General features: G+C 44.3%; 7 protein-coding genes across 16 annotated transcripts; 3 read left to right on the forward strand and 4 right to left on the reverse strand.

Annotated features, from left to right (window-relative positions):
• Nucleotides 1-27,446: 27,446 nt before the first annotated feature.
• LOC136472457 (uncharacterized) lies at nt 27,447-29,613 on the reverse strand. Its single transcript, XM_066470159.1, has 3 exons — nt 29,014-29,613; nt 27,808-28,927; nt 27,447-27,723 (listed from the first exon to the last, which is right to left on the reverse strand). Coding segments are annotated over exons 1-3 (1,242 nt in total). The 5' UTR covers nt 29,135-29,613; the 3' UTR covers nt 27,447-27,722.
• A 3,030-nt stretch (nt 29,614-32,643) lies between these two features.
• Nucleotides 32,644-38,770, reverse strand: LOC136476624 (polyadenylate-binding protein-interacting protein 12-like). Of its 4 annotated transcripts, none has more exons than XR_010763672.1 (10): nt 37,816-38,770; nt 37,541-37,675; nt 35,107-35,151; nt 34,935-35,007; nt 34,733-34,845; nt 34,563-34,622; nt 34,438-34,485; nt 34,249-34,348; nt 33,242-33,303; nt 32,644-33,150 (listed from the first exon to the last, which is right to left on the reverse strand). XR_010763672.1 is itself a non-coding variant. In XM_066474538.1 (10 exons), exons 1-10 carry the CDS (start codon nt 38,170-38,172, stop codon nt 33,093-33,095), a joined length of 1,020 nt encoding a protein of 339 aa, XP_066330635.1. In that variant the 5' UTR covers nt 38,173-38,760; the 3' UTR covers nt 32,644-33,092. The 4 variants fall into 4 exon arrangements, 3 of the variants coding, with proteins under 3 accessions (XP_066330635.1, XP_066330637.1, XP_066330636.1); XM_066474538.1 differs by having other exon boundaries at nt 34,249-34,317; nt 37,816-38,760; XM_066474540.1 differs by lacking the exons at nt 32,644-33,150; nt 33,242-33,303 and having other exon boundaries at nt 34,260-34,371; nt 37,816-38,769.
• A 19,751-nt stretch (nt 38,771-58,521) lies between these two features.
• On the forward strand, nt 58,522-59,877 carry LOC136469316 (uncharacterized). Its single transcript, XM_066467552.1, has one exon. The coding sequence runs from the start codon at nt 58,522-58,524 to the stop codon at nt 59,875-59,877; it is 1,356 nt and encodes a 451-aa protein (XP_066323649.1).
• Nucleotides 59,878-61,720: 1,843 nt separating this feature from the next.
• On the forward strand, nt 61,721-66,552 carry LOC136472458 (phosphatidylinositol N-acetylglucosaminyltransferase subunit A-like). The gene is made up of 9 exons (XM_066470160.1): nt 61,721-61,971; nt 63,099-63,233; nt 63,559-64,131; nt 64,416-64,570; nt 65,078-65,168; nt 65,266-65,382; nt 65,578-65,681; nt 65,940-66,030; nt 66,113-66,552. The coding sequence occupies exons 2-9, from the start codon at nt 63,111-63,113 to the stop codon at nt 66,203-66,205; spliced, it is 1,347 nt and encodes a 448-aa protein (XP_066326257.1). The 5' UTR covers nt 61,721-61,971; nt 63,099-63,110; the 3' UTR covers nt 66,206-66,552.
• Nucleotides 66,553-74,058: 7,506 nt separating this feature from the next.
• Nucleotides 74,059-75,506, forward strand: LOC136472459 (large ribosomal subunit protein P1-like). The gene is made up of 4 exons (XM_066470161.1): nt 74,059-74,184; nt 74,282-74,391; nt 74,478-74,601; nt 75,150-75,506. Exons 2-4 carry the CDS (start codon nt 74,323-74,325, stop codon nt 75,284-75,286), a joined length of 330 nt encoding a protein of 109 aa, XP_066326258.1. The 5' UTR covers nt 74,059-74,184; nt 74,282-74,322; the 3' UTR covers nt 75,287-75,506.
• Nucleotides 75,507-75,942: 436 nt separating this feature from the next.
• Nucleotides 75,943-113,426, reverse strand: LOC136476625 (uncharacterized). 7 transcript variants are annotated; one of them, XM_066474542.1, is made up of 48 exons: nt 113,040-113,420; nt 112,580-112,657; nt 112,376-112,488; nt 112,176-112,269; nt 111,500-111,543; nt 111,333-111,401; nt 104,773-104,846; nt 103,356-103,536; nt 103,144-103,209; nt 102,940-103,019; nt 102,349-102,504; nt 101,418-101,481; nt 100,833-100,934; nt 100,071-100,247; nt 99,866-99,990; nt 98,802-98,952; nt 98,628-98,717; nt 98,428-98,529; nt 97,957-98,015; nt 97,771-97,873; nt 97,074-97,265; nt 96,875-96,991; nt 96,438-96,697; nt 94,835-96,354; nt 93,590-94,746; nt 92,909-93,037; nt 92,681-92,833; nt 91,203-91,793; nt 91,053-91,124; nt 90,425-90,886; nt 90,155-90,341; nt 89,840-90,074; nt 89,378-89,752; nt 81,583-81,699; nt 80,944-81,217; nt 80,752-80,865; nt 80,592-80,675; nt 80,085-80,135; nt 79,825-80,001; nt 79,421-79,731; nt 79,024-79,347; nt 78,852-78,933; nt 78,102-78,248; nt 77,755-77,859; nt 77,558-77,668; nt 77,373-77,477; nt 77,098-77,167; nt 75,943-77,026 (listed from the first exon to the last, which is right to left on the reverse strand). In XM_066474542.1, exons 1-48 carry the CDS (start codon nt 113,134-113,136, stop codon nt 76,365-76,367), a joined length of 10,209 nt encoding a protein of 3,402 aa, XP_066330639.1. In that variant the 5' UTR covers nt 113,137-113,420; the 3' UTR covers nt 75,943-76,364. The 7 variants fall into 7 exon arrangements, with proteins under 7 accessions (XP_066330639.1, XP_066330638.1, XP_066330640.1 ...); XM_066474541.1 differs by having other exon boundaries at nt 100,800-100,934; XM_066474544.1 differs by lacking the exons at nt 75,943-77,026; nt 77,098-77,167; nt 77,373-77,477 and having other exon boundaries at nt 77,755-77,834; nt 100,800-100,934; nt 113,040-113,424.
• An 826-nt stretch (nt 113,427-114,252) lies between these two features.
• Nucleotides 114,253-119,387, reverse strand: LOC136476627 (beta-1,6-galactosyltransferase GALT31A-like). Its single transcript, XM_066474549.1, has 11 exons — nt 119,142-119,387; nt 118,933-118,972; nt 117,647-117,708; nt 117,357-117,562; nt 117,212-117,272; nt 117,037-117,115; nt 116,810-116,930; nt 116,634-116,721; nt 116,295-116,420; nt 116,104-116,213; nt 114,253-114,592 (listed from the first exon to the last, which is right to left on the reverse strand). Exons 1-11 carry the CDS (start codon nt 119,255-119,257, stop codon nt 114,444-114,446), a joined length of 1,158 nt encoding a protein of 385 aa, XP_066330646.1. The 5' UTR covers nt 119,258-119,387; the 3' UTR covers nt 114,253-114,443.
• Between the last annotated feature and the right edge of the window lie 18,535 nt (nt 119,388-137,922).

Genomic DNA, 137,922 nt, shown 5'->3' on the forward strand with positions numbered 1-137,922 from the left:
AGGACTTTGGTTATTTTTCTTTAGATGACTACAGTCAAATACACTAACCTACTATTTCTTTCCTGCTTTCAGAAAATACAGATGTACCTTGGGCGATGCTATGGATCATGGATAGCGTTTTCAGATCCCTTTGCATGTTCAGTAACATCTCACCACACATCAACCCTACAGATTTTTTTAGCTTGTGTACAATTCAACTGAAATTAAAATCAGAATGCCATTGGCTTAACAATTTGGCTGCATACTAAATCTTTACATATTTGTGCATCCTTCTGTACCAGATGCCCTATAATTATAGTACACATTTGAACTAATTTAGTTTGTAAAAAAATATTATTCTTTTGATTGTTGGCTGCAGGAGATGCGGCATAATTGCCTTGGTGTGTGCTGATTGCTGAGGAAACGTTGATTAATCTGCATCAGGTGAAACTTTGTTCCAAAACAACGGCTTAGCAATAGTGATATGATATTTAAGCATTTGGACCACTCTTTAACACTTGGTGTCACAGTTCAATTGGCTCTTGCCGTGCATACTCATTTGATGCTTTGCTCCTCCTTGCTAATAAAAACTAGCTAATAGATTTGTGGAGTCGGTGTACCACATTAACTGTAACCCCTTCTACTGAATTTTGGTACCAATTATACGAATTACACTACTACCTTTGGTCTGATGCTGCCTTGGCCCTTTTGTGGTGACTGTGAGTGCTAACCACATGGATGCTACCCTAATCGTTGAATATATGTTGAATTATTTATATTATGGGAACAATTCCCTATATGTGCTTTTCGTGTGAGAGGTAATCTCATTGACATTCTGTTTGGGTTCCTGCATTGTCTGCACCTGGTTGCCTGCCAAATTCTTATTCATATAGTGCTCATGTATCACTGCATAGGTTTTTATTTCCTGCCCCTAACCAGTATGATGGTCTGCTATTTTTTTGAAGGGAGCTGTTTTGCTATTTATGCCAGACAGATCCATTGTGCCAATGTGAAGCTTAGTTGATCTATTAATTAAATCTACTATGTCCTCTTCAAGGTATTGATATCTCCAATTAAGTTACATTCTTTGTAATTTTTTCAAGAATCCAACACCAAGCATGCATACTTGCTGATTTGTTATTTTGTTTTGTGTTGTTTTGTTCAATTGAAAGTTGCAGCAAGGAGAGAAGTGAGGGACATGTGAGCTATAAATGCTTGCAAGGTGCAAATTCTTCAACTTTGTAGTAAAGGACATGGGAGCTAATGTATTGCTGGAACTACAAACTCTGTCTTATCATAAGCTATATGAAGTTATTTGCATATGCAAAAGACAAACTTGTGTGATGGTTGAACCTATTTGCGCTATGTAATATATCATATGATTTGGGTTCTAAGTGAATGATGGCGTGACTTTTATGTCTATGTTATATGACCTGTGCTAAGATTCATCACTGAATGAATATATAATGCGTGACGCTTCTTAACCATGGTTAACTACACTATAGATGATGGCTTCTTATCGTCATAATAGCGAGCATTAACCAGGGTACGTAGTCGGCAGTTGTGACGGTTAATATATTGAGTGACGCGTTGAGACGGTTAATATATTGAGTGACGCGTTGACTAAATAATATGTGACAAATACTATCGTCATAAAAGGTAACAATATGTGATGACCAAATGGTACCGTCACAAAAGGTCATCACATTTTGTGATGGCTTTTCATACAATCGTCACGCGGTACATTATGTGACGGTCGTTATATGACGACCGGCGTGACGCCACATTTTCATCATATAATACATTTTATGACAAATTCAGTACTTTACATGACAATTTCAATTTGTCATACAAGCCCAGATTTTTTTGTAGTGTGTGTTTACTTTCATGCATCAAACTATATTTATGTGATAGTGATATCTATGTGATCGTGATATTTGACATGTGTGCTCTCTATTTTGAATCTTTTATATGTCATATCACTAGTGTTATGCTTATTTGCTTTGCTTCCGCGTTTTACTCTGCTGCAAATGAGCTTTATTACTTGTACTCATGCTTATTTCATATCTTTTGAGTACATCATGTTGGCTTGGGTCATATAAGCTTGTCTAACTCATTTGTTCTTATTGTCAAAAGCTTGTATAAACCAAGCATGTTAAAAACCTCAACTCTTTCACATACTCGAGGTGGTATTGTCATCAATCACCAAAAAGAGGGAGATTGAAAGCATCTAGGTCTCTAGTTGGGTTTTGGTGATTAATGATAATACGTGATTACTACGACTAACATGTGTTTTGCTGAGGCAATTAAGTTAGGTCATGGTAATGGAGATCTATTGGGCTATCATAGTGGTCATGCCCCTACGATGGAAATTATTTCGGTTTTCAAAGGATGGATGACAAGGTTAAGGATGGACTATTTCTAAGTATCGATTGGAGTTGAAGAGACACTTAGAGTAGTTTAGGACTTTATTTTTTTCTTTGGCCATACTATTAAGGGGGGTATGGATGGGTAGCTTGACCTAGGTGAGTCTAGTGGGTTAGGTGTGGTGCACACTTGCTAAATCTAGCGCTAGGTAGCTCCTAAAAAGCCCTTAGATCCATTAAAGCAAACTTCATTCATATATGATCGAGAGTTGGAAGTGAATGGAGGGTTAAATACTGACCAGACGCTGGTTTGGTGTGACCGAACACTAGGGTAGAGTTCGGTCAGTTCATTTGATCAAGGTGAAGTCGTCTGGAAGTGATCGAACGCTGAGAGGTGAAGTCACCGGATGCTGAGTCCCAGCGTCCGGTCGACTCTAGTAAGGTTCTAGAGAGGGAAAATCACGACCAGACGCGTCCGGTCACATCTTTAACACTAGAGTTCGGGGAGAACTGACCGGAGCGTTCGGTCAATATGACCGGAGCATCCAGTCACACCGCAGAGGCACATAACGGTTCGTTTTTCAGCCATGGTTATAAATACTTCCTCCATTCGTGTGTGGGGGTACTTTTGCTCATTCCAACAGCTGAAAGACACCTTTGAGAGTGCCAAGAAGAGCAAGGTCCTAGTGAGGTGATTGAGATTTGAGAATCCTAAAGAGAGCCCTCATTAGTGAGATCAAGAGTAGCAAAGTGTGCATCCACCCTTCTCATTAGGCTTGTCGTGGTCAAGTGAGAGTTCGTGCTTGTTACTCTTGGTGATCGCCATCACCTAGATGGCTTGGTGGTGATTGGAGTTTGGTGATCATCCGGCGGAGCTTGTGGATGACCCAACTCAAGTTGTGAGCGGTTGTGGGTGATTCACGACGAAGTGTCAAAGAATCAACCCGTAGAGAGCACTTGATCCTTGCGCGGATCAAGAAGGAGCTACACCCTTGCATGGGTGCTCCAACGAGGACTAGCGGGGAGTGGCAACTCTCCGATACCTCGACAAAACATCGCCGCGTTCCTCTTTCTCTATTTACTTTGAGCATTTACTTTGAGCAATTCAATTCTTGTCATTTACATTCATAGAATTGCCATGCTAGACTAGGATTGGAATATAGGTTGCTAAACTTTTGTGCGGTAGATCAATAGAAATCTTTTCTAGGCACAAGGGGTTAATTGGGCTAACCATAGGACTTAATTATTGCAAAGAAATTTAGAATTAGCCCAATTCACCCCCCCCCCTCTTGGGCATCTTGATCCTTTCATTTCTCACATTCATAAACTTCGTAGTCTTCAGGAATGGCTGATCTTCTGACTCTTTGAGACCTTATAGGAGCTTTGTTAGATGATGCTTGTTCTATATGAGGTTGTTGTTGCTCCTCCTCGTGTGTGACAATGGGTTCTACAGGATCCTACATGACAGGTTCCTCATGTTCATTCATTGTTGCCACAGAAGAACTAACAACATGTGTTGTTACTATAGTGTCTTGCACTATTGGTACAGCAACAACAGGTAGCGTGAAGTATGGCTCCTGAACCATCAGAGTGGGTATGTATACTCGCTTCTCTTCAAAATTAATTTCTCGCACTACCATGCTCCCCCTGATCATATCATCCTCTAAGAACACAGCATGTCTTGTTTATAAAAACTTCATTTGTCTATTAGGACAATAGAAGTGATAACCTTTTGATTTTTTTGAATAACCAATGAAATGGCAACTGACTGTCTTAGAGTCTAGCTTCCTTATGTTTGGGTTAAAGACTTTAGCCTCAGCTAGACAACCCCACACACAAAAATAGTTCAGTGAGGGTTCCTTCCCTATCCACAACTCATATGGTGTTTTGGACACCGACTTACTTGGCACTCGATTAAGAATATGAATGGCGGTTTTCAACGCCCCCATCCATAAACTTATTGGTAAAGAAGAGTAACTTATCATGCTTCTCACCATATCCATTAAGGTACGGTTGCGTCTTTCAGCTACTCCATTCTGCTAAGGCTCGTCCGATGTAGAATTATGGGCTATTATACCATTTTCCTGTACGAACGAGGTCCAGGAACTTGGCCATATAGGGTGTGTCGACCGTAGTACTCTTCCCCACGGTTGGATCGTACTACGTTAATCTTTAAGTTGTACTAATTTTCTACTTCAGCCTCAAATATCTTAAATTTATCCAATGCTTCTGATCTTTACTTAATTGGATAAATATAGCCAAAACGAGAATAATCATCTGTGAATGTTATAAATGAATCATAACCATCCACACTCTTCACAGGAAAAGGACCACAGATGTCTGTGTGAACTATTTCTAAAATTCCTGCGCTTCGTTTTGCATCTTTCTTTATTTTCTTAATGTACTTTCCTTTTATGCAATCAATGCAATGTTCTAGATCTAAAAATTCTAAAGACGGAAGAATTGATTTCTTAATCAATCGCTCTATTCTCCCCCTCGAAATATGGCCTAAACAACAGTACCATAATTTTGAAGATGTATCATGAACTCTCTTCTGCTTATTTATTGCATTCATAGATGAGGAAGCATTCTCATTATCAGTGCTCACATCATTCACATTCTCAGAAAGTGAAAACAAATAAAGCTTGTCTTGTCAGAAGGTAAGACCAACACACTTATTATTAAACACAATCTGACATTTGCCATTACCAAAATGGCAATCATATCCATCATCGTCTAGTTGTGAGACACTTATCAAGTTTCCATGTAAAGAGGGTACATAAAGAAGATCTAAAAGCTGAAGTCTAAAACCATCATCTAATTCTAGAGAGAGATCTACAATAGCTTCAACTTTAGCTTCGACTCCATTTGCTACTTTAATTTTTCTTTCTCCTCTTTGTAGGGTCCTCCTCATACGGAATCCCTCTCTTCAGAAGGCTCTTCAAGAAGTGTACACAGTCCCTCTAGTAATGTCCATGCTTCTTGCACCATTTGCATTGATCCTTTTCAACATGGGCATTGTTATTCTTCTGATGGTGCTCAGTCTGAGGGGCTTTCCCTTGAGGTTTGGCATTCTTATTGAAATTCTTCTTGTTGTTGTCCTTCACCAGGTTAGCAGAGTCACCCTATGAGATTTTTAGCCTCTCCTCTTCTTGAACACATATTGCAATGAGCTTCTCTATATCCCATTTATCGGGCTGCATGTTGTAGTTCACAACAAAAGTACCATATTCTTTGGGCAAGAAAGCAAAAACCAAATGAATCAGGAACTCATCCTTAAGCCCCAAATCCATTGGCTTGAGCTTCGAAGCTGTGTTGCTCATCTTCAGTATGTGCTCTCTTATACCGCCACCAGTGTATTTCTCATTGAATAATTTCTTGATCAAAGTACTGGCATAAGTCTTTGAAGAGCCAGTGAACTGACTCTCCACCTTCTTAAGATACTCTGTGGCGGTATCACAATCTAGGATAGACCCTCTTATCGCATCTAAAATAGTGGACTTAGCCACCATCAAGCACTTGTGGTTTAAAATGTCCCATTTCTTGTGTTCGGGATCATATTTTATCCGCACTTCTGCATGATCTCGCCGCCGAGCAGTGAAATCAACATTAGTCTTATTTTCTTCCCTCACCGGGTCCACTGGCTTAGTAGGACACGGGGAGGTAAGAACTAAGTCATTTTCAGACAACGCAAGTGCTATTCATACTTCTCTTACCATACCCTATAGTTGCCCCCTTAAAGAGGCGGTATGTGCGAGATAAAAGCCATTGGGTTGAGTTCTGAAAAACACCATCAGAGAGAGTGAGAAAATTGACATAATAATTGCATGCCTTAATTTAACGTTGGTCAAAATTAAAACATGCAACATACTACTACACTAATTCTACATCACTGTTCGGTAGAAATAGAATTAATGCATGGAAAAACTTATGAATAAATATTATAATATTGCTATTATCAACGTTGGTCAGAAAAATAACAATATCATAATTTACTGAATAAAATCTAACTGCTCTTCAAATTAAATTCTCCCGTTGGTTCGAATTTAATTAGAAGATAATAAACTTTAACATTGCAGCGGATACATGAAAAATTATTTATCTACTTTTCATAAGCATTTTACTATACTCATCTACTCATTGAAAAAATTATCCCGTTGGTTCAAATTTTGACAGAGATTTAATCTCGGCAAAAATCATCAAAATTTGCTTTTAAAAATAATAAAACAAAAAGTCTGTGTTTACTGTTTATTTGGCCCAGCTTGTTGAAACAGTCATGGCCTAGTGATGAAATCACGCCCGCGCTCGGCCCAGCGCTCTGCACCACTTTCCCGCGGCCCAGCAGGCGAAATCAGCCCGCGACGGCCGCTCATGCTGCGCTCCCCCGCGTCCCAGGCCACAACCTAGGCCTAGGTTAGGATTTTCGAATCCCGCCTGGGCCAAAACTGGGTCCAGCGAATCGCAGCCATTCGCAGTCATCCGACGGCCATACGTGCTCTTTGGTGGAATGAAAAGCCTCGCCGCAGCCGAGCACCCTAACCCTAATTCCATTCTCTCCTATGCTCTCTTTCTCTTCGCCGCAATGCTCAGCGCAGCAGCTCTAATAGCCACCCGCAGCGCCGCTAGAGAAGAGGAGTGCGGAGCGGTGCCGCCATCGATCCCCTCGCCGGCACGCGCGCTCGCCCTAGGCTGAGCGTGCCACCGTCGAGCGGATTGGGCGACGGTGCCCTAAACCACCACACGCGCTGTGGCGGGCTTGCCCTAAACCCTAGATCTATCCAGCACCGTCGTGGGTCCCCTCATCGGAGTGCACACTCCATAGTGGGTGAGCGCGCCACCGTCGAGCGGTCCTATGACAGTGCCCTCCACCGGGGCTCGTGCTCGTGGCGACGAGCGTGGCTCAGCTTCTCCCCACGTGCTGACGAGGCGACGGCGGAGCTCCTTCCTGCGCGACGGCGGTGGTGATGACGGCGAGAAAAGAAACCGGGTAGGTCTCTCCCCCTTCTGACCATTCATTCTAGGGTTAGGGTTATGGGTTTGGGGTTCAATCTGATTGACAGATCAAGTCCTCTCTTCTTTTTCTTGTTTTGATCTACTCCAAGAGCTAGATCTACACCTAGTTAGGCCTTCTGATACCATTGATAGATATATAACAAGATCCACTAGACATAGATCTAGCATGTACACTGACATTTAGAATGAAATAGTAAACCATAGAATATGGTCTAGTGTGAGGAAATAAGTGAGAGTGGGATGCGGGTGGCAAACCGTAGGCCGACTTCATAGAAGATGAGCTGGCCATCGCGGTGCTTGGTGTAGACTCGGTGGAGGCGCCAGCGGTGAAAGGCGGCGGTGCAGTGGCGGCGTTGGCCAGTGGTGGTGCTTCCCGTCGCTGGCAACGCCCCCTCACTTAGATCGGCTTAGGGTTAGAGGTGTAGGTGGGGTGTCTAGCGGCGTAGGTGATTCTTGTGCCTTGTGCCCTGCCCCCCACCTCCCTTGTTATGGCGTTGTGCAACAGGGGCCCACCAACCATGGAGCGGTTGGGCACATCCGATCAAGGCACGGATCTAAGGGTTCAATTGATCGTTGGGCCAATTGGTGGAGATCAATCTAACAAAGAGCATCACCGTACCCAATTAGCGTAGATGCTGGTCTTGTACATGACATGTCACATGTACATGAGTCTTCGTGTTCTTGTGCATGTATGATGTATATATAGCATGGCATGTGGATGAAGATTTGTTGCTGCGCTGCTGGTCGGAATCATCGGCACACAGTAGCCGCACAAGCAACGCCATCAGCAAGCAAGCAACCAAGCAACCCGATCGAGCAGCATATCAAAGTGCATGAGGTTGGACAAGCATCAAGAGATTAGTCACACGCACTGACATGTGCACACACAAGTTGATTGATGGGTCATGCATGGCGCCATGGCCGGGTGGGTGCGTGGGTGCAGACGGCAAGAAACACACGACAAGGCAAGCTAGCTCTGTCTGTAGACTGTGTGATTGCTTGCAAGGAATTGACACACATATCTAGGAAAGAGTGTACTTAGTGTAAGAAAAATGGACCCTAATCTCATTTACTTTGGATTTTGATGTTTGATGACTAACACAACCAAATTTGACTAATGACTTTGCAAGTAATTGTTTTGTAGTTCAATAGGGTGCAAGACGTGACTCGGACGAATGCGACATGATGATCCCACAATCAACACCATAAGCAAGACCCTAAAAACACAAGAGAAGACCCAAGATATCAAGCAAAGTCCAAGGATGACGATGGGAACCAAGCTGGATGTAACATCGCAAAGAAACGAGATCCACATAGATGACCGAACATGGCCCTATGAGTGACCGCACGCGTCTGATCAGTTGCTCGGCAACAACAGGCATCAGCAGCAGTGACCGGACGCTGAGCGAGGTAGTGACCGGACGCACGGTCTTTACTGTTCATCGTCGCAGCAATAATTCAGCATGACCAGACGAGGTGGAGCTAGCCCTCAGTCATCGAGCGACTGGACGCTAAGCGAGGTGGAGCCAGCCCTTAGTCGTCGGGTGAGGCGGAGTCCGCCCCTAGACATCGGGCGAGGTGGAGTGTGCCCCTAGACGTCAGGCGAGGCAGAGCCCAGCCCCTAGACATCGGGCAAGGCGGAGCCAGCCCTCAGACGTCGGGCGAGGCGAAGCCTGTCCTCGGACGTCGGGCGAGGCAGAGCCTACCCTCAGTCGTCGGGCGAGGTGGAGCCTGTCCTCAGACGTTGAGCGAGGCGGAGCCAGCCCTCAGTCATCGAATGAGGCGGAGTCTGCCCCTAGACGTCGGGCGAGGCGGAGTCCAGCCCTCAGGGTCGGGCGAGGTGGAGCCAGCCCTCGGACGTCGGGCGATGCGGAGCTAGCCCTTAGGGGTCGGGCGAGGTGGAGCCAACCTTCGGTCATTTGGGCAAGAAGTGTGGTTGTGTTCTTGTCTATTTGGAAGCGTCAATGTTTTGATGGTTATTAGCTCATTTTCTTTGGGTACCCGGTGTTCGGTCCCCGACAATCACAGTCCCTTTCACTTAGCATAAGCATAAGCAAAGTAATACCCTCTCAAGTCAAAGTCGTAGATTCATTAAGCAAGAGATGATGAGAACGCGATCACACGAGCTAGCTTTTGGTGGTGGTGGTGGTGGTGCCACTGCATCAGCAGGAGAGAGACAATATTCTCGGACACGAATCTTAGTGCGAATCTTGGGGTTTACAGAAGCAGAGCATGAGCCCTGAGGGGTAAAATTTACTTTACCCTAGCGGCATCCACAAGGCAATTGTTGTTGGGGGTAGAGGGCCTTGCTAAAACAGGATTTGGGCGGCAGTAGTACTATCATTGTTCAGCTGCATGCTGCTCTGTTGGTGTACAATTGCAATACACACTACTAGAGAACAGACTTTAGAACAATGTCCCAATTTAGTATTACCCTCGGCATTTTTTGCCCCCGGGACTAAAGGACCCTTTAGTCCCGGTTGGTAATACCAACTAGGACTAAAGGTCCCTGCCCAACGGTCATCCACGGGGCAGGGATCTTTAGTCCCAGCTGGTATTACCAACCTTTAGTCCCGGTTGGTAATACCAACCGGGACTAAAACTTTTAGTCCCTGTTTGGGTGATGCCCCGGGAATAAAGATTAATCTTTAGTCCCGGTTTGGACCCCTAACCGGGACTAATTATCCCGGCCTATAATTCAGCTCATTTCTTCCTCCCCGAGCCCAAGCCATTCCATTCAAACTCACTGCCTCTGTTCTTCAGCTTGCTGTTGTTCTTGCTCTCTCCCCCTCCATTGGTGTTGCTCTTCGATTTTGGAGGTAACAAACTTAATTCTCTTATGTTTTATCAGTAGCTTATCTCATTTTGCGATGTAGATGCATGTGTAACTTTATATGTTGGACTTTATTATGATTTTATATGTCATTTTTAGCTTAAAATGACATGATGATTTGCATATATGTTTGGATAAACAAAAGTTAAATTAGTTCATCAAATGAAATGAAATACTTAGAAATCATGCATTTTATTTTTTAGAATTAAATTTTCCATGAAATGAAAAACTTAGAAAATAGTTAGAAAAATGTAGAAAATCCATACTAGTTGAACTTGCGGACCGTGTTCAGGTCGGCGAGCATGTTCTCTGCTGAGCAGTAACGGACGTCAAGGAGGAGCTTTGATTCTATGAGGGAGAGCGGCAACGGTCGTGGAAGACCGTGTTCCCTTTCTCGTAGAATCGGAGCTCTTCCTTGGCCAAGTACGGTGCCGTCCGGTAGAGAAATGCTGGCCGAGATGATCACGTAAGCAAGGTCAACTAGTACGGATGGTTATTTATTGAAACATATTTTTGAGCTATAATTTGATGGATATTTGATAACTTTAGACCTATAAATGTCATCTACAAATGTTACTATCCTCGACAACCTAAACGTTCGTGAGCTCACCGATATCGAGCAGGTCACTTAGAATTATTTTTTCCATGAAATGAACTACTTAGAAATCATGCCTTTTTTTAGAATTAAATTTTCCATGAAATGAAAAACTTAGTAAATAGTTAGAAAATTATAGAAAATCCGTACTAGTTGAACTTGCGGACCGTGTTCAGCTCGGCCAACATGTTCTCTGCCGAGCGGTAATGGACGTCAAGGAGGAGCTTTGATTCTACGAGGGAGAGCGGCAACAGTCGTGGAAGACCGTGTTCCCTTTCTCGTAGAATCGGAGCTCTTCTTTGGCCAAGTACGGTGCCGTCCGGTGGAGAAATGCTGGCCGAGATGATCACGTAAGCAAGGTCAACTAGTACGGATGGTTATTTATTGAAACATGTGAAATCCGTACTAGTTTTGTTTAAATATATCATTTTAGAAAATATGAAATTTACACTAGTTTGCAAAAATAAGTATAGAAAGTAGATGACAACTGGTACCGGATCCTCGGCCTCTCGTTCGGTTGCGAAACGACTGAGGCCAGAACTCCCTCTCATTATCTGCGGCAAGTGTAAGCAGAAGATTGTGATGGAGTACCGAGTCAAGAGACAGGGACCCAACAAGGGTCGTGTTTTCTACAAGTGCTCGGATCGCGATGTGAGTTTCTTACGCATTTTATAATTATGGCTAATTGACCTGCTTTTCTTGAATATTTTTGACTAAATATTTTTTAGCTTTAATTTCAGTGGGAGGGCAATGGATACGATGGTTGGTACTGGGAGAAAGATTATGCTACATACGTGCAGAATTTGGGTGCACTTGAGGTAGCGGCTGCTGCTGATGAGGCAGTGAGCCAGCAGGAGAAGCTTATTGATATTCAACAGAAGAATGATTTGTCTGTTTTAGTTACGTACGATCACGAAATAATTATGTTACTGAAGTGCATTGTAGTTTTAGTTTGTTTAGTGATAGTTGGGATTGCTTACGTTGTAGCCAGGCTTAGTTAATTAATCAACCGTGTGTGTGTGTCATTTATGTTGTGTAATAAAATACTTAATTATGTTCAAGGTTTTCATAATTTGTCGTGTAATACAGATTATGTCACGCCATTGGATGTACAATGCCGATCGCCGCTCCTAAGACTTTATTGAGGGCTTGTACTATTTCTTAGGTGTGGCCGAGGCAAATAAGCGGGATGGTTTCATGTGCTGTCCATGTGCCCTATGTAAGAATTTAAAGGAATATTCAAGCTTAATGAGTCTTCATTCACATTTGCTTAAGTCAGGTTTCATGTCAAACTATATATGTTGGACTAAGCATGGAGAAAGCGGGGTCATGATGGAAGAAGGTGAAGGAGAAGATTTAGACATTGATGACATTATTGCTCAGTATGATGCCTTTGATGATACTACAATGGGGGGAGATGAAGAAGTGGTAGCGGTAGAAGATGATCTCGGTGATGCTCTTGGCGATGCCATTCGTGATGCACAACAAGAATGGGAAAGTGAAAAAGAGAAAGTTAAGTTCGAGCGCATGCTTGAGGATCATAGGAAGTTGCTATACCCGACGGCTAAAGAGGGACAAAAAAAGCTAGGTACAACACTGGAATTGCTACAATGGAAGGCAAAGAATGGTGTATCCGATAAGGCATTTGGGAATTTATTGAACCTCATAAAGAAGATGCTTTCGAACCCAAATGAACTGCCCACCACTACGTACGAAGCAAAAAAGGTTGTCTGCCCTTTGGGATTAAAAATCCAGAAGATACATGCATGTCCTAATGACTGCATCATCTACCATGGCAATGAATACGAGAATTTGGATGAATGCCCGGTATATAAAGCATCGCGGTATAAGATCAGGCGCGATGATCCTGGTGACGTCGAGGGTGAATAACGTCCTAGAAAGAAAATCCATGCCAAGGTTATGTGGTATGCTCCTATAATACCACACTTAAAATGTTTGTTCAGAAATAAAGACCATGCAAAGTTGTTGCGGTGGTATAAAGAAGACCGTAAGGTAGACAATATGCTGAGACACCCAGTTGATGGGTCCCAGTGGAGAGCGATAGACAGGGAATTTCCAGAGTTTGCAAATGAGGCTAGAAACTTAAGGTTCGCCTTAAGTATAGATGGTATGAATCCTTTTGGAGAGCAGAGCACTAGTCATAGCACTTGGCCAATTACTCTATGTATCTACAACCTTCCTCCATGGTTATGCATGAAGCGGAAGTTCATTATGATGCCGATCCTCATCCAAGGTCTGAGGCAACCTGGCAACGATATTGATGTCTATCTGAAGCCATTAGTTGAAGAACTTCTAGTTTTATAGAACAAACCAGGTGTACGTGTCTGGGATGAGTACAAACAAGAACACTTTGACCTACGAGCAATGTTGTTTGTAACAATCAATGATTGGCCTACTTTAAGTAATCTTTCAGGTCAGACAAACAAAGGATATAATGCATGCACACATTGTTTTGATGACCTTGACAGTATATATTTGAAAAGATGTCGAAAGGTCGTGTACCTTGGCCATCGTCGATTCCTTCCTTTGAATCACCAAGTAAGAAAGAAAGGGAAGCATTTTAAAGGTAAGCCAGACCACCGGAAGAAGCCTCATAACCGAACCGGGGAAGATGTACTCGCAATGGTCAAGGATGTGAAAGTAGTATTTGGAAAGGGACAAGGCAGTGAATCTGTTCCCAAAGATGCTAAGGGACACGCACCCATGTGGAAGAAGAAGTCTATCTTTTGGGAGCTACCCTATTGGCAAGTCCTAGAGGTCCACAACATAATCGACGTGATGCACCTGACAAAGAATCTTTGTGTAAACCTGTTAGGATTCATGGGTGTGTATGGGAAGCCAAAGGATTCACTTAAAGCACGCCAGGACTTGCAGGGCATGAAAGAACGAGATAACCTTCATCCAGAGAAGACAGATGATGGACGTCATTACTTAAGTCCTGCTAGCTACACGCTTAGCAAAGAAGAGAGGGACAGCATGTTCGAATCTCTAAGCAGCATCAAGGTCCCATCGGGATTCTCCTCCAATATAAAGGGTATAATAAATGTGCTAGATAAGAAATTCCTAAACTTAAAGTCCCACGACTGCCACGTGCTTATGACACAATTGCTTCCAGTTGCTTTAAGAGGAATTCTACCTCCACATGTACGTCTAGCCACCATGAAGCTATGTGCATTCCTTAATGCAATTTCTCAGAAGGCAATCAATCTAGTGGAACTAGCTACTCTACAGAATGATGTGGTTCAATGTCTTGTCAGCTTTGAGTTGGTGTTCCCTCCATCCTTCTTTAATATCATGACACACATCCTAGTTCATTTGGTGAAGGAGATTAGTATTCTTGGACCTGTGTTCTTACATAATATGTTCCCCTTCGAGAGGTTTATGGGAGTCTTGAAGAAATATGTGAAAGTCTGTTCTAAGCCTGAAGGAAGCATCGCCCAGGGCTATGGAACAGAGGAGGTCATTTAGTTCTGTGTTGACTTTATTCCTGACCTTGCCCCGATTGGCGTTCCCGAATCACGACACGAGGGGAGACTCAGTGGTAAAGGAACTTTAGGGAAGAAAACATATATCGGCATGGAAGACGATTATTTCAATAAAGCACACTACATAGTTCTTCAGAACTCGTCATTGGTGCATCCATACATCGAGATACATAAGGAGTTCTTACGATCTAAGTTTCTAGGGAAGACTGAAGCTTGGATTAGGCGTCAGCACATGAAAAGTTTCAGTGGTTGGTTGCGAAAAGAATGTCAAGGCGATGACAATATTGATGAGCAACTGTATTTGTTGGCTAGGCAGCCATCGTGGCATATCCTCACGTACCAAGGGTACGAGATAAATGGGAATACATTTTACACAGTTGCCCAAGATAAAAGGAGCACCAATCAAAATAGTGGTGTTCGCATAGATGGCATAGATCTAAATGGGAATATACAAACATATTATGGCCGCATAGAAGAGATATGGGAACTAGACTACGCACCTAATTTTAAAGTCCCTTTGTTCCGATGCCAATGGGTGAAGCTGACCGGAGGAGGGGTAACAGTCGACAAAGAGTATGGAATGACAACAGTGGACCTCAACAATATTGGGTACAAAGAGGAACCATTCGTCCTTGCTGCTGATGTGAGTTAGGTGTTCTATGTGAAAGACATGTCTACAAAATCAAAGACAGGAAAAAACGAAGACATCAACTCAATGAGGGATGAGCCAAAGCGCCACATAATTCTTTCTAGGAAAATAAATATAGTGGGAATTGAAGACAAGTCAGACATGTCAGAAGATTATGAAAGAAATATCCGAATTCCACCCTTCATAGTGAAGAAAGATCCAAACATCATGTTAAATGATGAAGACACTCCATGGTTACGACAAGATCATAACCAAGGGTCATACGTCAAGAAGAAATTCACTGTTGTGCCCGCATGATACAACGATGCATGTTTAATATATTATATTTTAGAGACGGATATTATGTAATATGTTATGACTTCACAATTGTAGATCTTGCTGAGATGATCAAACTTGGTATTCAGAGTTTTTTCATCTGAGGTCATTTAGTGTCTCATTTGAGCAAGTTTGACCAAGTCAAATTTGGTCAAATAAAAAAACAACAATTTGACTCTAATATTATGAACTCTAAATGACTTCAAATTGAAAAGTTTTGAATACCAAGTTTATTAAACTCAAAAATATCTACAATTGTTGTTTTGGTCAACTTTCCATTTGAGAAAGTTTGGACGGTTCAAATTTGTGATTTTTAAATTTCGACGCCTACAAACTAGTTTTCGGGACCCTAGATTGTCTCAAATTGAAAAGTTTTGAATACCAAGTTTGTTAAGCTCATCAATATCTACAATCCTTATATAGGCCATTTTTTCATTTGAGAAAGCTTGAACAAAATATAGTTCAAATTTCACAAGTGTGTGACATAGTTTTAGAAAGTCTATAGTTTATTCAAGAAGTTGTGACTAGTGTTTGATAAAAATTTCTCAAATGGGAAAATGAGCTATGTAACAATTGTAGATCTTGCTGAGATGATCAAACTTGATATTCAGAGTTTTTTCATTTGAGGTCATTTAGTGTCTCATTTGAGCAAGTTTGACCAACTCAAATTTGGTCAAATAAAAAAACAACACTTTGACTCTAGTATTATGAACTCTAAATTACTTCTAATTGAAAAGTTTTCAATATCAAGTTTGTTAAACTCAAAAAGATCTACAATTGTTGTTTTGGTCAACTTTCCATTTGAGAAAGTTTGGACGGTTCAAATTTGTGATTTTTAAATTTCGACGCCTACAAACTAGTTTTCGGAACCCTAGATTGTCTCAAATTGAAAAGTTTTGAATACCAAGTTTGTTAAGCTCATCAATATCTACAATCCTTATATAGGCCATTTTTTCATTTGAGAAAGGTTGAACAAAATATAGTTCAAATTTCATAAGTGTGTGACATAGTTTTAGAAAGTCTATAGTTTATTCAAGAAGTTGTGACTAGTGTTTGATAAAAATTTCTCAAATGGGAAAATGAGCTATGTAACAATTGTAGATCTTGCTGAGATGATCAAACTTGGTATTCAGAGTTTTTTCATCTGAGGTCATTTAGTGTCTCATTTGAGCAAGTTTGACCAAGTCAAATTTGGTCAAATAAAAAAACAACACTTTGACTCTAGTATTATGAACTCTAAATGACTTCAAATTGAAAAGTTTTAAATACCAAGTTTATTAAACTCAAAAAGATCTACAATTGTTGCTTTGGTCAACTTTCCATTTGAGAAAGTTTGGACGGTTCAAATTTGTGATTTTTAAATTTCGACGCCTACAAACTAGTTTTCGAGACCCTAGATTGTCTCAAATTGAAAAGTTTTGAATACCAAGTTTGTTAAGCTCATCAATATCTACAATCCTTATATAGGCCATTTTTTCATTTGATAAAGCTTGAATAAAATGTAGTTCAAATTTCACAAGTGTGTGACATAGTTTTAGAAAGTCTATATGAGATTCAAGAAGTTGTGACTAGTGTTTGATAAAAATTTCTCAAATGGGAAAATGAGCTATGTAACAATTGTAGATCTTGCTGAGATGATCAAACTTGGTATTCAGAGTTTTTTCATCTGAGGTCATTTAGTGTCTCATTTGAGCAAGTTTGACCAAGTCAAATTTGGTCAAATGAAAAAACAACACTTTGACTCTAGTATTATGAACTCTAAATTACTTCTAATTGAAAAGTTTTGAATACCAAGTTTGTTAAACTCAAAAAGATCTACAATTGTTGTTTTGGTCAACTTTCCATTTGAGAAAGTTTGGACGGTTCAAATTTGTGATTTTTAAATTTTGACGCCTACAAACTAGTTTTCGGAACCCTAGATTGTCTCAAATTGAAAATTTTTGAATACCAAGTTTGTTAAGCTCATCAATATATACAATCCTTATATAGGCCATTTTTTCATTTGAAAAAGTTGTAGAACAAAATATACTACATTTTCTTTATTTTTATAGGTTCAACAAAAATTTCCTGTCAATTTTGGTCAAAAACCGAGAAAAAATTGAAACATTGACGTTACAATAATGTGATAATAAATTTCCTATCGAATAATATTAGTTTTATTAATTTTAAGTTACAAATATATTTTTGCATTAACAAAATACTTAGTATTAGTAACATTTATATTCTATATTCATAAAAGAAATTAAAAACTTTAGGTTACAAAATTTTCCTATTTATAATAAATAATTAGTTAATCAATAGTATTTTTTAAAATAAATATTGCAAAGTATTGAAGTTGCTATGGAATTAATTGATTAACCTAGTATTAAACAAAATCAAAATCCCAGGCCTTTCCAATTACGCTGGCGGGTTGCCAAAATTTGAGGCCTTTAGTCCCGGCCCAGGCCAAGAACCGGGACTAAAGGGTGGGCGGCAATTTCGGTGCCCGCCCAAAAATACCTTTAGTCCCGGTTGGTAACACCAGCCGGGACTAAAGGACATTTAGTCCCGGCTGGTAAGACCAACCTGGACTAAAGGGTTGGACCTTTAGTCCCGGCTGGTGTTACCAGCCGGGACTAAAGGGTCCCGGCCTATATATATCGAACGTCTATTCTGTTCATCTTTGATCTCGCCTCCGTCGCTCAGCCCCGCCCGGCCGCGCCATCCGCTGTCGTCGAGCACGTCTCAACCGCGCCACCGTCGTCGTCTACCCCCGCCCGGCCGCGCCATTCTCCCGGCCCGCATCGCGCGCCACATCCCATCTCCGCCGCCGCACCCGACCCCACCCTCCGTCGCCGACGCTTCCCGCGCGCCCACCGTACCCTCCGTCGAACTCTTGATCTGTGCTCTCGATCGGCCATGTTTTTTAGATTTTTTTTACAAAGTCTCGGCTGTATGTTAGATTAAAATATATTAAATTTTAATTAGTAGTTTATTGTTAGTTTTTTAGTTATTTTTTAGATAGTTTTTTATATATGTTAGATTTAAATGTATTAAAATTTAATTAGTATTTTATTTATATAGTTTTTTTAGATAGTTTTTTATTATAGTTTTTGATATATGTTAGATTAAAATGTATTATCTATTACTAGTTTATCTGATTTCATGTTAGATTTATTTAATTGGATTTAGTAATTATATATTCTATCTCTCTATATATATCTAGAGAGAGATTCTATATGTATACATATGTACTTAATTATTTCTATATGTATATATACATGTACTTATTTTCATGTGTTGAGAGAGAGAGAATTGTATCTAGAGAGACATTCTATGTGTTATCACATGCATATCTAGAGATATAGACATATGCACTTATTTCTATGTGTTGAGAGAGAGAGAAAATATATTGTATCATTATATGTGTATATATATACATGTACTTATTTCCATGTTTTTGGATCGAAAGTGTTTTTGATTCGATTCTAAAGCCTATACCTTATTATTGTTTATCCTTATGAAATATTATGTGTTATTATATTTAATTGGATTTAGTAATTCTATATGTGTTATCACATGTACTTATATACCATAGTAATTCTATCTATGTGTTATCTTGAAGAGACAAATGGCTGCTCCGGATGATAACTTGAGTGATGACATAATGGCGGATATTATCAACGCCGGCACCAATGTGGATGTAGATGACACGAGTCAGTACTTTGCTGATTATGAGGATATCCTGAATATGCCGGTGGTTGAAGATCAACAAATTGTCGCGCAAGAAAATATTGGCGAGGTATATTCGATTATCTATCATCTCTTATAGATGCATGCGTACGTATATTTGTTGTTAATCATTGTGTTTCTACTCATGTAGCCAGTCTCTGGATCTACATCAACCACCGACAAAAGTAGGAAAGTCCGAGGGCCAAAAAAGCCATTAGAGGGCCGTTTCATAATCTCAGAATTCGACACCGACACCGGCAAACCATTGGGACCACATGCTCAGACATATGTCAATCAATGTGGGTTCATTGTAAGGGATAGGATCCCAGTTAGTGCTCATGAATGGAAGTAGAAGATATCTGCTCCTAATGTTAGTTTTGTATCTGATCGTGACAAGAACCTAGCTTGGAGAGATATCACTTAGCATTTCACATTACAAGCAGATGATGCTTTGAAGGAGCTAGTGAGGGATTGGACAATGAAGAAGATGGCAACATTGTTCCAGAGTTGGAAGAAGACATTGTATAAAAGTTTATCTTGAAGAATGCTATGCCAAATTTCAATGCTAAGGCATTTGTCAAGTTGAAGTCCCATTGGGATGCCTTCGTAGAATACAAGACATCTCAAGACAGTGAGGAACGTGTGATGAGGAATCGGCAGAATGCCCGACAGAAGCAATACCATCATCGCATGGGATCAGGTGGTTATAGGAGTGCTATTCCCAAGTGGCAGAACCTAGAAGCAGAGATTACTGCCAAGGGAATCATACCTAAAACAATAGAGAAGAACTGGCCTCAACGCGCGAAGAATTGGTTCTACGCTCATGGGGGAAGCCTAGACCCAGACACTGGCAAGCTAATTTTCGGCCAAAAAATTGAGAGAGCAACACAGAGACTAGCTCGTGCTAGGGAAGAAGCTGATAGTGGTGTTTTCAAGCCCAACAGAGAGAAGGATGAATTGACATATGCCCTAGAGAATCTCGAACACGGTGGTCGAACAAGAGGCTATAGGGCGGTTCTGTGGCTACACGCATTCCCAGCAAACAAGGATACCTACAGAAGCCGCCAGAGAAAGAAGGATGAGGAGGCAGAACAAATTCGTGCATTGGAGCAATTTGTTGATGAGTCACGACAAGCATTGCTTGAATCACGTGAACGAGAAAAATCTCTTGAGGCAAGAATGCAGGAGGAGATCAAGAGGCAAGTGCAGCTAGCAATGAGTCAAATGCAATCGCAATCAACGCCGGGAGTCACCATTAGCCCCGTTGGTCAGATGAAAAGCAGTTGTGCTTCTACGGAGCTGCCAGTTATTCAAGATGACGCTGGGTTGCACTTCCCTGTTGATGAGATTACCGAGCCTCTAACAACATGTGAGCTGCACAATCCATATGGTAATAATGCATCAATCATGGTGGCTGTCGGGGTTGTATCTCCAATAGACCAAACGAAGACACCAAGAATCCATGGGTCAGTTATTCAACCTGGATATGCTAGCGTCTCGGTCGATAGAGTGCTCAAAGGTTACAGCAATGTTCCTCTTGACATTGAAGGCGGTGATGGGGAGAAAACACTAGGAGAAGCAGAGAAGACATTTATTCAATGGCGCAAACGCTTCATCATCATTCCTGGGGCGCCACCGCTTCCCCTACCTCACCCTAGGTACGAATGAAAGTGAATGAAATATTATTTTCCATTAATTTTCTATTGGCTTCAAAAATAATTGACACACAACTTGTTTTTGTAGCAGGGTCTCTCCCCAGCCTAGCCTAATCATTCATTCCCCATCTCATCACAGCGTCGCGGGGGGCGAGACGACTTCATCCTCACGGCGATCACCAACTCCTACACCGGCCCCATCGCCTCCACAACGATCTCCAACACCTACACTGGCCCCACCACCTCCACAACGATCTCCAATGCCTCCACGCCGGTCTCCACCAACACCGGCCCCATCGCCTCCACGCCGGTCTCCAACACTGCCCCCACCCCCTCCACAGCGACGCACTACAAAGACGTCTAAGGTCCCGACGGCAAAGAAGACCCCGAGAAAAAGAGTTATTTCTCAAGAAATACTTCCTGAAAAGACTGATGAGCAAATAGCAGCTGAAGAAGACAAAAAAAGTAAAAGATTTTTTTATAGATATCAAAAACAAGAGTCAAGCGAAGCGTAAGGAGAAGCCGTACTTTTACATACCACGAGATGTGCTGAGGCAGAAGGTCGATGCACACAAAAAAAAGATGATTGAACTTCATAAGCCTTCGCCACTATCAGACTATGACCGCTCCCTCGTGAAGTCACGTGATGCAGATAAGAAAAGGAAAAGAGCATCAGGGAAGGATGTCCCATAGCTCAGACAACAGAAGCAACCAATGCAAAATCTTGTTGTTGCTAATGAATATGGTTCCAACATAGAAGTCTATCGACCAGACAACTCTGGAGAATTGTCAGTTCAAGCCCTTAATGTTTTTTTTCAAGATACTGGTTTAACCTTGGATCAATTGACGGGCAAAGCTCCGATCCAGAACCTAGAAGTTGATACCTGGAAGACTTATAAATATGGCAAAAGTCTGTACAACCCTGCGGCTCTGAATGAATTGGGTACGCAAATGTACTTGCTCAACAAGTGGTACATGCAGGCGTGTGGTAGGGGTGAGCAGTGGATCTTTGTCAGATTTAGAGACCATCATTACTTCCGTGGCGATAACATCTTACATATTAGTTTCGAAGAATTGCATCAACTATACCACATGGACACTCTGGACAAATCAATCATTAGCTCCTTTTGTTTGTAAGTGATTCTTACTTTTATTTAATAAACTCACTTCCATGCGTACGTGTATATAATTATCCTTACATGTAACTTATATTTATATACTGATTCCAGATGTCAGAGCTCCAAAGAATACAAGACACCAGTGTTGGCTTCATTGATCCTTATATCGTATTCAAAACCGGTATTATTGTCAAGGAGCGGTGGGTATCTGAAGCACAGGAGAATATCATGATGTTCTTCGTGAAGCAGCACGACAAGACAACAATACTTTTCCCGTACAACTTTGAGTAAGTGTTAATAATAATGTAGTCTACACATTTTATGTAATATCAATGCAACTTATATGCATGTACGTGTGTGTATAAACCAATGCAGGTTTCACTAGATACTCATTGTCATTGAGTTAAACTCAAGTCGGTTAGTAATCTTTGACTCGTTGAGAAAAGAGCGGGCACTATACCAAGATATGATAGACATTATCCAGGGGTAATTTCGATCTCTCACGCACAACTATTATTGAATAGACTTTGCCATAATTTATTAACGATCGTACATTATTGGTCGCACAGGGTTTGGAAAGAGTTTATTCGGCAACATCGCAAGGATTGCAAGGCACCACTTAATGTAGTTGAAATACCAGTAAGTTGTACTATATATACTTCCCCACGTGTTTAATTACTATATCGTACTTCAATTTACGTGTGAGATGATGAGAATAATCTTCTTCTCATATAGTGGTGTTTGCGGCAGGAACCAGGTAATAACTTGTGTGGATACTACGTTTGTGAATTTATCACTGCGCACATAAGAAGAACTCCTAAAGATGTCCTCAGAGTACGTATATATCAATTTTTTATTTATTTTTAAATGAATATATATATATGTATTAATACTTTTCCTTTTATTTCAAATGCAAGACTGAATGGTTGAAACGAAGGGTCATGCAAAAAGACCATCTGAAAGCAGTTCAAGAGTCAATAGCAGGATATCTTCTAGAAAAAGTGCTAAATCCCAACGGCGAGTTCTACTTTGATCCTAAGGAATAAATGATGTAAATTAAATGTTTATTGGTATCGTTATTTTCGAGAACAAGATTATGAAAGTGTTGTATATATACATATATATATCTATAATATATATAGGTTCATACTTTATTCGAATATAATAATGCTCGAGATGATAATTAGATGTAATTATATGCGTGCGTGTATTTATATTAGCAGCGTAGAATACGTACATAAAAACATATTATATATTAAACAAATACGTGTAACTGAACTGAAAATAAATTAAACAAAAAAAGAAAAAGAAAAGGAACCTTTAGTCCTGGTTGGGGTTACCAACTGGGACTAAAGGATGCGGCCACGTTTGCTCGGCTGGAGGGCCTTTAGTCCCGGGACTAAAGGTGGCACCTTTAGTCCTGGGATCGTTGTCTCGGCGCGGTAACCAGGACTAAAAGCCGTTACCGCCCGGGACAACAAGTCCATTCTGTAACAGTAGCTTGGCTTGGGATTGGGAGAGGAGCAAGCAAGCTGTTGTGTGCAAGCAATGCAAACCTCTTCTCTGAAACGCCGGGCGGGCATGCAGCCTGAGGATACGGGTTATGATGGCCGCATTGCTTTTGCCAGGTTTGTGGGGATGGCAGTATGGCGACATACGCGTAAGCACATTCAGCATGTTCGTTTGTTGGTTTCAGTCAGGGCTTATCAATCAGCCAACAGTATTTTTCTTTCACAATAAACCAGCATCAATTGAGCTTATCAGCCTGAAACCGACCAACGAAACAGGCTGATTATCCCCGCCCCTGTTTGCAATTTGCGTTCAGATTACATGTAGGGATCAGCTGAAGCTGGGGTCACTTACTTTTGCATGCATCTTTCATCCAGAAGAAGAAGAAAAAAAAACTCACTTTTGCACTGGCATGGGTTTTTTTTCATTTAAAAGAATCTACTATCTCCGTCCTAAAAAGAACAAAACGAGTCAGACTAAATTTGTAGAAAATAATAGCAGATATTTATAACTCAAAATAGATATACTAAAGAAACATAATTCATAATGATTGTGATAATATTTATTTAATACGGCAAATATAATATCCGTTTATATAAAATAGTTCAAATTTAAGATGTTTTATCATAGTAAGTACTATTATAGAATTGCATCCTTTTTTTTCTTAAAGCGCATAGGTTTCTTAGTAGTTATTAGGGAGCTGGTAGCTAGAGCCCTGACCATTCACTACTACAGAAATGAGATCTAGTTCTGGTTGGGAACTAGTTCTACTCCTGGTTTCCCAACCGGGACTAGCAATCCGGGGCTAAAGGTGTTGTTCTTTAGTCCCGGTTTGCCACAACCGTGCCTCCCATCGCTGCGCCCCGTGAGATTCGAACCCAAGACCTCATGCACTGCCTCACGCGTAGCTTACCACCCCACCTACACAACACATCTAACAATGGATGTGATGCTTTCCTTTTGAACTAACCCATCCGGGGACCTTTAGTCCGGGTTGGTGTTACCAACTGGGACTAAAGGGTCTACCTTTAGTCTGGGTTGGTATTACCAACCGGGACTAAAGATTGGAGGACTTTTAGTCCCGGTTTAGCCGTTGGGCAGGGACCTTTAGTCTCAGTTGGAGACACCAACCGGGACTAAAGGCCTCTTTAGTCCCGGGGGCAAAAAATACCGAAGCTAATGCCAAATTGGGACATCGTTCTAAAGTCTGTTCTCTAGTAAGGAGGGTAACTTGTTTTCGTGTGTAGGTGTTTGTTTGTTGGGTTTTTTTTCCTCTACTAATATAACACGGCAATCCTCCTGCCAATTTTTTTCAATAATGGAGGGTGTATGCTAGCAGAAATTCAGTGATGTATGTACTGAGAAGTGAGAACAGTAGTACTATGTGAGCACAGAACCAAATCGGTATCGTGTTTACCTTTGTGACTGATGGTTAATTAATAACCAATGTGTTCGGCTGGTCTAGTCTTCGTTTGTTTCAGCATATTTTTTTTTAGAACACTATTGAATCAATCTAAACAGGCCGAAATAACTGTAAGCTAGTAGTGTTTTACTGTTGGCAGGGCAGTGGCAGTGGGCAGTAAGGGCAGGCGGGCAGCTGGGAGCTGGGAGCGTGGGCTGGCCCCGCCCCCGCGCGTGCCTGCCATTGCTCGAGTGTTGCTGCGGCCCACCTGAGCTGACACGTAGGACCAGTAGTACGTACTACTCCGTATGACATGAAGGCCAGAACCGTACGAGCAATCTAGCATCGGAAAAGGAGGATCCTCATCCTCAATTCTTCCTCATCTGTCATCTCTCACTTGCAATCACAAAACAAAAGTCAAAAGGCAAGTCCAAAAGGAAAGGAAGAAAAGAAAGAAAGATGATGGACAGTCAGGCACTCAGGCGAGAGACGACGAGGAGGAAGAAAACACGCAAGATCATCGTCACCTCACCTGTGTTTTTTATTTTTGCTGCGTGCGTACTTTGACATGCACAAGAGTTTCAGAGTGCCCACCGTCGCACGAGCACGAGCCATTTCATTTCAGCTTTTGGATTATTATTATTACTAGTACTCCCCCTGTGTCAAACTTTTTCGGTTTACCTAAATCTACAGAAAATATATGCCTCTAATAGATAAGTTTATTTAGGCAAATTTTGCTATTGGACATGACAAATGACGCGTCTTTGCTGGCGGACATTGTGTTTTCCATCTTTTGCCATGAGACACTCTGGTTTTTAGAAATACTGCCAGTGGGCACCGCAACCCAGTTGCACCCGGTTTTGGAGAGAGAAAACTTCGTTTTGGACATCGGGTGCCCTTGAACCAGACTTGGCTCCGTCCCAACCTGGTCTGGTTCGACTTAGTTGTAATGGCCGGCCCACACCCGACTCCGTCGTTAGGGTTCCAGGCTCGCCATTTCCCCAATCCCGCTGCCGCCGCTCACTCCCAATCGCGCCGCCACCCACTCATCTCCACTGCTTGTCGCGCCGCCGTCCACCCAGTGCCCGCCGCCGCTGACAGATCGAGCCTCGGCCGTCATCTGCCATGGGGGGTTGAGGATCTAGAGTTCCCCCACGCCCCGAAGATGAAGTCCCCCAGCTCGAAGATGGCTACAGGATCTGGCGCTTCTTCGTCGACTGGGTCGCGTGGAGCGAGAGAGGGGCAGGCGCTGTGCCCTTTCTGCCACACGGCGATGGTCGTGGAGCGGACGTCGAGAACCACAAAAAATCCAGACAAGCCGTTCTACACTTGCAGGAATCGTGACTGGGTGAGTTTTCTTGATTTTGTTCTTGCTACATTTGGGCGTTTTGAAATCGGATGTAGGGTTCATCCTATTGATTTGTCTTTCGCTATGAAATAGGGCAACGGCACCTGCAACTTCTTCATGTGGAAGCCAGAGAGCGCTGGAGATGGCATGGATGGTGCAGCAGTGATGGCTGCGTTGAAGGCTCTGGAGAATTCTCTGTTGAACTTGAACAATGTTGTAGTTGCTCAGAGCACTGTTGTGGCTAGAATAGATGGAGAGCAAATAGTTGTTAGGATGATGGTTGGGGCCAGTGTGTTTGTAGGTGTTGTTTGCTTTCTTGCTTTGTGCATGGTATTGTACAAGCAAGCATGAAGTATGCTTTGTAATGTTTGTGAAATATGAATGAAATGCAGTTTGAATGGAGTAACTTCAACTTGATTTGTTCCCTTTTTTAGTTGTAAAGTTAAAATTGCAGCATCACTACCTTCAACTTAACAGCTGACTTAATTTTAGCATGACAAACACAGGCATACCAGATCATTAATTATGGAACATCATACCAGATGGCAATATCAAGTTCACACCAACAATAGCCAGGTTCACTAAATTACCAGATTACAATACCAGGTTCACACCAACAATACCCAGGCTCAAAAGCACACAGATTACAATAGCAAGTTCATAGAACCACACAAAAGCACACCAAAAGCACAGGTGGCTCAAAAGGTTGCTTCTGTCTTGATGTTCCCAGCGCAGGCATCAGGTGATGTGTACAGGCCCGATCTTCCGAGAGGTAGCCGGTAAGTTCGATTTGTGGAGATCTCGACGTTGGCGATCCGGCTTCAAATCAGACGCGATTCGAACCCTACAACCGTTACACCACTGCTCCGTTGGTTATCAACCAAGCACAACTTGATTGACCTCGCCAAGAAGGCTTTTCCTGCAAGCGAATCGAAGAGCACAAGCAAGAAGGTAAAACACGCAATCTGAAATTGCAAATATGAATGTTGCGAATATCAATAGAGGGTTCAAGAACTCGGTTCCAAAGGACTAATCGACACAGTGGAGGAGATCAAGAACGGGGGCCCTGGATCACTGTAAAAGGATTTGTCACCACAGTTACAATGAACGATTCAGTTTCTCGATGGAAAACTAAACTCTAAACAAAACCCAATCGTGTAGCAGCGGCGGCGGCTGTGTTTATAGTCTAAGACTCAACCTAGGGTTGGGGATGGCCAGGGGTTGGGCGCCCACAACTTGGGCTTAAGGCCCGACACGATACATGGCCAAGTTGGCCCAAATAGGTGACGCAGCACCTTGCCGTGGTCACACAGAATGATCCACGGACCTTCTGGAGCTGGGACCAGATCCAAAATGACGGCGTCGTCGTCCCCTTTCCAACGCATCCAAGAACAGCCCGTTTCGATGTCGTATGAGAGAGTTATGACCGAAACAGTGACGACGTGTCTGCTGAATCCGAGGGCGACGTGGCAGCTGAGTTGGGAACGAATTGCAACTTGGGGAAGACCATGGCGTCGGTGTGTCCAGCGTGGCGATGTCCTCATCATCCTCCCCTTCTCGAATTGGAGTCATCCTCGACTCCATCTTGGCGATGTCCTCATCATCAGGCCCCTCCCCTCTTGCTCCTAGTGCAAGCGCTTGGGCTCTGACTCCTAGTCTATGCCCCTAGGCTACCTCTAGCTTGCTGTTTGGCCTGCCTCCTAGTGACTGGGGATCTTGGAACCCTGTAAGATGGCAGATGTGACCATGTTATCAACTACACTTGGCTTTAGATTAAGAATAGTGTTGGCAAGAAATGGATCACTTACTACACTGATTGCTCAGGAGGTGTAGGCTCAGTTGGAGTTGTCTTCTTCTTCTTGCTGGTTTGTTTCCCCTTGGTGGAGGCCTTTCTCTTCTTCTTGGCTGGCTCTTCTATTGTTTCTATGATCTCAACAACCTTTGGCTTATAAGTCCTTCTCTTCTTCTTTGGAGGTGCAGATGGTGGTGCATCAGGGTCTGCAACAGTTTCATTGTAGGTTTTCTGCAGGTGTCCAAATCCACCACACCTTTTACACCTTCTCCTGCCCTTGCTGTTGGACCCACCTTCTTCAACTCCAACTATCCTTCTCTTCCTTGGCCTTCCTGTTGCTCTGTTGCATTTAGGAGGAAGGAGGTTGAAGCCAAGGTTTAGCTTTTCCCATTCATCCTTGCTTGGCATTGGAGGCATTGGAGTTGCATAGGCTGCTTTGAACATGTCTACAGAATAGTAGTGGTCAACATAGTCCTCTAAGTCTACCCTTCTGGTGCCAATGAAAGCTAGGGCATGAACACATGGTAGACCAGTTAACTGCCAACCTCTATAGGTGCACTCTCTCTTGTCTAGATCAACAATGAACCTCCAAGGGACCAGGTCCTTGTTGACTCCTCCAACTTCACCAACCATTGGGCCACTCTTGTGAATGTTGTACTTTAGATTTCTGCTTTTGTTGTGCAGCTCCTTCATGACAGCTGGCAGAATCTTGAAGGCAGAAAACTTGGACAGTAGTTGCATCCTGGTGCAAAATCTCTCCATGATCAACTGCCTTATCTTGTCCATTAGCTCTACAACAGGTAATGACTTCTCTTCCCTGATCCAACTGTTGAAAGTCTCTACTATGTTGTTTGTGACATAGTCACATTTGCTTGCTATGCTAAACTTACACCTTGCCCATAGCTGCTTGTGATTGTCCTGCAGCCACCTAGTTGCCTTGGGGCATGCCTTATGCATCTCATTCCAGTGCCTATCATGGGTTGTCTGTCTATAGCACCTTGATGCAGGCCATAAGTTCCTCTCAAACACTTCTCCCCTAAACCTCTTCTGGAAATTCTTGACTAAATGCCTCATGCATTCTCTGTGCTCCACCCCATTACTGAGAACTTTGGTAACAGCCTTGTCTATTCCTTTGCCTACAGTCAGTAAGCATGGAAACAATGTCAGGTGGGGAACATACAACACTCAATTGAAAAACAAGAGCACAATGAATGCAACATACCTGCATCAGTTGAAATAACAAGACCATTTGGGGAACCAATAGCCTTGTGCAGCATCTTCATGAACCATTCCCAATTCTCCTTGGTCTCACTGCCAAATACTCCATAGGCCACTGGGAACATTCAGTTGTGGCCATCTATCCCTACAGCTGATGCTAACTGTCCCTTCCACTTTGCTGTCAAAATTGTAGAATCAATTCCTAAATAAGGTCTGCAACCTTGCAGGAAGCCATCTATGCATGGCTTCAGTGCTACAAACATCCTACTGAATCTTCTCTTCTCATCTACAATCTCCCACTCAATCTCTACAACACTGCCAGGACTCATCTTCTCAATCTCCTTTTTCCAAGAAAACACATGTACAAAACTATCTTCCCAGCCACCCATGATCTCATCTAAGGCCATTTGCTTGCCGTCCCAAACCACGTAGTAGCTCAGCTGTACACAAAAATTCTCCTCCAACTTCTGCTTCAAATCTTTAGCTCCAATAGTTGGATCTTCCCTAAGCCAGTTTATAACGTTGTCCTTCACCCAGTGATTGTTAGCCATACAGTTGTTCTAGAATTTGCTTGTGCTGGCACAATTATGCTTGTGTGGTAGCTTCTTAATCTGCAGCCATCAACCAACGGTTAGCACGCAACAATTGATAACTAAATTAAACTAAATGAAGCATTACAAAGCTCACATACCTGCCATGTCTTGCCATCAGGTAATTGAGATGCATGAATCCTCCACCGACATCTCTTGGCCTTACAATATGCTCGGTACCACCATGACGCACTATATGGAACTACAAGTTCAACTTCATTAAGCACAGCATATTGTCTAATACATCTCTTAAAGCAGAAACCATCTTCAAAAGTAACACCAAGACCTATCTTAGGGTTATCTATGTCAGTGACATGAACAACACCATCATAGTCCCTCCCATCGTCCACAACTAATGGGTCATCATCTTCTGGGTCACTGTCAGGATAGTAAGCAGGGTCAGCATCACCATCATCATTGACCCCATCCTTGTACTTCTCATTCTCATCATCTACTCCTACATACTCCACTTCATCAGCCTCTCCCCAGTCATCTTCAACAATATCTTCTTCTTCTTCTTCAGCAATAGCATCATCATCTTCACCATCATTATCAAGATTAAGACCCTCATCACCATTAGCATCAGCCTCACAATTACCATCATCATTAAGATCAACAGCTTCACCATTGTCATCAGCTACTAGATTAGGCAGTACAAGTTCATCACGGAAGATCATAGCTATTGGCTGACAATTAACCTGACTCTCCTGAGTGATAATAACAGACTGAGAAGACTGAGAGGCATTGGCATTACAACACTTAGACTTTAGCAAACGAGGACCAGTGTCAACAACATGTACAGTCAGTGGCACCTTCCTACTGTCCCAATACACATCAAATGCATGTAACAGAGCATAATCAGAATCTATGCGCACTGTCTCATCCTTGGTTTTGTCAAAGAAGGTGACCTGCAGTTCTTGGTCGACCCCATGGACTATCTCCTCACCAAGGCACCCAAGAAACCCCATCCAAGAGAATTTATCCTTGTCTACCACACGCACGTAATTAGCAGTTACATGATAATCATCGAGCCCATCTGGTCTTTGCTCTACATATGCAGGTACGCTAATCGCCAGTCTACACGCGGAAGTCGGATCCATCCTAAATCAACACAAAGGATAACAACCAAACTAAACGATTTCAAAACCGCAAGCATTCTACCACATCCGCAGGCATTCATCTACAAATAGTAGGGATTCAAAAGACTCACCCTTTCACTAGCCATTTGAATTGCGGAACCCTAGGCAGAGACCTAGGGCACTGCCCGTTCTTCAAGCTGGGGGACTTCATCTTCGGGGCGCGGGGGAACTCTAGATCCTCAACCCCCCATGGCGGATGACGGCCGAGGCTCGATCTGTCAGCGGCGGCGGGCACTGGGTGGACGGCGGCGCGACGAGCAGTGGAGACAAGTGGGTGGCGGCGCGATTGGGAGTGAGCGGCGGCAGCGGGATTGGGGAAATGGCGAGCCTGGAACCCTAACGACGGAGTCGGGTGCGGGCCGGCCGTTACAACTAGGTCAAACGAGACCAGGTTGGGACGGCGCCAAGTCTGGTTCAGGGGCACCCGATGTCCAAAACGAAGTTTTCTCTCTCCAAAACAGGGTGCAACTGGGTTGCGGTGCCCACTGGCAGTATTTCCAAAAACCAGAGTGTCTCACGGCAAAAGATGGAAAACGCAGTGTCCGCCAGCAAAGACGCGTCATTTGGCATGTCCAATAGCAAAATTTGCCGTTTATTTACTATGAAAATATGCTTCATAACTAATTGGGTGATATTAATTTTGTATCATTAGTTTTAAGTAGTTTTCACATAAATTTGGTTAAACTTTAAAGTTCTCGGAAAGTAAGGAGGGAATTGCTAAAGCATAAGCGCCTATTTTTTAAGTTTTATTCAGGCGACGTATCAGGGACCGTTTGATTTAGATCGAAGGGTTGTTGTTCATCTTCTACCTTGAGTAACTGCTCAATTTCTATTTCACGTCCTGAAATCAGGCATCTGAGATATAGCCATATAGGAAATGTGTGGTAAGATTTTTATTTATTTTTTTTTAGGGGGAGGGGTTGACGGGGGGAATACATTGTCAACAAACAAACAAAAATGAGAAGAGACGAGAGAGACCAAAAGCTGAGTCCATCGTCCGTGCAGTCTGCACAAAGTTGTCGCCGGCCCCCCGGCGGTTGTGTGATGGCGCCGTGGCGGCCTGGCATGGCGTGGACGAGGGGGTCCGATTCCGAACGGGGACGAACAGCGAGGCGCTGTGCCTGGCCGCCTGGCCCTGCGAGCGAGAGGATGCTCATGCTCTTGCTCCCCCACCGCAGCGCACGCGTACGTACCTTACCTGACATAGACATGTCCTTCTCTCTCTGCCTCTGCGTCTGTGTCGTCTCATCCCGTCCCGGCCCCATGTCAAACCACCCTGCCGTAAACCTCGTTGACACATGCCATAGCGTCGTGTCTCCGGTAGGTAGGTAGGTAGTCGTTGCATTGCACAGATTCATCAGTACCACGCGGGCCAAGAGCGATGCACCGCCGCAGGTCATCTCGCGGTGGTATTTAAATGGCAGGAGCACAACACCAGGTGGTATTTAGATTTAGAATTCAAGGTGACTGGTGCATGAATGGGCAGGTATGTAACAGAGGACCGAGAGCCTCAAAACAGGGCAAGATTATGGGCAGGTTACCATAGACTCACACAAACCGCTACAATTCTGCAAATGGGAGCTAGGATGCAAACAGCTGCCCAAAGTGGCATCAACTTCGTCCTTTCTCAGCATCTCATGTCGTACAGGTCATGTGATACTTGCACCATGTAAGATGTAACAATATACTATGGCAGCAGCCAAGTGTACTACAACACAACCCATGGCAGCAGCCAGCAGAAACAGCACATGATCAGGTCTCATGTCTCAAAACAACTACAAACAACAACGGGTGCACATAGACAAACAAAGCCAAGAACATCCGGTCACCACTCACCACAAGGAGGGATCCGAATAACACAACAGCATGAACCACAACAGCAAGGAAACATTAGTAACATGGATGGAAGCAACCAAAAGGTTTGTAGGGCATATAACGGTAAGCAAGAGTTCATAGTCTCCAATCCCCAAGTTTTTTTTTCAGTACCAACCAGGACACAGCAAACAACTGAACACAGGGTAAAAGTCCAGGAGTTTCGCCTTTGTTGCATCAGGGACAAGAGCATCACGCAGACCGACCCCCGCTTCCCTCTAGTAAGATAAAGAGAAGCTCTCCTCTATGTGCAAGTGCAAGGTAAAAAGGACCCAGCCTCGACCCGGGATTTCCCCATCTCTCTGGCTCCGGGCGTAGGCGCTTTACTCACGGCAGAACGGTGAAGGAAGAAAAAAAAAGGCCGAGCCCATAACTTAAAAACAAAAGACACATGTCGTGACTTCTTTCCTCCCCTTTTCATATATATGTCTATCTCTATTATATATAAGCAGTGCCATCAGCACCTCCTGTACCTACGACATCTAGTGCATCAGCTGGCGAGGCGCGCGGGGACGCACGGGAGTCTTCGACGGGCTCACCCTGAAAATAAAATATCACAGTAGGCCAGCTCTGTTATCCACACCCAGCTCCTCTATACCCTACTGCAAAGTGTCAAAATATCAGATTTTACCTTATTGGCAAGGATCCCAGTATCACACCACTGCAGTTGAGAGCAGCAGTAGCACTTTCAGCCTGAAATATTAAGAAACAAATGGACCTTAAGATGGGGGTTTATTTCTTGAAAAGAATAGGGGAAATAATAATCAATTATGTTACAAAAAAAACACCATCTAAAGGACCTAGCTTTTACAAATATATTGAATTGAGCATTGCCTTCACAAAATAACTAGCACCAGAAGGCTCGAGACAGTAAGGCAGTGCGAAGCAACAAATCAGTTATATACTAGCAGAGACTAGTGATGAAATATCTTACATTAAAAAAAACAGGTCACAGTGCTGAGCAAAACATGATGACAAGGCGCAGGTGTTAACAGTTCTACTAGAAGAGTTAGGACCACTTATAGTCCTCAAGGCTCAATCTTAAACAATCAGCGTAGATTAGCACGCAGAATTAGACATTTGAACAGTAGACCTTAACTTGGAGGGTACTGACCAACCAAATATGATTCACTCAAACCACCAACAATTCCTAGGGAAATATTATATAACAGAAGAAAATAGTTAAAGGTAAAGCTTTATTTGAGAAAACAAAGATTCAAACTCATTGTTCTAAAGTTCTCCAGTTTTGGCTAAAAAATGATAGGTTCTTAAACTGTTCTCTACCTAATTAATTTGGGTGCTGAGAGCTAAATATCAGCACACAAGACAAGTCTCGTTGCACATACATTTCTACCTCAATTAATTTGGGTTTCCAAAGCTGAAACACTATCTGTCTAGAAACTAAAATCAGTGATGCAAATTTCTTCTATGTGAACAGCACAGGATATTCTACTGCAAAGAAAGTTACCGCATGCTTCTCAGCAACATATTCTTAGCATTTTAGTATTTGGAGACGATATAATGACCCATCAAAACAATGCTAAAAACATATTTAAAATGTGCACTGCAGGCAATTTTTGCGTATAATATTTCCCTCAAAAAAAGTTGCGCAAATATGAAGAAGGTATGCGAGCTAACCATCACAAATTCCACAAAAGCGATGCGAGTAGAATGATGGTAGTCACCAAGCAACCTCAGTCGAAAGACCTGTAGCAGTCATTGCAATGAGCCAATGATACTGTGCTGGTTGAATTGTCATTTCTGCAAACATTTAGCAACACAGACTGTACAGAAAGGAAATGATGTTTGAAGTAAAGAATGACCAACCTCTCCACATATAGACTCAAAGAATAATTTCAGATCTGCCTGAGTGACCTGCAGTAAGTGCATATATTAAAATAGAATAATGACAAAATGAATACCTAGTGGTAGCATGAGTGTAGGTAGCAAACCTTCTTGTCAATGTTTGTGCAGTAAATAGTCCTTGCACACATTTCCCGTTCATCATCAGACTGCAGATCACAGAAAAATGGCAAACTTTTTTAGAGACCATACCAGATACAAGCATGAACCTTGAGCCATGAACTTAAGACAAGCATGTTGATTCCTGAAGGTTGCATACCCTGGGTAGGAATGTTGGGTTGACTGGTGCAATGGCGGTCTTTGATGGCAGAACCCTGACAGGATAATATCCAAGCACAGTTCCTGACAGATTCAGAGCAGACCTTGCACCCTCTGGAACATGGATGTTTATCACCCAATGAACAGTAGATTCATTACACAAAGTAAGCAAACTGAAATATGGTTGGATATGGATATGTTACCCTCATCAGTGAACTCTATGAAAGCGAACCGAAGGACTGAATTTGGGTCCCCACACATGCGACAGTCCACAACCTTCAGAGAGCATATCCAAGATTATGCACAGTTGCATCAAAATCAAATGGGGAACTAAATATATGTAAGGGGGTTTACAACTGTCCCATAAATTTGTACCTGTCCGCAATTTATAAATAGTGCTGCCAGGTTTTCTTCAGTAACCTGAACAACAAAAGAGAAATTAGCACCAGAACTACATATAATTGCTAGTTAGCAACTCAAACATTATGTGACACTATAACCGTGAATAAACAGTGTACTACAGAAGCTAACTATAGAATATAACAGTTAGATAAATATTTCCCTAATACATCACCCAACTTTTTCAACTTCAATTGGCAAAAAAGTGGCACTATCAGGTATGACAGAAAAGGAAGAAAAGGGCATGGCTATACAAAGCTATGGCAACAACTACATGTCTTAAGAAACGTTGACTATTCACAATTACTTTGTATTTTACAAAAAATCAGCAGTATGATTAACTACATCAGCAAACACTATCTTAGGAGCCATAACAGTGGGCCAAACTTAAATATGTGCATTGCAAAATGTTTCTGTGTTCTGCATCTACAACGACGACAAAAGCCTTTTGTCCCAAACTCCCAATCCAAGGTAGGGTGCGCCTCTTCCTTTTCCATATATTAAGAAAGAGCAGGGCATATGCCTGTCAATGCTTTACACCAGGAGCAATATCGTAGGTGGAAGACTAAAGACAAGACACGGTCTTGATCATCTAAGTGGCCCCTTGGACCCAAACGGCAACATATATCAATATACTATTAGGCCTTAACAATGACTTTAAAACAACATTAGACAACCAGAATTTGCATCAGCTACAAGCTAAAGCTCAAGCAAAGCTATGGACAGGTTGTAGAAAACAAGATAGTATTGTTTCCATACATCCAAAGCAACAGAGGATGGTGAACACAGGGCATGCCATGCTAGTACCAAACAACTTTCTGTCCAACATAATCACAATCAAATACAGCATAGTTATGACAATGAAGAAGATATTCACTTATACCAACTTGCATTTATACATTTTTCTCAACAGAATTAATTTAAGACTGAAATGGTCACCATGCTTCAGCAAAGTTGTTGCATGTGTAAAATGGAGTATGCAACAACTGACAACTATTCTGATAATGCAAATCCATTGTACACATGCAATACACTGTTTGAACAGCCAGCCCATAAATGTCAATGAGGTACAAAATTACTTATCGAGGTGTTGCACTTGCTCTACTGTAATGCCAAAGAGAAAGTAAGTTTATTAGTTCCTATAGATACTACCACGCATATACCAGATCGCATTCTGCAATATAGAAGTGTTGCTGTTCTAGAAAATACATGCACTATAAAGACCATACAACACTGCATCTAAACCTTGCAACAGCAATACTCATGCACAACTAAGCATATCGGCATTCCTTCCCAACACGCAAATACTAAATGTTCACTCAAAGCTTATGACTGTAAGCACTGATGCCAACTACAAATAGTCAAACAGATATAAAGTGTACAACGACAAGCGGAATGTCAACATCTCCCATAGCATACATGAAAGGAATGTAGACAAATGTGCGCAGAGTTTGACAGGAATCAACCAAACATGGTCCCCTAGGTATTGCACAAAATAGAACTTGTTCCTTGCACTCAAGAATATATGGAATTCTGAGAAAAATTAAAAAATTCAAAAGCAGAGGCACCTAGTATTTCTAGCAGTCTCTACAGCACAACATGGTCTAGCTACTGATTGTCCTTTCCTGGTGGCACTCCACAAAAGGAACCTCAAAACAGAGCTCTTCAAGGTCACACTTCCTAGTAAGGAACCCTTGCTACATAGGTGATCAGGGAGTCCATAATAAGCATCTTAGACAAAATCAGAAACATGATTTTATAGACCTTTGCTACATAGGTGATCCAACAAGAGATGTCATGACACAAACCACATGAACAAAAGCAAAGATGCCACACTGCCGCAGACAGAAGCACATGGCAAGTGAAATGAAACAAAGAAAGATGAACCACATCATCAGAGAAGAACAATACTAAAGGCTCGCTGAAGCACACACAGGCAGCCAAGCACATAAAAGGCAAAACAGAACAGAGCATACAGCTTTCCAGATTCCGCACGGAACAAATAGCCAAGCAGCAGCGGGAGATAAACTAGCAGAAAGTGGCATCCAAATCTACCAAAGCAGCAGCACAAAAAGGATGGCTCATACTCGGGGGCAGCAACGCCTACGCCTCTACTGCGTAGTGGCGTATGCTACATCCCAACCTGTGCTCCCCGAGTCATCCCGCTCATGAGTCATGACAAAACATCATCCGATCTCGTGATCGCATCCTGTTGCCCGGGAGCACGCACGGACAGAACCCAAAATCTCACCGAGTAATCATCACCGGTAGTGCGACGAAAAACAAAATAACAAATTAGCATCAGAGATCGCTCGATCGATCGGTATCGGTAGGTAGGCCGCTAGCGGAAGAGGACAATTCCCAATTGGCGCGAGTAGACACCGAAATGGGAGGAAGGAATGGATCGGACCTGGTGATCGATGTCGGAGACGTAGACGGTGCGGCGGATGACCTCGTCGCGCTGCGCCATGCTGGTGCGGCTGTTGGTCCGCCGCCTGCCGGGGTGGCCGTGGCCGCCGAACCCTCCACCGGCTCCGCCCTTCTTCTGCACAGCAGCGAGAAGGGCGGATCACGACGATCATCAGCGGGAGACATGGGAAATGGAATCGATGCGAGCGGGCGGGCGCGGGCGCGCGGGGGGGTGGGGCGCGGGCAGCTGAGAGGCCAATTAAGGACTATCCTTACCCTGCCGCGTCCGGCGTCGGCGACGGCCGGGAAGCCGACGACGCCGCGGTGGCCCGCCGGCGAGGCGACCGCGAAGCCGGCGTTGGCGGCCGGGTAGAAGCCGTAGGCGGCGGGGGAGAGCGGCGCGGGCGTGAGGGGCCCGGCGCCGACGGCGGTGACGGCGACGGGGGAGGCGAGGGAGGGCGGGACGAACTCCTCCGCCATGGGGTTGAGCTTGGAGAGGAGGTCCTCCAGATCCCGCATCTCGCGCTCCCCGGCTTCAGCGGCGGCAACGCCGGCGCCCGGCGCCTCCTCCTCCTGGCGCGGCGGCGCGGCGTGGTCGACGGCGGCGGCGGCGGCGGCCTCGACGACGGCCATCGGAGTCGTCGGTCGGGGAGGGGAGCGGAGGAGAGTGGAGGTGAGGGGAGAGGAGGGTTCTGGAAGGTTCTGTGGCGGGGTCGGAGAAGACGAGGCGGGGGCTGGCGGGCGTATATATAGAGCCAGGCGTCCCAGCGGAGGTGGATCGGGGGCAGGGGTGATGCGCAGCGCAGGCAAGCCGCAGCAGAACAACCGGGAGGAAGAGGGGATGCAGCACGGAAGCGGGTGGGTGGTGGGTCGTCGCGAGGATGATGCCTGGCTAGCCTAGGCGCGCATCGGCGGGTTGGTGGTGAGAGCAGAGCGGAGCAGAGCCGACCGGCGCAGAGCAGCAGCAGGGGACGGCCGGCAAGAGGAGCGGGGGGAGATGCGCGTCTGCGCCTCTCTCTCCTCTTCCTCGGTCTCTCTCTCTCTCTCTCTCTCTCAGACGGACAGGCAGGCTCCCCTTCGCCTTTTTTGGGCGCTGCCTGCCCCCTCCGGGGTACGGTGGTGGTGCACTGCTGGTGCTGGTTGCTACTGCCTTTCTTCCTCTCTCCCGTCCCGTGCGTGCGCCTGTCCCCTTCCGCCCGCCGGTGCTGCTGCCTCTTTCGCCAAAAGCCCCTCGTCACACCTCCATTTCTGATTTCTCACAACGCCTTCCAACGGCCACGGCTTCCTTGCGAGCGATTAATGCCCGCTAATCCAGTCCAGCCAGTAGTAGCGTCACGTTGGACTCTCTTGGATTAGTCTTAACGTGTGTGCTTAATATTGTTTTTCCGGTGTGATTTGCCAATCTTTATCGGATAATAATAAGGTGATAAATAAAGGAAAGGAAATCCATTTTCTCGGATATGGATCATATCTCCTGCTAGCTAGGAAACTGCTGTTGTGACGGTGATGATAGAATTTATTATAAAAAGAAAACGATCACGGTTTATTTGGACATATATCTCCTGCGAGGAAAGCACGTTTGTGTAAGCCATTATTTTGGTATTATTAATTAGTGAACCTTATCGGTGGTGGCCGGTGATGATAAAGTTATTACATAGAAACAGATTAAGATTTATGTGAAAATGACTGTATCTCGTGCGAGGGAATTGAAGCGTTAACGTTTTCCTCCTAACATGGTGATGAGTCATAACGACATGCTTCAGTGCATACCAAACATACCGTGTACGGGAACAAGAACAAGCTTTGATACACCCAATCTATAGCATGCGTGGAGGCCTATCTTTTCAGTTGTAAGAAACCATAAATATCTTGTACATTGCCTTCTCCTAACCTACTGCATCTACGTGTAATATTATTGGAATGGATATATCCACCATACCGAGAAGGACAATACAAGAATATAGCATTTAATTCGTATTATCTATCGGAAATACTTCAACACGCGTCCATCCGCCCGCGTCCGTTCGGACGCGGCTTCCCACTCCGATCGTCTGCTTCTCTCAAGAAAAAAAAATCTTCCCGCTCCATCTCGCACTCCCCATCTCTCGGCCTCTCTCACATCCGCTAACAGCAGCAGAGCCCCGCGCCGCCACCACTGCCTCCTTCCTCCACCCAAGCCGACCATGCCGCCTCCTCCCTCAGTTCACGCAACGCCTCCCAAGCCTCTTCCCCAAGCCAACGCCGTCGGGATGCCCCGCAGCCACGGGCCGCCGCCGCTGGCCCTGCCAATGGTGGCTAGGCGAACGTGCCGGGGACGACTTGAGGCGAACGTGCCGGGGCGCCTCAGGTCGTCCCCGGCCAAGCCAAGGGGTACCCACGAGCGCGGTCGGTACCGGTGGTGCTCGCGCACCGCCGCTCGCCGCCGGCTCCCACCCTGACGGCCAGAATCGACCGCCCCGGTCTCCCCCCCCCCCCCCACATGTTACAAACGTATGTTTTAGATGTTTCAGAGGTATGTTGCAAGTGTTTCATATGAATGTTGCAAAAGTAGATCTAGATGTTGCATATGTTGCAATGACTATACACATATGTTGCAAAGGTCTATTTCAAATGTTTCATTTGTTTTTTCAGATGTATGTTGCAAGGGTTTTTATTTGGATGTTGCATATGTGTTCACACATATGTTGCAAGTGTTTTTATCCAGATATTGCGTATGTTTAGCAATGGTTTTTCAAGTATTTTTCGGTGTTTTTGTAAGTGTTTTAGACGCATGTTTCAATCATTTCATCTGCCTTCGGGTGCATGTTGCAAACGGTTTATCTGGATGTTTCAACAGTAGATCGGGTATGTACATGTTGTGATGTGACTCACTTGCCACAGCCACCTACTGCAGCTGCTGGTGCCGTGTATGCGTGTGGGAAGCGAAGAGATGGAGCGTTGCGCGGCTGCGGGCGCGAAAGCGAAGGGGGAAGTACGGGGAACGGAGTGGGCGGTCCCCGCCTAGCGCGGGCGTGTAGCAGCCGCGAGCGTCCGTCTGGGACGTCCGGGCGCTAATAATTTCCATTATCTATATAGTAAAGGTATCATGAGATTAGTGGGCATTTAACTTCTTGCCATTGTGAGGGATCAGGCTTAATTAGCCCCTCCTGTCTTCACCCCTGTTACGAAAGTGGCAAATCATTTGCCACTCATTCTTTCATAAATGGCAATAACTTGACTATTCTGTTTTGGTCTAACATCACATTGTCGTTTTGTTGTAGTGAATCTAGCCCTCGATAAGTACAGCATGTGGTTGGACTCTCGGAATGCATAATACAACGTGCGGGCTATTATTCCAGTGTGACTTTGTAGTTTTACTCTTATTGTCAACACAGGCGATGCATGGTAAACTCAAAACGTGAGGACGGCCTACCTTTTGACGATAAGAAACTATTAATGCTCACCCTATGATGGGCCTCAATACAAATGTGAGTTGACCAACTCAAACAGCTTTGCTTTTTTTTTTTTTGTCGTGGAACTTATTTTAGAATTTGTATAGCAAAAAGTAAACTCCAACAGATATTCTGACTTTATAAAATAGGAAACTAGCTATCTTTTTATTTTCGGTGGCCATATATAGCCAACCATGGGCGCTTGCTATCTGATTTTGTAAAAAAAATAGCAAGGCTGTTGTGGATCTCTTCTTTTTTGAGAAGTTTTCTATTTTACAAAGTGACTAAACAATGAAATTTGGCTATTAATTTTAGCCAAGTTGTTGGAGTTGTTCTTAGAATGTATGCCATATTGCCATAGATGAGGCATGAATGTTTCTTATTGTAAGTTTCCTTATGACGACACTTGTTGCATCAACGAGTAAATTGATCGATCGGACATGTCTTACTATTTAATTAAAAGAAAGAAGAGTATGGCACTCTATTATTATCATTATAATCTCTGGGGAAAAAAAGTTATCATGTGACAATAATATGTTACGTGCATGGACAATGGTCAAACAAGTTATTACCTCATTTTGCCACGCTTGCAGGTTTAGACATTGCTAATCTAGGCATCGCGTGTTTAGATTTTTTATAAATTCTCATCCACTTCATATGAAACACATGATTCATCCGTGAGGAAGTGAACTGTTTGCGCTCAATAAGCAATGTTCCAAACTAGGCAGGCTTGGTGACAACCAAACCTTAAGACATATCTCCTTGGTCTTAAAATAGTTGCATATCTTGTTTCCTAAGGAGCCAATTTTTTTTTTAAAAAAAACTAGATCTATAAGAAAATATTATCTCCATTTGTATCTTCTAAAATTTTAATATATTTAATAAAAAATATATCTCTATTAATAATGGTATACTTATTATCCACGTAAATATTAGTATATTGTTTATATAGTATACTATATAAGAATACCACCTCGTATGCAACCTTTGAAGCTCTCCGGTGCAAAAACAAAATACCACAAGGGCCTTTCTTTACACGAAACAGAAGATGACGAGGGTGGTTGTTGCGTTCCATTCCCAGTTCCACGCGTGGTCTGACGGGCTCTCGTTCTATCCATCCATCAGCAACAGCGACCAGCTCCTTTGTTGGTTGGTTCGCCTGGCCTGGCCCGCACGCCCTCATCTCGGCGGCCCAAAAGCCCAAAACCAGACGACGCAACGCAGCACAGCAGGAGGCGCGCTGCTCTGGCTCGCGTGGACCCGGCCCTGCGTGGACTGCGGCCGCGAGGTCCGCGCTCTCCAACGTCCTGTTTCTCCGGCGCACGTAGACCCGGAGCGCGGCAGGGTGGGCGTGCCATGCTAGCCGACGCGTGGCAAGGACACGTGGAACGGTTTTCTCGAACGAGCGTTTGTTCTTCTACTGCTACTGCTAGGAGCGTGGTAACGCTACGGTTTTATTTTAGAGTTATATATGAAAACAACCAAATAACGATTTTTGTTTCCAGAGTTTAACTTTCACATAATTGTATATGACCATGTATATACAATTCGAGAAACACTTACACATAACAAGGCACAATAAAGTTATTTCTCGCATTAACCATATAATTTATAATCTGCCTAAGTCCTTAAACATGTCTTGAACATCTTTATGGCCATTTCATACAAACTTCATCCTAAATAATCAAAGATGTCGTACCAAGCTTCTTAAAGTAGATATAGCTTCTTAAAGTAACTCTATAATTCACTTTTGATAAATGAAAGAAAAAATTGTATTTGATCTTTTTTAAAATTAAATAGTAGATATAGTCGTAAATATATGTGCGCAACCGTGATGGATATTTATCTGGTTGTTCCTCAGTTTCTCCTTCTCTCCCATCCTGTTTTTCTTTCTTCAGATGATTTTCGGGTACTAGAAAGCTAACTAATGAAAATTATTAGACAAAAGAAAAAAAAAAGCATTTTTTCTTGACATAATCAACTGATTTATCAAGTAAGTTTTAAGTACTCTATCTGTTTTAAATTGTAAGTCGTTCCAGCTTTTCTAGATACATACTCCCTCCATTCTAAATTATAAGTCGCTTTGACTTTTTTGGTTCATCTATTTTTGCTATGTATCTAGACATATTATTATATCTAAGTGCATAATAAATTAGATGTACCAAAAAAATCAAAGCGACTTATAATTTGAAATGGAGGAAGTAGTTTTTACTATGTATATAGACAATGTATATTTACGTGCATAGCAAAAGCTATATATCTAAAAATTAGAACAAAACTAACTGTCTCTAGCTTGCGTGTTTTATTTCATAATGGCCTTTTATTTTTATAAGCACATGTCAAGTCGGTTCGTTTATTTTGTAAACTCGGTCGGGACGTGTAGTGTGTTACGTCTAACTCCTCTCTTTGGAGGATGAAACCGGATATTTCTTCTTTTTTTTAAAAAGGCAAAACCAAATGTGCTAAACCTCTCTGTGGGCCCGAACTGTAAGTGACCCATTTTGCTTCCTTGTCCGCCATTGATATTTTATGAGAAGAAAGGGGTAGACCTTTCCAGGTTTAGCCACGCTGCAGACGCTCCACTGCTCCTACTGATGCATGGGGTCACCAAACCAGGTCCCACGTGTTCTTGATGGAAACATGTGAGTGGGTATGTTGGCAGGTCTATCGTCATTCCTTATTGACGCAATACCAGAACGGCACGAAGAGTTTTGGAAGGGACGCGTCAGATGGGGCGGGGCTTGGCGTGGGTTTTTTCATTATAATGACAATTCTGAAAATTGCCTTGATCGGAGTCATGGATCCCTCCTTCCTATTCGCCTTGACTAACTTCCATATTTGCCTTAATTGACTTTCATTGGTTTCCATTTTATCATAGATTGCGGGATGTGCTGGAAATTACCTTGATCGGAGTTACGGATTCCTCCTTCCTATTTGCCTTGACTGACTTTTATATTTGCCTTGATTGACTTTTATTGGTTTCCAATTTACCGTAGACTACGGGGTGTGTGAGGCGTGCATTGAAACCTGGGTGGGGGAGATCCAAATAACGTTGGGTATCGGATCAAGTTGAAGCATGTGAGAAATGATTAGTAGCCATAGATTTTAATGATACGGTAATCCTGGGTACAATTTCATTGGTGCGCGGAGGAATTTTTTTTTAAAGATCTAGTATAGTTTTGATTCGTCACTTATAGTAGACATAGGGGGGGAAACGATTTTCGAACCCCAAACCTTTAGAAGATCAGGAGGAGGGCGACAAACTCGCTCGGCTGTATTTTTTTTTTGTCCCCTTTTATATGAATTTTTGTACTGTTTGTAAATTGCAACCGGGTGGGTTCGATTACAGGAAACTCGCCCAAAATCATAGTCACCCAAATTATCGTATTTCCTTGGGTAGACGATCGGGTATCGGTTTTTAATACCCGAGTGTTACAAAACCCGAAGTACTATGTTAACTGAGGCTTTGTTTGGATTACGGTGGATTTTAAGAATCTAGATGAAAAACTTAATGTATTTTATTTTTATTAGATTCCATACATGTATATTAAAATCCACTATCCCCAAAAAAAACGTTGAAGTTTACTAAAATCCTAGTATATTTGAATAGGATTCTAAGATTCTGAGTTTTTTTTATTCAGATTAATAAAATTTCATTTTAACAAACGGTACATCATGTTTTTGGGTATTGTTCGCGAACTATTTCAGCAGTACTTTTCAACGAATAAACAGTATTTTCCTCCCACAACAAATCAGCATAAGTCAAATTTCAGCGAAATAAACAGGGTCGCAGGTAACTCTCTCTCTCTCGGGTGCCGTCTTTTGCTTGAGAAGAAGAAAGTGTGTGCGCAGCCGATTTCGATTTGGATTCCTTCTTTTTTTGTTATCTGTAGAATAAGCCCCCGATGTTTGCGGTTTAAATTGTGTATATATAAGCTATTTGGACGCGCAGGCGCTTGTGAATTGTGATGAAAGAGTGGATGCGGGCTTTATTCGGAGCAAGGAAGAAGGAATTGGAACGCGGAACGTTTCGGTTTCGGGTGGAATGAACAGATGCATATTCGGTGGGTCGTAGTCGCACCGCTGCCGCGCGCGGCTTATCTTGTCCAGCTTTCTGCCTTTCGGTTGCTGCTGGGGTGAGCCCTGACGACGCGACGCGATGCGATGCCGATGCGGCCCCTTTTGGCAACAGGTCGCATAAAAAGTGACGTCACCGCCGGCCGGGCGCCGGGGAGGGTGGAGCTGCGTCTGCATTCCCCCGCAGGCCGCAGCGCCCGGGTTGGTTGGCCCTGGGCCCCTGGCCGGCACCCATCTGCGCCCCGCCGTGCGCTGTTCCTCTCCGGTGGGCTGCGGCGTGTGTAGGAGTACGTGCAAAAGTGCCCACCGCGCTCTCTTGTGCAGCACTTCTGTGTGCGCGTCAGGACTCAGGACAGGAGACGCGCTCAGAATATGCTATCATATATATGATCTGCACCCGCCGTGCAGTGCATTGTTGCTGCTTTGGGCAGTCTGGCCGGCGTGAAAGTGAGAAAGGCTCTTTTTTTCTCGGCCGGGGCAGGGCACCGGCAAGCAGGCGTCGTACTGCACAGCTGGCTGCTGTGTTTACAGGCTGGGAGTTGTGACGGGCGAGGCGGCCGAGGCCGGGGCAGCGCCGGTTGCGTCGTGGGCTTGTGCGGTGGTTCCGGTGCAACGCGGCTAGTTCCACACAGACAGACACAGGCACATACAGCTATCTGCTGCGTCTGCGTGCCAAACGGACGGAACACATGCCATGTCCGGAGGAAAACGACCATGCATTCGTCGTGATCGTACGTGAACCAAGAGAGCGGGGGTAAGTTTGCATTTGAAGCAAAGGCGATCGATCAGGCGGGTCTCAGTGAGTGAATTTCCCCTGATCATGCGCGCCTTCAGCCAAAAAAAATCGTACTAACCCTGTCACGTACGCGCCTTCAGCCAGCCCCCCCCCCCCCCCCCCCCCCCCCCCCCCCACCCCACCCCCCAAAAAAAAAACTTCCTTTGCATGCCAAGTTCGACAATAATGCTGGACTCCCTGCCATTGTTGAATCAATCATAGTTTGCGCCTTTGATCTTTGTCATTTTGACTTTTTTTTTGCGAAATTCTTTGTCATTTTGCCATGTGATGCCTTACTTTAACCTTTTTCTTCAATGATGAGCAACACAAAAAACTACCTGATTGGCCTGCTGCTGCCCGAGTGAATGAGTCGTCCTAGATCAGGGGTCATTGTTAACCTGTTTTTTCAGGCGATATAATTCTCCTAGAGGATCTTAAGGTATGGTCCGTGATAGATGTTGTTATTGTTGTATGGAGTCCTTCCTTTGTCCCGATCGTCTGACTGATAAGCCATGACTGAAAGTACTATTGGCTGATTTGTTATGAGAGAAAAATACTATTTATTGGCTGAAAAAATACAGCTTACAGGCCAAACGAACATGACGCTTATTTTATTTTTCTTATCTTAATATATAATGTAATATGATAATACGTAGCCCTCGTGCGTGTCCAAGAAAAAAAAAATCAACACAAACTACCTGGTTGGATCCCTGATGCTGCTCCCCAGGTGTCAAGGATGCCTTGCATGTCATGACCCATACTATAGGCTTCTGTATTAAGTGTGTGTATGTGTCAGGCCTGCGAGCCATAGCTGTGTTGGCCCATTAGGTTGAACCCAAGTCAGGCGATAATAATGGGTGAAGATATAGCATGGTCGGTTGGCTGGTTCGTATCGTTGCTGGTTCGTAAAGAAGTACTATTGGTTAGTTTGTGTGAGAGAAAAATACTGTTCTGGCTAAAAATTTACGATCGTTTACGACAAGCCATAGCCAAACGAACAGGCTGCCGAGGCTACCCTAGTAACAGCCATCGATGAAACTACTCCCAACTCCCTCGTCTTTTATTCTGAGTTCTTCCGAGTTCTACTCCTAATCCCCCAAAATTCATGCTATTCTACCCACATTTGTAACTCAACTACCCATGTTGAGTTAGTTCTTCCGAGTTCTACTCCAAATCCTCCAAAATTCGTGCTATTCTACCCGCATTTCTATCTTAGCTACCCAGGTTTGTGACACTGCACCGTCCCTTGTAGGCTCAAAATCTAGCACAAAATCTATTGGGGTTAATGAGCAAGATCGTTGTCGATGTTTCACCATCGATAGCCTGCCACGGGGGTACCCGGGACAGTATGTTCGGGTTTCAGCGTATGCAGAACTCGACGGTAAACGCAAGAGACAGTCGATTTATCCTGGTTCGGGCCCTCGATCGTGATCGAGTAATAGCCCTACGTCCAGTCGGCGTTAGCCTTTGCGTTGAATTAATTGTCAAGTGTTGTGTTGCGTTATCTGTGTCCTTTGTCCAGGAACTCCGCCCTTCTTTATATAGTCAGGAGGCCAGAGTCCTAGTCGTTTTACAATGAGGTTCCTAGTAGGATTATAGAATAATGCTACTACTAAGATTACAAAGAAAGGAGTCCTAGTTAGACTAGATCTTCTGCCTTCCTTGTGGGGTATCCCGTGGGTCCCGTATCGACAAGCCCCCGAGCACTTCATGGTTGAGCTCTGGAAGCCTCATCTTGTTCCTTCAGGTCCTGCCGAGCAGGAACAAGCGTCGTCCGAATACTTTCTTGAGTGAAACCATGTAGCGCTTCTTGGGATCTTCGAGTGGTATGTGCTTTTTTGAAGAAAAAGTACATCCGTCTGGGTGTAGCCCCCGAGCCTCTTGCTATTTAGAACAAGAAGCTGGAGGGTCTTTGTCTTGAAATTGTTCTGATTCCTCGTCCTGCGTTCTGAGTCTTTGGACTCGGCATGCGCGGTCGGCGAGGTGGCTGTGAGGGTGACAGGGTCCTCTGGTGATCCCACTGCTGCTGATTTGCTGGCCCCAGAGGTGACCGTGGCCGTGGTGGCGGAGCCCTCTGGGGAAGTAGCCGGGGCTTCCCAGGGTGCGGTTCTTGTCTTGTCTTCTTTGCCTCAGCCGGCTTCTCCCTCTGCTCCTCTTCCTAGTGGCGTTCAGCGTCTAGATGATGATGTGGTGCAACAATTTGATGCCACTCATCGGTTGTCAGAGCTGACCGTTGCCTGGGGGACCCTCGCGACTTCTTTTGGTGAAAAGCTCCAGGTAAGTCTTTTCTAAAGTTCTTTCTTTGGATGTTCGTCTTTTCTCTGTTCTTATGTCTTATTTTTCTCTTTCTCTTTTTGCTCAGTCTTTTTCTCGGGATCATACCGGCTTCTTTTTCTCGTCTGAATCCGAGAAAAAGTTATCTTCTAGGGTTAGTGCTCTAAGAATGGAGCTTGATCTGTGTCGAGCCGAGATGGAGTCCGAGCGTCAAACGCACCAAAAGGAGGAGAAAGCTCTTCGTGCCCAGGTGGTTGAGGCAGAAAAGCAGAGGGATGCAGCTGTGGAGGCCATGAAGAAAGAGTGCAATGGTATTGCGGGTTCTTTTGTTTCCTCTTGTATTCAAATTTTCCTTTCTGATGACTTATTTTTGGTGCCTGGTTTTAGCTCTCCGAGTTGAAGAGCAAAAGCTTTCGGAGGGTATTGAGGAAATAAAGACACTCGCTCGTAATAGTCACAACAGGGCTGAAGAGGTAATTATTCATGCTGAAGAAGAACTCGCGCTTGCTAAGTTGATTAGGCGAGGAGCTGACAGGGATCTTGTGCAGGCCCAAAAAACAGTTGAAGTCTTGACTGTTAAGTTGGCGATGGCTATTGAGAACTGGAATGCTTTGTGGAAGTCATTTCGATCAGTAGCCGATCTTCTCCGGACTCCATCGGATGATGGTCAATCTTAGGCTCAGTTTATTCCCCAAGTTCTAACCTGTTTCTAGGAGTTCGTGAAGAGATGCGCCCGACTATGTACCAGGAATGTTCTTGCTTAGGTCCGGGTTCTTGCTCCAGAGATGCCCCTATCCAAGATTACAGAGGAAGCCGAGAGTCAAGAATATCTTGATGCTGTTGAAAAGATGGAGCCTGAGGTCGAAGATTTGGCTAGTAGGATTGTAGATAATCTTGATATTGATATTTCTTCTCCTGATGGTGATGCTTGATGTATTTTGACTTTAGTACTCCAACTTCTATAATAAGGATATTGTACTTCTTTTTAAATGAAGATCCTTTATTTTTTTTGTTGATGTCTTCTTTGCCTGGATGTCTTTGACTTAGTCAAGTGTTTGTCATGCTTTTGACTGCGCTGTGTGAACAACTTGGTATTTGTATATCCTTGTGTTGACAAACTTTCTTGATTTGTCGAGTACTTGTCTAGCTTCCATATGAGCCGTGTAAACAACTCAGTTTTTGTAGATCTTTGCCTTGATAAACTTTCTTGATTTGTTGAGTACTTGTCTGGCTTCCATATGAGCCGTGTAAACAACTCGTTTTTTGTAGATCATTGTCTTGACAAACTTTATTGATTTGTCGAGTAGGAACATCTTAGGATTGGTTCGGGTGTTAGCTTATTAGCTACCCTCATCGGCGGGCTCAAGCATCTTTTCAGCTCTTTTGCTCTCAGCCGGTATGCTCAGGCGTAATTTCAGCCATTTTGCTTTTTTGATCAGGTGTTAGATTATTAGCTACCCTCATCGGCGGGCTCAAGCATCTTTTTAGCTCTTTTGCTCTCAGCCGGTATGCTCAGGCGTGATTTCAGCCATTTTGCTTTTTGGATCAGGTGTTAGCTTATTAGCTACCCTCATCGGCGGACTCAAGCATCTTTTCAGCTCTTTTGCCCTCAACCGGTATGCTCAGGCATGATTTCAGCCATTTTGCTTTTTGAATCGGGTGTTAGCTTATTAGCTACCCTCATCGGTGAGCTCAAGCATCTTTTTGACTTTTTTTGCTCTTGGACGGTATGCTCAGGCGTGATTTCAGCCATTTTGCTTTTTTGATCGGGTGTTAGCTTATTAGCTACCCTCATCGGCGGGCTCAAGCATCTTTTCAGCTCTTTTACTCTCAGCCGGTATTCTTAGTGAAAACAACTCGGGAATATTCGTAATAAGATATTTGTTGTCGAGGAGAACCATCTTTATTGATCATAATCGTTTACATGGTTGTTGAAAACAACTGGGGGAAATCCATAGTAATATACGTATTGTCGTGAAACACCATCTTTATTGATCATGAACGTTGATCTCTTGTGGCTTGTATGTGTATTCTTTCTTGATTTGTTTTTCACGCGTAGAATCTTCTTAGTTGGCTGATGTGCCATGTATTGTTGATTTTTTTCCCATCTTCATTTATCAACTTGTACGTGACTGGTCCGGGGACTTCTGTGACAATGAAAGGACCTTTCCATGGACTAAGTAGTTTATGGCGTCCGTCAGTTTTTTGTATTCTTCTTAGTACCAGATCTCCGATTTGAAGTGATCGAGGCTGGGTATTCCTGTTGTAGTGGCGTCTTAAACCTTGGAGGTATCTTGCTGCTTGAAGGGTAGCATTTACTCTGACTTCTTCTGTGTTGTCGAGTTCTAATCTTCGGGTGTGTTCTGCTTCTCCTTCGTCGTATTGTTCTATCCTTGGTGACATCCAGATTAAGTCGGCTGGTAGTACTGCTTCTGATCCATAAACTAGGAAGAAAGGTGAGTATCTGGTGGCTCTGCTTATTTGAGTCCGTAGCCCCCATACTACTTTGGGCAATTCTTCAATCCATTTGGATCCATAGTCCACTAGTTCTTCGTATAATCTTGGTTTTAATCCGGCTAGTATAAGTCCATTCGCCCTTTCCACCTATCTGTTGGCTTCTGGATGTGCGACCAATGCGTAATCTATGCCGAAGCCGCAATCCTGTGCCCAACTTTGGAATTCTGTAGCTATAAAGGGAGAACCCAAATCTGTTATGATTCGGTTGGGCATGCCGAAACAATGCATAATGTCTTGGATGAACTCGACTGCTTTTACTGCGCTGTATTTTGTGAGTGATTTGTATTCAATCCACTTGGTGAACTTGTCAATTGCTACAAAGATGTACTCAAAATCGCCTTTTGCTTTCTTGAGAGGTCCTACTTGATCCAGCCCCCAGCAGGAGAAAGGCCAAGCGGGAGGGATGCAGATGAGATTGTGAGCTGGTACATGAGCTTGTCTTGCGAACATTTGACAACCTTTGCATTTTCTGACTAGTTCTTCTACGTCTTTCAAAGCGGTTGGCCAGTAGAATCCGGTGCGGAACGTTTTGCCGACTAGTGTTCTTGAAGCGACATAATTCCCACAGCACCCTGAGTGTATTTCGGCTAAGATCTCTTTGCCTTCTTCAAATGAGACACATTTTAGGAGTACTCCTGATGATGCGGCTCTTCTGTATAGCTTGTCCCCTACTAGGACGTAGTTCTTGCTTCTGCAAACAACTTGGGTAGCTTCTGCTTTATCTGCTGGCAACTTATTCTCTTTGATATAATCGATGAAAACCTAGGTCCATGAAATGGTGATTACCAAAATCTAGGTGCCTTTTGCTGGGAGTTCAGGGTTTGTCTCACTGGGTTGTTTGATAGAGGGAGCTGATAACTCCTCTATGAATACGTCGGGTGGGACCTTTGCCCTATCCGATCTAAGCTTAGCGAGGACATCTGCCGCAATATTAGAATCGCACAGAACATGTAGAATTTCTAATCCTTGAAAATGTTTTTTGAGTTTTCGTATCTCATCGTAGTAGGCGCTCGTATTTTCTTTGGTGCAGTCCCAATCCTTGTAGACTTGGTTGATGACTACTGTTGAATCGCCGTATACGAGTAATCGCTTGATTCCGAGGGTAATTGCTATTCGTAGTCCGTGGATGAGGGCTTCGTATTCTGCTTCATTGTTTGTAGCTTGCCATAGTATCTGAAGGACATACTTGAGTTGTTTTCCATCTGGAGAAATGAATAGAACGCCTACACCAGCTTCGCCTAGCTTGAGCGATCCATCAAAGTACATCTTCCAATGGTCAAGGATGGTATTTGGCATGGGTTGTTGAATCTCTATCCACTCGGCCACAAAATCGGTAAGGGCTTGAGATTTAATTGCCTTCTGTGGGGTGAAATCGATATTGAGGGCACCAAGTTCAACTGCCCACTTAGATATACGCCCTGTTGCGTCTTTATTGTGTAGAATGTCTCCGAATGGGAAATCTGTCACCACGGTAATCTTGTGGCTTTCAAAATAGTGGCGAAGCTTGCGTGAAGTGATCAGGAGGGCGTAGAGTAGTGTTTGCACATGCGGGTACTAGATTTTTGATTCTGACAGTACCTTACTGATGTAGTATATGGGTCGTTGTACTTTATATATGCGCCCTTCTTCTTCTCTTTCTACGGCTATCGTTGTGCTGATCACAGTAGAAGTTGCCGCAATGTATAGCATCATGTCCTCATATTTCTTTGGAGGTGTGAGAACGGGTGAGGTTGTGAGGTATGTCTTGAGTCTTTTGAAAGCTTCGTTGGCTTTTTCTGTCCACTCGAACTTGTTTGTCTTCTTTAGTAGCTTAAAGAAAGGTAACCCTTTTTCGCCAAACCTTGATATGAAGCGATTGAGGGCCGCCATGCAGCCTGTTAGTTTCTGCACATCTTTGACACTTCAAGGAGGGCCCATCTCTGTTATGGCTCGAATTTGCTTGGCACTGGCTTCGATTCCACAATGGCTAACTAAGAATCCTAGTAGTTATCCTAAAGGAACTCCGAATACACACTTTCCTGGGTTCAATTTCCACCTCTACCTCTTTAGGTTTTCGAAGGTTTGCCTTAAGTCTTCAATTAGCGTGTCCGAGTTCTTTGTTTTTACTACTACGTCATCCACATATGCTTCTACGTTTTTGCCAATCTGATCTCCAAGGCACGTTTGGATAGCTCTTTGGTATGTAGCACCAGCATTCTTCAGTCCAAATGATATGGTCTTGTAGCAGTAGGCGCCGAACAGAGTGATGAAAGATGTCTTGCTCTGGTCTTGTTCTTTTAATGTAATCTGGTGATATCCTGAATAGCAATCAAGAAAGGATAATAGGGCAGATCCTACTATCGAATCAACTATCTGGTTAATGCGTGGTAGCCCGAATGGATCTTTTGGGCAGTGTTTGTTGAGATCTGTGTAGTCTACGCACATGCGCCACTCGTCCGTGTTCTTTTTTTGTACTAGAACTGGGTTTGCTAGCCAATCTGGATGAAGGATTTCTCTAATGAATCCGGCTACAATTAGCTTTGTGATTTCCTTCTTAATTGTTGTCTTCTTGTCGGGTGAGAATCTTCGTAGCCGTTGCTTCATAGGCTTTGATCCTTCATTGACATCGATTCTGTGCTTAGCCAACTCCCTTGGGATACCTGGCATGTCGGCTGGCTTCCAAGCGAAGATATCTTTGTTGTCCCGAAGAAAGTTGGTGAGCGCGAGTTCCTATTTTGCCGAGAGGTGTGCGCTGATGGTTGCCGTTTTGAAGGGATCACCAGTGCTCAGGTCGATTTGCTTGACGTCGACTTCTTGTGGTGGTGCGAGAATGCTGAGCTTTTTAGCCGGTATCTCTAGTTCTTCTGGGCTCATTTCTATGGCGATAGTGGCTATTTCTTTTCTACCATCGGCGGCTTGTGCCTTGGCTGCAATTTGAATTGACTGGACGTCGTAGTCAAAAGCGCGCTTTAAATCACTTCGAAGGGAAAGGACACCGTTAGGCCCTAGCATCTTAAGCAATAGGTATGGGTAATGTGGTATTGCCATGAATTTTGCTAGTGCTGGGCGCCCGAGGATTGCATGATATGATGAATCAAAGTCTGCAACTTCAAACTCGATGAACTCTGTTCGGTAGTTCGAGGGAGTACCAAAAGTAACTGGTAGAGTGATGTGTTCAAGTGGCATAGCTGCCTTGCCGGGTACTATTCCATAAAAAGGTATGCTTGTTGGTGTAATCATCCCGTCAAGTTATAGTCCCATCTTCCTTAGCGTCTCTGAAAAGATAATGTTGAGTCCGGCTCCTCCATCGATTAGTACTTTAGTGATAGTCATGCCAATGATAGTTGGATCTAGAACCAGTGGGTAATGGCCTGCGTTCCCTATGCTAGTCCATTGGTCTTCTCTTAAAAATTGGATTGGATACTGTGACCAATTGAGATATCTTGGAGTAGCCGATTCTGCTGCCATGATGGTTCACAGAGCTAGCTTTTCTTGATGTTTACTTCTAGAATCTGGAGCTCTAGTGAAGATTACTGCTACTGTCCCCCTAGATTTTTGGAATCCCTTTCCTTCGTGGTTGTCTTCATGTTTTTTCTGATTGTCTTCCTTAGTGTTTACCTTATTATCCTTTCTCGTGTATCGCTCGTTTAATGTGTAGCAGTTTCCAGTGGTGTGATTTCCTTTAGGATGCAAAATGCAACGCATATTTTCAATGTCGTCATATCCTCTAGGTTTGGAAAACTTTCTTGATTTATCAGCCATCGCCACGGTGTTGTCTGGTCCACGTTTTCTTTCCTAGTGTCTGATGTTTCGATGATTTCGCTTGTCCAAGTTGTCTTGATTGTTTTTATTCGGGAACCTTTATCGTGTCTTCTCCTCTGCAGTAATCATCTTTTCTACTGTGCGTCTGAATTCTTCATTGCTTCTTGGGGTTTCTTTGCAGAAGTCTTGAAATTGCCACCTAGCCATAATTCCGTGAGAGAAAGCTTCGATTACTTCTCGTTCGGTGATGTCATGTACTTGGGCGCGTAGTTCGCCAAATCGTCGATAGTAATTTCTGAGAGTTTCATCTCCTTTCTACTTGAGTCCTTTTAATTCTGCGTGGGTGATGGGGTGCATAATGATACCCACGAAATTTCCACAGAAAACTCTTTGCAAGTCTTCCCAATTTCTGATTGACCCTGGATTTAATTTGTCGAACCATTGGAGGGGCATGGTTTCCAGTGCCATAGGAAAGAATAAGGTCTTGATATTGTCGTCTCCTCTGGCTAGTTCAATCGACTACGAGTAAATTCTGAGCCACTGCTTTGGTTCGGTCTTGCCATCATATTTAGAGTGGTTGGACGGCTTGAACTTGTGGGGTAGTCGTATTGAAGCAAGTCTGTTTGCAAAACAGGGGAATCTATCGTGTGTTCCGGCTTTTTTGTATTCTGATTCGACACCTCCTTCCTGCCAACTGTCGTCTTGGCGAGAATAGTCCTACGGGGATGTCTGAATAGGTGCTTCGCTTCTGCTCTTCCTTTGTTGTTCGATTCGGTAATTTTGATTATGGTCCCTTCTACTTTCTCTGTTGTGACTTCCATCTGGTCCAAGTCTCTCGAAAGCAGACTTCTTTTGGTTTTGATCTTCCCTCCTATGAGATATTGACCTGGCAGGTAGTCTTGAGCGGGCTCTTTCGTCATGCGTCCTTTGGGCTGCTGACTGGAGGAGGTTTTGGAGTTGTTCCTATTTTTCATTGAGAAGTGATGTCGCTCCGAGTTCTTCTAGTGCTTCTCGGATCCTACTGTAGGGTGTATTCATCGCGCGTCTTTCTTTGACTTCTTGTTCTGATTTTCTTCTGCCATACTCAGCCAGATCTAACTCATATTTAATCTAAGCTTCCTTACGCTGCCTAGCACGGTGTTGGCGTCCTTGCTTCAATTTGTTTCTTCTTTCTCTGGCTTGCCTCCGACTCTCAGTCTCACCATCGTGCTCTTGGATAAAGGGTGATATGTTGGACTCAGATTTGTCCGATGACCAGATGTCGGGTGCTTCTGGGGGGACCAGAGGTGATCGAGGACGGCGAACCATGAATACTTCTCGTGTGTGAATTGTTCTGTTATTGGTGTTGGTTTCCACACTGTCGGAGTTGATGATTTTAGTAGAGGATTCAAGGTCGCAGATCGAGTCTCCTTCTTGGTAGGGTAGAATTGTTGTAGCCGTCGTGCCGTCTAGTTGGGTACTGCTATCATCAGGAACAGAACCTGGCCAGTGGACGATGTAGTCTTGAGATGTTATAGTTAGTACGAGACCTTCCTGAGCTCCTTTTAGTGGCCTTCTCAGCATCGGATCGAGGGATCCTTCGGACCATGCCTGATAAGATTTTGCCATGTTGTGGAGTCCGAACGGAAAAGGCCCCGACTTCTTGGAAAGAGTCTGAGTGTATTCCGAGTTGTTTTCTTGATAGGCCGAGGCCGCGTACCGGAGCCCTGTCGGAAAAGAACTCGGTTACTCGAAAGAACTCGGTAGAGATTCCATCTCGGATGCGGAAATCCGTGAAATCTGAGTTGGATCAGATATCACGAGCTGGGCGAATCTTCCGGCGATTTGATCTGTCGTAGTCGCCGAAATAGAAAGGTTTTCATGGTGATCCGAATCTTCGAGGAGACGGCCTTGAAGCTTGCCGTTGTCGTCCGCCTCGCAGATCCATAAACCGAAGATGAAGGTTGATCCCGTCGAGAAGATCATGTTGTTGAGGTCCGTCGAGCTCTCGGATGCAAATTCGCCGAAAGCCCCTACCTGGCGCGCCAGCTATCGATGTTTCACCACCGATAGCCTGCCACGGGGGTACCCGGAGCAGTATGTTCGGGCTTCAGCGTATGCAGAACTCGACGGTAAACGCAAGAGATAGTCGATTTATCCTGGTTCGGGCTTTCGATCGTGATCGAGTAATAGCCCTACGTCTAGTCAGCGTTAGCCTTTGCGTTGGATTAATTGTCAAGTGTTGTGTTGCGTTATCTGTGTTCTTTGTCTAGGAACTCCGCCCTCATTTATATAGTCAGGATGTCAGAGTCCTAGTCGGTTTACAATGAGGTTCCTAGTAGGATTACAGAATAATGCTACTACTAAGATTACAGGAAAAGAATCCTAGTTAGACTAGATCTTCTGCCTTCCTTATGGGGTATCCCGTGGATCCCGTATCGACAATCGCCTCCTTCGCTATAGAATCTACTTCGAGCTCTGCCATTGCCCAATAGTAGTGGCTTTCTTATTTGCATACCATCCTAAAATATTTGCACATTCAGGATGATGGTGAGCACATTACTGCAGCTGCCAAATTACGACACTACCCCTGTAAAAAGGCTGTGCATCAACAATGGCTTGGAAATCGCGGTGCAGAACTCCGGAACAAGTCCATGGGAGCTTCTGGACTCCACCGGACCGAGGGATAAGCCCCTTGGGGTTTTCTTTTTTGACAGAGAGAAGTTTTTTATTTTTTATTTTGTGGTTGCACACTGATGGCGGTGGCTAACAAGAGCAGTATTGATGTATATTGGATCTCGCACCTCCTATGTTACCCGCTACATGACCTTTTATTTGGGACAAAATTTATTAAGTTATAAAAGTGCAAATATTTTGTGACGGAGGGAGTATGCCACTACGGTGACCTCCATTGTGCTAGTAAACTGCAATGACCATAGTTGTTTTATTATGAGTAGAAGGTCCATTCGCTGCTGCAACCGTAGAAAGTGGCTACCGAAGAGGCCCATACGAGAAATGATCAATGGATGAAGAAAAGACAAGGGTTTAATGGCCTTTCCGTATACCATTCGGTTGTCAAGCGGTTAGATTTTGAACTCGTGGCATATAATGGAAAGCATTTTTTTATGCCACATACTCTCTCATTCCCTTTTTTTACTGTCGATCTCGTTTCCTGAGAAATAACTTTAACTAATTTTATATTAAAAAGATTAATATTTATGGTACACAGTTAATATCGTTAGATAGATCGTTGAATCTATTTTCATAATAAATTTATTTAGAGATACAAATGTTCTAGCTAAACTTACGGCACGAAAACAAAAAAACGACAAATATTTATGGACGAAGGGAGTAGGGATGAGTAAAAATTCAGAAGGCATATAAGAATCCTGTTGATGAGCGTCTCGCGTCACATATCAAGTGAACTTGAAATATATCTTCGACACAACGTCACAGCATCTTATTTTGTCGGTCTCTCCTGAACCTGTTGGGCATGAATCGTTGATGAGGCAGATCATAACCATCTGCACACAAGGGTTTCAACTGACTATATACTTGCTACTAGTAGTGCATACAGCGAGGTGGTTCCACACTACGTTTTCTTTATCCGAGTCAGGTAGGCCGCCTATTGGAAATCTAGAGCTAGGATTTTTTTTCTCTTTAACACAGGTGTTGCCTTCTGCTTGTTCTAGTTTTTTTTATTTAGCAAATTTTGGATGTTCTTTTTTTAGGGGAATTTAAACTTTCATTAACTAATCATGTCAGCTGAATCGCATGACACCAAGTACAATATACAGGAAACCACAACGTGTTCTGTTCTCAAAACTGAGACTTGGGCCTCAAGCTGCCATAGTTTCGGCCCATGTTAATATAAGGTCGGACTCAGGCAGCCCAGAACTACTGGCCGATGTCAAAAGTAAAAGGACTCCAAAGCAAAACAAATGGCCCAGGGAACGGACTCCCGGCCCAAACCCAGCAATGAAGACATTGAAGAGTTACGCCACAATGAGGTGCGAGGTGTCCGTGTCCCATCCCAAAGTTCCCAACATTTGCAGCATCCCGGTCGGATCGGGACACGAACTCCGATGCACAAACGACATGTTGTTTGAACCTTGAACGTGAACACGCAGGGTTATGCTATCGATCCATCGTGTCCGCACCGTGCGACCTCGACGACTGACTGCAGCAATGGCCCCGAGCGGCAACATGGCCGACCTGCCCGGCGACATCGTCCGCTGCATCGCCGGCCGGGTCGCGCCCGAGTGCCGCCAGCGGATGCGCGCCGTGTGCTCCGCGTGGAGCGCCGCGGTGCCTGCCGAACCGCTGCCGTGGATCCTCCTCCAGCCCGACGACGGAACGGCCGCTGCGGACGCCGCCGAACGGGGCGGCTTCTCCGTCCTGTCGCTGCCCACCGACAGCAAGCTGCCTCTGAGCATCACCACCAGCGCCGGGTCCGGTCCAGGGCCGGGACAGCGCGTGCGCTGCTTCGGCGCCGGCCACGGTTGGCTGGCGCTCGTCGGCGCCGACCTCAGCGTCACGCTACGCAACCCCGTCACCGGCCACGCGATCTCCCTGCCGCCGCTGACGAGACACCCCATGGTCGGCGCCGACGGCCTCAGGGAAGACGGCCTCGTCCTGTGGCGTACGTGGCTCGACTGGTGGCCCGACTCCGGGGATCTCGTCCCCGCGGAGGAGTTCAGGGACACGTACGTCCGGAAGGTGGTGTTCTCGGCGCGGCCCCGGCAGGACGACTACTTCGCCGTGGTGCTCGGCGGCTACCACTCCTACGCCATGTACGCCAGGGCCGGCGCCACGGCGTGGGAGACGCTGCGCGACGCGGACGGTCGCGCGCTGTCCCTCGTGCACGACGTCGTGCACGTCGAGGGCGGGTTGTTCCTCGCCGTCACGCGGTGCCACGGCAAGGTTCTAGTGCTCGACCTCGCCATCCATGGCAACGCAGAAGACGATGTCGACGACGACGACGGCTGTACTGCTGCTGCTACAACACACCATGCCACCGAGGACGACGACGATTATTGCTACTCTCCGAGCGTGAGCACCTTCGCGGATCCGCTAGTCATGACCGAGTCGCTGGACTACTTCGTCCCAGGCGCGGACATGCACGTGGAGAACCATCTGGTGCTCATCGACGGCGAGCTCTACCAGATATGGGCGGCGCGGGAAGCCGAGCCCCTGCCGCCGGAGGAACACAACTGCGAAAAGAAGCTGAACCGGTACCACATAGCGGACGTCGGCGTCGTCAGGTACGCCTTAACGGCAGCAGGAGATTGGGAGGCGGCGGCGGCGGCGGATCTCGGCGACTGGGCTGTGCTGGTCGGGAGGAACGAGACGGTGGCCGTGTGCTCCGGGGACGTGTCGGGGGTGAGCGCCAGCTGCGTCTACTTCATCGCCGGCGAGCTGGAAGAGGTGGTCTGCGCGTTTCGCCTGAGGAGCGGGCGGGCAGAGCCGGTGGGCGGTGACGTGCTACGACACGCGTGCGCCACGCCGCTGCCGCCGGTTTGGTTCCTGCCGTCACTGAAGTAAAAGCTGCGCCTGCACCATACACGTCATATTTGTATTTCTCTCGTGATACATTGTAGGACCAAGGTCAATTTTTGGATGCTTTTCTGTTATGGAATGCAATTTGCTAGGCATCATAATAACATTATTACAAAAACTGCTACTAGAGCCAATTTTCCGAATGTTTTCCAAAACTGGACGACTAGCATCCGGACGTCTGGCTCGAGGACGCGTCCGGACGCAGTTCGGGGCTATCTGATTCGAGGAACAGGAGCCGTCCGATCTCAGCGCATAACAGATGAAACAAGCGCACCTATCCCTTCCCTATGTAACGGAACAGAAGGAGCACGCACCCGTGTGTACTCGCGGCGGCCCGTCCTCCGCCGCACCGCCATCCCAAGCCGTGCCACCATCCCACGACGCGCCGCCAGCATCGAGAAGAAGGGAAGGGGGCGGCGCCCGCCTGCACCTTTGGTTCGGATGCCCAGGCGACGCTGAGAGAGAAGGTGGAGACACCAAGGTGAGGCAGCCGGAGGGAGCGAGATGTAACACCCGGTCTACTTTTGAAACATTCAGATACAACACTTGCAACATACGTCTCAAGATAGATGAAACACTTGAAACATGCATCTGAAACACTTGGAAAAACACCTCAAAACCATTGTAAAACATATGCAACATCCACATAAAACACTTGCAACATATGTTTGAAACATATGCAACATCCAAATAAATACACTTGAACATACGTTTGAAAAAACAGATAAAACATTGAGAACAAAAGCTTGCAACATACCTGCACAACCATTACAACAGCTGCAACATCCCGATCTACTTTTGCAACTTTCTTATGAAACATTTATGACATACCTATGAAACATCTGAAAACATAGGCTTGCAACATCTGTTTTTCACCATTCTTCTTCTTCTTCTTCTGTACAACGCAGCGCAAGCGGGGATGGGCAGGCGGAGGGCAGCGCCATCGCGGCCCCTTCTGGACGGACGTTGTCATCATATCATTATCGTTCCCAAAACGAATTGAACTCTATCAGAGAAATTACCCTATAAGAGGAGCAGGCACCCTGCCAAACTAGCCCTCAGGGTCCACACAATCTGTGCCTTATGCTAACTTACAATGAACACAAATTTCTTCTATCCGTAAGTTTTAAAGACTACACAAGACTAGAATAGAGTACAAAATAAGCTAAGCCGCGGAGATGCCACTTGGGTGTTTCTATCCTGACATGAACATTATATAGGTTTGTGCCAACTAGTGTGAGAATGATTGCCTTGAAACGTTTGAGGGATAGTGATGAAGATTGCTTGTTGTCCTCGTGTCATATTACGCAAGTAAAAGTCACAATTTTTTAAAGTAAACCCTGCATTGAATACCTATCGGCAGAAAAAGAGAAAAATATACCTTTGTCATATTAGCATCTAGAATATTTCGAGATCATGTAATTCGTCTGCGCACGAGCTCACTTCTTTGGGCATGAGTTGGGACCCGGGTCAGTTTTATATATGGACTGAACCCCTCCCTGAAGTTGTAACTAATTTGGCTGCTCGCAATTTGGCTGCTCGCAATTTGGCTGAGCATGGGTCTCTTAATGCAAGGCCGTAGAGCCATGTTAAGGATAAAAAAAAGAGCATGCCGATTTTTTTTCTCGTACACCGAAAGATCACATTAGAGTTAGATAAGCAATGGCTAGATATAACATTAGATTATGACTATGCACTATTAAGAGCTAGTGAATAGCAACAATTGCTTGTATAAAAAGCCTGAAAACGTAGAGCTCTGTAAAATAGCAACAATAGCATCAGATTATGAAGATCGCTCGCTACCACCTGAAGCGAGGCCCACCTGTTAGTCACTTTTTCCCCTTCGTGTGATCGTATCCCCCGCTCCGCTCGGTCTCCGCGGCTACGAGCAGCGGTGCCCCCTGCGCCCCCGCCGCCGGCTCTCTCCCCTGCTCTCCTTCTGGAATCCTCCACCCGCGCCGCACCGCCCCTCCTCTCCTCCACCACCAGCACCGTGCCGGTCATCGCCTCCTCTGACGCCAAGCTCGCCAGTACGGCTCGATCTGGCCACCGCCCGTGCCGACCTGCTCCTCGAAGCCGGTGAGCGCTCAGCCTCCCTCTCTCAGCGCGGCCTCGGACGCTCGGTAGAACGACGGATTGGGCGATGAGTGTTTTTACCGACATCTCATTCGGTGGGAATGCGGTTATGTTGGAACCCCAAACCCCAAAATCCGTAGTAGTTTTTTCCCCTCTTTAGCCATTGTGGTGGTATTCTCACTTGTTGGAGATGCTTTACATGTTTACTGTTTGCACTACACTACATCATAAAAGGATTAGTATAAACAATTTTTTTTGAGGAAAGATTAGTATAAACAATAGCGGCAATATATGAATCAGTGGGCACTGCAGAGGCATAAATCAAATTGCCACTGAAAGAATTGTTGAATCTTGGTTGTTGAAATCAGACAATAACAAAAAAGAGAATAAAAGTCTTTCAAATTTTTAACTGTCCGTGTCTGCCAGCCAGTGCAATAAAATGCCATGTTGCCAAACAGGCAGGTTTCCTTGAGTTCTCAGCAATGCTATTTCCAAGGGAAGCCGGTCAGAACCTTGCTTTTGGGAAGTAGCAGCTTGACCCAGAATTGATCTAAACCTGAGATTTCCTTTGAGCAAGTAACACAAAAAGCAGTTCGTGTTTACATAGTATTGAATTTGTGGGAACTAAGATAAAAATGGTTCACTAGGCTTTTTTTTTCCTGGTTTTAATGAAACTAAACACGTCGCTAGCAAAACAGAGGACAACGGTAACTGGGTGAATGAAAAATGGCTTTAGCCTTACAAGCAGCTCTCGTTTGCCCTTTTGTATGGTTGATCCTCATCATGAGGTAATGCCTACTAGTAGTCTATTGGAACAAAGATGCTTATCCTTCATATTGTGATTGGCATTGTCAGTTATTGCATTAGCCCATTGTACTGATGTGGGTTTAATTGTGGTGCATTATGTTGCGTTTTTTTTTCTTTCGAACACGCATGAGAGTTGCCTATCATTTCTTTAAGAAGAAAGATCTAAAAAACAGGGAAGAAAACCCCAACAACACTCACACAATCAAATACCCACACCACTCTAGAAGACTAGAATGAAAACTGAAAGGATTGCTCAGTGTCTTTTTCCTGATGTAACCCCTGTTGTCTTACATGATGCTATGCTTATTTGTTTTGGATTTCAGTTTTCTGACATAATGGATGGGCAAGGCACAAAGCACAGGATTTTGATGGTGTCTGACTTTTTCTTTCCAAACTTTGGTGGGGTGGAAAGCCATATCTACTACCTGTCACAATGTCTGCTTAAGCTTGGCCATAAGGTCCTATTTTCCTCATAAACTTGTAGCATTCTGTTTGCTTATCCATTCTTTAGGATGTTTGATACTCTTAAACAAATATTCATCTGATAAACTAATGATTACTTTCTCTCAAATCTGACACTTTCATCAGTTTCTTTACCCTTATCTCTGTTATACTAGATTTTTAGGATATTGCACATATACTGAAAAGCTGTCAGACTGGATGACATGGACATGCATAGGAGATATTTACCTAAGGCACACTTATTTAGAACTGTTAAATCATTAACTGTGAGCTGCCAAATTTTTAACAAAGCATTGAAAGCAATTTATGCATTTTGCCTAGGTTGTTGTCATGACGCATGCATATGGAAACAGATCTGGAGTACGATATGTAACAAACGGTTTAAAGGTCTATTATGTACCATGGAGACCATTCCTGATGCAGAATACACTTCCTACATTATTCTTGACATTTCCAATTGTAAGGACAATAATTGTTCGAGAGAAGATTTCTGTCGTGCACGGACATCAAGCTTTTTCAACACTGTGTCATGAAGCATTAATGCATGCTAGGACGATGGGGTACAAAGTTGTCTTCACAGATCACTCACTTTATGGGTTTGCTGATGCTGGAAGCATTCACATGAATAAGGTGCTACAGTTTACTCTTGCAGATATTGATCAGGCAATATGTGTCTCTCATACAAGCAAAGAGAACACTGTCTTGAGGTCTGGGATATCTCCAGAGAAGGTTTTCATGGTTCCTAATGCAGTTGATACTGCAATGTTTACTCCCTCCCCCAAGCGCTTGAGCTGTGATGAAATAGTCATTGTTGTGATCAGTAGATTAGTATACCGAAAAGGTGCCGACCTTCTTGTTGAAGTCATTCCAGAAGTGTGCTGTCTATTTCCAAAGGTGAGTTTGAGCTACATCACTCTTTAAGTCAACTGACCCTGGTGAATTGTGTATATGTACACACTAAGGGAGAGCCTTTGTTATGCAGTATGACACTCTTGATCACTAAATGTTTTGATTGCTGCGCATGTAAAACAAAGTGTACAACAGTACAGTTTTATTGGACAGTATAGTTTGGCTGTTTTCATGAAGTCATCTTGCACCATTATTTCCTTGTTGTATGTACTGTTTTGGATTTAGTAAGTTGGTTATATCTTGTCGATCAATGACTCTGTACTTGCCAGGTTCGCTTTATTGTTGGCGGTGATGGTCCAAAACGTGTGCGTCTTGAAGAAATGAGGGAGAAGTTCTCCCTTCAGGATAGAGTTGAGATGTTAGGAGCTGTACCTCATGCTCAAGTGCGATCGGTTCTGATATCTGGGCATATATTTTTGAACAGGTAAACTCTTCCTACATTTTCATCATTACATGTTGGAAATCTTGTTTCTACTTTCCAGTGTGTTTGTCCACTTTTTCTTGATGGACTTTGATTGTCGAGCCATTTGAATTTGGGATACCTTTTATGTCCTTGCAATAGAATTTTGACATTCTTATATCAGATTATTAAAGTGCTCTTATGAATATGTGGTCCAAAAACACAAACTAGGAATAGGGTTTAATACACAAGTTTATTCATGGACATAATTGGAAGTTTTCTTCTGAATTCTAAATATATTTTGATGGGTCAGGAGTTAACTGAAGGTTGATAATTTTTCGCTCATCTTGCATCACCTACCCTCATTGTCAATTATAACATAATGCTATAGAGAAACTAGATTATAGGCTAGTTAATTTCTGGGATAGATGCAAAGGGTCAGTGGAACCTAACCTTTGTTATTTTTAGTTCACTTACAGAGGCATGTATAATACTGTGGTAACAGTGGAACCTAACCTTTGTTATTTTTAGTTCACTTACAGAGGCATTTTGCATAGCCATTCTAGAAGCAGCAAGCTGTGGACTGTTGACAGTGAGCACTAGAGTTGGCGGTGTCCCTGAGGTATGCTGTTATGATCTTAAGTTTCCCTTCTACAGAAAATCCCAACCTTGGTTAGATGATTTTTGAGTTTCATGCAATTCATTATTTCTTTTTACAGGTTCTTCCAGATGACATGATAGTGCTTGCAGAACCAGCTCCTGGAGATATGGTAAGAGCTGTCAAGAAAGCCATTGACATGCTACCTGGCATAGACCCCCAAATTATGCATCTTCGGGTGAGCCTGAACTCTCAACATTCCACACCTTACTTGAACTCAGGATTAGATCCTTTCTATTGACATTCTGCACCTTATTTGACTTAGGATTGAACCCTTTCTATTGAGTTCATTTTTTCATTAGCTTCTATTTCGTTTAAGTTTCATATGCAAGTTCCTTGGTCTTGATTCAGCTTCTTCTGTTTTGCATCCTAGATGAAAAAACTTTATAGTTGGGATGATGTGGCCAAAAGAACTGAGATTGTTTATGATCGTGCAATGCAGTCTCCAACAACAAATTTACTAAATTGCCTTCCCCGGTGAGTAAACATAAGACATTGACAACTCATCTTGTTTCTTCAATAGATTTTGTTAATGAAACAATGTATATCTGATATTTTTTTTGTCTATCATTGACTAGCAAAATTTATTTCACCATTCTCTCATTTTCTTGTGCTAAATCAATTTATATGTTATTTGTGCCAATAATGTTTAGATCTTAATCAATTTTATGATCAATATCTCCACATTTTCACCACCATCCAATTTGAAATACATTTGTTCATTCGATGGTGTAGATATCTTACTTGCGGATCTTGGGCCGGAAAACTGTTTTGCCTAGTTATGATCATCAACTACCTACTTTGGCGCCTTCTAGAATTCCTACAGGTATTTGTGTATCCATGCATTCTCTCTCCTTTTACCTGTTTTGAGATTGAATGGAGGAATCCTTACACAAGTTCTCCCTCAGCCTGCTGAAGGTATTGAAGAGGTCCCAGATATAGGACCACTACATGCTCATTTAGGTTCAAGCAATGGTTTGTGTGAAGCTCAAAAGAAGTGAATTTTAGATTTTGATAGATTTTTTACAGTTTTGAAATAATTGGGGTTACAATCATGGCATCTTCTGCTTGTCAAGATTCGTTCTGGTCCAACACAACATTTTCTCTTGAAGCTTCCTGTTTCTGCAATGGCAACTAGAGAGTGGAGCGCCCCTGATTTGGGGGATTTCTTCTCGTGCTGGTTAAAGCTATGGTCCAAGTCTCTGTCATTGCCAGCTCCTCTTTTTTTTTCCTGCGTAGTGAGTTGATGGGCCCTGTCCTGATCTTCTGACCACTAATCAACAAACAAAGTATCCACTGGAACAATGGTACTCTCTTTTGCCACCATATTGCAGTGTTTTTTTATCCACATCTCGGTCTTGACTTGTACTGTTCCTTAGTGCTCACCGAAACCATTAGGAACTCTCAGTGATGGAGTGTTAAGAGTCTGGATTGGCATGTTGCCATAACTCCTTGTGATGTCTTTTACCCTGATGTGATCCGGTGTCTGTCTCTCATGTCGCAGCAGCAGTGCCTTTGTTTGTGATGTAGGGCGAATCTGGCTGTTATCTTGGGGCCTTCTTGTTCAATTTCCAACCAGCGACGGATGAATCCGACCTGCATGGCTCGGCTCCAGTTCCTGTGTTAGCTTTTGTAACGCATCCACTTCGTGGTAATCCGTTGACCAGTACGGACTATACATGGAGTGTCAAATGGCAATATCTTTTGGCAGTGTTTGGGATTTCAAGACTTAACCATTCACTTTGTAAGGTAGCTTTTGTAACGCATGAGTTTTTCGAGGGACTATTCGATCCTTATACCTTATTATGGTCTTTTTTTTCCCCTTTCCAAATTCGTGTTACGAGTGCTGCTTGAATTTGTGCCCATTTGGAAATTCTGTATAACTCCATTCCATAGCCCATTTCCCCCTAGTTCATTGTTGCTGACTTGCTGTGATTAACGAGAGAAGTCCAAGTGCATGCACTTGTGCTATTTCCTTTTCACTTTTCTGCTTTCTGGTGCGTGTCCAGCAACGTGTCCTGCAAGCGGGAGGTGTTAGATTTTTTTTTCTGTGAAACCTGTCTATGCATGCTCCCTTCATCCTAAAATAAGTGCACTTTTAAGTTTTTAGTGAAGACATCAGTGCTAGTGTGAAATTATATATATACTTCTATAAAGATGATCATTGCAATTTGTGAGGAGAGAAAGTAGCAAAAGACAACTAGAGTTAGGTCTACACTAGAGGTGCACTTATTTTATGATAAGCTTTGATCTCTAGAAATACACTTATCATTAGACGGAGGGAGTATTGAATGACTCGTCTTGGAGATGCTCATGCAGACCGAAAAAACCATTTTTATTTAGAATACGGCTACCTCTTTTTAAGGTTCTGCTCATCGGCGACTCCGGCATGGGAAAGTCTCCTGCTCTTCTCCTTCACCAAGGGCTTCATTTCATGAACGTGACAACCCCCCTCTGTATATGAACTTAGATTATTATTTTTCCCTTGAGTGCAATAATATGGGAGATGCTAGCGTCCGGACGTCCGCATCTGCTTTGTGTCGTGCGCCTCTCTGTTTCTTGCGCCACCTTCGTTTCCCGTGCCCGTGTCGCGTGTACGCGTCTACATTTTTTATTTTTAGCCCTTTTTTGGAAAAAAAAATTCATAAACATGCCCCTGGAGGTATGATTTCAAAATCTGGACCCTTAGCTCGGCGCCATCGTTGCTGGCGCCGAACTTACACTTCTCGACGCCATCGTTGCTGGCGCTGAGGTCGGGTCCACGTTGGCGGCGTGGACACTGACAAGGCAGCCAGCTCAACGCCGTGGATCTTGGCGCGCGAGCTTGGCGCCAACAATCCTGGCGCCAAGCCCCCTCTTACGTATGGGCCCTCCCTTCATTTCTCTCTTCCTCTATCTTTCTCTCTACTGAGACGCCGTCACTGCTGCCCTTGCCCGCGCCGCCGTGCCCGTGCGCTCGCGTGCCTTCGCCCGCGTCGGCCGTCCACGCCCACGCCCACGCCCTCGGCGGGCGTCCTCGCCCGTGCCAGCCCTGCGCCCGCGCCCTCGGCCGTCGTCCTCGGCCCGCGGCCGCGCCAGGTAAAAATTGTGAATATGCAATGTAGGTACTTAGTTAGCTTTGATTGTATTGTAGTAGTTCGATTATTTGTTATTTACTAGTTAATGTGATGACTCAGGTAGTTGGTTTAGTTAGTGATCTAGTGAGATAGATATGTAGATAGATAGAAACATAGATACATATGTACATAGATATAATTAGATATGTAGATATATAGAAACATAGATACATAAATATATAGACATAGCTATTTTGTGAGTACATTGTATATATATACGTAGTTATTATCTTATTTACTTAGTTTGTAGTTAGAAAGTACTTGTTAAGTACTATTTATCGTCTAATTTGAACTAAAGGACGACGACGTGGACCAGAGGCACGAGGACCTTGGCCCCTCTCAGCTCCAGGACGCTCCCTTGACTCAGCCTACACAGCCTCTAGGCACTGAGTGACGCCGTCCACCTGACCCTTACACTCTAGGTACCAGCGCTCTTGGTCACAAGGGTAAGGGTAAGACTAGGAGGCAGTAAGGGTTTGTGGTAGATGTTAGTATGTACTATTATGGATTTTGTAGTTACTTTCCTATAACTATTTAGGACTGTATGGACATTGTGGACTATGCCGGACATGTTATGTTGATTGTGATGTTCGATGTGGTTGTATTGTGCTCTTTGGATGATTAAATTTTTGGATTATATAATGATGTCTCTGATTGTAACTATGGATGCGCCTGAAACAAGGGAAACTCTTGTAATTTTTTTCCGTGAATCATTAATTATACTATACTGCTAAAAAGCCACAAATGTAGTACATAGATTAAATGTAAATTTATTAGAACGTGTATAGTCCAATCGTATCGTACAGACGCTTTGCAGATGAATCTAGGCTTTTCAGTAACAGTGAACGAATTTAGGCTTTTCAGACAATGAAAATAGATTTTTTTAGTTACAAGGACGAGGAGTACAATGACAGCAGCGATTTATCACTTCACTTACATAGTACACCTATAGCATCTAGGTTTTTCAGTAACAACAAACAAATCTAGGCTTTTCAGACAATGAAAATAGACTTTTCAGTTACAAGAACGAGGAGTACGATGACAGCAGCGATTTATCACTTCACTTATACAGTACACCTATAGCATTTAGGCTTTTTAGTGATTTATTATATCAACGACGAATAGACTTTTCAGAAAACGAATCTAGGCTTTTCAGTGTCTATTGAAATAGGCTCTCCAGTAAAACTAATTAGGCTTCTTGTGACCAATTATAACACATTGAAACAGCAACTAAACATGCCTCTGCCTATATATACGCAATGCTAGATGCATTGCTACTTACTTCCCAACTAGTATTTTCTTTCGTTGCAGTACCAATGTCTGAAGGGTCGTCCAGAGGGAGAGGAAAGGAGAAGGGAACTACCATTGTGTGGGAGGGTTCTCTTGGTCCCAATTTCTTTGAGGAAGCTTTTTTTGAGAGGTTCCCAGTTGAAAGCAAAAGTGATTTCACCAAAGAGGCACTACTGAGAGGATACGATGAACGAAAAGACGAATGGACAAAATGCATGCATGGTGAGGACTGTCTAGTGCAGATGTTCACCGAAGGAATAGATGGAGGTCGTCGTTTCTTCAAATGCCCGCGAGCATGGATAATTGCTATTACTATTTGTTTCTTCAATATGTTCCTCTTTTATACAACTTATATGACATACTTATTTTAGTCTTCCTTGGTCGAAGAAAACTATGGATTCACTAGGTGGGTCGATCCTTAACCAATTTATCCGCATGCAGAGTGCATCTACTACCTGCAGGACCGTATCTTCGATCTAGAAAGAGAAGTTAGCAGCGGTTACAAGGACGATGAACAGGATGACAACAACAATGGTACTGATTCACAGGAGACACTCTGCAATGATCCATATTGCATCTGCCCTAACCACAAGAACAAGGGGCCTCCGCCGTCACCTCCGCCACCACCACCAACAACAATGGGAGGCTACTGTGGAGAAGGTGTAACACAATTTGCTATGTGGCCACACTATTAGGACGACCCTATCTTATTCACATGGCACATTCATGTGTTTATTATTTGGTTTAATTACCTAAGGCATGTTAGGTTTAGTAGAAGGAACTTTGTACCCTAGTTCGGTACATGTTCTCACATGTCATTTCATGTGTTTTGTGTGTTGAATTATATAATGCCCTACTTCGTTAGGTTTTGTTGCAGCACGTGATCACATTTCACTACGTCCGTAATATTATACTGAATATTATGACCACAAATAATGAAAACAACTACATAATAAAAAGTCCAATACTATGCCACATTAAACAACACAATAATACTAGAAGTACGTGCCGATAGTAGACAATATTGTTCATGAATAAACCATAGAACTAGCAAGTTATGGAGACTACTGAGTGCAACGAGGCCACTTTCCCTTCCTCGGGGCATCGAGATTCTCCTCCATCGTTGCTTTCGCTTGGCGTGCACGCTCAAGCTTCTTCTCCCTCTCCTCCCTGTACGCAACAACACACCTCCTTTCCTCCTCTTCCTTGTGTTCCTTTTTTGCAGCCTCCTCTCTGCGTCTCTTCTCCATCATCTCCTTGTCCTCTGTCTCCCACCGCAATAATTCTGCATCCATTCCTTGTCTTTAGGCTTGATCTCTGTGTCGATCCACTGCTCAAAATCACAGAGCGGTGGAGGGGTCTGCAAAAAATGCATTTGTTACAAAACAAAAAAATCATGCAAGATGTCATATGACACAAACATCAATTCCTCACCATCTTGTTAATGCGGCGCTGACGAAGTATAGGCTCAAACGTAAAATTGGAACACATCCAATACCTCTGCCTATACGTGTCCTCTTCATCGGACTTGACTACCTTACAAGGATCGTCGTAAAAAGCACATAGGCACTGGAACACCACTAGGCAGAGGGAACGGGTCGAAGGCATTTTCCGGTCATCCAGCCATAACTACAATTCAACCAATTTCGTTATAAAAACCAAAAGCAATTAACATTAAACCCTAAACCTAGGGTTTACCATTTGATGCACAACAATAAACCCATAACATAACAACATGCGCTGAGGTTACCTTGGTTTGCTAACTTTTCCGTGCCTTGGCATCCTATGGTTGTATAATACAAATATTAAAAATCGCATGAAACCCTAAGTAATGACGATTCTTAGGTTGAAAAATCTGACTAATATATACCGAATCGATGCGAAAAAAACTAGGAGGGGAGCGAGGATACCTTGCTCTCGAAGATCTATGGATCAAATCAAAGTTTTCAAGGTCCAATATGTCCATTCGTGAGGTAGGGCGAAGTGGGGAGAGAAAAAACCCGAGAGGGAGGAGAAAAAAAGAGAAAGAAGGCTCGGGCAGAAAGGTTGGGGCCGGGTTAAAACACCACCTCGGCGCCAGGATCTATGGCGCCAAGCTCGGCTCCAGGATCTACGGCGCTGAGCTGCCTGCCAAGTCACCGCCACGTCTATGTCGAGCCCAAGACCTCGGCGCCAGCAGCGATGGCGCCAAGACGTGTAAGCTCGGCGCCAGCAACAATGGCGCAAGCTAAGGGTCCATATTTTGAAATCATACCTTCAGGGGCATATTTGTGATTTTTTTAAAAAAAAGGCTAAAAATAAAAAAATAGGTGGACGCGTTGCCCAGCCCGCGCCCTCTGCTCACACACGGGAACCGCCCGCTTCAGCTCCGCTTCCCGCGCACACGTGGGGACTGCCTGCACCCCCACTCACTGCCTGTGCTTGTGCTAGCTACTCCCCACGCCCACTTCACACGGGAACTGCATGCCCACATGCACGGTGCCCTAGCAGCTGCAGCAGGCGGCAGCGATAGGTGGGTCCCATTACAATATATGCAACACCCGATCTACTTTTGTAATATTCAAATAAAACACTTGCAACATATGTCCGAAACAACTGAAACACTTGCAACATACGTCTGAAACACTTGCAAAATGCCTAAAAACACTTGAAAGCCATTGCAAGCATATGCAACATCCAAATAAAATACTTGCAATATATGCATGAAACATATGCAACATCTAGATAAAATGATTGCAACATACATCTGAGAAATATATAAAACATTTGGAACAGACTCTTGTAACATGCGTGTATAACCATTGCAACATACGTAACATCCCGATCTACTTTTGCAACATCCATACGAAACACTTGCAACATACCTCTGAAACAATTGAAACATACACTTGCAACATGCGCTTTCGCGCAACATCTCCTTGTTGCTTGCTGCACGGAGGGAGCGTAGCTACGCGCGAGGCCCCGCTACGCCAAGCCACCATACCACTTCACTGCTGGCCAAGATCATCCACGAGCAATCCAGCCATCAGCACATGCGACGCGAAAGATATCTATGCAAGGAGGGCAGGAGGTGCATCAAGGCAACTGGCATAACATGACGCCATAACAAACAGGAGGGCCGCGCGGCTGCGTACGCTTGTGGCAGAGGAGTTCATCTACTACACGCCGTCGGCGGGGGGCTGTGCCATGGGATGGCGTAGGGAGGGGGCGGAGAGGCAGCCACATCTGGCACCAGAGCAAGGCGAGGACGATGTAAGGGCCAGGAGGAAGATGGGTGCCTGCGGCGGGCAGTAGGTGCGATGGAGAGGGAGGAAGACGGGCGATTGCATTCGGGCGTGGTGGAGATGCTGGCTGGCGAGCGCTTGGATGCCGGAGGCGACATGAAGGAGCATGGTCATGGCACTGGTGATTTCTGCTCATGAACGATTGCCACGTTTTATCAAAAGAAAGAAAGAAAGATTGCCACTTAGTAAACTAGTAATAATGAAGTGATCGAATAACTAACTCATATATAATCGATTATCTTTAAGTTATCTTATAGGAATTTAATTATTCTCGATTTGTGCAATCAATAAAAAACAGTTTGTGAGCTGTATAGCAACATTAAATCACACAATGGTGAAATATAGTGGTTTTATATAGTTTAAATTTTTGCTCATGAGGTGACCGCTCTACGAAACAACCATGTCTTTCTCTCTCTCCTCCACGTTATTTAAAATCTTATGTGGCATTACATGAGTCAACTTTTGAGATTGTACTAGTGTATCCGCCCTGAGGCATTGACTACTGGACAATCGTCCGATTGCGTTAATAGCTAGTCCCCAAATGCACCGTACGCTGAGTCGGTTATGTCGAGCATCACATGCATCGATCGTTCATCAGGGCTCGCCTACATCCTAAGGCCAACAAGGTATCCATCTCCATGAGCTTGGATGATTTGGACATCACATTCAAGTCTGCTAGGTTTTTTTTTCCCGGTTTCCTGCTTTAATCTCTAGCTCGTCTATAGACGATACAAGATATATGACGGGGTGAGAAAAGATACAAGGTTGATTTATTTGTGATTGTGTCTTTTAATTTTGGGTATACGAGATGTATGACAAGAGGTGGGAAAAGAAAAATATTAATTTATTCGCGAATTGCCTCTTTTAATTTTGGATCCGTCAAGTTAGCATTTGGTCTACTGTTATATTAGGTCATTAGCATAGTCATCTTATATTCTATAAAAAATGAATTGCCTTGGCAATCGTCAGTAAAGTGGCGCAACATTTTTAAAGCAAGTGGCAAAGAATTTAGAAGTATTAGGTATGTGTGATTTATTAATATTTTGTTTTTTTTTTGAAACGAGGTTTTGGTAGTTTTAGAATTTGATAAAATAAAAAACTTTGAAAAATTGGAAGATGACGACGCAGGGTACAAAGCCCACGATAAGGCTCAGTCCGGCCCAAACTTCTGCCTCGGGCGAAACCCTAACAACCCCAGCCCGTATATAACCACCCACGCCGCCTCCATCCAAACCCTAGAAGCCCTCTGCCTCCTGCGCCTCCACCCTCGTCGCCACCTCTCTCCCTCTGGTACGTGCCGTCGCCTCGACTTCTGATTAGCACCGTCTGTTGCCGCCACGGCCGCTGCTTCGGAGACTAACCTCTTTCTCGTGTTTTCTCTTCGCAGAGACAGCAGATCCGTCAGGTGAGAGGAAGCAGCCCGCACCCATGGCCTCCGGCGAGCTCGCCTGCACCTACGCCGCCCTCATCCTCAGCGACGATGGCATCGCCATCACCGTGCGTTCTTCTCCCTCGCTGTCGGCTCTGTTAATCTCAACGTTTTTTGAGCGGTCGAGTGATTCCGTGATGGTTCTTCTTGGCAGGCCGAGAAGATCGCCACTATCGTGAAGGCGGCCAACATCAAGGTTGAGTCCTACTGGCCGGCGCTCTTCGCCAAGCTCCTGGAGAAGCGCAACGTTGAGGACCTCATCCTCTCCGTTGGATCTGGTATACACCCCCCCTCTTGCTCTCAAGATACTTGTATGTTTATGTCCGTGGTGTGGATAGTTGCATGTTGGCAATTGTTGTAGATTTACCTTATCTGTTTATGCCGCTGGCCTGTTTTGATCTTGAAATAGTGTTTGTCTTATTACCCACGCACTGTGATATGTTCAATTCTAGAAATTCCACATGACTCATTACTACATTTAGTTATCACCCTAACAATTGAGCCATATATTTGTGTACTGAGTATATAGTAACCGTCTTTTTATTTGAATTGAACTTATTTTCAATATGTGATGGTGGTGTTTGAATCATTGTTGCTATGTTAGGATAATCTTTGTGTTAGTTTTGATACAGGGCCTTGAATATGATCAGGATGCAGTACACTTTAATTTGTGCCAGAATTACCTTAGGTGCACTAAATATATAGTTCCTTTGCAAGTTTATTCTGGCATTGGATGCTAGATTGTGTTGAATTTTTCACACTTTACTTTGATAGTCGTCAATATTCTTAAAGGTCTAATCATTGGTGTATTGAAATTTGTTTGTAGGTGGTGCTGCTGCTCCAGTTGCTGCTGCTGCCCCTGCTGGTGGTGCTGCGGCTGCTGCTGCCCCAGCTGCCGAGGAGAAGAAGGAAGAGGTTAAGGAGGAGTCTGATGACGACATGGGCTTCAGCCTGTTCGACTGAGGAGCCCCTCACCCAGCCATTAGCAAATTCGCTTATGCTGTCCAAGACTATCTTATGTTATGTCTCTAGGCTTTTGTTACAAGTACTGAAGTTTTGAGTTTTTTGAGATGTGGCTATGGCAATGTGGTGATGAACCCCAAACCGTCTTATTAGAGTGAAACTTGTTTCTATATTGTTCCAAGTTTCTTGGCATCAAAGTTAATGCTCTGGTTGATGCGCTGATCCTGATGTTTTGCTTTATATTCAATCAAAGAATTCAACCCGTAATTGTTAGCTGAATTGTGCGGTGTTTTAGGCATCGTCTGCTGCTTGCATTTTAGGCCATTTCAGCCTTAGCAGTGCTCCCTTAATCTCAGAAAGAATGCAATTAAATTATCCTTTTTCAAGGGGTACGGCAATTAAATTATCAAATGGAACATGTTTTCAAAATGATAACAAGATGTTAATAATTTTTTTCTATAAACTTCAGTCAAACTCAGAATCGTGTCTTATTTGGTGACTGCTTATTATTGAATATTGAGCCCCAAGTTTATTTGAGCAGCTGTGGTATTGTGATGTGCTGTTGGTTAAAATTCGTTTGGCTACTCTATCCAATGGCTTTGACATGTTTCAGTAACACAATGTTTGGTGGCGTATCACCACCTCTGCTAAATTCCCTATGGTGAAATCTGAAATATCCATAGAACGGCGAAGTTTGTAAACATAGCCAAAAAAGAATGGGAAAGCACATAAAAGAGCAGAAAAATCTTTGCTGCCAAAATCTTTACAATGGTGTTGCTACACAGCCCCTCACCCTTCATTTACAAGAGCCGTCGACAAAACTTCTAGAAGCTACAAGTGTACACCTAGTACTCTAGTAGACTGCAAAAAAACCGAAGCACGTCCAACGGCGCCACCGTGATCACCTATGGAACACTGTGTTATTCATACTACCTCCTCCATCATGTATACTGGTATCTGCTCTGCCTTTAACTATACAAAGTCAGCATGCTCACAGGTTACATGTCTTGAGCCGCAACCAAAACTTTTACTTAAGCTAATGCTCATATAACCTCAACTAATGTTGCTTGTGAAAACCTCAACTGATGCTGCTTCGGTGTAGGATGTTCTTGTCCCACCTCCGTGCCTTCCCCTTCTCGATGAGTGCCTGTAGGACCTGCACCGTCCCTTCTGCATCCTCATCATTTGGGAGCTCGACGCTGAGGTGAAACAGGGGGACAAAGGCCGAGCTCATGACCCTGTTCCTCGTGCCACTTCTTTTGTCCCTAGGTGAAGTCTGTCCATTGCTCCCAACAATGTTCACTACCTCCTGAGACCTGTCCAGATGAACAACGCTCTTGAGGTGCATCTCTGTGTCGATTGACCACCGTGGGTCAGGAGGAACACCGACAAACTGAGGTGATCCTAGATCCACTAAATATGGGCTTGAGACTAGTAGAAGCAGCTTCTCAGTTAGCACAAGGAACTTCCCAGCCCCCTTGAGTGTCTTGCACATGACAAATGTCTCCTCCTTTAGTCTACCACTGTCAGCTTGGGCAAGCAACGATACACCGATGGCTTCTTCCCAGGAGTATGGAAACAAAGGGTGATCTCTGGCAACAGGCCTGGGGAAACGGACTCTCAAGTAGTTGGATTCATGAGGGTTGCTTCGGTTTCTTATGCTCTGGGCAGTTCTGCCTGTGGCTTCAAGAATGCTAGCCATAGGCCGTGCCACAAGCCCAGCTGTCCCCATTGCTAAACCTATAGGAACAGAAAGGCTGTTGGTTAAATGGGAATAAACTGAATATAAATGCTTAATAGAATGGTTGTACCTGAGATGACCCCAGGAAGACCATGTTTCTCAGCTCCCCTAATCGGTGATTGAAGGAGCCCAGTCAGACCCTGGAGAAAATCATTACAGCGCAGAACACACATTATGCTTAGATAAATGTCCAGCAAGATTTATGGTGAAAAATGAAAAAAAAATCCCCACATGTTTATCCCAAGCTGAGCTCATATATTATTTAGTTTTAAAGTGTAAATAGGCATATGCTGTAAAATTGTTGAAATCAGATGGCAATGCACAATCAAGAGAGATGACTTTTACCTCTAGAAAACCATTCAGTACTCCTTCCCCATGCAAACCTAGCTGTCTTTCCCGTTCTTCCATCTTCGAAGCAGCTTGCTCATCATATGTAAAGGCAACAAGGCCCTGGATAATGGAATTTCTCCTTAGCAGTGATTTCAGGAAACATATTCTTCAATGATCAAACAGGTCATCAGCATAAATACCTTATAAGCAGTTTTACTGAAGTGAGAAGTGGCGCTGCTGACTGCATAAACTGTACTTCCAATAAGAGTTTTTGAACCTTGTGCTATACCATTTAATAGTTCAACTGGGCTCTGTAAAAAGAGCAACCCATAGATCTTGAGTTCAAACTGGAAGGTTAAAGAGTGGACATTCCTGCTAAGACTTCACATTTACAAACCTGCAATTTCCCTTTTCTTGAAGCAGATATGAAGTCCTTTAGACCAAACCCAACATTCCTAGCAAAACCCATAGGATTTCCTATAACGCCAGCAGAACCCAAAACCTGCATTAAACAGTCGAACATAATTTCACAAACCTAACAATGTTGAGCTAATAGTCGCAAATCCTTTTGTGCCCATTTCAGAAACCAACACTATTTGGATTACACTCGTAAAACTACAACTTTGTGGTCATTCCCCTTTCATGGTCAGTTGGCCCCACATATAAGTGACATTCAATAGCTCAAGATATTGGTAGGTTTGTAAAATGCATTCTAGTCAGTTCATTTGGGATGCTACCATTTACCTTATAAAGTTCGTGGAGGATTTGCCTGCTATAATGCCTCACAAGAATGTCCTGAACAGATTGCCAGCTGGCCATAAGATTTTCAGCAATAATTTCTCCAAGGTAAACTGGTACTCCTTCAACATCTAAGAGGGCCATAAGACCTCTCTGCAACCAAAATGGAAACATTCAGGGGCAAAAGATACAATACAATCTAACATATATATGCAGATCATACATACTACCAACAGATCAAACAAATATCTAAAAGCTTTTTTTGTCTCAAACATGCAGGAGAACTGTGTATTGTCTAAAAGCAGGTGTACGGGAAAAACACAAAAAGAACCACTGAAAATTATCTATACTTATACTAGAAAATATGTTGGTAAGCAACCTTATAAGTGCAGACCGTAACATTGGAAACATGCGCCTATCCAAGCTAAGAACCTTAGCTACTTGAGTAGATGCTGTTCAGGCCGTTCCATGTGTGTTGGGTGGGTGGTTGAGACAGGGGAGGGGGTTCTCCCAGGGCGGGGTGCCACCATACTTCTTAAGTTGACATTGAAATTTTCCTTTTGGGGAATGCAATCATTATCGTGCTATTCTTAGTTCTCGTAAAGAAGTTGCAATACAGAATGAAGTCACAAATGCACGGAAAGATAACTTCTATGTTGTACAAGCAATTGCGAGGACAGATTAAATAACTCTATAAAAACAGAAAATGTTCATAAAAAGAAAGAAAATTATTTGTTAAGGGATATGTATCTCCACCTGGATTGCAGTAGTGTTGTTGAAACCTATGCTGGGGTCTGAACCACCTTCATTCCTATTGAGCCAAGGTGTGCTCGTAAAACTACAATGTAAAACATAGTTGCCAGTGGTAAGTTAATAAAATATATACATTTCCTGCAGTCATAACCACAAAACATTAGAGAAGAATAACCTGAAAGTCAACTTGACAGGAGTCAACTGAAACAACTCAATGTACACCTTTTTCTGCTTTCTGGCTAAAAGGTGTATCTGTTGCCATGGAGCACCAACTGGGACAACAGAAGGCAACAATTCACTGTCTTGCACCAGGAGCTTGTCTGATATATTCTTTGAGATTTTTTCATATTCTCTTAACATGTCCGTAGCACCACCTAAAATACTTAGCTCAAGACTTTTCTCTAAGTGTCCAATATTTATTCTAGAGGAAACAGATCTAAAAAATTCAATCATGCTCAAGACAAGTCGTTCTTCAAGTTCAAGGCGAACAGGAGCTACACTGCCAACCAACAAACAAAAAGTGTCACCACAAGTTCACATATGACGAATTATCAACAAAGAGTAACAAGTACCTTATGTTTATATATTGGTAGGAAACAAATGATGCATCTCTGGTTCGCCATTTAGCTGCAGTAAATTGCAGCACAGGCTCTGTGGTATTGGAAAGAATGTCATTTGCTGATTTCAGCTTAGTATCTTTACTCTTAAAAAAGTTCATGGATTTTCCCTTATGACTGCCCTCAAATGACAACATGACAGGGTGTGGGCTATCAGGGAACTGATTATCAATTTGCATAGATTGTATTTGAACCGTAAATCTCTGCTGATCTAAACTCTGCATGGCAACAACTGTCATCTCCTTGGCAGAAGCAAACAACAATTCCTGTCAAACAAACTTAAGTATAGTAAACAAACTTCACTCAAGTCGTAAGTGATGAGAAACATAAGTATAGCAAAACAGACATAGCCAGTTCACCTGTGGAGAAGAACTTATTAGAGATATCCCGATGAATGGTAAGTGTATTTTGATAACTTCAGCAAAATTCATATCAAGCTCCAGTTTGTGATCAGCAACTTTAGGTTCCTTTGATCCCAGATTTTTTTTTTCTTTTGTTTCCGTATTGTGGCAATTTGAATCAAGAACACTTAGCACCTACATATTATGATTGTAAATCAAATATTGACAAAAGAAATGAATCAGACAGTTCTAGGGCAGATAGTGGGCCGGAAACTGACCTTAATCGCTCCTTCCGCATGCATTGAGATGCAGAATTGTCTTTCAGCTTTCTGTAAAAGATATGTATGACATACATAACAGGAAGGAAAACAATGCAAAATATAAACAATCGCTGATAATAAAAATCAGTTAAAGATTGCGATATGTAAGGACAAGCACCAATCAAGCTTTCTCCCATTCTTTGATGTCATTATCTAGTGCTTCCATGTGAAATTGGACCAAGTCATTCCCAAAAACATCTGGACAGGAAACTAAAGATTTCTAAACTCTAATCACACAGGGCAAGTAATCATAAACATCCTGACAATGTACTATGGACGTTTATACACCTAAGTAGGCACATACACAATGTGTCTATCTTTCTCAAACAAAAAACAGGGGAAAAACAAAAGCAACAAGAAACAAAACCGAAGAGTAGAACTTTTACTTGCCTGGACTCAGCAAGGACACAACCTATAAAATCTCACTACACTAAATGCTAGTCAAATTTAAAGGCAATTATTTACCTCGGATGTAGAAGGTAGCGACACATGAACATCATCATTGAGAATGTCCAGATTAAATGTACCCAAACTTCGTTCTCCAGGAATCTGTACATAGTATGGGGGAGAAACAATGTTGCGTAATTGTTTAAGACAAGTTAAAATTCATAGAGAGCTAATATACCTCAACAGTAAGGCGATGAGGATAGCAAGGCTCATCCCAAGCATATTGACAGGATGTGTAGGGATAAACAATTGTTTCAATAGATTCACATCTCTGTTGATATATCCGCAGTTTCTGAATTTATTGAAAGAGTAATCATAAGAATGATAATCATTAAGTTTTCAAACAAAACCAGGCAGCACAACTAGTTACCTCCATTGAAAAATTGTCGATCCTGTAAGGTACAAAACCAGTCTTATCATCAGATAGCAGAATCAGTACTGTACCAGTATTGACATTATTTTTTCCAGAAAATCTCTTGCTGTATACGTCTAGATCGGCGTTTTGCACTTCAACTCGAACCATATATGATAAACCTGAGGCATTATTCCGCATTTTCAATTGAGCATCTCCCAGGTGATCAGGGAAAAAACTTCCTGACCATTGCCATCCTGGGCCATCAAACCGAACGGAGACCAGCAACTCTCTAAAAAACAAGGTTGTTCAGTCCAAACAGTAAAATATTGGAGGATGCACAAACAGCAAAAATGAACATAGCACTCTGGTAAGAATGAGATTTTGTTCCCTTCATATTTTAAATATGAGTCAAGAATAAGGTTTATTCCCTTTTCACATTTTTAAAATACAAGTCACATCAGTATATAGTAAACAAGTGATTGTGGCATGGACACATCATTGGAGAAAGCAGGTCTGTCTAAGATTTCGTTCCAGGTTTCTGCAGTATGCATGCCTAAACTGTAAAAATCCTTTTTTTTTTGTGTTATTAAGCATTTCATATATTCAAACAAAGCAGGCTATCAAGGTATACAGGGTAGTAATGATGCAAATCACCTTGCTGTATCAGACCAGTGAAGGAAAGAGTGTTGCCCAGAACGTAAGTGCTTAGAAAATCGTGTTCCTTTTTGTCGAAAGAACAAATCATTGCTGCATGCATTACATATGACATATCTGCAAAATAGTAGGGACAGGACAAAAGTAGATATTAGGCAGGCGAACAAAGAATGGAATGAAATTGTACAAGTAAAAGAAGATAGAAGTGTAAACATAAGGAAAAGTTTTAATGGCAGAAACTATAAATCCAAGAGACCAAGATATACATTCTGCACACATTAGAACACTCACAACAAAGAAAACAAGAATTTTGTTATATTAGTTTTATACTACATCTAAATTTTTGACCAATGGAGGCCTCCAGGGGCACCGATTGAGATGGTTTGGCCATATCCTACAGAGGACTCCACAGGCACCAGCGCATAGCAGCATATCCTGAGGGATCCCGAATTACCGATAATGTAAGAAGAGGCAGGGGGGTAGAACAAACCTGGTATGGGAAGAGGGCAGTAGAGACCTGAGAGAACGGATATACTATCTTTAGAACAGACCTCATAGGAATCAGCAATCGATGTGCCCGAACAAATACTATTATCATACTACTATGATTACTTTTAGTCACTGGCAGACCCATGGCCCGGTGAGACCCTTGGCCTCTGCCCGGACTCCTGAGCATTCAACTCCACTAGGCCTAATTATTGTGTAGCCCATGTATAGAGAAGATTAGGCCTGCTCTGCTGCTTAGCCCACTAAACCGTCCAGGCTTCTAGAAAGCTTTGGGTCTGCTACTGCTTTTAGTAGTACCTTTTTATGCTCTTACCTGTGTCTTTTTGTCAGGTTGTCTCTAATCTAACATAACTTGCTTGGGACCAAACATTAGATACCAAGTGGCACAAGGGCAGGGAGATAAGACACACCTTGAGCCCTGGCCAAAACTTCCAAAACCTCCTCTAAAATCAGAGACACAACACCCGTCAGGGAGGAGGAAACACCGTCAAAAACACAGATTGTGGTGAGTCCAGATAGCCCATACTCCTAGGATGATGATTTAAACCTTTACGGGACCTGGCCATTGACTCTATCATTAACAGAAGCCCAAATTCATTCTCCATTTTAATAAGTTCTAATAACCATGTTGCTCAAGGGATTTCTTTTATGGTACCATCACAAAATATGCAGAGCTATTGTAACAAGACTCATTTCACATATAACCTGGTATGAGCAATTTGGGTTTACAGCGGCAAAGGAAATCATGCCCATGTCAAAGAACAAGTAAAGCTCCATTTTGCTCTTGGTATTGGAGGGCTAGGAATCTCCAACAACAACAACAACAACAAAGCCTTTAAGTCCCAAACAAGTTGGGGTAGGCTAGAGTTGAAACCCAACAGAAGCAATCAAGGTTCAGGCACGTGAATAGCTGTCTTCCAAGCACTCCTATCTAAGGCTAAGTCTTTGGGTAGGGCTAGGAATCTCCAAGCCTTCAAAATCTGAACTGGGCCCTAAAGATGAGATGGATTTGGCTGCAAAAGACTGAGGCTAACCACCCTGGTCTGCATTCGCAATTCAAGTTCATGGTTGTGTCTGGGCCTTATATTCCATGGCAGATTCGCAGTAGTGTCAGAAGTTGGCAATGTCACTTCCACTTTATTTTGGACTGATAGATGGTTGCACGGACAATGTATTGCGGATCTCGCACCCCGGCTGTCTTCACTTGTGCCGAAGAGGAGAACTTATAATATAAGAGGACTGTCCAAGAGGCCCATATGAATTATTGTTAGGTGTCTGACATCAAAGGTGCTAGTGTTGAAGTGATAGTTGAGCATTTTGATCTCTGGGACGTGCTTGGTCAGGTGGTTTTACAACCTGAAGTAGAGGACTCTCACATTTGGTGCCTCTCTACTTCCGGCAAATACTGCGCCAAGTCGGCCTATGAAGGAATGTTCGTGGGTGCTATTCCTTTCAGACCAAGGGAGAGGATTTGGAAGTCATGGGCTCTAGGAAAAAGTCGTTTTTTCATGTGGTAGGTGGCTCATAACAGGTGCTGGACTGCCGATAGTTTAGCACAGCGAGGTCTACCACATGCTCCTCGCTGTCCACTTTGCAATAAAAGGAAGAATTGATCAATCACTTGCTCTGTGCTTGCCCCTTCTCACAGGAATTTTGGTTTCTGCTGCTGCAAAAGCTCGGCCTGCAGGCTCTAACCCCGCAGATCGACGATGTCTGTTTCGATGATTGGTGGGAGAGGACAGAATCCTTGATTGATAATCAAACCCGAAGAGGACTCAACTCTAGTATAATCCTAGGGGCTTGGATAATTTGGGAACACAGGAATCGCTGATGGGCATCTCCAAATTTAGCTGGAACTTTATTGCTCGCTAAAGAGGAGCTGCTGAAATGATCTTTGGCCGGGCCTAAAGGAATTACCCACCTTCTTGGCATTGTGCCGGAACAGTAGCCGGCTTAGGCTTGGTAGGGTCATGATTGTGTTGGTCATCGGCGGTCTGTGCAGCCTTTTGTAAAGGCAAGTAAACTGGACTGCTTTGTGTGTTTTTTTGTGTTTGGTGTGTTGTGTGTGTTTGTAAGGGTTCTTGTCCCTTTTCTTCTTAATGCAAAGAAATGCAGCTCTCCTGTGTTTTCAAGAATTTTTATTTTTGCTCTTGGTACACAACCAAACTGTTATGCTTTACTTTCTAGCGACTGGAGTTGTTTCCTTAAATAAAAGTGATCTGACACATTTTATACATGAGAAATCCACTCTGTATACGGCTGTGGCAGATAAGTGTAGAATAGACAGGAAAGGAGGGAATCACCACACACTGAATGTGGGTGGGGAGCCTTTCATATATAGCTGATATGTATACAAGGAAATTACACATATGGAAAGCTATACCCTGTACAAGGAAGCAATCCTAGGCTATACATAGAAAGAATCCTAGGCTATATATGGCAGCTAGCCTATCTATGGGATTACACCCAATCTATGATTAGTGCAGGATTATACATATCCTAATACCCGCCCGCAGTCGTAGCGGAAGCATCACGGACGCACAGACTGGTCCGAAAGTCAGTGAAGAGCTGGACGGGCAGACCCTTGGTCATAATGTCAGCAAACTGGTGTGCAGAAGGAACATGGAGAACCCTGAACTGTCCCAGAGCGACCTTCTCGCGGACGAAATGGATGTCAATCTCGATATGCTTCGTGCGGCGGTGGTGGACAGGGTTGGCAGCCATGTAGACGGCGCTCACATTGTCACAGTAGACAACCGTCGCTAGCGGAATGGAGATGTGGAGCTCCTGGAGGAGCTGACGCAGCCAGCAGCACTCAGCAACCGCATGGGCCACCGCACGGTACTCAGCTTCGGCACTGGAGCGCGACACAGTCGTCTGTCGCTTGGAAGACCATGAGACCAGGTTGTCGCCGAGGTAGACGCAGAAGCCTGAAGTAGAGCGACGTGTATCCGGGCAGCCAGCCCAGTCGGCATCAGAGTAGGCTGTGAGCTGATCTACAGGTCCGGAGCTCAGGTGAAGGCCTGCAGATAGCGAACCCTTGACATAGCGCAAGATGCGCTTGATCAACGCAAGATGCGGCTCACGAGGGTCATGCATGAAGAGGCAGACCTGCTGCACAGCATAGGCCAGGTCTGGCCTCGTCAGAGTGAGGTACTGGAGGGCTCCCGCCAGGCTCCTGTACTCCGAGGGGTTGGCGACGGGAGCGCCCTCAATGGAGGACAGCTTGGTCCGGGCATCCACCGGGGTAGCGGTTGAGTGGCATTCAGACATGCCAGCGCGCTGAAGAAGCTCGACGGCGTACTGCCGTTGGGATAGGAACAGGCCACTGCTGTCCCGCGTCACCGAGATGCCGAGGAAGTGCTGGAGGTCACCAAGGTCCGTCATGGCGAACTCCAGAGAGAGTCGGGAGGCGACGTGCAGGAGTAGAGCCGGTGACGACGCGGTGACAATGATGTCATCAACGTAGAGGAGAAGGTAAGCCATGTCAGCTCCAGCCTTGTAGACGAACAGGGAGGCATCCGACTTGGATGTGGTGAAGCCGATGCTGCTGATGAAGGCGGAGAAGCGCTGGTTCCAAGCTCGCGGCGCCTGTTTAAGTCCATATAAGGACTTCTGCAGCAAACAAACGGAATTAGGAGCAGCAGGGTCGACGAAGCCTTTGGGCTGCTCGCAGTAGACCGTCTCCTCGAGATTGCCGTGGAGGAAGGCATTCTTCACGTCGAGTTGGCGGATAGGCCAATCCCGGGACGCAGCAATGCTGAGCACGGTGCGGATCGTGGCCGGCTTGACGACCGGGCTGAAGGTCTCGTCGTAGTCGACGCCGGCCTCCTGGGAGAAACCGCGGACGACCCAGCGCGCCTTGTGCCGGGCGAGGGAACCGTCGGAGTGGAATTTGTGCTTGAACAGCCACTTCCCAGTAACAATGTTAGCACCAGGGGGCCGAGGGACAAGGCGCCAAGTGGCATTGTCGATCAGCGCCTTGTACTCATCGGCCATCGCGGCGCGCCAATTAGGGTCGGCGAGGGCGCTGCGATAGTTCGCCGGGACCGGCGAGGCGACGGAGGTGGTGAAGCCGTAGCGCTGGACAGTGCGCAGGGAGCCGGTCTGTGACCGTGTCACAGGCCGGGTCGGTGGTGCAGCAGGCTGCTGGGTCGCTGCAGGTGGCGGAGCAGGTGGTGCTGGAACCGCGAAGGCATCCGCAGGGGCGACGACCTCGGTGGGCGGTGCAGCAGCCACAGGAACCGGCGCCAGGGGAGCCACGGGGTCAGCCGCAGGAACTCGGCTGCGGCGAGTGAAGACGATGCCGAAACGCTGGCGCCCCGGCTGTGGAACGGCTGGCGGCTGTTGCCCGCCCGCAGGCGGAGCAGGCGGTGGGTGCCCGCCCGTAGAGGCAACCAGGGGGCCCAGCTGGATAACAGCTGGGTCCAGGAGCGCAGGGGCTGGATCCTCGCTGGTTTCAGGGAGCGGCGGAGGAGTGCTCACTGTTGTCGTCGAGGAAGAAAGTCCCTGCATCAGAAATTCAAGTGAGGGCGGCACGGAGGCCGCCGATGGTGCTGCCGCGAATGGGAACACGGACTCGTCGAATATGACATGGCGGGAGATGATTATCCGGCGAGTATTCATGTCGAGGCAGCGGTAGCCCTTGTGAGAGGATGGGTATCCGAGGAAAACACACGGGGCGGAGCGAGGAGCGAGTTTGTGGGGGGAGGTGGCGGTGAGGTTTGGATAGCAAAGGCACCCGAAGACACGGAGGGAGGAGTAATATGGGAGAGTGCCATAGAGAATTTGATGAGGTATTTGGTGGTGGATGGAGGAGGAGGGACGCCGATTGAGGAGGGTGGTGGCTGTGGTGAGAGCCTCAGCCCAGTAAGGAGGAGGCATGAAGGCATGGAGGAGCATGGTGCGGATGGTGTTGTTGATAGTGCGGAGTATGCGTTCGGCCTTGCCATTTTGCGGGGACGTATAGGGGCAGGAGAGGCGTAGGGTAGTGCCCTGGCTGCTGAGGAGTGTGGCAGTGGCGTGGTTAACGAATTCGGTGCCATTATCTGCTTGGAGGGATTTGGGTGTGGTGCTGAATTGTGTTGTAGCATAGGCAAAGAATTCGACAAGATGCCGGTGCACCTCAGATTTGTGGCGCAGTGGGAATGTCCAGCAGTAATGGGAAAAATCATCGAGTATGACAAGATAATATTTAAAACCGGAGTTGCTAGGCACGGGAGATGTCCACACATCACAATGTAGTAAATCAAATGGGGCACTAGTTACAGAGGTGGAATGGCTAAACGGGAGTCGCACGTGCTTGCCAAGTTGACATGCATGGCAGAGGCAAGGCGAGTGCTTATTGTAGGAGATGGCCGACATGTTCCGTAGAGTGGCGAGGCTGGATGGGCCGGGGTGGCCGAGGCGGTGATGCCACAGGGACGACGTGATGGCGAGGCTGCAGGAAGTGGACGGTGTGGTGGGGAAGGTGTAGAGGTCGCCACCACTATTGCAGCGAAGAGTCACGCGCCCGGTCTGCTTGTCCTTGACAGAAAAGCCACAAGAGTCAAATTCAACGGAACAAGCATTGTCACGGGTGAATTGACGAACTGAAAGGAGGTTGCGTACTAGAGCAGGGGCAACCAGAACATCATGAAGATGAAAGGTAGAGTGCGGGGAGTGTAATTTAGATGGTCCACGGCAGGTGATGGGAATGGTAGTGCCATCGCCAACCGTGATGCCAGAAGGAGGAGGAGGGAGACGGGACAGGAGTATACCATCCGAGGATGACATGTGGGCAGTGGCACCAGTGTCGAAGACCCAGGGGGAGGACCCCTGAAGCGACATCTGGTTCAGGGCAGCGATGAGGCCTGACTGATCCCAGCCGCCCTGCTGCTGTTGAGGAGGCAGAGAGGAGTTCGTGGCGCCGGAGAACTGGGCGGGGGCAAAGGCCGTGTGGGCCTGGGCCGGGGGAGGAGCCCCGAGCACGCCAGGGCCGCCCCACGCTGGTGGACGCCATGGCTGCTGATGCGGCGCAGCAGTCCAGGGCGGGTAGCAGAGCCACGGAGCCGCCGATGCAGCAGACTTCGGGGCGCCGCCCTTGCCCTTCTTCTTCCAGCGGCCATTGCCGCCGCCCTTCCCGCCGCTACTGCCGCCGCTGCTGGAGCCGCCGCCATAGCCGGTGAAGCTGCCGCCGGTGGCGCTGGAGACAGTGCGGCAGGCAGTGCCGCACGCGGCGTGGAACGCCGTCTGGGCTGCCACGGTGCCCTCGTTGGCGAGGCGGAGCTCCTTGAGGACGAGCTTCTCGCGTGTAGTGGCGAAGTCCGGCAACGGGTGCGAGTCGGCGATGTTATCGGCGGTGCTGGCGAAGCGGGGGTTGAGGCCGCGCAGGAAGTTGAGGACGAGCTCCGAGTCGGTGATGACACGACCGACATCACGGAGTGCGTCGGCGGTGGCCTTCATCTTTTGGGCGTAGTCGTTGACGGGGGAGTCGCCCTGGGTCATGGAGTAGAACTCGTGACCCAGGAAGATGGCGCGCGGGGCCTTGTTGGCCTCGAAGAGGCGCCTGATGGCGAGCCAGAGGGCACGCGCAGTCTGATCTGGTGCCGTCGCCAGGCCGAGGACATCCGGCCCAACAGAGCCAAGGAGCCAACTGCGGACGCAGGCGTCGGCGATGTTCCAGGCAGGGTCGGGAGAGCCAGCTTCCTCCGTGATGTGGGAAAGAAGGCCGAATTTCCCGCAGAGAGAAGTGAAGAACGGTTCCCACTGGTTGAAATTGGGCCTCGTCAGTTCCAGGGTCACCGGGATGTGGTTCTTGACATTGATCGTTGCATAGGGGGCAACGAAGACAGCAGGGGCGGAGAGGGAGCCCAGGCTGTTCGTGGTGCTGGAGGAGGAGGAGGAGGAGCTGGTGGCAGATCCTGTCGTCATGGCGACCCTGATGGGAGGAGGGAGGGACAGCAGAGGGGGCGGTGGGAAGGAGGATCGGCTAAGCTGATACCATGTAGAATAGACAGGAAAGGAGGGAATCACCACACACTGAATGTGGGTGGGGAGCCTTTCATATATAGCTGATATGTATACAAGGAAATTACACATATGGAAAGCTATACCCTGTACAAGGAAGCAATCCTAGGCTATACATAGAAAGAATCCTAGGCTATATATGGCAGCTAGCCTATCTATGGGATTACACCCAATCTATGATTAGTGCAGGATTATACATATCCTAATAATAAGGATGACTGCTTAAAAACAATTTGTTGCCACAGGAGTTGGTAGATGAAAATGGAAACCTTTCAATTACCTTGGCCTGAAAGCAATAGCCCTTGTCCTCCCAAAAAGTTCTGTTGAAACAGGTATAGATGCCACTGCAACTAAGAAGGCACCACAAGTAGATGACTGGGGAATAGTAACATTTGTTGAACCACTGGCAGGGACAAGGAGGAATGTATTTGACCAATTTCGCCGAGTTGTTTCAGTTCCATTATTAGGCGGAGAAGCATTCAACTTAACTGAAAGTTCAGTTGCTGGAGTGTGCCCATCAGGAGCAAACATATAAGCTTTAACACCATTGTCAAAATCTTTCTTTACAGACTCACTGTTACTGGTGCACCTTATCTCTGAAGAAGAGCAGCGTCCATCAATCAAATCTAACTGGGGCATTTTGCCTGTAAAGCACCTGCAGGAGAAATACAAACACAAAAGTGTTAGAGCATATATAGAAACAGATAAGAAGTGAATTTCTAAAGGACAGAAAGACACTTACTGTACAGATGGATCAACAAGAGAAAGACCACTTTTTTCAAGCAAATGTCTTGCATGTCCATCCAACTCAAAACTAGGAGGAATCACAAGGGTGGACCCACTCCTCTCAGAGCTGCTTTCAGTGACAGTAAGCAATAGATCTGTGCAATTGTACAACAAGAATGGAACAGAAAGATACAACTCCCTTGCGCCAGAACAAGCATCCATTGATTTTTCCAGCATAACATTAAGAGGAGCTGCAGAACAAATTAACATCAGAACTTTATTACAGTGGGCTTAAGTTTTTTTTTAAATAAAAAAAAACCAAAGTACATACAATTTGACAAATTAGAGTAGAAAGTAATCGACTCTGTTATGGAGAATTTGAAGCCATTTGACTTCGCTGCAGTAGAGAATGATTCAGCCCGGGGAAACTTTATGTTCAAGGACCTATAATCTTGGATATCAATTGTAATTCCAAGATCGTTGGAGGGATCAACAAAAAAAATAGAGGCAGACCCTACCTGTGAATACAATTCAGTCACAAATTTGAAATGAAAAACCAAACCGGCTGAGGTAAGATATATGCATGGCACCAGAAGCTTACCTCCTTTAGCGAAACTACACGTGCAGACCCACCATTATCTATTGCCAAGGAAATGCAAACAGGGAGATAGTTCTTTATGAGAAGCGGAGTATTAAGCTTGACATGCCGTATAAAATGTGTCCTTGTCAAATTTTGTTTAAAAATATTTGGAGTAGAACTTCCAGAAACTTGTGTGTTCAATCTTTCACTGCACAACTGGCCTTTCTGGGTACTAACGGATGAAGGGACATTGTATTCTTCAACAGATACACAACAACGAAATGGATCATTACTAGGGTGAGAAGGATAGCAAACAGATGATTTCATGAACCCAACCCTGCTTTCATGTGAAAGTAAACTTGACAAGGAACGCGTTTCACTCCACAAGTATGTTCTGCCAACAGGATGCCACCTAATCTGGCCAGCTTCAGACAAATGAACCGGCAGTGGAATTTCTTTGTTTGGAGGAATGGGCCCTATTACCTGCAGAATAAAGTTTCTTGAGAAATCTCATACTTGGTTCTTTTGGTGGAAACTATTTACCTTGTATAGAGGTGAAAAATTTAAAGGCATAGAAGTGCAACTACTGACTTCCTAATAATAAGTTCATCTGAATTTTGAAATGGTTACGATGTCGAAGATTATGTACCTTTGATGTAAGACCAAATGGTATATCGAACCTCAATTCGAGGGGCATTGATGTTGCATTGTATAGTATTACCTAGAAAAGGAGGCCATTAATCTGTGTATGCATCCAATGGTGTAGTAACTGACTATTGAAATGGGCATTAGTCATTACCGTTGAGTAAACTCGTATACGCTTGCTGTAGTTCTGTAAGGAAACATCGAGCACCACAGGCACAATTAACCCATCATTGCCTTTTCCATTAGACGAAAATGCTCCTAAACTTTCTTCGCCGAGAATTGGCTTTTTACTTGAAGAGAAATTTACTTCAAAGAAGTAAATGCCCACAAGGTCCATTGACATTGGCTTTGAAGGGCCTGACGTACCATCAAACTCTATGGAGATCATATAGTGTGATACAGCACTCATTCGTTTCTCGATGAGATGGTCTGACGATCGCGCTTCTCTGTGTTGGAAGAAAAAATCATCAAGAGTTTCTTCGACGTAAATTGGGACAGCATACCCTGCCGGTACAGAGTTTTCATCTATTACAGAGAAACTGTCAACATCATCTGAATTAACAGCACCACGGTACACCTTGAACCTAAAGGGCAATGATGTGTCATTCGAGAGAATGTATGGCGCATATCTTCTTGTACGAACATCATCATGGCTTAATCTCAAGATTCCAGGATCTTCCCGAAGACCACTACCATTACTTGGATCAAGAGAATCTGTAATCATCTGGCTAAGTCTGAGGATAGCCTACACATGCAAATGAAGAGTTCAAAACAATAAATTAAAAAATTGTGTCTCATAGGTAAATTCTAAATTCTAAGTGTTCCTCAACTGATTCAAGTGACCCAAATCCCGAAAGGCCCAAATTCTGCTCCTACCTCTCATTTTCCTTAAAACCAGATATGTAGCAGATATAATCCAAATGGGAAAAGCTTTGCATACAACCATTTGAGTACAAGTACAAAGATGCATCTAATCGTCCAAAACACTTATGAGCTTTTTTTTCTCGCGATGCTTTATTGTATTAAGAAAAAAAGTGGGGATTTAGGAACCCCTTACAAAACACACGCACACATACACACTCCTAGGAATGTGATTTCATCCAAGTGATTTCAAATGTTGGATCTTGAGTTGTACTCTGACTATAGTCATTGCAGAGTCTACTATCCTGATTGTTGAATCGAGTTTTTTACTGGCAGTTAAACTACCAATAATATCACTAGGATTTATAACAGAATACTCTCACTGTTCCACATTAAGCTGTTTTGGCTTTTCTAGATACACAATTCTTACTATGTATCTAGACATAGCGTACATCTAGGTTCATAGCAAAAGCCGCATTCCTAGAAAAGCCAAAACGACTTACAATTTGGAACAGAGGGACTATGCCATTTGCTATATGGCTTACCCAGTGCATTGAGCTCCCGCTCTGTGCGGGGTCTGTGGAAGGGTGTCAGTGGCAAGCCTTACCCTTGCCTGTGCAATGCGAGGAGACCACGACTCGAACCCAGGACCTTCCGGTCACAGGCGGTAAGACTCTACCGCTTGCACCAGGCCCGCCATTTGCTATATGGCAAGATAAATTTTCTTTTCTTGAACAACACATGGCAAGAAAAAAAATCACATTCACATACCTCAATTAAGGGTTCTGATATATTCAGATTAAGCTGCTTGCTTGAACTTAAACACACATCAGTACTGGGTGATATATCCAGTCCACAATCACCACATTTTCTTAACATATGTAACTGAAATCTTGAGGGTTCTACAAAAGGTTCCCACATAACCTATAAATATATAAGTTGTTATTTCAGCACTATCATAGCGAAAATTTAAGAGGCAGGAACGTTGTAGTATTTTACCTTGTCAATGTTATTGTAATTTACTAAAAGGTCAACAAAAGCAGAAATTTCTGTCCTATCCTTCATTTGACTAAACTGCACAGTTAAATTCTTCAATAAGGTCTCTATTACAGGTCCATGACTGCTCCACTGTCAAAAGCATTGCCAAGAAAAATAAAGAGCAGGTTAGAGCTTGAATGGAACTTATGTAACTCAGCATATTGATGTATAAAAAGCTCAGGAGAACTTATACAAATCTGTTTTATTTACTGAATTCAAGATGCTTCAAACCTATCTAATATCATCAATTAATGAAGCAAACATAAACATAATTATCCGTGCTGTGCCTGATCCCGTCTGATGGTCCAAATTCTTCTTTGGGTCAAAACATATCAGCACCATGCTGCTCTATGAGCTAAAAAATTATATAATGATCTCCTATTACAAAATTAGCCATATATTCTAATATCTTATAATAGCTAGTACTAGTTAGTTTCCATTTTGTGATATTCACAATATTACATTATGCTCTTTTCTCAAAGTCAATATCATTGAATTGTTTTTTTTTTATCTTTTGAATGTTGGCGTATGATCAACTTCCAATAATATTAATGCACATACCAGAACCAAACATTCCCAGCATTTAACAAGCACCTAGTTTATGTTTAATAAAGGAACAAGCAGCACAGTTACAGAGCTTACCCTTCCATCATTTAGCAGAAGAGACCCTTTCCTCAATCCTGCCTTGAATGCCACGGAATAAAAAGAGGATGCAGATGATGCAGCAGGAAATTTGAGTTCCATATTATGCCAGAAGTTAAATATCTGGTGTGAAAAACTAGCATCCATGTATTCGGCTTGTAGGTCAACAGAAAGATGTTCCAAATTCCTTTCTGATTGATGAACATAACCAGAAGATTTAACCTTAGATATATGCACAAATGGAACGGAGGTACCCTTATTCTCTTGAATCATTTCCAGCATTACCTTCAATCTCTCTAAATCATATTTAAATTTCATGCAGCTATCACCTGACATCATCACAAAATGTTTACTCTCAAAAGTTAAGGTGACAAACTTGCAAACTTTTGGTTCACAATATTGAATATCATCTGCCTCATGATGAGTGCCCACTTCCGTTGGAAAAGGAGTCACACCCATGTGATTGCTTGTGTGATTTTCTTCTTTCCCCCAGATAGGTATATGGAGTACACCAGCAAAAGTTTCACATGTTAGCACTAAGTTGAAGTCATCTGGCGAACCAAATTCTGATGCAATAAGTGGTGATGATGCCGTTTCTGGAAACTGAGACAAAGCAGCTGCATGCTCCACAGGCGTACTGTTTACGTCTGTTTTCACATATGAATGGCAATGATTGATAATCGTATTCCAATCCTGTAAATATAACCAGACCTCGAAAAGGGGTACACTTAGTAATATCTCATCTTGACCAGCATGGTGCTTTGTAAACTTGACGAAAACAGGAGATAATGGCCCATCGGAAACAATGGAGATGAGAGTGTAACCACCGGATGACAGCAGTGTTAAAGAAACAACATCAAAGTTCATGTGCTCTGGTTTTTCACCAACTAGTACAGCAGAAACATCAAACTCCATGTTTGCAGTGGCAATCCTCTCCAGTGCCACTTTATCTTTAGACTGACCCAAGAGAATCATCAGATCCTTGATCGAAATAGTGAGATTGGTACACTCATTAGGGTCAGGGTTGCCCTCGTAGAAACTTCTATGATCTAAAAACTGCAAGGCATTGCCTTTGTACATTTTACTTTCATTGCCGATCGAAATCAACTGGTCAACAACACCAATAACTGTCTCCATCCCATTTATAAAATATAGATCTGCATAAGATTTGACAAAGTTAAAGCTAATATTACAAAAAAATACATTTGAAGAAATTGAAAAACAAGTTCAATGATGATCTGGTACCTTCAACAATCAAGTTGCATCGTGATATTTTGCTCATAATTGAGGTGGGTAAAGTAGGCTGCTGGGAGTATGGTATATCTTTGCAAGGAACCTGAATCCATATGCCAGCATCAAGCTTTTCAATAAGAGAATGGATTCTCTTAGGAACGCTCTCATCAAGCTTCAGCACAAAATCTGTATGGTCGCTGACAATTAGAAGTGATATGGATGCATTTCTTGCATATATGCAGATGACATCAACTCTTCTGGAAACTATGCACTCCGAACTGAAGAATTCTTTGGGGATACGCTTTGCAAATTCTACAGAGCTTCCAGTCGCAATGAACTCACAGAAAAAATGTGGAACCTTCAGCTTTAGACAAAAGAAATCTTGCTCTTCCACAGGAAAAATTACAACACAATCACTGATCTCAAATTTGTATGTTACACAGTCATGTGATTCTCCCAAGCACTCAAGATTGTTACCTGCCACAGGGAATTCCTGTTCTGCAATAGGATTCCAATCATCCAACAAAAATAATCCAACAAACATAGCCAGTAACTTGGATGGCAATACACAACAAACATTTTGAATTCCAACACATACTTCGGTTGACAGTGCAGGTAAGTCCTTTTTAACTCGAACGTTGAGTACACTAGCATTGCGATGTGAAGATGTGCCCCAGAGCAGCTCATGGATATTTGGTGGAGTCCATGGTGAAGCAAGAGTCAAATTGTTAGCAGACAGTAGTAAGTCCCATGAGCTTGCATCAAAATAAGTGAGTGTTGATATAGATTCAGGAATGGTTATTGTTGCTAAAGTACCACATGATTCAGGAAAATGTACTCTAACAGAAATAAGTGACAGATCCAGAACAGTTCTGCTGGAATTCTTGGGGTCATTTGATGAGGTGGATGAACAATTTGAACGCTGGGTTTTACAGTGTGTATTGCTGGCAAGATCTGATGCATGATAACCATTCACACCTGAAGTGTCATGACATTGCTCATTCTTTGAGTATAAACTTTCTTGTGCTTCAACATCTTGAGCTCCTAAGCACCCAAAACTATATCCACAACTGTAATCTGCAACTAAAAAGGGGAAGTGGTCAACAGAAACTCCTGCGAATACTGTGCCATCTGCACCACATAAATTTGACAAGGAAAACTTGGGAAGTATGCCATTAGTTGCCCTGGATTTCATGGAACTCTGACCAATCATTGTGGATTCAACATCACTGCCAACTGAAGGTCCTGAATCAAGTTTTCTCAAAAACATCTTTATCTGACCAATAACAGATGGGTTAACATGCAGATCAACATCACATAAATTCAGCTGGTATAAATGATGCATTTGATCATCATGCTTATGAGTTCTATAATGCAGATTCAAGCAAGTTTCAACAGAATTTTCAGGACATCGTGTTAAGTTCCCAGATAAGCATAGCACATGTGAATCTGATTCATCCTTCCGATAATTGGAAGTAACATTGACCGTCTTCATGGCAAGAGAAAGGTCTGACAATTCGCAGATAGCATACCTAGAAATCACAGCAGCAACTCACATAAAAGAATAGAAAATAGTCATGATTCAAGGTTGAAAAATTAGTAGCCAATTATTAACCTGATATCAATGTCTTCAATGCCAACAATGAGACCTGAACTTTCCTCACAATTATCATCAAGGTCAACCTGTAAACCCAACTTGGCTAGCTTCAGAGACACAGACACATTTAAGGCCGATTTCTTGTGTCCATGTGTCTTGGGATTATCAAGCACACTATTCTTGACAAGGTTAGTTTCTTTCACTCTAGGCAAATTAACAATGGCACTGTACATTGTCTGAGAGAGGTATATATCAATAAATGGCACAATAAAACCGACCTGCCAAAACGATAGTTCAGAAATACAGAAACTTACATTGGCAGAAAATAACATAAGCAGACAAATCACATTGCAAAAACTAGGGTGAACAAACTTTATTATACACTTATATAGCTATTACCAAAAATAGATCATTAATTAAATACATAATGAGTCACCGTCCTTCAAAAATCTTACCTCCAATTGTTTTAGCACTGGTTCATCTAGGAATACACTCAATCGAAGTGCAACGGAAGCATCAAGCTTAACCAGTGTAGAGGAAACATTATGTTTGTCAGGCAGCAATACCTTCACCTGCAATCATTCATTTACTGTTGCTTCATATAGATATTGAATAACCAAAAAACGGAACAATAAACCATGCACAATGTCTGACCTGAAACCCAGTAAGGCCAACCTCAAACTGGTTATAAAGCTCATCCAACTGGATACCAAGTAACAGATCATCAGAAAAATAACTAGGAAGACTTTTTGATATGTGGTCAAGAAAGGAATTGCTTTCTTGTGTTCGAGAAATATCCTCAATTGTATCTTTAGACTGAATGAATACATCCCCAGCATCAACAACCTGCAATTACAATAATTGCTCAATGATAAAAGAAAATAGCTACTGAATCAACCAATTGAAGTTAAATAGAGACGGCACAATAATTAAGACCCATTAGAATAATCTTTTCTTCTGAAAACATTAAGCCAGTGCATCATTTAATTTTGTATTTTTGTAGGAGCCTGAGATTTTGAAACAATATTACAGGAAAACGGGGCCTTATATTATCAAAATGATAATATATTTCTTGCATCCTCCAACTTTGCTTACTTACATGATTTATTTACAAACATATCAAATGTCAAATTTAAATTTAAATTTCAAACTTGAATTTCAAACTTGAAATAAATTAAACAAGGCCAGTTTATAAAGTTCCGATTGGGTCCAGGGAAAATTGGTATCCATCAGTTTCAAACATGAATTTGGGAACTTAATCTGTAGAACTTATGTGCACATAAATATCATGGTATTGACGTGTCCCTTGAGCAAAAAATGCAAGGCAATGTTATTCAACATTAGAACATACCATGGCAAGTTCTTTCTTTTCACAATTCTGTGATGGTAGCCTAATGACGAAGTGATGAATCCTCAAATCCCAAATAAGTTTTTTACGATTAGCAGACATGTACCTTGAATTATGATCAAAATATTACTCAACTTGTACAAGAAAGTGCAGTGTGAACAGAAAAGGAAAGGGGAGATGAGGAGATACTTCAGTTTGGAGACAAGTCTTGTTCCCAAATTATCGAACCGATTTAGAGAAGAAAGCACCTGCATTAATCAGGATAGCGATCCATAACATTTCTCCCAGGAAGATTTGCATGAAATATGCCAGGTCTCTCTACCCAGCATACAGTATAGTTAAGTATTTCGATGGCCCAATAAGGAAATAATAAATGAGCTAATGTCAGGTCCAGGGAAACAAAAAACATTATATGACTGAAGGCAGGCGTCACAAGGTAGCTGATCTAATAATCTTATAGAAGTAAAGAGGAACTGAATTTACATTTTTCCAAATGAACAAAAAAATTACAGAGGGTTATGGTAACAACAGCAAGCATTCTAAATTCTATTCTACTACCAAACCTTTTCAAAAAGTCTCACTTGAGAAATCATTTGCATTATTGGCTATTGTATCCATCTCTTTCTTCATTACCAATGTTAGCAGTATTTAAATACTTACCCTATCATGCTGAAATTGGAAAGAGGAAAACAGATCATAGATGTGCAGGACATTAACAAAGAATTCTGGTTCATAGATGGCACTGAATTCCTGGACAACGACCTGAAATGAAACACGACAACATACCTATAATCAACATTTTATGAATACCACATATGCAATAAATTTCTCTTTTAACTGAATAGAAAGAACATAAGTACTCTTGTTGAAGCTTCCGATCTTTCGTTTGACTTGGGAAAGTCGACTTGGATACTGATAACAGGTGCCCCAAGACCATCACCGGTGCTACACTAAAATATATATCAATCAATTTAATAAATATAAGCAATCCACAAGAGGGGACAAAAAGATCTGAGGATTAAACTGTGGTGTACCTTTTCAGCCCGTAAGATTTTTGTTTCATTCAGTGGGTTGATAACCTGAAGAGAATCAAGCCAAGCAAGAATAGTTGCTGAATCATCCCATATTTTACATTCCATACCAAGCCCAGAAAACATTGTATCTACAAGCTTCATGCCAAACCCCCTAGACCATCAATGCGGGCAGAAAAGTTAGTCGATAACAAAGGGCCCCTCATCCCTCTTTAAGTATTTTTAGGGGAAAAAACAGTAGGGGAAGCCCCTACTATTGTAAATATTTATTTATATATATAAGAAAAGCAAAAAAGGAAACACGTCTCACTTGAGAAAATAAAAGAAGAGCTAAAGAAAGGCCCAGAAGACCCAGGTCTCTCCAGCCTCCAGGAAAGAGGAAAGAGGAAAAAGCAGGAAGCAAGAACAACTAAACAAGTGAACTTTACGCAGCAAAAGAAATCTGGACCATTGGATGCTAAATATAGTATATGCATATGATAAAAAGAACAAATAACCAGAAGTAAAACAGCATTTATTCATGCTCAAAGTAAAAGCATTTCTGTATACTTTACTATCTTATCTTGGTTCCTGTGTGTCTTATTGGGTTTCAATCTTAGCTACCACAAGTTTGCTTCGGCCTAAAGGATTTTGGTTAAGCTAAGGATAACTAGATAAGGGGCGTTTTGGGCACCCTTACAAAATAACTGAACACAGCCTGAGTTATCCAGCACATGAAAAAATGGGCTTTCTGATGGCAGTTTTCATGCGAGTTGTCAGAACTCTCAATTAGGCCAGAAAGAATTCTATGAAGACTGAACACATCAGTATTTCAAAGCTGCTTGTAGAGTTCAATTGCCACAGCGATGCATCTTTTAAATTGATGTATTTTCCTCCCTTGCAAGTTGTTATAACTCTTATACATCTTTATAGCTCTAATAGAAATAATTACTGGATGTGCCAAACTTTTTGAGTAATTGGCTTTACTCAGTGCTTTTGAAGAACATGACAGCACGCCATATTCACTAAATTAGTTACATTATTAGTCGTGGAGGGGGCCACAAAAGAAAACAAACTGCAGCACTTGCCTGGAGGTGACAGTTGTAACTATCTGAGAAATAGATAGTCTAACAAACAAAGAATAGTAGTTTTCTTTCTTCAAACAATTTTCAGCAGAAGAAACTGGATGAAATTCCGTTCCCTCGTATATATCCTGAAAATGGAAAACAAAGATTTTAGAACGGCCTGCTCCTACTGCACATTGCACAAAATTGGTTAACCACATAATATAACCTTAATAATGTCTTCAGAAATAACACCAGCAAATGAGCTACTGTCAGCTGTTCCACCAACACCAAGCATTCCAAGAGAAAGCCAGTTTAGCCATCCCTGGCTTGCCCCTGTCAACTGTTCATTGCTTCGAGGACTTCCTGGACTATGAGTATCTTTGGAAGATTTCACCAATGATTCCTGCCAATGATCAGTGAAGTGTTACCATAGATAACACCCAAAAAACAAGGCAAATACATTCTTATTAAACAAGAATAAAGGACTATGTCACCATGGTTATGCTGAAAAATGTGAAGGCTGAGCAACTAAAGATATATACCTTCCAATATTGCATGCATTAGATAAACATGATGTTAAGTTACATTCTACACCCAAAAATGTTACATACCCCTGGTTCAGTCTCACTTTAAGGAACATATACACGACATGCAATTTGATAGGCCTTAAAGGCAAGTGCCTTCAATCAGTTTTTTAAAGCAGCTCACAGCAGTTGCCTTCGAACAGTATGTACTAACAGGAAACTAAAGCCCCTTTGGAGAGCAAATATTTGCTTAGTTACAAGGATAACAAAAGTTCAAACACCATCAAACCATCTTAAATAGGTACTGCCCAGGACAAGTGTTGTACCAATCATGAATCATTGATGTTATATATGGATGTACAGTGGTAAAAATGCTTAGGTAAATACATTTTCAACATGACTAAACTGAATGAAATGTAATTCACAATCACCCTCAATGTTCTTCTAATAGAATCATCAACAACCTGCAGTTGTTGCTCTGCAATCGTTCTGTAGTTAAGTATGTCATCTATATCACATTCTTTGTCCATATTTTCCAACTCTTGTAGAATGTCTTCACTAACAATCTGAAAAACGGCAAACATTAGACAATGAAAAAATCATGAGAAGAATGATATGCAGAAACCATATTTATACGCACAAGGGAACAATCTACTGATTCAACAAAATCTAATTGACAAAATTCTCTAGAGAGAATTTCATCCATAAAGTTTTGTTTACTTCGAATAGGGAAATAATATCTACAGCATAATGAACTGAAATAAGCCCGAGAAGGGGTTTTATAGTGAGTGCGACCAAAATTCCAAATTAGATAAGATGGTTTCAATGTCAGAATCAGGTCTTTCAGCCAAACACAGCAGGGACAAATGGCAAGCTCATGTGCATATGACTTATGCGTAAACTTTAAAAATGTGGGAATCAGCAAGCGAAATTACAGCTACCCAGCCTTAAGCTTATTGTACACTTGCACTAAACTACAGCAATTGTTCATTGAGTTTACTTCGGATTCGGAAACATGAAAAATTTAAAGTTAACCAGGAAAAGGATACCTGTCCTTTCTGCAAAAGCTCCAATTTCATTCTATACAATTTGACATATCTTAGTAGGTGATTCCTGTCAAACATATAGAAAAGACACAACTAAAGGCTTCCATATAAATGTGTGTTATAATCCAATAACAAGGAAAGTGGTAGAAAAAACAATGCTGTATAAGCAAAAGACGTAAGTGTTGGTTCTACCTTAAGAAAGACCCAAAACAACAAAGTGCCAGTGCAACACAGCAACAGGAAAAAATGAGAGTACAAACAAGTGAACATGAATAAAGGGCGTACCCAGTGCAGAGAGCTCCCGCTCTGTGCGGGGTCTGGGGAAGGGTGTCAATGGCAAGCCTTACCCTCGTCTGTGCAATGCGAGGAGACCGCGACTCGAACCCGGGACCTTCCGGTCACAGGCGGTAAGACTCTACCGCTTGCACCAGGCCCGCCCTTCACAAGTGAACATGAATCATAAATTGAAAGTTTCTCGCAATTGTAATAAATCTAATTAAAATCCGTACGCTTATTTATAATTTTTATTTAAGGTCTTTTCTTCTGCTGATGGACTCAAATCAAGAGTGGTGTTTCTAGGGTTACAAAAGGAAAACAGGCCATCAATTTCAAACATCATCTATGAGAATTTTGGTTTGATATTCCTATCTGTCAGCAGATAGCTTACATGCTTTGTTTTAGTCTCCCCTGATGCTTGCTAACAGAAAAAGGGAAACTAAAACATATTCATTAAATAATTTAGTGCATTTGCTGTGATTGACAACCTAACCTTGACACAAAAGAAGATCATAAACCATATATTTTTCTTTATTGCTGTAACGAACAACTTCCAAGATCAAATTCACCATGCCTACATTACGCCATTCAACTAATACAGTATTTCTTCTCATTTCAAATGTCAGTGATCAAATTGAACATGGAAAATCAAGCTTACAGTCGCTGCTTCAAATAACGCCATCGCCATGAAGTTTTCTTCAGTCTTCTGCGAACATCTGCTAATACAGAATTCTGAGCATATTGCCACCACATTCTCTGCCAACCTTTACATCTCTTAGATATAGAGCTTTGAGATGGACGGTAACGACCATATCTGTGAAGTTATGGAATATTGTTAGACTTTGTTTGCTGCATCAGCAATTATGGGTAACTCAAAATCAATCCAATATTGACATTCAACAAATCAGAAACCCAATGAGTTCCAGATATTCAAAACGTGAGTCCCATTGTAAAAATATTGTTGTCAGAAACCTTTTCTTGGATGGTTACTCAGATGGTAGTGAGTATCTGCTACAAATTACATACCCTTATATCGTGGCAATTCTAACATATAAAAATAACAACCATATCCATTCAAAGGTAGAAGGATCAAGGGTGAGTGGAACAGAGAATGTCTTCAAGGCAGGAATAGTATCTTTTATGAAGAACAACAAAAGAAACTCATGATTTCCGTATAAAAATAAATGGTAATGCATTTAATAAGAAAATAGGATAGGGGGTTTTAGCCATCTAAATTAGAATAGCTTACTTTGTTCGCAAAGCACAGATAGTGAAGTAATCACAAAGATTTAAGATTTGTTGGAGCTGGATTTCATCAACAGATAGGGCCTACAGAAACAAGATGAAAAATTGAAAATATAAGCAGGTGATACTGAAGTTCTTCACTTATGATAAAATAAAATGTGCTGCTTATAAAATTACACATCTAGAGGAAGTTAAAAAAAAAACAAACCAATGCAGTTAGCTCTGCAGTCATGTCATACTGAGGGGTACCATCAAGCTTGGAAGCTTTGTTAGCCTACAATGAAGACATTATTGCATTAGATTAGATCAGGCTGGTCACATTCAGCAAAAAGGTAACTAAATAAATATGAGTAGTTAGAAAGCATTGGAAGCCTTATGAAGAAAACTGATGACAGTATCAACGTTGAAGAATGCACTTACAAGCACAGATACAGTCACACAAAATGGATTTACAAGATAATCATCCCTTGAGTGGCCATTTTCAAGAGCACCAACATGGCATAGGTCCTGTTGTTCTTCCAACTGATGACAATAAATTCCAACATCTGATATCTCTATTATCTTATTTACTTCATCTTGTCTTGACCTAGCCATCAATGAACTGCACAGAAAGACAATGAACATTAACATATTTAATACAAAATCAAATATGTTTGAATGAACTGCATGAAATGCTAAAATGTCTAAGCATACAAAGTATGTGGCAAGAATGTTTCTTGAAAATATGCAAGAGCAAATTTTAACGGCTTTGTAAGAACTTCCTAACAGTTTTCACAGTGTATTGCAAACCAGAAACATAAGTCTATTCATGCAGCTTTATCCGTAAATAAAATCAGGTATCTTAAGTGCTCCATACGCGAATTTTGAGCACCACAGGAACTCCAAAGGCAGAATTTTTGAGTTAAAAGTAAACTATTCTCATGCAGTTTTGGGCTCCTTCAAGAGTGGAGGCATTCATGTGAAATGATAGTTTCTTCAGTATGCTTCCATATTTAATTTAAGCTGGTAAAGTGGCAATATTTCCCAATGCATTGCAACACTAAGGCATCTTCACATAACTGCAAGCATTTCTCATTTTCCATTATTTCTTAGTAATCGCCTATGAGAACCGAGCAATAGCTCGGTTGGTAGTCTCCTGTCAAGGAGGCCACCCACCAGGGCTCAAACCAGGGTGCTAGTGAAATATAGGTACCTTCATGAAAACTGGTTTCAGTCAGCTTCCAGCTAGAGTTTGGCATTTCCATGGCGTCAACGCTTGTAACACAAATCTGGATCCCTAAACTTGTTAAGCGTGTCACCCGAGGTCCAAATCACCATAATCATCACAAACTTAACCTATGAGGCATGCAAACATGACACCTGATTGCACTATACATGACAATAATAACTAACGACGGCCATTAACACATAGTAGAGCATGGAACATCTCAGGCTCCATGGAAGAGTGCCACATATGTTATTTCTTGCTGATTGAGGTTATGGGCCTAGATCTGTATTTTAAAAACACATAGGACAACGCTGGACAAGTGTAAGGACCACCGGTGCACTTTTCTCTTCCAAAAATATTTTTTCTAAGCAAAACATGTACTTTTTTTTTGCGCATAAGCAAAACATGTCCTTCTAATCCTAACCTTCAGTGACAAATGATGACAAATAAGTTGTATACACAGAAGAGTGGATTTTTATCTAGAATAGTAGAAGTGTTTGTTTTTTTTCTCGAAAACGCAGGAGAACTGCGCTTCATTATATTTAGAAGATAGTAGAAGTGTTTGTTCTCAGTATATTGCTTCACTGCAGCTTCTAGAATAAAAGGAATGGAATGATTGGATGAACTCACATAGTAAAACTTTGCTTCTGGGTATCTGTTTGTATTGAGAGACTTGAGAATTCCAAACCAAATACGAAGTTCCCCTATTAACATTTCACCAAGAAAATAGGCATAAGTCAGAGTAGTCGACGGAATAAAAAGACAAAAAAAGGATAACACTTAAGGTCAGAATGTTAGATGTAGAAAATAGATGTGAAGTGTACTAAAACTAGGTTGCTGACAGATGTTATTTGAATTTTTTTTTTATTTCAAGCAACCCAATTACAATTTCAGAGATAGAGATAGAGATAGAGATGGAGAGAGAGAGAGAGAGAGAGAGAGAGAGAGAGAGAGAGAGAGAGAGAGATTTTGGATTCACTAGATCTATGAAGACTTGAGAGGGGTGCATGAAAAAGAAAATCAAAGGGACCTCTAACGCTAAGGTAATACAAATTAAATTCCGCAGTCATTGTGACATCAATGAAAAATGAGCTTGGGTATTTTTTGACCACCTTCATGGTAATTTTTTTTTTAGAAAAAAGGTTGAGATATCATTTTGAGGAAATAATAAAACCAAACTTGGACGACAACTGAAATAAAACCATGCACTGTTAGTCGCTGAATTCTCACTCTTGGTAGTAGGAGAATTCTTACTCTCATCGAGAGAGGATGACACTAGGAGTTGGGGCAATTTTCTTGTCTATTTCTCACACAAGCTCACACAAATGCCATACCAACCTGAGGGGTTGGGGTTACATATTTATAGGCTGCTAGCCAGCCAAGCATATGCCAAGATGCTAGTCTAAGATGCTAATATGCTGTCCTAGCTAAGATGTTGTCCTCTAGTCTAAGATGCTGTCCTCTAGTCTAAGATGCTGTCCTAAAAACAGAAAAACAGCCACAAGGACCATGTGAGCAACAACAGCCCCACAAAGACCAGCCACACATGACTTATCCATCATTCTCCCCCTAAGTCTTGTGCGTCGTCTTGTGGGAGAGTTGAACCATCCCGGTCCTGGAGCAGAGCTCAAGGAACTTGATCCTCCCAAGGGGCTTGGTGAGCAGGTCCGCAAGCTGGTCCTTGGTGTTGATGTAGTTCGCCTTGATGCTCCCTTCCTCCAAACAACCTCGGATGAAGTGGTACCTCACCCGGATGTGCTTGCTGCGTTCGTGGAACACGGGGTTCTTTGCCAGGGCCAGAGCGGACTTGCTGTCCACCCTGAGCTCCACCGCTCTAGTGTCTCTGCCGAGGAGATCACCAAGCAGTCGAGCGAGCCAGAGCGTCTGAGTCGAAGCGGTGGAGGCCGCTATGTACTCGGCCTCGCAGCTGGACAGGGCCACCACCTGCTGCTTGACCGACTGCCAGCTAACGAGGCACTTGCCGAGGAAGAAGAGGATCCCGCTCGTGCTCTTGCTGGTGTCGATGTCGCCGGCGTGGTCGCTGTCGCTGTACCCGACGAAGTGTGCCGCCCCAGGACACCTCGGGTAGTAGAGGCCGTGGTCGAGAGTCCCCGCAACGTAGCGGATGATCCTCTTCACAGCCTGCTGGTGCTCCGTCGTCGGTCGCTGCATGAACCGACTAACGTAGCCGACGGAGAATGCCAAGTCCGGCCGTGTGTGGGCGAGGTAGCGAAGGCTCCCCACAAGGCGCCGGTACTGTGTAGCGTCCACCTCCGTCGTGCTGTCGCGGCTCAGCTTCAGCCTCTCCTCCATCGGAGTGAGAGCTGGGTTGCAGTCGGTGAGCCCAGCTAGCTCAACGACGCGCTTGGCGTAGGCGGTCTGTCGAAGCGTGATCCCGGAGTCATCCTGGTGCACCTCGATTCCCAGGTAGAAGGAGAGAGGTCCCAGGTCACTCATCTGGAAGGTGGCCTTCATCTCTTCCTTGAATGCAGCCACCTCCGCATCCTTGGTGCCGGTGATCACCAAGTCGTCGACGTAGACACCCACCAGCAGGGCATTTCCTCCATTGCCCCGTCGATAGATGGCCGCCTCGTGCGGGCTTTGCTCGAAGCCCATCCCCTTTAGCGTGGAATCCAACTTGGCATTCCACGCCCTCGGTGCCTGCCGCAAGCCATAGAGGGCCTTGCGCAGGCGGAGCACCTTGCCCTCCTTGCCGGGGATCGCAAATCCCGGCGGCTGGTGCACCTAGACCTCCTCCTTCAAGTCGCCGTTAAGGAACGCCGACTTGACGTCCATGTGGTGAACACGCCAGCCCTCCTGGGCAGCTAGCGCAAGGAGGAGTCGCACGGACTCCATCCGTGCCACGGGAGCAAAAGCGTCGTCGAAGTCGACCCCCTCCTGCTGCACGAAACCTCGTGCCACCAAGCGAGCCTTGTGCTTGACGATGGCGCCGGCTTCATCCCTCTTCAACTTGTACACCCACTTAAGGGTGATCGCGCGGTGACCACGAGGAAGGTCAGCAAGCTTCCAGGTGCGGTTCTTCTCAACCGCATCCATCTCCAACTGCATCGCGGCACGCCATGCCGCGTGTCTCTCGGCCTCTGCAAACGACCGAGGCTCGCCGTCGTCACACGCAAGGTGCAACTGCGCCTCCAGGTCGTGAGGCACCGGTCCCGGCACCAGCTGGTCGCCGAGAAGGTTCTCCACCATACGGTACCGCAACGGCTCGCCGTCGTGGTACGCGTCGACGCGCTCCTCGTCGTGAGAGAGCGGAGTAGCGAGCTCAACCGGGCCATGCTCGACACGAGCTGGTGGTGGAGTAGACGTGCCCGGAGTGGTGCCTATCGGTGCTGGAGTGCGTGGCGTTGCCGGCTGTGGTGGAGCCGGCGAAGAGCTCATCGCAGCCGAGGTCCTGGCTGGAGAGCGTGGTGCTGTCGGAGTAGCAGGTGCCGGGGTCGGTGGAGGCTCGGAGACTGGGGTAGACGCGCTCGCCGAAGAAGAACTGCCTACTCCCCCAGCTCCCTCGAAGTGGACGTACTCGACAGTGAAGTCGTCGTACGTCGGAGCAGAGCCGTCGTCCACTGCCTTGTCCCACGCCCATCCTCGCCCTTCGTCGAACACAACGTCGCGCGCCGTGCGCACACGCTGTGTCTTCGGGTCGAGGATGCGGTAGGCCTTCGAGCCCTCCGCGTAGCCGATGAACACTCCCGGAGTGCTCCTGTCGTCGAGCTTGCTGATGTGGCCAAGCTCCTTGGCGAATGCGAGGCAGCCGAAGACCCGCAAGTGGGAGACCGCCGGCTTGCGCCCATGCCAAGCCTCGTACGGCGTCCTGCCGTCGAGCGCCTTGGTAGGCGAGCGGTTGAGGATGTAGACGACCGTCACCACCGCCTCTCCCCAGAAGATAGCCAGCATCCCCCTCTGCTTGAGGAGGGCCCGAGCCATCCCCACAACCGTCTGGTTGCGCCGCTCGACGACGCCGTTCTGCTGCGGGCTGTACGGCGCGGAGTAGTGGCGCTGAATGCCCTCGTCAGCGCAGTACGACGCGAATTCAGCCGCCGTTGTCGGTGCGCAGCACGCGCAGCTTGCGGCCGCACTCCGCCTCCGCAGCAGCCTGCGCGCGCCTGATGGCGTTCGCAGCCTCTCCCTTGCTGCCGAGGACCATCACCCACATGTAGCGGGAGAGGTCGTCGACGAGCAGCAGGAAGTAGCGTCGTCCTCCCGGTGTGGCCGGTGTCACCGGGCCACACAAGTCCCCGTGCACAAGCTCGAGCCTCTCCTTGGCTCGAAAGCTAGCCCGCTGTGGAAAGGGGAGTCGCCTCTGCTTCGTCAACACGCAGACGTCGCAGAGCTGCTCCACATGGTCGAGGCACGGCAGGCCTCGCACCATCTCCGTGGCACTGAGCCGCTTCAGGGCCTCAAAGTGAAGATGCCCGAAACGCTCGTGCCACTGCCACGCCTCGTCGTCCCGACGAGCAGCGAGACAGAGGGGTTGTGCCACCTGCACGTTAAGGACGTAGAGTCGATTTCCGCTTCTGGATACCTTGGCAAGAAGGCGACGACGACGATCCCAAATCCTCATGACTCCGTCCTCAACCACCACGCGCGAACCGTTCTCATCTAGCTGTCCCAAGCTGATGATGGAGTTCCTCAACGCGGGGATGTAGTAGACTCCGGTGAGCAGCCTGTGCTCACCAGACACGGCGGTGAAGATGATGGAGCCGACGCCCTTGATCTCCACGCCGGAGGCATCCCCAAACTTGACGGAGCCTCGGACGCTAGAGTCAAGCTCGGTGAAGAACTCCCGTTGACCGGTCATGTGATGGGTGGCGCCGGTGTCGAGGCACCACCTGTCAGTCTTGTCGTTGCCGGAGCTGTCGCCGAGGAGGGCGTGTGCTTTTGGCTCGTCAAGGTGGAGGAGAGCCGCTGCGGCCGGTGCCGCTGGAGGTAGCTCGATGCTGGCATGTGCCATGAACAGAGCCGGCTCCTCCTCCTCCGCCTGTGCGACGTGGGCCTGGCCGCGTCGTGGCTGTCGACAGTCCTTGGCCCAATGGCCAAGCTGGCCGCAGTTGCGGCAGGCGTCGTCTCGTGCCGGCTTGTGCCTGCCGGCGGCGCCGCCCTGGCCGCCTCCGCGGGCATCACCCTCGGCACGTCCTCGCGCCCCGGCCTGGGCGTCTCTGCGCGTCTTGCGTGGCTTGCCACGCTTGCGGCCGCCTGTCGCGGAAGAAGGCTCCCCCTTCCTCCGGTCACCTTGGCTGGCAAGCCACTACTCCCGAGTGAGGAGAAGCTTCCCGCCAGTGGTGATGGGCCCTGAGAGGGACTGTGGCTCATCGCTGTCGACGACCTTGAGGCGACCTATCGCCTCCTCGATCGACATCGTGGAGAGATCCAGCAGAGACTCGATCGAGCGAGCCATCTGCTTGTACTTCTCGGGGACGCAGCGGAAGAGCTTTTCGACAGCTCTCTCCTCACCGTAAGTGTCGTCGCCGAACTGCACCATCTTCTGCAACAGAGTGTTGAGACGGAGAGCAAAGTCATCAACGTCCTCACCTGGCTTGAAGGTCAGGTTCTCCCACTCCTTGCGAAGTGCCTGCAGTGTGGACTTGCGGGCGCGGTCGCTGCCGATGCGTGCCGCAGCGATGGCGTCCCAAGCCTCCTTGGCAGTCCGCTTGCTGGTAAGCGAGAACTGCATCTCGAGCGGGACTGCAGCGATGAGAGCATCCAGCGCCCGTCGATCTAGGTCGTAGTCGACGTCGCCATACCGGACTGCCTCCCGCATGTGCCGCACCTGGAGCTTTACCCTCATCACCGTAGCCCACTCGACGTAGTTGGTCTTGGTGAGGGTAGGCCACCCACCGCCGGGACCGACGTCCCTGACAACAGCCTGGAGCCCGTGGTAACCACGGTACCGATCCAGGGAGAGAGCCACGCTGCCTGTGAAGGCCGCGCTCTCCATCGACCCGTCGGTACCGATCCGGGGAGAGAGAGCCACGCTGCCTGTGAAGGCCGCGCTCTCCATCGACCCGTCCGCCACCGTTGCCGTGCGCGCCTCCTCCAGGAGCGCCGCCGCCGTGCGCGCCTCCGTCCGCGCCTGTCTGGGCTGCCGCCGCGCTCGTGGGCGTGCGCGGCTGCCCCAGGAGCGCCACCGCCGTGCGCGCCTCCTCCAGGAGCGCCGCCAGCGCGTCCGCGCCTGTCTGGGCTGCCGCCACGCTCGTGGACGTGCGCGGCTGCCCACTGCGCCGCCCGCGCTCGCGCTGCCTCCCTCTCTAGCAGCTCGAGGTCTGCGTCGGCGGTGTCGTCAGCGGAAATGGAGCTGCCGATGCTGCCGCGCAGAGCCTCGACCTCCGCCGCCGCCGCACGCGCTGCATTCGCCGCCGCCGCTGCTTCCGCCTCCGCTCTGGCTGCTGCCAGCTCCGCCGCTGCCAGCCTCGACGCCCTTGCCGCCGCCGCAGCGGTCTCTGCCGCCGCTCGCTCGCGTTCCTCTGCCGCGGCAAGTTCGGCCTCCTGCCCACGCCGCGTGCTCGAGGCGACCGAGCGCTGAGACTGCCCTGCGGACATGACGCGCTACCGGGGGGCTGCTGTGTGGGGAGGGGGCTACTTCAGACGAGCTGGGAGAGGAGTGAACAGGAGCGGCCGGAGGAGCTGCTGCTGCCAACAGCTGGGGCTGTTGTGGGGCTGGGAGAGAAGATGAGCAAGAGATGCTCAGGCTACAGGATAATACGGCTCCGATACCACTTGTTAGTCGCTGAATTCTCACTCTTGGTAGTAGGAGAATTCTTACTCTCATCGAGAGAGGATGACACTAGCAGTTGGGGCAATTTTCTTGTCTATTTCTCACACAAGCTCACACAAATGCCATACCAACCTGAGGGGTTGGGGTTACATATTTATAGGCTGCTAGCCAGCCAAGCATATGCCAAGATGCTAGTCTAAGATGCTAGTCTAAGATGCTAATATGCTGTCCTAGCTAAGATGCTGTCCTCTAGTCTAAGATGCTGTCCTCTAAGATGCTGTCCTCTAGTCTAAGATGCTGTCCTAAAAACAGAAAAACAGCCACAAGGACCATGTGAGCAACAACAGCCCCACAAAGACCAGCCACACATGACTTATCCATCATGCACAACACTGAATAACAAAACGAAATTATACAGACACTAAATAGCAGAAATTGGAAAAATAAAAAAGAGATATACTTGAACGTTGTGGGTATCCATGTACACAATATGAACATTTTGCATAGAAACTTGGATACTGTCCAGTATCTGCCATCATAAATCAAACAAAAGTGATAAAATAACCTATGTTTCAGCACAACCTTCAAAACTACTGATCTTTAAATGAAATAATGCAAGTTTGTTACCTTTGATGATATGTAGGACAAAAACGACTGTCCCGTTTGGTTATCTAGAAGTCAAAAGAATAGGGAACACCATGAATAGTGTAAACTGCATAACTCTTCTGAACACACATGAGATGAGACTTGCAGCAATTACGTTACATTATGATAAGTTCGAGTACAAGAAACATGTTAGCAAGTGATCACATAGAGTATATCATGGGAAATCTTCAAATCATTTTTCATGAAGGTTCTTTGATAAACACATCTTACACACATACTTAGTATATATAACATGAAAACTTGTGAGGCTTTGTCTAAGCTACAAGTTCAGTGACACTTTGTATTCAACAGAATATAAAAGGCACGTGGTAAAACAAAATAAGTCAAAATAAAAAATGGTGACAACACGAAACCTAAAGTCACCACTAGATGACACAACTGAAGTTGTTGAGCTAGCAGTGAAGTAAATTATAAAGATAAAGTGACCTTTGAGATTTATTAAACCAACAAAAGGGTACTTCGATTGAGGATAAAGAGATGGCTCAAGAGTTAGGATACGAAGGAAGGTTAATCCTAACCCTTCGTGTTTTTTCAGTTGACGGTTAGAACTACCCCACTGACATATCCCAGTCCTAGTCCCCTATCACTAATCAATAAATTCAAAAAGCCTGTAAGGAAAATGGGTGTGCAGGCTGACCTGTAACTCTTCTAGAAAATTTAGCAAGCTCAATGGCATTAAGTTTAGCCAACTTTCCAGCCAGTTCTCTCTTGTCCAGAGAATCTGAGCTCCACTGATAAAGAACCAAAGAATGTATTTGGTCAGAAGGGTGGAAACACATATATTTGATTTGACAAAGTAAATTGAGCACTGTAATATGAACAAATTCAATGACATGCCTCAGAATCCTCCCTTGGGCATGCGCAAACAAAGACATCTTCTATGACAATAATGATAGGGTCCCATCCAAGCTTCTTCCAAGGAATCCGGATGCTTAGCTTCCCAATTCGTCCTGTAAAGCAGTAGAACAGAACTAAAAGTTTACAACCATGCAATGGTTCACAGACAGGAAAATCAGTACAGTTGGATTAAAAAATCGATACCATTCTTCAGCGCGAATGGCAGCTGCAGGTAGTCAAAGGCTTCCAAAATCAGCTCTACATTTTCGAGCAGTATTTCTTCTGCAGATCAGTGGGCACCAGAAACATAATCACAATCAGATAGATAGTAGGTTCCGCATGAGTATTAACACTACGAGTAATTACTTAGCAATTCAATGCATAGCATCCAGTAGTAACGGAAAGCCGAAATAACCGTGACCCTTAACAATGCGCAAACTGACACATAAAACCCAAAAACTACACTGATCAGGCAAGAGCACTACACTGACGAAAGCCCAAAAGAGGCAACACCGCACGCAGCCACAGAACTCCAAAACTAATGCTGCGGTAACAGGATAGGCACGAATTACAGCGCGGCGGAGTTGAGACAGCCGCCAGTTCGCGCGCGGTTGGGCAAAAGCGGCGCTAGAGAGAGCGGAGGGGGAGGGAATCGAGGACTGACCCTTCCAGATGCCGATCTTAAGCTGCTCCTTCTGGATGCCCTTGACATAGCGGCGGAGGAGGCCGTCGAGCACCTGGCTCACCACCCCCTCGAACATGGCGCCGGCGGTCGAGACACCCTAGGGAGCCCGCGCTCCCATGTAGCGGGAGGAGTAGGTTGGACACGGCGGAAGGATGGAGCGGAGCGTAGGGTGACGAGGAGACGGAGGAGGGGGCAAGGGAAGGAGGCGAGCGGTGGATGGAGAGGTCGGGTGGCGCCGCCGGGGCCGGGGCTTTTTCAGTTCCGTTTGCTTGGAGAAGGCGGCGGACGCCGGAGGCGACGGCGATTCGTGTCGCCCCTGGCCTCTGCTGCTTGGCCTCCGTGGACGAGTCGTAATGCCACGTGTGTGAGTACACCGACATGTACCGTATTTTCGTATTCGTGTATTTACAACATCTTTTGATAATTTGATTTAATTCATTTGTGATGACGTATTTCGATGTATATCTCTATGTGGCTGCACATGTACTCGTATTCAGCCGTCAGCATGTATTCCCATCTAAAAAAGATGTACTCAGCCTGTGTCCGCAATTTTGTTTCAACACATATGGGAAAAAAAATCTCAACGTCATCTTTTGCGTATATCGAGAAAAAAATCTCAACGTCATGGTATACTTTACTTGAGAAAAAGTTGTGATCGAAAAAAGAAACACACATTGGAGGTAGAGCTACGTATTCTGGCAGGAAGCTTTCCATTTCTCTTCGTTTCCGTGAGAAAAACCTGATCCTCCACTCAGAATCACACAAATCTAGAGAACTCTGACAGACGAATTCTTCAGAGATCAACCAGTCTATCAATATCACGACAAGCATGCAGTTAGTTCGCGAAATAAATTTTTTTGATATCACATCGGATGTTTCGGGGATATCGGAAGGGGTTTTCGGATACTAATAAAAAAACTAATTACATAGCTCGTCTAAAAACTGCGAGACGAATTTATTAAGCCTAATTAATCCATCATTAGCACATGTTAGCTACTGTAGCACTTATGGCTAATCATGGACTAATTAGTCTTAAAACATTCGTCTCGCGATTTCCAACCAAACTATGCAATTAGTTTTTTTTTTCTATATTTAATACTCCATACATGTGCCGCAAGATTCGATGTGATAGTTTAGGGTGAAAATTTTTTGGAACGAAACCAGGCCTAACTTCAGTTATTAGACTCAATTGCAGGTTGTACTCCTCATTTTCTACCCAGTATCCGCACACAAACTGGCCAGGAAACGGTGGCATTGCTGCACATCTGAAAAAACTGAGCCATTGCATACAGGTTCATCTCCGCATATTTACTTACAGTTACAGGGCCCTACAGGAAAAAAAAATGGTGCGACAATGATCCGCCAACTATTGGCTGTCAAAAGTCAAAACTGTGCGTGTCCTTCAGCTCCAAGGCCTTCCCAACATCGTCGATGCACCTCTGTCATCCTCTCCACAGGATTGCAGATGCCAGTGCAGTTCCAGTCGAAGGACGCCGCACATGGGTTCCCGGCCTGCGCTTTCCATTCGCAGTCTGCAAGATCATCAAAGATGGGACATGAAATGTGTGCAGATTATAGTGAGAAGTGAGAACAATTAGCTGAAGAGGTTAGCGGCATATTTATGAAAGGTAAATAGGTGTTAAACACTCATATAATGATCTGGAATGTTAAACACTCACATAATGCGTTCATAAGGTTCCCTTAAGGTGCATCTGGAAGCATGCATATAATGATCAGAGCTGGCAGTGATGATTGATCAGGTACAGAGAGTACATTCATAGACGAAGAATAGTACCAATTACAGCAACAGTGAAGTGAAAAGGACAGAACCATGGCATCGAGGGACCAACAGACAAGAAGCTCATTGCTTTAGAAGGTCAACAAGGAGTACACTCACAATGGCAGGAAAAAATTTCCAAGCGGCATTAAAATTATCGTATCTCGAGTTTGTTCAAAAGTAATCATCTACCGCTCAGTGTTGGTAGCCTTCACATAAATGAAACATTCAATTTCAGGCTCCACTGTTGCCCAAGGTGGCCGCCTAGACCATAGGCGTCGCTTAGGTACTAGGCGGTAGGCGCCACCGTCCTGCCTAGCCTGTTCAATCCCCATTGGTGATAGATGCTGGTGTGCCTACCACCTGGTGCTTAAGAGCGGCAGCAAATGATCAGGGGTCTTGGATTGTATTGGTGTGATTGTTGTTGAACACCAATTTGTCAACTATGAGCATGTCTGGTTAAAGTATGGGACCATTGCTGGTAAGCAGAGGACATTGCTGGTAAACAGAGGACACAAAGCTGGAGAAAGCAAGTTTTGACTAACAAAAAGTGCAGTTGTTACACATTTCATATCAATCTTTTCCTACTAAAAACTTTCGGGTTTCATCTCCATTAGAAGGCTAGATTTAACGTTGGCTCGCCACGCCTAACACAACCCTCCTCCTTTACCAGGGCTTGGGACCTGCTATGTTGAGACAACATAGGCGGAGTTCGGAACGATGATATACGTGATAGATTAGGGGTAGCACCAATTGAAGAGAAGCTTGTCCAACACCGGTTGAGATGGTTTGGACATGTCCAACGGAGACCTCCAGAGGCACCGGTGCGTAGTGGAATCCTAGGCCAGGATAGTAACGTGAAGAGAGGCAGAGGAAGACCGAAGTTGACTTGGGTAGAGGCAATAAAAGAAGACTTGAAAGGATGGAATATACCTAAAGACTTAGCCTTAGATAGGAGTGCTTGGAAGACAGCTATTCACGTGCCTGAACCTTGATTGCTTCTGCTGGGTTTCAACTCTAGCCTACCCCAACTTGTTTGGGACTTAAATGCTTTGTTGTTGTTGTTGTTGTTGTTGTTGTTGTTGTTGCTGCTTTTCCTACTAAAAACTACAAAATTAGCACAACTAAATAGTACAGTAAAGCAACTAACTTCAAGTTTAAGCAAAATCATGCCACTATCCCAATGAGCATGGAGTAATTAACTAGATGGTACAGGAGTAAACATCAAAGAAGCATGGAAATTTGAGTGTAAATGGAGACGCCAACCTGGGGGAGTACCACAGCAAAGGCTTCTCTCATCAACATGCTCAACTTCCAACCCAATCAACCAAGCGCCAAATGATACATCTTCGTTTGAATACTTGTGTAGGATATGCCTGAAAGTGGTGTTCAGAAAATATGAAATAAACAGTTTGGTCAGTCTGATCTATAGGATTCCCACCATCATTTAAACTCACCGGTTTGCTGATATGTAAGTTGCCAAATCCCTGGTTACAGCATACAGCTGCCGTGTTGCATGCCTAAAGTAGTTGTTACCCTCAGTCCCAAACTTCCAATGATCTGGCTCATAATACTTGGAGTCACTGTTAACATTAGACAGGAACTTTATTATGTCATTTCTGAAAACAAATGTTGGTAAGATGAAATTAGCTGTTTGGGATTTTCTAGCAAGAAATGTCCTTATAATTAGTAAATGTGGAAGTGCGATCTCAACTGCTATGTTATGGAGATGAATCACTTTTGTAAATAAAATCCATAAAATATGGAAAAGAAAGTCTGCAAATATGGAGCATTACTTTTTAGCAATAACGGGTCCAGATTTCATGCAGCCAATGTACACCCGAGGTTTCGTCCTGTGTCGCGCCAAAATCGATCTGGTGATACCTGTATTGAAAGAGCCCCCCAATCACAGTGTGATGCATCGTCACTATACTTGATTGATCAAAGTTGAAAGGGTCCCGTCTTTGCATACCAATGTTGACATGAACATTATCATCAGCTTTTACATAGAAATCAGCGTCCCACATGGTAAGAGCAGTGGAAAGAAACATCTGAATCTTCATAGGGAGCCCTCCATAGCCTTCCACATGATTCTGTATAGGATGATTAATGTTGCAAACACATCAGTGCTGGCTGACTGGCAATCACTGATCAAAGAAAAGGGGAAAAGTTGAAACTAATCAACTGAACCGAACATACAATTCTCAAGATATCATTGTAGTCTTTATCTTCTGCATCAATTGCACGGTCGACCTCATTGTCCGGGTTTGGATATGCACTACAAGAAAGAATCCCCAGATTTCAGGAACATAGTACTAAAGAAGAACATTGCGTCACCGTTTGTTTTTATCTCCAACTCAAAAGAAGTCCATACCTGCGTCCAATAACAAAACGGATAGCAACGCCCTTCTCTTCCAATCCTCGCAACTGATCACCTAAAAACGTTCAATATTTTTACATATGAAAAAAAATGAAAAAAAGGCTCCACGGTACAAAATGACAGGAAAAGGCATCTCTACCTTGCGGCATCCATGTCTGCCTTATTGAATCTCTCCGCTTCCGGTTCGCAAACGTGGTGAAAACGCCCATCACAAAAGACATCCTATGCCGCGCAGTTCCCTGGTCGCCCTCCGAGTCACCTGGTGACATGCCCTGGCTCATCGCCTGGGCGGCTCTAGCCGCAGCCAGGCGCATCTCGATGTCAGATATCGTCTTATCCAACGCCCTGTGATTGAAACACCAGGATGCTATAACAAACCCGTATTGAACCAAAGGTAGATTCAGGAACTGAAGAAGCTTGTGGTATTACATGATGACTTCGCGCGTCTGCGACACTTGGTTCAACGCGGCCCTCGAGTGGTCAAAGCCTGCCTGGAAAATTGGAGGCCAACAAATGTCTGAATGCGCTTCCATAGGAACACTCTCAGGGACAGTGGCGGAGCCACAGGGTATGCCGGGTATGCACCGGCATACCCTGCGAGACCGACGGCAACTAGTTTCGGTAGTTGTATGTATACGTCGTATTCGTAAAAAAACAAAAAATATCATCACGGGAGGACGGGAGGCCCATCTGATGTGGCCCACGCGGCAATAGACAATTCCAGACGTCTACTAGGTACACGATGTTTCCGGTTCCTAATTAATTAATCTATAATCTGGACCAGAAAACGGAGGACAGGCACGTCGCCTAACGGCTGACCCCTAATGCACAGATGCCCTGGTGCCCTGCCGCAGTGCCGCTGCCGCCCTGGATGCTGGATTGGATCGGAGGCTCGCTGTCCATGTCTCATCTCATCTGTAGTCTGCACGGCGGCCACAGCAGTAAGGCTTACCGTCTTGATTCGCTATTTCATTTAGGTAAAATTTAATCTTTGCTCTTTGGTTTCTTTTACTCTTCATCTTTCTACAGAAAATTGTCGTTTATTTTTCATAGCTATTTGCTAACATTACAAATAGCAAATTGTTTAATTATTTGGCAATGTGTTTTTTTAATATTTATGTAGTTATTATGAAAAGAAACTCAGATACTGCATCTCTTTATTTGAAGTGCTTTACCAACATATGTAGGGCAGTAAAAAAATGGAATTTAACCCGTTCATGCTTACTATAACTAGTTATTTCGGTTTTCTATTCGCTGCTTTAACTACAACACTGGCTCTATTTATTGGCTTGCTTATTTGAAATGAATTGAATGAATAGAAGGATCTTTCTTTTGGATTGGATTCCTGGTATTCTAGACTTTTAACTATCAGTATGCCTTTTTTAATTATTTATATTGTAAAGCGTTGAATAAAATAGCTAGAAAAATAGCATTATAAGTCAGTGGTACTCTTTATGCCTATATTTCAATTATCAGTATGACTTTTGAACTATTTATATTGTATTTAGTGGATGGTTTCAACTTAATCCATGAATTTAAGCCTTATCGTGTTACTTAGTGTATATATACCAAATCACGTTGTCAATTTTATAATTATTACTGAATTGCTATAATAGATTTACCGAATTGGATATGAAAATTTTTGGATGGCATACCCTAAACTAAAATCATGTATTCGCCACTGCTCAGGGAATGCAAGGGAAAATTCGCATTACCTTGTCTGGGCAACCGGGATGCTCAGGAACAGCCCAGTACCTGCAATAAGCACACAAATGTAGACCAATTACCACCACTCCCCGAGACCTTGAAACCGACGAGCATTGCCTCAGGACTAGATTGCGGCAGGCAGGCAAAAGCAACGGGGCGAGGGGCCGGAGGCGGGCGGATTTGGGGTGGGGTGGGGGGGGGGAGAAGGCGTACGGACCTGTTGACGACGCAGACGCCGAGGAGGAAGCAGGCGGCGCAGAGCGCGGCCACACACCGCGTGGGCACGCGCGCCGGCGAACCCTTGTGCGGCCTCAGCGCCGCCGCAGCCATCATCGTGGCTGGCCACCTCGTATGCCTTCTCGTTCGAAAGGGAGGAGGGGGAAAGCGCCCCAGGCGGCCAGGTCCGCGTGAGAGCTCTGCCTTCGACTGCTAGCTGCAATCGCTGCCAACGAAGTGGCGCTCACAGTTGCTACTACGTGGACTCGGTCCACCTTATATCCCCCTGCTCCTCCGTGGTTTAAAAGAGATTGGATCACTTTTTGCATTTCTTTGATAAAAAAAGATTGTAGTACATGCTGCTTTTTTGGGCTGGTGCCATTATGTTGTAATTTTAATGCTACCAACTAACTTATGAGTGCTCATTAAGTAATATAAATATAGAATAAAATTTGGTACTCTTTCCATTCTAAATTAAACCCACTTCTAGAGTCGTCCTAAATCAAACTATTTTTAGTTATATATTACTAAATTTTTAGAAAATAGCAACAATTGTTATGACATCAATTAGTATCACTAAATACATCATGAAATATATTTTTATAATGTTTTGTTTAATATGTAAAGTTAGTTAAACTTAAGATATTTTGACTTACTATGATTCTAGATATTGATTTATTTTGGGATGGAAAAAGTACTTTATCAATAACTATAATGTTTTTCAGTGTCTAATAAATATGTGGCACACAAAGAATTTAATTTAAAGAAATAAGTAAGGCTTGGTATTTATCTACCTCGAAAATATGTTGACCTTCACGGATGTAATTGAAGTATTTTTAATTAATTTATAAGTGTTCCAAGTGAGGGTGTATGATCTCTAGTTGGCCTAGAGGAAGGTGAATAGGTCTGTCAAAACAAAAACTTAAACTTTTACAAATTCACCTTGCGGCACTGCTGCTCTGGAGAGCGGCACTGTCGGACCAGAACAGCGGCACTGCCGCACCTGCAGACAACTTTGAGTCACAGTTCAAAATCCGTGAACGAAAACTTAGATCGGAGAAATTTTCTAGTTTAGTGCAGGTATGATAATCACATATCAAGAGTTAGAAGTGATAGAAACACCACACACAAGTAGATCGACTAAAAACTCTGCAAATCACCTCAACCACAATATGTTATACAAGTAATGTAAATCAAGCATAAGTGACACAATGATTTGTCCCGTGGTTCGGCTCACCACCAAGGCTTGCCTACCTCCACGTTGTTGAGGTTAGCCACTAAGGCTTAGAATTTTCTAGCTCTTTCTCGTTCTCAAGTCAAGAGACTTTACTATTGAGATGAGAGGTGAGTTTACTAGCTTCAAGAGATGGCTACAAACCTTTTGGGGCTACCACATAAGTTGGCAAGCTCCACGGGCGACGCTCTAACCGGATAGGAGCCAAGCTCTAAGAATAACAAACACAACCGCCGACCAAAACGTGAACTAAGTGCTCTTTAGAGTTGGAAAATCAATGGAGCTGCTCTCTAATCAAGTTTAGGACACTTTTTCTCAAGGATTGATAGAGAAATCAATGAATTTGCTTGAGGGCTTGAGATCAACAATGGAGGGAGAGAGAGAGTTCCTGCTCTGCTTTGGACGTGCTCAAGTAAGGAAGAAGAGACAGGTGACCGTTGGAAAGGAAGGGGAAAGGTATATATATATACCCCCAGCCCCCAACGGTCACTTAAATCGCAGATAACCGTTGGGGAGAAAAGGGAAAGGTATATATATACCCCCAGCCCACAACGATCACCGCACCCAAGGGGTTGGGCGAGACGAAGCCCGTAGCCTCGAGATAGGGTGAGACGGAGCCCGGGGCCTAGAGGTCGGGCGAGACAGAGCCCGCGACCTTGGGGTCAGGCGACACAGATCCCACAACCTTGGGGTTGGGTGAGACGGATCCCGCACCAAGAGGTCGGGTGAGACAGATCCCGCGACCAAGGGGTTGGGCGAGACGGATCCCACGACCAAGGGGTTGGGTGAGATGGATCCTGCACCCAAGGGGTCGGACGAGACCGTTTAATACGTCTCGAGCCATCCGGAAAAGTCAGCATGGACACTAACTTCCTTGTGCCGCGACTCAAGTGCGTCAGTGCCTCTCTTCAAGTGCGACAGTGCCGCACCACGCAAGACAACAAGGGTAATAGTGAAGTGTAGACTATCTTGGCTGTGAATCTGAGGATGCTTATGGTTGTTAGAGCACTTGGTAGCATATATTAGCTTAAGCATTGTATCTCCCTTTATAGTACGGCTTTTCCTATACTCAAATTCAAGATATAAAAGAATCTTAAATCTCTTTTGAGTTTGAAGCCATCTCTATTTATAATTGGGGACTCCTCCGTTTTGTGTAACATCCTCGAATATAAATTTTCTGCTTGTCATCTCGATAAATCCCATTAGTTCTCTAATTACGTGGTCATTATCAACAAAACCGACAATTAAGGCTTGATTGCACTTTCAGAGGAAAAGTAACCTTAAAATGTGAGGTGAAAATGAAACAACAATACTTTAGTTTTTTTTGCGAGACCTAGTTATAAATGTAGTCGCTCACATACATGAGCGCACGCTCACCCCTATGAACGCACGTACGTACACCCTATCCCTATGAGCATCTTCGAAGAACCGAGTTGGACCGGCTCGACAGGCACGTCACCTACCACTGAAAGAATAGCGACATTAAATCCTGGAATAAATCCAGAAAAATATAAGCTTCCATGTCAAGTCGAAGACTTAAACCCGAATAAACATGTTTTACCACCAGAAACTCAGCCAGCTGAGCTACGCTCAGTTCGCCATTAATACTTTAGTTGGTTACGTTCTTTACGTTGAACTTGTCACTCGGCATGTGTGATGATGATAACGACAACTATGCTTTTAAATTTGTAGTGACGTGGATCTACCAAGACATGTCAGTATGTGCGCGCGCGTGTATATATATATATATATATATATACACAAATGTCTGCACTTATATCACATTTGAAATAAGACAAATATGTGGGGTAAAAAATGCAAAGGTGGGTGTTACTTTCTTCCCGTGTAGGTGAGTATACAAAGCTCGGGTCTTTTTGTTTTCTTTTAGTATAAGAACTAGCGTGAGAATAAAAAAATGTTTAAGGTGCCGGTTAATCTTTTATGTTTCCCATGTACCACCCTTATCTTATTTAGCGTTTTGATGTACTCCCTTTGTCCCTATTTAACCGTCGCTATGGCAGCGTGTCGGTCAAGTTTTTTTGAAGTTTGATTAGGTTTATATAAAAACCATTAACAATATTTGTATCTCCAAATAAATTTATTAATGATACTAATTATATATTATAAATACTAGCTTTTATATATTTGGTTTAAGTTAAGTAGGTTTAACTTCTTGAAAAACGTGAATAACAATTAAAAAACAAAGGAGGGGGTACGCCCCATCTCTTTGCTTCTTTCCCGATAGATCTATGTCCTGAGGTTGAGTTACACAAGTACTCCGTATAAGGTTAGTCAGATTTAAGATATTTTGATTTTTATGGGATTTCTAAGTATTGGAAGATTTTGGAATAGATTGAGTACTTTATCAACTGCTATATTGTTTTTTAGTGTCTAATTAAACATGTGGCATCCATGAAACATCAAAAAAATATAAGCAAGGCTTGGTTTTATGGAGCTCAGAAATATGTTATCCTTTTAATTTAATACTAGTGTTCCAAGTGCGCGGAAATAACCTTAAAACGTGAGGTAAGAATGAGACGAGCATACTTTAGTTGGTTATATCTTTTGTGGTGAACATGTCTATTTAAGATTTTAAGAAAGACTGCGCATGTAAAATCATATTAACGCGAACAATTCTTTCAGGCCCTGTTTGTTTCCGCTTCTCCCAGACACGCTTGGATTATAATCTAAGTGAAGATTTTCTCGCTTCTCGCTTTTCGCTTCTCATAGTTCAAATCTCTGAAGCGGCTTACCACATAAGCGAGAATCGGTGAAAATAAGCAAAGCGTTTGGCGGGATTCTCACTTATTTCCACCGATAAACCGCTTATAAACGGAAACAAACAGGGCCTCAATGGCGTGATATGTGCATCGGGAGGGAGGAAGGCTATCTATAGTAACTTCATCAATCTGTCACGCTTATCTCATTAAAAAAAAAAGATAGTGCAAGACCAAAAAATGCTTAAGCCCTTGTTTAGTTCCACCCCAACTTCCAAAAAGTTGCTACAGTACCTGTCACATCGAATGTTTGCGGCCCGTGCATGGAGCATTAAATGTAGATGAAAAGAAAAACTAATTGCACAGTTTGGTGGGAAATTGCGAGACGAACGTTTTGAGCCTAATTAGTCCATGTTTGAACACTATTTGCCAAATAAAAACGAACGTGCTACAGTAGCCCCAAAATTTAAATTCCTGGAACTAAACAAGGGCTAAGGTGCTGGGTACCTTTTCCATGTACCACCCTTGTATTAATTAAGCGCGTTTTCTCTGTCCCTTGCTTCTTTCCCGATAAAGCCATGTCCTGACGTTAAGTTGCACAAGCAACACAAAACCTGCAAGCTAGCCACCACTAATTAGGCCGCAGTACTAGCAATTTCGTCTGCCACTGGCGTAGCGGTAGCGCCATGGACCAGGTCCGGCTACACCTCCACGCATCCGGCGCACACGGACAGGGGCAGGGTCATTAACCCGCGCTGTAGCCCTCATGGGTGTTTGTACGCGGAGCACAAAGCGCGCATGTCCTCCTCTCCTCTGAGGCCGCGCCGCGCCACCCTGCTGGACACGGTCTTGGAACACCACAGGTGCGCCGACCCGCCACCGACTCCGCAACAGCCAGCCAGAAGCTGCCACCGCTGGGTGTTGGTGCTCCACCGTCCACGGGTGGCGGAAGAAGGTTCGCTGGTTGCTTGGCGCCCCCGGGCCCAGGGGAAAAAAAAAACCTTTCTGCCGTACCACGAATCCGCGGGGGCCAAGCAGCGCCGTACACCGCATACTGCCACTGTAGTAAAAGGGCTCCTGCTGCAGGCCCACTTGTCATTAAATGGATGTTTGCTGGTGCTGCCTGTCGCTGTAGCCACCACGCCACTCAGCCCCACCGGCCGCCACATATGTTTTTTTCCCTCCCCTAAATAAACCTAAAGAGAGTTGCATTTTTAAAAAAAATTGAAAAAAAGTTATAAAGATTATTGGAATATAAAGTTATAGTTATTACAGTCACGGGGTGTGGACGAGAGAGGCCACGGTTTCTACCAAAAAGTCAAATTTGACCAATTTTTTTAAAAGAGAATACACTGCTATTGCAGGCAAAAGAAAAAAAACCATATTTCTGGCTCAAGCTCTGAGCATTAAGACCAGCTAAGAATAAAGCTGGAGAAAAGCTCTAATTAGGTTATGTCATGACACCACCTCACAAGAAATGGTTTTCCCTTGTCCTTTCCTCAGGCAGCATTCATCATAGCCATTAGCGGAGCCAAGATGAGCACCTCGGGGGGGGGGGGGGGGGGGCTAATCAATAGAGATATAGAACAAATGTCGAAGATTAACGGTGAAATCACGTTTTTTCTACAGTAAATACAAAGGAAAATCACTCTCATAGGGGGGTTGCTGCCCCCCTAGCCCCCCCTGGACCCGCCACTGATCATAGCTAAGCGAAATCTGCAAGGTGATTAAGCTGATTGGTATAAGTAGCGTAAGCATTCCTGCAGGGGGGAAAAAGGATTAAAGTACAAACATCAAAGTCGGAGCATAGCCCAGTTGTTTAGGTTTCCTACGATAGAACCTGTTAATCTGTCTTTTAAGTCCTCGACTTGACATGGGGTACATAATTTATGGTAGACGACGTACCCATCAGTATTGATGAGTCTATGGTAACTTTATCATTTTTAAGATTTGTTGATCTAGCTCACTTGGTTTCGTAAAAAGAGGCTGTATATATGGTAGAGTAAACTAGTTAACATTCTAGAAAAAACGGGTTTTGTAAAAAAAATATGGTAGAGTAAACTAGTTAACATTCTAGAAAAACGGGTTTTGTAAAAAAAATATGGTAGAGTAAACTAGTCAAAAAGAAAACAGCATATATGGTAGAGTAAACTAGTTAACAACCTAGAAAAGGTGGTTTTGTAAAAAAGAAGGTCGGTATATATGTGGTAAAGGAAATAGTTTTTTTTTACAACAGGTAAAGGAAACAGGTTAACATTCTAGAGAAACTGAACTGGTTGGTCCTGTGCTCGTGTTAACAGTGTATGTATTCCCTCTCTAAAAAAAACAAATAATAAAGGTGTCCTCACCACTGATAATTAAGTGTGCTGTTTCGGTTGGCAATTAATTAACTGAGTTGGCTAGCATTCTACAAATACTAATACTAATAAGGTAGCAGTAGTGTAACATTGTCCTCTGTCCTTTTTCTAATAAGGAAAAAAAAAGATGAGACGATAAAGGGCACTCGATTTTGTCTCACCGAAAGGATTCAGTACAAATGATGAGTTGCCAGCATGATCATTTTTCAATGTTAGCTATTCCATTCCCCTTTTTGCGTGCGTTTGGGGAAGCTACTGCATTGCATTTGCACATGGGCATGTGACGACGCCAAGCCATGGCATGACACAATTGCTAATGATTATTTTTTCCCCATCAGTTTAGTAATATCCTTGATAGGAAAATGCTGCACCTACCTGCAGCCTGCTGCTGCCTCTTCTTTTTTGACAAAATTATTCTAAACCAAGAAGAGAAACATGTTACAATAGTATGATTTCAGACTAACGCTGCACACTAAAGCAAACTAACAACAACTCTGTTCCTTCAACAAAAAAAAAAACTAACAGCAACTCTAGTTATTGAACATCATCTTTCCCTAAAATATTGATATATGTAGGAGTTTGAGAATTAAGATTAAATAGAAAAGCAAAAAGACAATGTGTGCCACGGCGAATCAAAGAAAACTTTACCCATTTCCCCTCCATTGACATATATGACCTACATGTAACTGGCTCAACATAATTTTCAACTTATCCCTCTCCTCTCGTTTCTTTTTTGCAAACTCTACTACACCACCCGTCGCGGGGAGCACGAAGCCGCTGGCGTCGGGACAAGGAGCTCGCCGGTGTTAGGGTTCTGGGGTTAGGGGATGTACTCACCGGTGACTCTAGAAAGGTTTTTTTAGGGGGAGGGGGCGGCTGTGACACTGGGTATGGTGGTGACGATCGAGATGGCAGCAGGGTGGAGTGGCGGGGGCGCTCACTCGCCTGGGCAATGGGAGACGACAGTTGGGCGAGGTTGGCAGTGAGGGCGTCACGACGAAGCGGTCGTCGGTTGCCCTGTGATTAGGGGGCGGTGGGGTCAAGGACACGGGCGACAGGAGGTGGGTGCGAGGCGGCAGGGCTACCATCGCCGGCCTTCTCCCTCGCCGTGGTACGAACTACATACGTGCCCCTGCGTGGCGTTTTTTATGGTTGGGCGGTGCGGGATGAATTTCGTGTGGTTGAGTGATTCGGGAATGTGTGTGTTCTGTGGTCAATTATATTACAGGTGGACGCTGGGCACCATCGTGACGATGGCGGCGTGCTGCCAGGCTCGGTGGCCCGCTGCGGTGGCGCGCGGTGGGAACGTGAAGGACGTGTCGGAGGCCGAGAACGAGAGGCAATCGATGATGGGCGGACACCCCGACATCATCTTGTCTGGCGGCGGTGAGGACGCGAACCCGCGCAAGCACAAGAAGCGGTACAACTAACCGCCACACGCCGCAGCAGATGGATCAACTCGAAGCGTGAGCGCCCCTAGCCGCGTCGATCTCGATTCGTCGTGTTTTCTTGAACTTGCGTAAAGCCAGTTTTAGTGGGAGTTTCATTTGTATTAAATAGGTTGCCACATGGATATTTTTTATGATATGACAATGTATTTAAAAAAAAGAGAGAAGAAATGAATTTCGTATAGATCAAACTCTCTTGGCACGATTACCAACTCTTAGTCATAAATTAAATGTAGAATAAAACTTTGCATTGAGAGTTGATGTTTTATCTAAGTTTTATTTTATTTTATGTGATATGACAGTCTTGGAAATGAAGCTATCCGCCGAGACTGGTCTCGAGGCCTGCGCTCATGCGTGGATCGTTGTGCCGCAGGATGTTCAAGGAATTCCCCCACCCGGACGAGGACGAGAGAAGCAGCGCGCGCAGCAGATCAGGCAGCTGAGCCTGGAGCCGCGGCAGGTCAAGTTCTAGGGCCTGTTTGGTGCAGCTCCGCTCTGCGTGCTCCCGTGCCGGAGCCGGAGCTCTTTTGCCGAAGCCCGAAATCGTGGCTTCGCCTGTCGTACGAGAAAACGGCTCCTCACTCATTCCACGCTGGAAGCGCTCCTACAACCTGCATCGTTTGGTGTGGCTCCACTGCCGGCGCCGGAGCCGGAGCAGTGCTGGAGCCGCACCAAACAGGCCCCTAGTTCCAGAACCAGCACACGCATGCATGTGAAGGTAATAAGCGACCCAGCTCTCTGCGGTACGTCATTGGCTGGTGCCGTTTGGTGCAGTGCTTGACATGGCCTTCGCTTTTGCATGATCCTGAACTTGGCAAGAGCCAACTGGAGCGGAAGGAGAACGCGCGGCTTAGCGGTGCTCGAGGAGCTGTCGCCCGAAGAACGCGAGGCGCTCAGGGACAAGCAGCCTGTTCGTTTGGATGTGGCTTGTCGTAAAAGATCGTAAATTTTTAGTCGGAACAGTATTTTTCTCTCACACAAACCAGTCAGCAGTACTTTTTCACGAACCAGCAATGATACGATCCAGCCAACCGAACATGCTGGAGCTCGCTCGCTCGAGTCTGCACCCTCGCGTCACTGCCAAGTTCATCGGCAAGCCCAATCTGCCCATGTCACACATCACATTCACATGTCACTGCTGCAAATCGGCCGAACTAAACGCGGCCTGGAACTTGCAGTTGCTGGTGTGTTGGTTCCGGTGGTGCCATCGAGGAAAATGCCCGTCTCGACAGTCTCCGAGTTGGCTGGCAGCAGCAGCAGCATCCAGATGGGAACAGTGATCACACCCATGCTACTGCATCCTTGCCGATGCTTAGCATTGACAAGTCCAAGTTCGCCCAGCTTGCAGCGAGTGCACGCGATGAATGAGCTTGTCAAGATGGCGCAGATGAATGAACCGCTGTGGATTCCAAGCGTTTCCTCACCTGGCTCGCCAATCACATAGACTCTAAACTTTAAAGAGTACTTGAACGCCACGCGTTGCAATGAATCTACTGGGTTTGTGTCTGAGGCCTCTAGCTAGGCATTGTCACCCGGTGTCATAAAGTTTCGGCACCCGCGATGGTATAAGCTAGGTACTAGCTCGGTAAGCCGCTTCTTCAATAGTGCTAATTTTTAGCATATAGCTCCTAATATGGATGACTCTACATGACACTCTCACATGATATTATAATTTATGTATGAGCCTAACTTTTGATTAAGAGCTAATTTTTTTTCTCTTTTCCATTAAAATATGAAAAAAAATGTTAGAGCTCACTTATGAGTCACGCCAATACGGGTGCCTGGAGGGTACGAGAAATGGGTAATTTAAATCCCTGATTTGTGAGTGGAGCCTTGTTTAGATTGAGGTTAGGAATCAATATTTGGCACTGTAGCACTTTCGTTTGTATTTGACAATTATTGTCCAATCATGGCCTAACTAGGCTCAAAAGATTCGTCTCGTAATTTACAATTAAACTGTGTAATTAGTTATTTTTTTTATCTACATTTAATACTCCATGCATGTGTCCAAAGATTTGATGGGATGGGGAGAGAGTGAAAAAACTTGCAATCTAAACAAGGCCTGGGTCTTCGGGACGATTGATTCGAAAAGAGAATGGAGAGATTAGCGCTTGGATGTCCGGACGCGGCGTTCATCCGGGCGCCATTGTCTGCTGTCTGCTGTCTGCTCGTTTTCAATAATGATACCCTTAGGGCGCCTATGTATGTAGCTTCGTGCTCCACGCCTGCTGCCTACCCATGGATGCAGCTTCATGCTCCGCTTCACCTCGTGCTCCGCGCCTGCTGCTCGCCCATGGATGTAGTTTTGTGCTCCACGTCTGCCGCCACGCCCATGGATATAGTTTTTTGCTCCGTGCCTGCTTCGCTTCCCGTGCGCACACGGGGGCCGCTGCGCCCGAGGGGACCACCTTCGTCTGCGCCCCCTTGCCGTGCCTACTCATGAAACACTTGCAACATAAAGCTTTTGCTGCAACATACGTCCGAAAACAGATGGAATATTTACAACATACGTTTGCAACATGTGTATGTGCACTGCAACATATGCAACTCTAGATAAACACACTCGCAACATACGTTTGAAATAGCTGAAACATTTGAAACATACACTTATAACATACGTGTATAGCCAGTGCAACATATGCAATATCCAGATAAAACACTTGCAACATACGTTTGAAACAGCTGAAACATACACTTATAACATAAGTTTATAGTCATTGCAACATATGCAACATCAGATCTACTTTTGTAATATCCAGATGAAACATATGCATCATATATCTGAAATGCATGAAACATAGGTTGTAACATTTGCTCATCTACTTACTGCTCCCCAATAGACGCTCGTTGACGCGGAGTTTGACACCGGGACGGAGCTCGATGCCACGGCGCTGAGGTAGGACCTCGGCTGCGCGCAACGCGAGTCCGGACGTTAACTGGTTAACATTCCAGAGAAACTGAATTGGTTGGTCCGGTGCTCGTGTTTACAGTGTTTGTATTCCCTCTCTCTCTCAAAAAAAAAAGAAACAAAAAACAAATAAAGGTGTCCTCACCACTGATAATTAAGTGAGCTGTTTTGGATGGCAATTAATTAACTCAGCTGGCTAGCATTTTACAAATTAAGGTAGCAGTAGTGTAACATTGTCCTCTGTCCTCTCTCTAATAAGGAAAAAAAAGATGAGACGATAAAAGGGCACTCGCTTTTGTCTCACCGAAAGGATTCAGTACAATGATGAGTTGCCAGCATGATCATTTTTCGTGCGTTGGATTGTCATTCTCATTCCCCTTTTTGCGTGCGTTGGGGAAGCTACCGCATTGCATTTGCACATGGGCATGTGACGACGCCAAGCCATGGCATGGCATGATTGCTGATGATTGTTTCTTCTTTTTTCCCATCAGTTTATTAGTAGTAGCTGAGGAGAAAAATATTGCACCTAACTCCAGCCTGCTGCATCTTCTGTCTAGTCCCATGAAAACAAAATATTCTAAACTGACAAGAAATATGTTACAAGAATACGGCATGGTTGTCCTAAGATTTCAGACTGAAACGTTGTGCAGTAGAGCAAACTAAGAGCAACTCTATTAGAGTGGACATCCTCTTTCTCTAAAATATCGACATATAGAAGATTAAAAAAACAAGATTAAAGGAGAAAGTCAAAAAGGACGCATGATACATCGGATTAAGAAAAGCTCCATGACATAGATAAGGTCTGATCTTTCGAAAGGTATGATAGCGCCGATTGGTAGAGACTCGACGTTCACGATCTAGACTTCGAACCAAGATCGATTCGAACCCCCGCAACCGTTACACCACTGCTCCGTTGGTTATCAACTATGCGAACACGATTGACCTTACCGAAAAGGCTTTTCTGCAAGCGAATAGAGAACACAAGTCAGAACGGGATGAACGCAATCTAAAATTGCAAATAAATATGAGGCTTAAGAAAACAAGAAGGAGTTCAAGTCTTTATTCGAAATGACTAATCGCCACAGGCGAATAAGATCAAGAACTTGTGCTCTGGTTCACAACAAGTGACCTTGGCGGCACAGTTGCAGCAAAACGATGTCTGTTTCACAAGAAAATCAAGAACTAAACAAAACCCAAAACCTAAGTAGAGCGACGGATGCTAATTATAGAGTCTTGGGCGTCACCCCCTGGACGCGCCCCCTAATGGGCCCAAACACGATACACGGTCCAACGGACCAAAAGACGGTGTCGCAGCACCCTGGCAGATTCGGGACGCTGACTTGTTTCGACGATTCCCGTTGATTCCGAAGGAATTTTGACGTAAGATCACTTGCATTGGCTTCCTTATCTAATTAGCTTTCCATCCATATGTAGATCGTTAAAGACAGAGCCCGGACGTGCCCGTGTGACCAGTTTTATGATAGACTGGTCTAGGAACTCGAGATGGGCTCGAACTTGATTTGGGCCTCCACCTTGGTGACTCGAACCGGATGAGCTTCGGGCCTCCTTCTCGGTTAGGACAACCTCGCTGATCTCCTCGGCCTCTATCTCTAAGCATGGTCGTATGTATGAAGCTCATATCCTTATCACTCCACCCCTTATCCTCCACTGACATATAGGACATGTGGGGGTACAACCCTCAGTATCCACAAGACAAGACATGGGCCGCACCATCAGAGGTGGTCCGGCCCACAAGATCAAGGCATGCACGGCGTTGCTCAGCGTGCACCGCAAGATATTGTATAGTACCAAATATGCTACTTTCTTTGTAACCCTATCCATCCAGAGTATATAAGGAGAGGCAGGGGTCCCCTAGTGGACAGATCGATACATCTCAATGCAATACACCAAAGACACAGGACGTAAGGTATTACATCAATCAGACGGCCCAAACATGTCTAAATCGTTGTCTCTACGCCTTGTGTCATCATCCGGTTCCTGATTACGTGCACCCCCACCGACAAATCTACCATCGTGGGATACCCCTGAAAGGTCCTTATTTGGTTTTGGTAATTGAGTGACAACCTAGGTGGACTAATTGTGTTTATGTGAGATACATAGGTGATTAGTCACACAGGTACATGTGTGTGAGCAACATATGCCATGGAGGTGAAAATGGCTTTAGAGATGTTGCAAAGCTCACACATGTGATGATGAAGGAGCTTATTGCACATGAGACATGACATTGAGTCATATGATCAAGGTGGAGAAGATCAAGATAAGACTTGGCTTGATGGATCGGTTGCAAACGTGAAGGGCAAGTCGAAGGCTTTGGAGTGATGGACCGCGTGGCGGTGAAGCTTGAGCAAGACTTGGCGTCGATGGACGATGGCAACAGTAAAGAGCAAGTAAAGTCAAGATCGATGAACCAATATGATCACGTGATGATATGAAGTGGATCATATCATTGTTGATCGTGTTGGTGCATGTGTTGCATCGACGTTGGAGGAGATGGAATGGAATGCGCAAGGCAAAGGTATAACCTAGGACATTTCATTTCACCGGTCATAGGTATGTAGAGAAGTTTATGACCGGGTTTAGGATAGATGGCCGTACTATCAAGAGGGGCAAACTTGTTTGCATATCGGTCATCTAGTGCCACTCGAGTGATCTAACTTTGCATCGTCGCTAGGATCGAGTGGCGTGGCAAGTTGAGTGGCTAACAACCCTTTGGGAAATGATTGTGAAAAGCTAACACACATACACATGGTGGTGTTGGCACATTTACAAAGGAAATGAAGTTGGAGTTGATGTGGATCAACTTGGTGAAGAAAAGGAGTGAGTCGCGCTGGTCAGAGAGTGACCGAACGCGTCCGATATTAACTGGCGAACTCAGCGATCGGACACGTCCGGTCGCCACACCAGACGTGTCCGGTGTGAATCTGCATGGTCGACGTTCTATGAACGGTCGACCGGACGCTGGCAGCGTCTGATCAAGGGTGACCGGACGCGTCTGGTCGGACCTGGGTGCTTACTGGACTCGACCGGACACAGCGCCTCAGCGTCCGGTCATGTCTGCCTCTGCGTCCGGTCGGACATGTCAGAGAGCCGTTGTGGCAATGGCTAGTTTGAATGGGACACGTGGCGGTCTGGCGCTACCGGACACGTACGGTATAATGACCGGACGCGTCCGGTATGCACGGTCGGTGCGTCCGGTGCTGCGTCCGGTCGGCCCAAAAAACGCCTAGTGAAGGGGTAACGGCTCTATTTGTTCATGGGGTTATAAATAAAAGCCATGGTCGGCCTTGGGCCAGTAGCTGAGCACACTAGAGCCTTGGTGGCTTGTGTAGTGGTGCCTGGGAGCCCTCCATCTCACACATACTTCATAGTGATCATCCGATTGTGTGAGTGAGCGATTCTAGTGCGATTGCATCGTGAGGTTGTATCGAGTGGCACTAGGTGATCGAGTTGTAAGCCGGTGGTGCTTGTTACTCTTGGAGGTTGCCACCTCCTAGATGGCTTGGTGGTGGTCTCCGTGGAAGCCCGCAAGAAGCTTGTGCGGCGCTTCGGAGAAGTGCTTTGTGAGGGGTACTTGTGCTCGCCCCGCGGGAGTCATGAAGAGCAACTTTAGTAAAGCGTGTCATTGAGCTACCCTCACTCAAGGGGTAGGTTCTTGCAGCGCCCGACGTGCGGGCTTGGTGGGTGATGCCAATTAGCCGCCGAACCACCAAGTGAGCGGTCGACACAACGGGGACTAGCGTGTTGGCAAACACGTGAACCTCGGGAGAAAAATCATCGTGTCAACCTTGTTCTTCCCGTTGGTTTGCATCCCCATTACATAAGCTTGCAATTACTTTTCTACATATTAAGCTTGTGTAGTTGCTCTTGTAATTAGATAGCTTCTGTAGCTTGCTAATTACCTTCTTGCTTGTGTAGCATAGAAGTAGCTCCCCTTGCGTGGCTAATTTGATTTTAGTAACCTTGTTAGTCACATTGCTTAGTTTGTGTAACTAAGTATTTGCGCTCTCTAATTAGGCATTGGTTGCCTTGTTATTGAGTATTGCTAGTGAGCTTAGTTAGCTTTGTGCTTTTGCTTACTAGCATGTGTAGGAGCTCCCTTGTTGCTTAAAATACTAGTGACATAGGTTTGTGTGACCTTGCTCCTAGAATTGTTTAGGAGAGCTCTAGCTAGCCCGGCACCTTAGTTGCATAATTAGTATCTTTGCTAGGTGCTAGTGAACATATATAGAGGGGTGTAGTCTTGGCTAAACCGATTGTTTTAATTCCACATTTATATCGGTTAGCCGACGCGATTAATTTTAGAAAAGACTATTCACCCCCCTCTAGTCCGCCATCTCGACCCTTTAAGTGGTATCAGAGCTCGGTCTCTCATTTGTGGTCTTCATCGACCCGTGAGGATGGCGTCTAATGGGCTAGATGTTTGTGAGGCATATATTTTTTATGGCATAAACTTTGCACTTTAGACAAATCACATGCTTGATCATTTTCGTGCAAAGGGACCTAAATTTTGGTGGGTTGTCACAAGTGGTCTCACCCATGTCCTGGACCATAGAAATCTCACCAAAGCTCAAAGAGTTCTCTATGAATTTGATGCACATGCTTGTTGTTTTCTAATGGATGCTTTAAGCTTTGATTTGGTGAAACAAGTAAACATCAAGGGAACCGCTCGTGAGATATGGGAGTCCATCAAGGAAACCTTCGGTGATTCCTCCACATGGGATGATGGCAAATTCAAGAAGGAGGATAAGCCCAAGAAGGAGGTGCATGAGTGTGTTGAGTATAACCACAATTTGGTGATTGTGGAAGATTGCTCCACCTCATGGTCAAGTGATGATGATGATCAATCTACTACAAGTTCACTTGACAAGGTTGATGATGATGCAACAAGTGTTGCAAGTGATGATGCTACCCCATGCACACTTGATGGTGATGATGGTTCATGCTCAAGCCATGATGATGCTACTACAAGCCAACCACCACACCACATTGTCTCATGTCACAAGGTGACACTAAGGTATCAAATGATGATGTGGTTGATCATGTTGATTCATATGATGAGCTTGTTAGTAGACTTGCTAGCATGACCATGTCTTTAGAAAATGAGAAAGCTAAAACATTGAAATTAGAAAATGAAAACTCATTTCTAAAGAACTCTTGTGAAGAACATAAGAAATTACTTGATGCATATAAATCTTCACTTGATGAGCTTAAATTGAATCATGAGACACTACTTGCATCTCATGATGAATTATTAGAACAATATGCTTCTCTCATTAAAGTATTTACAAAGAAACTTAAAAACAATGAGAGTTCATCACATGGGTCAATTGATCAATCATATACTATTACTAACCCTTGTGATGTAGGCAAGAAGCATGTATCCACCTCTTATGATGATCTATTAGATGTGCCATGCTCTTCATATATAGATGCTTGTTCTACTTCTATGTCTTATGAGACTAACATTTTGAAGGAGAACAATGAGCTTAAAAATGAAGTGAAGAAATTGAGCAATAAGTTAGAGAGGTGCTACAACTCTCAAGTCACCTTTGAGCATATGTTGAAAACTCAAAGAAACTTTGGTGACAAGAGTGGAGTCGGCTTCAAGACTAGCAAAGTCAATCATCAAGAAAGCCACAATGACATAAGTGGCATTGGCTTCAACAAGAGCAAGATCAAGGGCAAAAGATGGGGCAAGAGAAGATATAAAAGAGAGATGAAGAAGCAAGAACAAGAGAAGCTCTCTCATTTCATGTGCTTCAAGTGCCATGAAGTGGGATATCTTGCAAATGGTTGCCCCAATGAAGAAAAGCTCAAGTTGAAGAAAGAAGAAGAGAGGATAAGGCATGTGAAGTGCTTCAAGTGCCGCACTTGGGGTCATCTTACCTCAATGTGCCCAACCAAGAAATTGGTGAAGCAACAAGTGAAGCCTCAACCAAAGCTACAAGTTGAGCAAGAGAAGACACCCCAAGTTCAAATCAAGATCAACCATGAAGATGGTGGTGACTTGATGATAAAGAAGAAGAAAACAAGAAGGGGTGGAAAGGCAAGGCATCCAATGCAAACTCAAGATGCCAAGATGATGAGCAAGAATGAAGATAAGAAGAAAGATCATGCTCACATCAAGTGCTTCAAGTGTGGAAGTGTGGGACACTTTGCCTCTAAGTGTCCTACCAAGCTTGAGAAGAAGGCTCAAGCAATCCATGAGAGGCAAGGCAATGAGAAGCACCACATGAGCAAAGAAGAAAAGGCTCAATCAAAGAGAAAGTGCTACTCATGCTGGGAAAGGGGACACATGGCACATTCATGTCCCCTAGGTAACACTCCTAAGCCTATTTCAATTGATGATGATTCTATGCTTAGGAAGGATGGCAATGGTATCTCATTGGTTGCAATTGCAAAATATCCCGCTATTGATACTAAGGTATTGCCTAAGTATGTTGCTCCTAACTTGAGAGGACCAAACTAGTTTGGGTACCATCAAAAAGTGGATGATTATTTGTAGGTACCATCGGCATTGGAGACTTGATTCAATTGATTTCATATTGATCATCATATGTTGAATCAAGTTATGAAGCTTAGTGCACATCCAAACCCAATGCCAAGCGAAAATTGAGTGAAGTCCAAGTGCTATCAACATACAAGTGTCATATTCAAGTTGTGGTGATTTATTGGATTATTTGATGGTTTGCAAATATTTGAGTTGAAGATTGCAAATTGGATGATCATGAGCTAACCAAGGTATATCTCTTGTTGATCATTTCATTTGGGTGCATATGAGTTGATTGAATTGGATAAATATGCAAAGTTGCTTGCTATAAGTTGATTAAATGGATAATTGCTTAGTAATCAAATTTGGATTGATTTGTGTTGGAGAAATTCATAAGATGACATTTAGTAAATGGTTTGAATGGATATATGTCTTATGGAAGTATTCAAACAAGTTAGTATCAAGTTTGATTCATATTTGATGAAGAATAGCTTAATTGTTGAAATCTCTCCTATAATTGAGAATCTGAGCTAGCTGTGATCATAGCCATGCTTGAGTGATCAAATCTTATTGGATTGGCATAAAATCGGTGTATATGGTCTAGACTTATGGTATAAGATGCTGTACAAATTTCATAAGAATCGGATAAGAAATACTTCAGTTTTGGAGTAGTTCTTGTCAGCTATAGTGCAGCTGTTTTCAGCATGTAGCAGTGGTGGAAGAATTGAAATTTGGCAGCAATCTAGAAGTCAAATGAAGCTCAAATTTTTACAGATGCTAGATAACTTAGTAAAGAACATCTCCACCAAATTTCGTGGTATTTGGATTTGTATCTTGGAGATATGCTTATTTCTTTGAAGGATACAAAATCTGTCAGAAAAGTGACAAATGTTGGATTGTTCTAGAGTCACTTTGATTGAAAGGTCCTCAAGTTGGAAACATGTTTACAAGTGTTTGAGGTACCTAAGTTTGGTTTTGAGATGATCTAGAAGCATGACAAGATATGAGTACAAGGCTATTTGATGGTGGAGTGTACTTTGCACACATTCGGTACTCAAATTGGAAGATCAAGATCAAACTCAAGATGAAGTTGAAGCTTAAGTTCTAGTGACTATTGGAAATTATTTGGTAGAAAGAAAAGAACTTAAACAAGAAGAAAGAAAAGGACTTAAAGAAGGAATCAAGGTTACTCATCAAGTTAAGTCCATCACTTGGATCAATCATTCAAGTTATTTCAAGTGAATGTCAACAATGGTTCTTGGAGAGAGGTCACTTCTCCCTAGTGTAGGGGCTTGCCGCCTATGTGTAGGTAAACCAAGTGTGGTACTTGGAAGGCTAACATGGAAGTGGTGATCCGAGGAATATTTGAGATGCTTAGTTGAAGCAATCAAAAGGGTTGATCAAGAAAAGCAAGCAACACCCAAAAGAGAGCTAATCATGATATTTCAAGTGGTATTCTTAAATTGATACTCTCATGCAAGCAAAGATCAAAAGATAAAGCAAGTCAACCACAACAAGAAAGTGCACTTGATCATAAGTGGTATTCATTTCATATGGGTGAAGAATGAAATTCAACATGGTATCTATTGGTCTTCACTAAGCTTATA

The sequence above is a fragment of the Miscanthus floridulus genome, chromosome 8, assembly GCF_019320115.1.
Source record: "Miscanthus floridulus cultivar M001 chromosome 8, ASM1932011v1, whole genome shotgun sequence".
Classification (NCBI taxonomy): domain Eukaryota; kingdom Viridiplantae; phylum Streptophyta; class Magnoliopsida; order Poales; family Poaceae; genus Miscanthus; species Miscanthus floridulus.

Bases quoted from the DNA above. Each gene is read 5' to 3' on its own strand.
- LOC136472457 (XM_066470159.1), bottom strand. From the start codon at position 29,134: ATGTTCCCAGTGGCCTATGGAGTATTTGGCAGTGAGACCAAGGAGAAT. The intron at 28,928-29,013 runs GTATGTTGCATT...TACTGACTGTAG, and splicing joins TGTTATTTCAACTGATGCAG to GCAAAGGAATAGACAAGGCT.
- LOC136476624 (XM_066474538.1), bottom strand. From the start codon at position 38,172: ATGGCCGTCGTCGAGGCCGCCGCCGCCGCCGCCGTCGACCACGCCGCG. The intron at 37,676-37,815 runs GTAAGGATAGTC...GCTGCTGTGCAG, and splicing joins CCGACGCCGGACGCGGCAGG to AAGAAGGGCGGAGCCGGTGG. The intron at 34,318-34,437 runs GTTGGTCATTCT...TGACTGCTACAG, and splicing joins TTGAGTCTATATGTGGAGAG to GTCTTTCGACTGAGGTTGCT.
- LOC136469316 (XM_066467552.1), top strand. From the start codon at position 58,522: ATGGCCCCGAGCGGCAACATGGCCGACCTGCCCGGCGACATCGTCCGC.
- LOC136472458 (XM_066470160.1), top strand. From the start codon at position 63,111: ATGGATGGGCAAGGCACAAAGCACAGGATTTTGATGGTGTCTGACTTT. The intron at 64,571-65,077 runs GTAAACTCTTCC...TGTTATTTTTAG, and splicing joins GGGCATATATTTTTGAACAG to TTCACTTACAGAGGCATTTT. The intron at 65,383-65,577 runs GTGAGCCTGAAC...TTTGCATCCTAG, and splicing joins CCCAAATTATGCATCTTCGG to ATGAAAAAACTTTATAGTTG.
- LOC136472459 (XM_066470161.1), top strand. From the start codon at position 74,323: ATGGCCTCCGGCGAGCTCGCCTGCACCTACGCCGCCCTCATCCTCAGC. The intron at 74,392-74,477 runs GTGCGTTCTTCT...TCTTCTTGGCAG, and splicing joins ACGATGGCATCGCCATCACC to GCCGAGAAGATCGCCACTAT. The intron at 74,602-75,149 runs GTATACACCCCC...ATTTGTTTGTAG, and splicing joins CATCCTCTCCGTTGGATCTG to GTGGTGCTGCTGCTCCAGTT.
- LOC136476625 (XM_066474541.1), bottom strand. From the start codon at position 113,136: ATGTTCGAGGGGGTGGTGAGCCAGGTGCTCGACGGCCTCCTCCGCCGC. The intron at 111,544-112,175 runs GTCAGCCTGCAC...TTTGACTTCTAG, and splicing joins ATTTTCTAGAAGAGTTACAG to ATAACCAAACGGGACAGTCG. The intron at 102,505-102,939 runs GTAAGCTATTCT...ATAACTTCACAG, and splicing joins ATCTGTGCTTTGCGAACAAA to ATATGGTCGTTACCGTCCAT.
- LOC136476627 (XM_066474549.1), bottom strand. From the start codon at position 119,257: ATGATGGCTGCGGCGGCGCTGAGGCCGCACAAGGGTTCGCCGGCGCGC. The intron at 118,973-119,141 runs GTCCGTACGCCT...TGCTTATTGCAG, and splicing joins GGCGTCTGCGTCGTCAACAG to GTACTGGGCTGTTCCTGAGC. The intron at 117,273-117,356 runs GTAGAGATGCCT...GAACGTTTTTAG, and splicing joins GCAGACATGGATGCCGCAAG to GTGATCAGTTGCGAGGATTG.